Genomic DNA, 138,879 nt, shown 5'->3' with positions numbered 1-138,879 from the left:
TTTGAAAATGAAAGTTTGGAGTCACCGCCATAGTTTATTTTGAAAAATTACGAAAAAACCATAAAATAAAGACATCGTCTACGAAACAAAAAATTATGGATTCGGGAGTCGGTTACGCATAGGAAAGGTATTAGCACCCTACAACGTCTGTCCTAAGACAATACCTTTAATCAAATGTGCAAAGTTGATGTGGTTTTCAAAATGATTATTTTAGGATTGACCTTTTTCATGTGAGAAATCAAGGGTACGTAGTTCTTTAAAAAATATGTTTGGAAAAATCAAGGGTTCCGAGAGAGGGACAACGACAGTGAAGAGGACTCGAGAGAGGGACAACGACAGTGAAGAGGACTCGAGAGAGGGACAGCGAGAGCGAAGAGGGCTCGAGAGAGGGACAGCAAGAGCGAAGAGGACTCGAGAGAGGGACAAGGAGAGCGAAGAGGGCTCGAGAGAGAGATGTGAAATCGTGAGGGTTCGAGAGAGATCAAATAGGGTTCGAGGGAGAGATCAAATAATGTTCAAGGGAGAGAGAAAAGCTCGAGGGTTTTGAGAAGAATAAACTTCGAGGTTCCCTTCAGGTTCATTCTAATCCGAACCTACTTCATTTTTTTTAAGTAAATTATTTTCCCAATCAGTATGTAACATTGGTGGCTAACACGTCAATATAGTTACGTACGGATAATTAATTATATACGGATTCCATCCTTAGATAACTTTCCCGCCACCACGCGCTAAAATTACATACGATTTTTATATAAAATTTGTCGTATGTAAAAATCCGTATATAATATTTGTATATAATTTTTTTTTCAAAATTCGTATGTATTATCCGTATGTAATATGTATATTATATACATTAACTCTATAAATGAATTAAATAAATTTACTTAAAAAAAATCTTTTCAGGAATAGGCTACGATTTTCTCACAAACATATCTTCTGGCATATCTCTTCTCAAAACAACTTATAATGATGAAGATCTGCGACAATACTCGGTGTCCAATTGGTTTCTTAGAGACGAACAACGTCTCCAAATGATCATATATGCGAGAAAGTTGCAAGGAAAATCTTCTTTTACAAATGGATAATTGTATTTATTTGTAATTTGCACTTCTATTTAGAAATTATTGGTGGATGGTTTTACTGTTAATTTACTTTTCAATGTTCTCATTGAAAATATTCTTTGAAATTATTCTACTTATTCATTATTGATGTAAATCTTTTATATTCATAAAAAATATTTAAATGAAAATTCATAACTTTCCAATGCAATCTAAAATAAAGAAATAGATAACATTAAATTATTGTAATATATCAAATTTAAGCTAATAGGACTTTGTAGGCATGTCAGCATGTGTTTTTTAATAAAAAAAATAAGGTTTCTTACAATTTTCAATTCAACTATGTTGTATTTCATTAATATTTTAAGTCTATGCATGGTATTTGCAAGTTTATAAACAGTTATCTCGTAAATTTGTTATGTTTGATTTAAATTAAATTAATTTTTGGTATTTGTTATGAGTACCAAGTATACATTAAATTTAGAAATATTTCAAATTTCAAATTATTAACTTAAATAGAGTAATTGATTATTTATATGCAAAATTAAATATGTTAAATAATTCAAATTTTAATCTAAAATTTACGAAATAAAAATATTTAATTTTAAATATCTAATAGAGCTTTAAAAAGAGAAAGAACAAAGACTTAGGGTAGAGATGGAGAGACAATATAATAAACACTTAGAAAGATAAAAAGGTGAGAAAGAAAAGATAGCATTAAAATTTATGAGCTATTTGTATTTTTTTAAGTTTACAATATAAAGTAATAAAATTACTTTCATAATTTAAAATTTTAATTTCTTTGAAAAAAAATCTACTTAACCAATACTCTCATTATAAAGTATTTTAAGTTAAGAAAATTATTCTTTTAAAACTCATTATAAAAAAGAGTAAATAAGAATCAAAATTCATAATTATTTATACACTTAATTCAAAGTAAAAAATACATTTAATTACTGCTTAATTTTTATAATTATAATTATTCTCTTTTCATATTTCTGTATCAATTATCTTTTAAATTATAATATTGATACCAATAATCATTTTGAAATTTAAGAAACCATGGATAACATGGTTAAAAAATAACAATGGTTACTATTTGAACCAATCAATATGCTTCTTTTTATATCAATTTAATACAAAGATCTTGTGGATAGAATTAAAATAATATATATATATGGAGGAGAAATTAAGTGAAATAAAATATAATAAAAAAAGTTAATAGAAAAGATTAATGTTGAAAATAAGTGAAAGAAATAATATTAAAAGTTGGTGGAGAAAGTAGGTGAAATAAAATATAGTAAATAGTAAAAGTTAATGTAAAAAATAAGTTAAAGAAATAATGTAAAAAGTTGGTGGAGAAAATAGGTGAAATAAAATATAGGAAATAGTAAAAATTAATATGAAAAATAAATGAATGAAATAATATAAAAAATGGGTGGAAAAAGTAAGTGAAATAAAATATAGTAAACAGTAAAAGTTAATGTGAAAAATAAATGAAAGAAATAATATAAAAGGTGGGAGGAGAAATGAGATGAAATAAAATATAATGAAAAAAAGTAAGTGGAAAAATTAGAAAAGTTAGGAGAAAAGAATAAAAATAAAAATAAAAAGTAAATACATGAAAAATGTAATAGTAAATGAAAAATATAGGTGACGTGGATGGTGATGTGGAGAGTGAATGTGATAAGAAAAAATAGTGGTGAGGAAGTAAAAAAGTATGAGATTATTTTGAACCATTGGGCTAAGGGTTAAAAATTTAATTTGGGGGTGCACACAGTAAAACAAATAATATTTTTATTTTTTTGTTTTTTTTTATTTATTTTTGTGATAAATTTTATTTATTCGGACAAAATTGGGTGTTAACAACTAACATGTTTGTGTTTGGGTTACGCTGAATGTGATATTTTCTTTTATAGAGAGGTAAGGGATAAATAAAAATTAATTAATTGTGGTGTTACAAAGAAATTGTTAATTAATTTGTCACTGTAGGATTTGGTGTTAGAAAGGATAAATAAAAATTAATTAATTTTTATTTAAAATTTAACATCGTTAATTGATTTGAATTAGTTATCTAAAATTTGCAATATTTAATTTTTGCTCTTTTTTATAATTTTTTTGTTATTTTTATTTGTTTCTTATGTATGTGTTTTTTTATTTGAAATTTTATGTTAAATTTTTTGAAACTTTTATGTTATATTTATTTGATATTTTTTAATTTTGTAATTCTTTTGATTTGTTTTTAAGTTTTGTTTTGTTTTATTTGAATTTTTTGTTTTTTTTTATTTTGATTTGTTATTTAAAAACAAAAAACAATATAATAAAAATAACCTCTTTTAGAGCATATTCCACTCACCTTTATATTATCACCATAACTTGTCTTATAGTTTTGGCCTAAGTTAATTAAATGGTTAAATATGTTTTTAGTCCCTAAACTATCAAGCGAATTTGTTTTTAGTCCCTCTTTCAAACTAATCTACATTTTGGCCTTCTCCTTAAGGAAACCATAATTTTTCTTCCTGTAAAACTAACGGCGTTAAAAAAGCGTTGACCTGGCTGACGGTGTGGAGTGCCACATCATTTTTTTTCTGACATCAATCCTCCCAGATTTCCTCATATGCTTCTGTATAACAACCACGTCATACGATCATCGCACAAATATGATTTTCCAGCACATACATAAACAAGTAAGGGTTAGCTATCATGCAACATGCTATTAAAAATGATGCATGATACTACTATTACATATAACTCATATTCATGTAATATGCACACGATTATACTAGACTCTTATTATCCAGATAGCACATTGATGGAAGTCACGGGTGATTGTGCACTTGTGGTGACCTTCACTCCCCATACAAAAATCATGGCCAAATACACTCCACCTTGTCATCACAAGGTTAGTTCATTAACACCTATGTCCAAAATCGGCATATAGACTAGGACCTCCTGCCCCTCTCACCATATAATTCATCCTTCTCTAATTGAGATTGGAGAGTTATTAAAGTATTAGGATGACCTTCCCAACGCGACCCTCAACATCAACGGTTACACTAATAAAATGTCACTATAGAGTCTCTCCACGAGACTCATCACATGTTCATATTCATATCCAACATAATGAATTCATCCCATATTTTATATCAATTGAGTATAATTTAACAGTATATAATTTGTTCAATAGGATTTAAGTTAAAAACTTGTCGAGTAGACTTCCAAGAAAGATAGGTGCGTCACAATGGACAAAGTAAGTACCAAGTTTTTCCTTAGCCAAATTGTTCCTCAACTAGTTTTTAACAAATTTCTTATTCACAGATTCAAAATAACAACATAGTTTTATATTAACAGTACTAACACATAAATTCAAGCCTGAACAGTTGAATAACTAATACATAGACATACACAATAATTTAAGACATGAATAGTCATAAAATAATATTAAATTATTAACATAAAAGCCTAGAAAGAAAGGTTAGCTCCCTTACATCTTTTCCAGAATCATCCTCTAAATTCTTACTTCAAATTCTTCCTAAATTTTATTTCTCACTACATTTCTCTACTTCTTCTGGGTGCAATTCAGCCTCCCCTGCTTGTTATTTATAGGCCAAAATTTTGACACTAAGTTTTTTTTACTATTCATTTTTTTAATATTATTTTATTAAAAATATTATTTTAATCCAAAACTTATCTGATCGTTGTATGCACCACTGTGGATGGCTTATCTCTTTGTCACTATTCACTTTTTTTTACTATTCATTTTTTTTATTATTATTTTTTATTTTATATTTTAAAAACTTCTAAAATTGGTTCTCAAAATTTTGAACCCTTAATTCTCTATCATAATTTTTTTTAAGTTTTCTTACAATAATTTTCTTATTAATTATATTTTCTATCCATAAGAAAATTATTACTACCAATATTAATATTAATAAAAATTACTATTATGTATTATTGTAGATATTTTTCATGGGTCTTACACAATGTCATTTCATACAATTTCTAGTTTATTCCATTTCTAAGCGCCTTCAAACACAAAAGTCCAACCATGTAATTAATTGTAAATTTATCTTTCTTTTAAATTTATCTTTCTTGCACATGCTTGTAAATGGATGTGAGTCTAAACGAGTTGTTAATCACACAATTCTGTAGTATTACGAGTTTCGGAAAAACGAGGAAAAACGATAACTGATCTTATCATGGTTTATTACTTGAAACGATTCGGTATGCTTGCCAAACCAATCAACAAACACGTAACAAAAAAAATTGTTTTAAATGGACCTTCCATCTTATACCCAAACAAAAATTAATATTTATAAACTTTGAAACATTTTATATTTTAATTTTTGTTGCATGTAGCATTATTTATTTCATGACGTAGGTCATGGAGAAGATGACACTTACCTTACTACACTTAAAAAAATTATATCATAATTTTCCATTAATTTTTAACTTAGTAAGGAGTAATTTTCATTAAAAAATGTATAAATTTAAAAAATAATAAAAGTATTTCAATTTAAATTAATGAAATTGTAAAAATATAAATATAATAATTAAAATATTTATAAATATAATATTTTTTTTATCAATAACTACTAAAAAATTAAAAACTTATAAAAATATCTTCTATAAAGAATACTATTTAACTATAACATTTCTTTAATAATCGTGTATTTATATTAAAAATAAAATTTAAAATTATAAAAATATGAAACTGAATATTGACTTATAGTATTTTTATTATAAATTTTATTTGTACATTAATATTATATAAACATTTTTTACTTTAATAATCGTATTTACTTTAATATCATAAATTATTCTTACATGTCATTAAAAAACTTAATTACAGTTCCCAAAATGTTTTGAAAATATAATATCTTACTTATGGTTAAAATTATATGAAAACACAATTAAAAAAAACAAATATATATAATTTGTGATTTTATATTTTTAAGTAACACACATAATTACAAAAAACAGATGTTAAGAAATGATATAAATCCCAAAAAAACACATGCAGAAATTAACAAAATATATTGCTTAGTTACTCTGAAATACTAAACCATTTCTCCTGCCAAAAACATTATAACAAACAACATATTGTTCTATATAATAAGGATAAAATTTTATAAAGATCAAGACATTCATATTCGGCTAAACCATCTTGATCATATTACAAGTAAGATATAAAGTTATTCATCTAAGTTAATAGGATAATGATTCAACGTCCTCTAGCAACATAAGCAACCAAAGCAGCAGCAAAAATTGTAGTTGCAGAAGATAACACAGTCCATATGTTCTTACTTTTGTGAGCATCCACCACAGACTTGTTCAATGAAACCACCTTCTGCTTCATTTCATCCAGCATCTCCTCTTTGCTTTCAAATGCCTTCTTTATTTTTTCCACTTCTTCAACAGCTATTTCTTCCATTTCTTCAACATTCTTACCATTTCGGATCACCTCCTCTTCAATATCCTTCTGTTGAGACACAAGTGTAGCCGTATGCTGCAACAGTGCAAGGGCTTTGTTCCAATTTTTGCACCAAACATCAATCTTAGCGCTCACATCCTCAACTTCCTTTCTTGCCTCCAAAAGCTTACTCTGCAATGCCTCATTTTCCTTTCTCAAAACACTCACATTGCCCTCCAGCTTCTTTTCATTCTCACCCAGCTTATCTCTATCACTTCTCATTTGTCCCATATCAGCATCTCTCTTCACAACCGTTTCCTGCAATTTTGCAGTTAGCAGCTCTAATTTCTCCATTTTCTTCTTTTCCTCCTCAAACTCTTTCTTCATCTTTTCCTTCTCAACTTCCACCTCTTTCACAGCACTTCTATAAGTGTCAACTTCTGAAAGCAACTGCAAGTTTTCCTTTTCAAACTTCATGTAAGACTCTTCCAATTCTTTGATTTTGACTCTCAAACCAACAATTTCACTTTCTAGATTAACCTTCACCTCCTCTATTTCACCTTTGACTCTAAGAGCTTCATCAACCTCATGCTGCTTATCACCCAAATCCTTCATAGCCACATTCAAACTCTTACGAACACCAACATTCTCCTCCGTCAACGTCTCAACAACCTTTTCTATCTTCTTCTTCTCCTCGATCAAGGAACTGATCTCCCTCGTCATCTCCTCCACCCTCTGCGTCGCAAGACCAAGTTTCTCGTCCGCACTGTCAAGCCTGACACGCATGGACTCCTCTTGCATCTTCAAAGACTCGTTGACTCGTGTCAACTCCTCTTCAAGATTACCTATTTTCTGCTTCTGACTTTTGCTTAGCTTCACAAACTCATCCTTCCCTCTTCTCAACCCTTCAATCTCTTCCTTCAACGTTTCAACAGCCTCAAACGATTCTCGAGAGCTCTTCAGGGCCGAATCTCGCTCCATTTTCAACTCCGAGACGTCTCTCTGTTTCTGCAACAACATATTTTCACCTTCCAACCTAAGCTTCTCCGCTTCTTCTCGAAGCTTCCCCTCCCTCTTTACACTCTCCTCAAACAGCTTCGTCTCGTTCTGGAACCGCACAGCGAGGCTTTCCCGTTCACGATGGAGACGTTCAACCTCGCGATTCTTCTCTCCAAGGAGTGTGCCAAATAAGAGATTCATCTCCTTGACGTGGCTGTCCACGACAACCGAAGTGACTACCTTCTCTAAGTCGAAGGCAGCGACTATGTCGTTGTTGGAGATGGCGGAGCAGTGTAGCTCCGACTGGAGGGAGTCAATCTGTTGGCGGCGCTCAGCGGTCTCCTTAAGAAGTTTGGCATTGAGGTTTCTGAGGCTCTGAATCTGTTGAAGATAGGAATCATCGGTCAGGGTAGCCATTGATATGGTTTGTGTTTCGTTTTGGGAGTGCTTGGGTTCTTGAGAATTGGCTGAATGAGACATTTTCTTTTTGGCCATACTGAGAGGTTGAAGAAAAGGGGTTATCTAGGGTTTTGTCTCGTTATCTTGTTACGGCAGAGGATGTGGTGTTAGGAAGGATATATATAGTGTGGTTTGAAACAATACCACAGAATGGGATGTAGAGGGATAGGTCTCTGTTTGTCTGTTCGCTTTTCGAATTCAAATTTTGGGCCCCCAATCATCTCTTCATTTTTCAGACTCCAAACGCTTCTATCCCTTCGCTCCCCACGCTTTTCTTTTCACAAAAAGTTCAATTTATTACAAAAATAATAACTAATTTCTTTATATGTATATATTTGTTATGGTGTATAAATAAATATTGTAATGTAAAAAATCTAAGTACACTATTTTATTAAACTGCAGTTGAAAAGAAATATTATTATTTTTTAAATACATGTCATTGAGAAGCAAACCTACTCCGTATTAATTAGCAACTAATCAATTGATTTGACAATTGTGATAATCATAATACGTCCAATATCAAAGTTTTGGGATTTGGAAAGGACTTGAGTGATGAATAAACACAGAAGTTAGAGATCGTAAACATTGATCGATTATTAATATTAGGATAAATTTGAACTCTGAAAACCATTATATTATTAGATAAAAAATTTATTGTATTCATTGAATTTATATTAAAGGTCTTTAAATATCATATAGAAAGGTCTTGATTGAGTCATGCTATATTTTAGAAATAAATATTACTCTTTCCATTTTTTAATGAATAAACATGATTAGCTTTAACACAATATTTATAATACTTGTAGTTTATCATTTTTATTTTTATATATATTACGATGTATGTAAAGTTATTAAAAGTAAATATATAAATAATAAAAGAGTAATTGATAGTATCTTAAACTTTAAAAATCACAGTTAAATATAAATGAAAAATTTCAAAAGTTTAACGTTTAATAAATAAATAGAACGATATATAAGATTTTAAAATATATTTAAAATCTCACTTATTGCAATAAATGTTTTTTAATAATCAAACTTGTTCGTATTGAGCTGGTCAATAGAAGAGTCTATGAGTCTCCAACTATCACCTTTAACAAATCCTATTTCTCCTCCAACTTCTGAGTTATATATCTAAACTAATTTAGAATTTGGTTTATCATAATCTGAATTTTAAACAATAGACACATGTTTTTGCGCATACTTAAAATAATAAGAAATAAGAATAAAAATAGTTGAGGTATAATAAGAAATGTTGGAAAATTCCTGACTAATACCAACGTAAGCACGTGGATTCGTATTTTCAAGACACTTTCACCGTGTTTATCTATTGAATTATTGTTATTATAAAAATCTTAATGTGATAAATAAAATAATTATTTTTCTTACAACGAAAAATTTGACATGAACTAGAAAATACTATAATTATTTGTTTCTAATAAAATTGTAACATCCTAAATTTCTCTTTTCTTTTTCTTCTCTTAACAAATATCTTCTCTTTTTTTAAGGTCTTTTATATCTAGTTTATTTTAAATCATACTTGATTGTAGGTTGGCGGTTTAAGGATCAATTTTAATTAATTAGATTTTTAAATAGATTAAGTTCCTATTTACTTAGAGATTATTTGTTATTTATTTATTTTATAATTTTGTCATTAATTTTGGTGAAGAGTTGAAAAAAATATCTTAACTTGTTTAAACTCATACTTAAATTTAATTGTTTTTATATTTTGCTTTAGGTTTTTAGATTTTGAGTAAGTATGTGTTTGAATTAGGACTTTCTTTACAATAAAAAATATAAATAAGGAAACTATTTATGTTTTTAATAGATGTTAAGATAGATGATATTGATGTGAATGTAACTTGGTGACAAAGTTTTGGTTTCTATACTAGGATGATGTTTTGTTTAAATTGATTGTTTTTTAATTTTGGGTTAATAAATACTTATTTTAGAATATTTTGAATTGAATATTCATGTTGATAAGTTTATTTGGCGAACTGTTATTTTTTAGTTGTTAAATTGCATTAATTTAAGGGTATTGTGAACTAAAAATATAATAATGGGTAATGTTTAATTGAAATGAGTAAAGGATATTGTTTGAGTAAATTTTGAATCGTTGATATTTTGAATTGTTTGAAATTATATTTGGTAAAGTGGATTTGAATAAACATTTGAATTTTTTTTTTGTTGGTACAAGAGTTTAGTTTTCTTATATTTTCACTCAAATAAAAATAGAATAGAACATAAATCCAAAAACCTTACTGTTAGCTTATTTTTACTGAGCGATAATAGAGTTTAAAATCAATCTTATTTTAAATTCAATTTTTGCTTTAGTGAAAAAATCATCATTTAAATAAGTTTATTTTTGTTTGTTTAAGTTAATCATGTTGTATGGAATTGATTATTGAGAATGACGAAACTTCTATGAATTTGAAGTTAGATAGTTGAAATGATATACGAATTGTTTATTGATTTATGTATTAAGCATTGAGAATTATATCAATTTGTAGTTACATAAATCTCTTCTTACTTCTAATGATCCAGTTATACAAGATAAAATATTAAGTAATGACAAAATAAAGTGTGATATTGATTATAATAAATTTACCATAATTGATTATTCTTGAATTTACTTGTAAATTAAGTTTTGAATTAGATTATATGTTAATATGTAAATACTTAATCTTTCAAGATGTGTCATATGATATTTATATTGTTAAATACCCTTGATAAATAGATAATGTATAACCTATATTATTGGTTTAAGATTTTATTTGAATGAGATTGAATTGTTTTTATTTGTTAATTAAATGTCTCTTTTTATATATAATTTCTTATGATAAAAAAATTGTTTTAATAACTTATCCTCATATATATATATATATATATATATATATATATATATATATTTATTGTGACTTGCAATGATTTTATTATATACACTTGAAAATAAATATTTTATTTGAACTTATTTCTTGTAAATATTTTAATTTATGTATATTTCTTTCAGCTTTATAGGATGTATTTTTAAATATTATATATTTTATACAGGTCCTCTACCAAATCATTTTACATGCTTTGTTACATTTTACGAAGTTGTGACTAAAATAGTTGTGTAATTTACTATTTTACTATTTCTATCCGATGAAACACAATAAGAAAAACACAAGTATACGTATAAATTACTTAAGATTATAATACATGTTAAGAATATAACTGATAAAAAAGTAATTAATTGATATTAAACTTGGCATAGGTAAGTAGAAATCCAAGAAGACTAAAAATAAAAAATATGAAGAAACTAAGAAATTACAACTGAAATTTCCATTAACGCTCTGTTCGCATGAAGAATTACCCTGTTCAAAAGAAATACGAGCGTTGATTAAAATGTGTTCGTTTGAATAAATTTGCGAAGAATAATTTAAATGGATTTGCGAGATATGTTATATTTTTATCACCCGCGATGTTGTTCGAATTTGAGAGGATTTTGTTTAAAAAGTCAACTTTACCCTCGAGTTATTCTAAAATACCACAATGAAAAACATGCATGCAGTTATTCGATTATATGTAAACCGTATTCGGTTACGGTTACACTCACATATATAAAAAAACTTGTATTCGATTCCCAATTTATGTATTCAGTTCCCCTGTATTCGCTGACTTCTTCGTTGATCTAAAACAACATAGCCAACAAATAAAACAAAGCACAAACAACACGTTCCGAAACCAGAAACAGATAATCAAACATAAAAGCAATCACATTTAGCACGTGCAATTCGGAGGCTCCAAAAGCAGAGTCACATTTCCAACGTCACATAAAAACCTCAAAAAAAGACGAGGGAAGATTCGTAATCCACGATATTGAAAAAACAAAAAAAGAGGAAGAAGGAAAGCGAGTGGGATATTGAAGAATTGGTACCTTTTCCAGCTCGTCTTGGATCTCTTGCAACTTCTCAATTCGAAAGGACAAGTTCTCTGTCGATTTCGTCGAGGTTCTCCCCCTACTCGGGTCTTGTCAGCCACCATCTTTCTTCCTTATTTTGTTCTGGACGGCCCCTGAGGGTTCTTGCGTAGTTGGTTTGTAAAACCCTAGCACGGTTTAGGTAGAGCACCATTTTGTACATTTTTAAAATTAATTTTAATAATTAATGTTAATTTTTTACTTTTTATAAACATTCTTTCAATTAAATATAACTAGGGACATTTTGGTAATCTTTAATTTCCTACCATTTAAACAAATTTTTTAAATTTGTCACATCAATCAAATCCTACACTAATTCTTACAAACTTTACTTCCAAATCTACTCTCAATTACCTTCAAATTCACTCAAACAAACAACAAAAAATTTACCCTCAAATCTCTTCAAATCCATTCAATCACTCTCCCCCAAATCATCTCTCACAAATCCTCCCATGTGAACAAGGCCTAAAAGAGATGCTAATGTAATACCAGGAAGTGTTTATGAATAGATTTTGTTAAAATTATTAATAGTGTTGTAAAAGTGGATTAGAACCCGCGGGTCAATTCGGCTTATCACGGGTTCAGACCAAGTTGGATTTGAAAAAAATGAAATTTTTTATATGGGACAAGTTTCAATCTGGTTTACTTAGAACTCAGGTTCATCCGGAGTGAACCCGTGGTGAGTCAAGTTATCCATGTTGACTCACCAACCCACCTAGTTTAATTTAATTATTTATTATTTTGTGTTTGAATATTATTAGTTAACATATGTATTATATTGTAAATGAAAATAAAGAAATAGATGTTTCAAGAGAGTAAAATATTATAAATTTATCCATTCAAGACTCTAATCTTATAAATCAATAAGTGACACAAAAATTATCAATATTATAAACTTATTTATTCGTTTTTGGGTTTGCTTTTAGATTACGTTTGAGTTGTATGTGAATTTTTTTTATTTTAAATTGTTATTTTAGAGTGAAATTATTTAAATTTGAATTACAAAAAGAAATGTAATTTTTTTTATTTAAAAAAACTTGTAATTAGGTAAGTCCAACACGTTTAACACGCCAACCCATGGTAGGTCGAGTCAGATTCAAATTTTTTCGACTTATTAATAAATAAGTTGAATTAAATTGACTCACTAAATGACCAACCGTGGTGAGTCGAATTGAATTAGACCGAATGACCCGTTTTATTGTGAATAAAATAAATTAAGTCAGATTGAATTTGTATTATTTTTTAATAACACGAGTTAATATAATTAACAATTTAGTGTAAATAAATCAATACTCATAAATAAAAATGATTTTACGATTTATTTATAATTGCATTATGATAAAAATTTTTAACTATCATATTATGGACTCTCCTTATTGTTTTAGATACATGCATACACATACCTTATCGAAGAGATGTAATATGAAGAAAAGTAAAACATAGATAAAATTATTGATTAGTGAACTTAAACTTAATTTAACCTTACCAAATCAATTTGTAAAGTTAAATTTGGACCTACTTATCCATCTTAAATTTATCTATTTTAAATTGACCTATATCAATGTAGAATTTCTAATAATAACTCCAAACAGAAACAACCCAGCTGGAAACTAATAGTCAAAATAACTTTGCAAGTAGATAAGACCAAAACTTGTCATACCAACGTTTTGGATCTTTCCCATAACACCATTTTAATCTTTATAGATTCCTTATCAGAAGAACACTACCAACTTCTAAACTACTATTATTTTCTTAAACTACAAAATTGAACTTGATGATATGCTGTGAAAATCTGACTATATACATGGAATAGTTTCATATCGTTTAGATAAGTGTGTGGTATAAAAAATGTTTGATATTTATTAATAAAGATGGTCTTCGGTGACTGAGGAGAAAAAAAAAATGGCGAGCTACTCTGTCATGAGTGATTATTACAGCTATCTTGGCTTGGTTTTGGATCTTGTCTGCAAATGACGTGCTGACCAGGAGACATCTCACGTATCTGAAACAAGTTGACCTTCTAAAATACACCAATGCATTCAATGTACCTCATTTCAGACCAAACAACATTGAATAATCCTAACTACAAATTTTCCTCACAACACATCAACACCAACCACCACCTTCCATTCCTTCTAAACAACAAATTCTTACATACTCCGATAATGGAAAACACTGCAAAACTATTCCAACTGTCAGTATCATTCTATTTAAAATATTCTCAATTCATTCTGATTGTTACTCTCAATTTACTCTAGGATTTCTCAGTTCATTGCTGACAAATTTGTGACTGTCGAAAAACATGCTTGCTATATATCGAATTCTAAAAGCAGGTGCATGGCCAGTGCTAGTGGAACGTAAATGAATGTAGTTTTGCAATCTGTGTTTGAGGGATTCACATTATGAGAACTCGTTTGCCCCTGCATTAGGATGTGCATATTATAGATGACATTTCGTTGGCAAAAATTTTGGACTAAATATAGGTCAACTCTTGCTCAAATGATAAATTTCAAGACCATGATCCACTTGACAAAATCATACACAAAGTGAAAAATACAACATAGAAGTGGGTCTGTTTGGTTTGCAGATTAGACATGGTTGTTCTGAGTGTTATTTCCAAATTCTAGTTGCAGCAAACCATTCTGCTTCGTGTCACACTACCCACAAACCTATCCACCAGCAGCCAAAATCTGTTGCTCCATCTACAATCACACAAGTCAAAAGATAAAAACTAAAAATTTTAAGGCTTCTCAGGATTTTATAGAAAGCACCATATGCCCTTACCCTGAGGAGAGTTTCAAGCTTGTTTTTCACCAAGGAGTACTCATGTGTCACTTGTTGCAAGTTTTTAAGACACCTGAACACCAAGATTTTATTTCATATTAACATATGAAGATTTTAACACACACCATATTAGTGAAGTGTGTTTTGATATGGAAACCTTACCCTTCAACATTTTGCTCCTCGCAAGAGTTTCGGAAGGAAATGCAGACTCTGTGAACTCTCTGTGCTCCAATGCTACATTTCCAATAACTTGATCAAATTTAAGATACTTGTATAAACACCAAATAGTGAGGTAAGACAAATGGACGTGTATTGGCAAAAACAAAGATGAGGGTCATGCCACTATGCTACATGTTACTGGCAAAAACAAAACAACTGAACTGAGACTAAAAATGTTGTATTTCTAGTGACAGAAGGTGGATACAACTTCCACCGACTTAAGAAAACAAAGACAACATTACCAACATGGTTTGTTTTGAGGAAAATTCTACCTGGAGCTGCTACCCTTCAACTGATGAACATGAGCATCCAACTTTTTAAAATCAATGCTAGGTTGGCCTCTGTTAGAGCCAAATGAATCAACATTATTCAAGAGTAGAGACAGGAAAGAGGTTCCCAAAGAGACATGATTCCTTGGTCTAAAGATGTATAATAAAACAGGATATTGCAGTGCCCTTACAGTGTTTTCGAGAGCTCGTTAAGAAGCCTCTCGGCGTCTTCAAAAAAGAGAGTGACCACTTCAACCACAAAATCTGGGTTACTTTCATCTTGAAGTTGCTGAAGCTGGTTAAATTGTTCATCTAAAAAACCCTTTTTGAAGAAAACAAAGACACCCCGGAGATAACAAAGTAAACCAGAAATCAGATAAACCAGTAAACATAACTCGTGAACCTTTCTTTTAAAGCATATACTGAGTTACCTCATGAAATAGAGAAGCAGTGTAATCAACGAGGTTCTTCTGCAGCTGAACTAGACCGTCCATTGTTAGTCTCAAGCTCTAACCACTCACTCAATATTTTAGCTACTCATTTCTTCTGCTGCCTAGTTTATATATAGTGTGGTTTTTATTTTATACATGAGATGAGACAACTATCATGTGTGTTTTATATAATAATAATAATATGCATATATTTATAATGTGGTAACAGTTTTCAAAGGCAGTCACTTATAGTATTCCTGTTCATTGCTTCCCCATGAACCTATCATTTATGGCCACCTTCACCCATAATAGTTTAAATTAAAAAGGATCAATAGATCTAATCTAAAACTTACGCCACGTACCATCCATGTTTCTTTCTTTTTTCATTCGGTAATTATTGCCCCCTCTTTTTATTTCTTAGCAGATTGGTAGACGTTACCTCCATCTTTATCTCTTCTTGATGCATTATTATTATTATTTTCTCAAAAGCAAGCTTATCATTTTGAATTCCACCCCTTAACCCGAGGTGCTGACTTTGCTTATATTGGGATGATGCCAATTTTTTCTTTTCAAAGTCAAGACACCAACTTTCTTCTCACTTCACACTTACCTGTAAATTCTTGCTAAACTAAGCTTAAATTGGCAGTTTTTGAACTGCAAAAGCAATAAAACGAACCTAACCTAACCTAACTTCCGGATCATTATATACCCAAAGAGGTATCATTTAATAAACTACTAAAAACGAACCAAACACAACCCATAAGTTTTATTCTGTGTTCGGTATATCATAAAAAGCAAAAGTAGTATGATATATACATATATACAAACCATAACGTATTACTGCTTTTATTCACTAGAAGGATAATATATATACCCGAAAGAACAGCATTTTTAACTCTATTCGGCTGACATAGCAGTAAAGTTGTTGTAAATATATGATCAAGTTTAAAAGGGTAATTCTTTGATATAGTTTTTCGAAGAAATTGCTTGTTCTATAGTTGTTACACGTTTTAAATTCTTAAAAAGTCAAAGAAAGAATCGAATGAAGAATATGGGTGAAGTAAGGGGCAACAATATTCTATTTTTCTTTGCAACACAAGCTTGCTGTCATGAAGAGAAGGGAAGAGAAAGTTTGTAGAGGGCATTTAGAGATATTTTTAATGAACTTTGTCTTTTCCAAGGTGTTGTAGGTAACATATAATAAAAAAATGAACTTATGTGTCAGTTTAAGATTAATCTGGTTGTGGCTATTTCACATATCTTATGTTGTTATCTTCACAGTTCCAATCTATCGCTATCTCTTCCAAGACTGTGAAGCATGGTAATAAGTGTGTGTAATCGCATAGAATAGAGACTCATTATTATCACATATCAAAAGTTGCTGCTGCTGCTGCTCTCGTATTTGTTGTACTTTCTCTTGTTGTCGATGTTTCATTGGTGATGCTTCTCATGAACAACCGCTATTAATTATTTCCAAAAGCGACAATTTACCATAGAATATGGCATCTCTGCCCCACACTTTAGATTTTTCTCTCTGATTATGAAGTAGCAAGTTTAGTTTTTTAGTCATGACAGCTGTACAATTACAGTTTTTTAATTTTTCTTATTACAAAAGACGCAAATTTTATCTTATAAGATGATATCATGAGGTTGAATTAAAGTGTACTTCTTTACTGAGGATTAGAACTATTGTTAGAGTATTTATTGTTTATTAAGCATGTTATTTCATTTATTAATCTTTAATCTTATATATAAGATGTATAAATTTCAGTGTGAAAAATGTGTTTTGAAAGTCTCTTAACTATAAAATGTATAAATTTCAGTGTGAAGAATGTGTCTTGAAAGTCTCTTAAATTTCAGTTTGAAGAATGTGTTTTAGAAGTTTTTTAATTAAATATAAGGTCAATTTAGAAAAATAAATATAAATCTTATCCTAGAAATTAAATTTAAAGTGATGATATTAGTTTATGGAAGAGGTTTAAAAGTTGAATAGATTTTATTGAAAGAGATGAAGATCTGATGAATTCGAGTTAAATAGTTTCGATAAAAGATATCTATTTTGACATGGATTGTTTTGTTGGGGAAAAATCATGGATATGACTCAAAGACGTGGAGATTTGATCTCCAATTATGGTACATGACAGTGCGAAAATTTTATAGCAAAAAATATTCATGTAATATATAATAGACAATAATATGCTTAATGTATTTTGTTGGAAAAGTTAATTTATTATAACTATGAATAGTTTCACATGGTAACAATTTACCATCACAAAATATTATATGTATACATATTTCTTACTTCATGTATTTGACACGACACTCCAAAATTAATTATATTTTTAAAAATACTTTTGTTACAAAATAATTTAGATAATAGATATAATGATTAATTATTTTTAGAAAAAAAATTCCAACATGTAATTACATATGTTATGAGTCATTTATTCATGTACCTGATAAATTTATAAATAGCATATCATACTCACTTTTTATCATTCTCTATATTATCGTATATAGTTCTTTATAATTTTTACTGAATTGAGTGTAAGAAAAATTTTCTATAAATTGAAAAATCATCTATAAATGAATATTCTTTGATGTCTCTTGCGAACTTAGCATTTCTTCATTGATATACATGGATCACCTAAAAAAGTACTCCATTAATTTTTGTAAGAATTTGATTTTGTATAAGAGATAAGTTTAGATAGAAGAGTAAATATAGAGTTCATTTGGTACATAATTATTGTTTGTAAAAAGATGAGAAAAGTAAACCAGCAGTCACCTTTTTCTATTTTTGGTGTAAAGAGTATACCAATAGAGATACCTAAACTAATAACATACAAACATTAGTTTATGATATGTTTGGCCCAGGAAAAAAAATGGAAGATCAAATAAAGCAAAAAAGTTAGGCCAGTCTCATCAATATTTTCTCACACTTTTCCTTTTACTTTTTAGCAAGTGAATATATTTTTATTCATGAAGATGAGAAATAGTTGAATGTGAAATGATTTTGGCATGGTTATAATGACAGGCAGGAGAGAAGAGGCACACCTTTTTCCTGCGAAAAATAAAAAATAAGAAAACATCAAATAAATGTATTTTTATTCTAAACGGAAAAAGGTGTCGGCGAGTGGTGGATAGAAAATCACCAACTATAGACTGTTTCCATAATACATTATCGGAATTATTCTCACTTTCACTTTATACATCACATTCCATTCTTTAATTAATTGTTTCTCATGCTGTTTTTATTTTATTTTAATCCAAATTCTCGAATTACTTAGTTATCAAAACAAATAGTCGACTTTGATATCACAAATTATCTTTTATTGTCTCACGAAAATTTTGATATACATAAGGAATTAAAGTAACTTTTAACTAAAAATCTCATACACTGAATTTTTAAGTATTTTTTATAATGTATTTAACTTTGTTATTTTTATTTAATGTAAAACTTAGATTCATGTCTATATTGTTTTGAATAATTTTCGTCTCTAATTTCTTATGTTTGCTTTTAGTTTTATCAGTTATATTTAGTTATATTAAAAAATAAAGTTTATGTTGAAAATGTTAGGTTTTATAGAAAAGGAAGTTCACTGAAGAGATATATAACACCAATAAGACATAAGTCTAATCACATAAGAAATTAACATAACTATCAACCTAAAACCTTAAGGCAATGTGTTAATAAGTATTCACTTTTCACTTCTATCTAATGTAAGACTTAGATTCACACTTGAATTCCTAACCATATCCCTTTCAAGGGTGAGTCCCTTTCACAATATTGGTACACTTCTCCTCCAATGGAAGCATTTTCAATCACAAGTACCATTTTGTACCACCATCTTAACCTAGAACCATTGTGAGAAAAACTTCTGATAAAGAGATCATATTGTACTCGTTTGAGTCGATCACCAAGACGAATCTGACTTTAATATCACTTGTGAGTTTATCAAGAGAGGTAGTTCACCGAGAAAACATAACACCAATAAGATCTAAGCCTAACTATATAAGGGATTGATACCACTTTCAACAAAAAAACTTAAGACAATGGATTAATGAGTCTTTACTTTCTCATTTTTATTCAATATAGAACTTAGACTCACATTAATTCCTTATAGAAAGATTATGTTAAATACCTAGTTAACTTTACCACTTAAGTCTATGACAAGTAAAATGTTCATTTCAATAATTTATTGTTTTCAAAATATTTATTTTAGTAATATTTACTTAGAGAGTGTTTATCGAACATTATACATTTCTTTCCACTTTAACTTGTTATTTTATAAGAGGCTGACAAATTTCAATTCTTCTTCTTTAAACAATATTGAGATATTGTTGTATTTTCTAAATGGAAATTATCCATTTAGAAAATTTTCACCCATATGCATATCAATTTAGTTTTTGTTCACAAATTGACTTCATACATCTGAATTCTAGTCTTAGCTTAAGTATAGAAGATTTACGAACTTTGTTAGAATTTATATTCATGCATCAACCCACTTTTTTTTAATATTGTTGGAAGTGTTTTGTGGACTAAAACTAAATTAATTTAAAATATATATGTAAATAAAATTTTTATTATATAAATAATTTTTATAAAATTGAGTTAGATTTAAGATTTACTTGTTAATAAATACCATCTATAATAGTGATATTCAGTAGAGGTAGCACAGAAATGTATGGAGTGGGGAGTGTGTAGTGAGTGGAAGCACAGAAAGGTTGATTACAGAGATGAGCAGGAAGTGGGGGGACACAAAGCAGCATCTGCAGGTTGTAGCTTAGCTTAGGCTGCTGATTTTATCTTCCACAATCAAATAGTCGATCGTGGGTTTGGTGTCATATCAGAAACTGTGTATATGGTACTGAATAATTGGAGCTACAAAACTGAGATGTGAAGGGACCACCCTCTCTGTCTCTGAGCTTTTCGTATCCAATATTATTTCCTACATTTCATGCACTTAATGCACCTTTCCTTCCCATCACTGCAACCCCCATAGAGTACAAACATGTAGGAATTTTAGGTATCCAAAGCCACCCATTCATTAAACAAAATGCTCATAAAGTAAAGTGACCAAGTTCAGAAATTCTAAATGCATTTTAAGTTCTTTAAGTAATGGAAGCTATTACTCGTACGGTTGGATTATCAAGGACGAGGTTAACCGGAGCACCACTCTTTACCTAATTATATAAGAGATTGACACCACTCTTTATCCAAAAATCTATAACATCATGAGTTAATGAATCTTTAATTTTTATATAATGTTTTACTTTCTCATTTTTATCCAACGTGTAATTTAAACTCACACTTGGATTCTCTGTTTTTACCTTTTAACTAAGTTTTGGTTCTGAAGCAGACAGGAGATGTTTTGGTAATTTGTTGAACACTGTCTCTGACAAACCATTTGATGCAGAAATATGTGTGGCTGGGATGCTTGATTCTTCACTTCTTCGGTCCCTCAAAGGCTTATCCATTCATATTCATACCAACACCTCACACGTTCCTACACCTATTAGCCGTGCTTTGCATCAAGTTGCTACCCAAATTATAATGGTGTTTTGAAAAGATGAAAATCAGTAGCAAACAAAGAATAGTTACATTTTTTTAGTAATTTCACCAAGACAGAAATGTATTATTGAACAGTATTTTCATAGAAAATGTTATGGTTCTAGAGTGAGTATTCGGAGAAAAAATGTTGTGGTTTTTAAAAGAAAGATATATGGTAGGTGGTTGTTATTGATGGGTTCCACGTTCATACGAGATTAACTTTTAGTTTTTACGTCACTTACGGGTCCAAAAAAATTTATATAGAACACTGATAAAATTTGAGTCCAACTTTGGTTAACATCATTTTTAACTAAGACAATAAATTTATGTGTTTTATTTTTATATGGTGTTCAACATTATCATTTTTATACCAGGTGAGATTTAAAATCATTTCAATTCTCAAGTTATTAATAATTTTCTTTTATTTTTTGAAAATATAATTGGAGGGTTTTATTACCGTTTAAGGGTTCTTATTGTTGGATAAACTTAAATGTAGTTTAGTTGCATATAATGTTTTGTTATAACTAGTTGAAAGATTGCAAAAGTTAGGAGTGATTCTTAGTATTAATTAAGTCTAGTAATAGAGGTTATTAATTATGTTTTGGTAGTAGACGAGTTGGTAGTAGTTATGTAACTTGTGTTTAATGCATGTGGTTGAAAGGCCAAGACAAATGGTCTGTGAATAATAGTTCATATACTATTTAAATTATTTCACAAGTCATAATATCAGAGTATATTTATTTAGAAAAACTTGTTGTGAAGAAATTGGTATTAGAACTTAAGAGCCTTAGTGTTTGAATGCTTAAGAAAAAGCCAGAGAGTTAAAGAATAATTGAGAGCTAGAAAGTTTGAAGTGAGATGGTCAACCTTGGAAATAGTATGTTCATGTTAAGTCAACAACTAACCGATCAAAGTGTGAGGACCTAGCCAAGTGTATTTTATGAGTGATAGTGTTTTAAAATATCGAGAATCTATTATTTTAATGATAAAATGCTTTTATATACATAAAAATCTCATAAAAGAGTCACATTACTTAAAAACATTTTATCTCTGTATAAACTATTCTCTAAGTGTTATCTCCATTCTTTCTAATAAGTTTTCTCACAATTTGTTCATACTTTTGAAGATCATAAACCGTAAGATTTCTCCTTGCTACGAGCTTGTCAAGATCAATTGATCAATTTCTTCTTTGGGGTAAGTTAGTTTTCAATCCCTTTCTCCTCGTCTTCTATGTTTCTTGTGGTTGCATGCGGGGTTTTTTGCTTACATGTTTCCTTATGTTGTGTTTCTTGAATCTCTACTGATCAATGTCTTTATTGGCATAGTCGAATGATTTTTGAGTTTGTGTTTAGGTGTAGAAAGGGGTACCTTGCAAGTTGGAAGATGTTTGACTTTGTGAGTTTTTGAGCAAATTTATCAAGATAAGGAAAACTAGTCTTTAATTCTTTTGGAATATTCTTGCTAAATTGATGAATACATGTTGGTGATTGATTTCATATTGGAAATGAACTTTATTGTTTTGATGAATTGGATTCGTGATGAGCATGATTGATTTGACTTGTATAGTTTGAATGTTCGATTCATGATTTTTTTTCTTATTTGTGCTTGGGTTTGTATAACTAAGAGAACTTAGAATCTAAGCTATTGAGCAAATTGGTACGAGTTTTCATGTTTAAAATTGTTTTGAATCAATGCACTAAGAAAATAATATCATTAGGTGCTACATATTGTATTGTTGACTGCCACTTTTTTGTTAATGTTTTGCCGCTGAGTATTGGGTGCCATCTTTGCACTACAGGTATGGGACAATTTAGTTCCAAGACATTGAACGCCAGAATGTGTCACTAAACACAACGTTTTGTGAGAAGAATGATGTTAAGCGCGACTTTTTAAGAAAGGTTTGACTTTAAGTTCCATCTTTGAGTGTTAGTTTGTATATTGGATCTGTTTTCTTCTTCGATTGTTTGAGATAGATTTAAAATAAACTTTTATGATTATTATGGTGTTTGATTAAACTGATAATATGGTTGTGAATATGTATTATGATGGTGTTGAAAAACTTTTAAGGAGAAATTCTTTGTGGTGATTAACATATGAGATGCCAATAAGAAAGCATCATGAACTCTAATAACTATTTACACTTAAATAAAATAAAATTAGTTATGTGGTGAGAGTCGTAGGAGGTCCTACATACTAGACCATTTGGTCATAGCATGAAGGAGACTAACCTTGTGAGTAATAGGATGATAACTCATTTGTTTGACTTTGCAGAACATAAATACTACTACAAGTGCATGCTTATACTGAATCTCAATGTCAAAGACATGTATTTGGATAGCTGAGTGTAGTGTCAATTGTTTGTACTTTATACATGATTAGTTTATAATTAATATAATTTAAGATAATACTTTTTCACACTAACTTACCTTGTTATTCTTTTGTGTTTATTTCTTTTGCAATAAAAAATGTGAGGAGATGAGAAATTAGGTGATAATATTCTTCTAGTAGAAGACGAAGATGTTGTTGAATAGTTTTATAGTTTACCAATAAATTATTTTAAATCCGAATTCTGTCTTTTTAAAAATAAAAAATAAATTCATGTGATCCATAATTAATTTGTATATATTTTATTATTATAGTTATTATTTTAAATGAGTATATTAATATTGCATACATATTTCTAATTATCTATTTTGGTTTATTAATTTTATAACATTTTATTTAAAAAATTTATATTATTAAATGAGATGGTACATAAATAACTAAGAACAAGTGTGAGATTGTTTCCCCTTTTAGAAAATCTGTTCAAGATAAGATAATAAGTTAAAAATACCAAACTTTCAAGACTTGAAAATCTCATAAATTTTAATTATCATTAACTTCGAAGCTTGTAAAAGACATAAGAAATGACCATTTATTTATAGGCGAAAAATTGTTGAATAAATATTAAAATAAAGTAAAAAAAAAAGACATATACTTTCTCTTTACGTAAGATAAGGATGAAGGATATTCCAATTTTCTTCTTAACGAGGTGATTAGGTTGGAAAACTTAAATAACCACTTAGTCATGTAATGTATCTTACTCTTTTCATATTTCAATTTATGTCATCTTTTGTTGTTTTTACATTATTTGTAATAAGTGTACGAAATATTTAAATGTTATATGAAGATTAAGATAATACTAAAAAATAACTAATTTATATGAATTAAAATAGACAAAAATTAAGATTAATGACATTTTCTATAATAAATAAAATTGCAACGCATTTACTAAATTTTACAACATTTATCTCGTATTTCAGTGCATTTAAGAATCATTTTGGGCTATAATCACTTTCTGGTTAAGAAATAACAGGATAGAAATGGGACTAATATACTAGTCATATGTCTGCTCTTTATTAAAAAGAGAAGAATATAACAGTATGTGGCGTTATGCTGGAGTGATACTTTTCAAGATCAAGAAACTATTTTGCAATGGACAAATGAATCTCTTGAATTAAGCAAAGACTGTGACGAAAAATATAAATACCCAGCATAAACGAAACACAAGAGAGCAGGGTAAAACAATCAAACTATCTGCTCTCCCCCTCTCTTTGGCCTGTTCGCTTTGCCTCCAAAGCAATGAACTATGAAGAAAAAAATATAATACACGCACAGAACCCACCCAGAACCCACACAAATAATTTGTAGTTCTGAATTTCAATTACATCATTTACATGAAATTAGAAGGTGAGAAGAATCATTGGACTGGGAAGGAATATTGAAAGGGAAAAACAACAAATTCCTTGAATCAATGGTCAGTAGCATTTAGGTTGTTGCAAGGAAATCACCTGCATTTGTCAATTAATTTCTCCTTTACAGGACCAATTTACAGCAGTTCAGAGGGAGGCAAGCATAAAATTAGTAATCGTCAACCTGCAACACAAACATTTTGTAGTTTTAAGAAAAATAAAAACCAAACCAACAAGATGACTAAAGCATTCTCAATATCTAGTTTTCTTTTTATACACATCTTTTAAGTGCCACAAAAACTACGTGCACAAACTGAGCAGCTATCGATAAGCTGAATATCATTGAAATCAAAATTAGCCTGCTTCAGATTCATACCTTCTTCAGAGAAGTCAAATACATCACCAAGCATGTCATCATTATCACCATCTTCATCAGATTTTTCCCTGCCACAGGGACTGCTACAATCCACTTCTGTTATGACTTCTGTTGATTCATGACAATCAACTGATGCTTTACAATAACCTTCTTGAAAAAATTGATCAAAGTCTGGTGAGTCACGTATTGACTCCTCACAAATAACATTCATATTCAATTCACAGCCACTAGAACTTGAATTGAAACTGTCATTGGCTTTATCATGATTTGATGATTTAACCTTTGCAGTTATAGCATTGTCAAAACTTGAGGCACCTGTTGAAACATAACTTGCGTCAACAGTTTAGACTTTTGTGGCTTAAAAGAGGTGATGCCAACTCAGCCACCTCTCTGTTCTTGAAATTAATCTTACTATTAGACAAGTTATTTGAAGAAAAAAATCTTGACAAGTCAGACAACTATATAGTTCACTAAAAAATATAACAGAAGATTTCACGTTGTAATGCTTCTCTTACCAACAAACGTCTTGACAGCTTGACCAGGTACCGTCAATTTTGAATTGAAAATTGCAGCTTCTTCTGACAACTTCTCCTCAGTTCCATGGGAATCAGACGAAGAGCTAGAGCACCGTCCCATAATAATACCTCTGGCAAAAATTGTGGATTTAGTTAGCATATGCATGGACGGTTGCACAGATGTTTGCAAATTTCAGACAAAAGTAAAATAAAGATGAAGAAACACTCTAAAATTAAATCCAAACAAATGACAAATAAAACAGTATTCCCCAAAATATCACTATAAAAACATTCATATATAAACTATTTAAAAACAAAAGGAAAATGAGTAGGAAAATTAACATAAATAGCAGCATGTCACAAATATGAGATTTCAAACTCCCATGACTTTAAAACATCTCCACATAGAACTTTAAAATAAAAATAAGCATAGTGATAGGTACCCATTAGGTTTATTAGTTGGTTAAATAAATAAGGTATGCGGCCAGAAAATAAGAGGGGAGGGAAGAGAGATCATCCTGTCATTTGTAAGAGCGTCAGGAGATGCAGACCACGGAGGTTCTGTAAGTCAGACAGTTTTCTTTATGTAATTCTGATTACGTTCTATCAAATAGTACGCGATCTCCGATCTTTGACTTTTGTGGGAATTGTTCATGAAAATGATGTCAATATTTGATGGGAGGGAAGCTTATTGGTGGTGGTACTGAAACTAAATCTATAGCTTAGAACCATTGGAGTAAGTGAGGAGAAGATATTGTGGCATGCTGCATTTGCATTGAAAGGATAAGCTGTACAATGGCTGTGTTTTTCAACCAAGAAAATAATCAAGAACAACAAAAGAAGAAGAACTGAAGAAAGAAAAAGAGGCGGGGATGAAGGGGAACACACTACCACAGCAAAACCGCATCAGTCATCGTAAAGAGTAAGTTACGCACGCTGATCAACGAACTCACTGCAAGAACCGCTGCAGATTTTTATTAGAGGTAGATGAACCTTTGAATTGCGAGTACAAAAAGAGTGGCATATGAAACAAGGGTGGAAGGTCCAGATTGGAATTACAGAATCTGGGTCAATCTTTTGACTTATGAGCCAGGTCCAAAACACTAAAAAAAGGGTTGGTTTTAAAGAAAAGTGTTGCATTTGACTCTTCGAAGTCAATAATATATTTGACTTCAATAATATATTTGAGAGCTTTTGAAAAAGTAAATTTGAGAAATATATAATTATGAAAAAATATTGGTTGGATTAATTTGTATCCATCAATTATTGATGAGGATTCATTGGATTTTGAAATAAAAAAAATTGATGAATCTGATCCAGTCCATTTTTTATATTTTTTAATGGATGGATTTACTTGTGGATGGATAATGGAGAAATGAATTATTTCCTCACCCCTAGCAATGATAGATACCCAGTAGCCAGTTAGCTTAGTTGGTTAAATAAATAACGCATGTTGCCTATAAATAAGAGGGCAATGGGTGAAGTAGATCCTAAAAGTTCTGAAAGTAAGACAGTTTTATTGTTTAATTCTGATTCAGTATCTATCACAAAGCTATAGCGACAAAGAAGGAAAATTAAAACAAAAACTCAGCAAGAAACTGCAAGCATGAAGGAAATGCATAGCAGCAGAGAACAAAGCCAGGCGCTAATTGTAACTTACAATTTAATCTTTGACAACTCAGGAGACTCAAATATATTCATTAGTGCAGAAAATCTGAGAGCCTGATTTAAATTGAATGCATCTAGAATGGAAATTTTCTGAGTGGTAAATCTCCGTAAGACATAGTACCGAGTGGACCAACTACAATACGGCAGATAAGTAATTTTACCTGTCACCCCAAGTAGACTGAATTCTGTGGAAATGATCGAAGATGGGCAACAGATCTTTCTGTTTTATTTCAATCTCATTAGCTTGAATATTCTCTATTTCAATTTCCCCCCTAGTACTAAGCTCATACAAATCTGGCACTCCAGCTTTCAAAGGACTCATCACAAAGAGAGAGACCTAAAAAATTGAGCAAGAAATAGTTTATATGAAAGAAAAAATAATGTTGTGTTCAGCACAGAAATCAAATGATTACCTCGGACTCCTGCCAAATTGGTATCCGCCCCGAGCTTACATGTACCTCTGCGTTTGAGAAATGACATTGATTATTAAGTTTTATAGAATTATTGCTCCCGATTCTATTAACTTCATAATCTGAATTATCCAAAATCATTTCTTCAGCTTCCAGTCCACCAACAGTATTCCCCAATACACACACCTCTTTTTCTGGCCAATCATATCTCCTACAGACATCCCACCACTGAACAGGTTCAACCTTCACACGCAAATCTTCTTCTTGTATCTGTGCTAATGGAACTAGGGCTGTTCTTGAAGTAGTTTCACTTGACTCTGACACCAATGGTGGTAGTAGTTTATATTGAATTAAATGACCAGAAGGGGTATAAACTAATAAGTGCTCCATAGCCTGAATTTTTGAGTATGCATTCTGTGAAACATGAGGAATGGAACTGTGAAAGACAGCAGAAACAGCACCAGATGGAATTGGAACTTTCCCTGCTGCAGAAGATGCCGCACTACTAACTGTATTGAGCCATCCGGCATTACTATTCTTTATTCTGCTAACCACCGAAAGAACAACAGGAGGTGGGGGTGTCAGGCTCAATTGCTGCTGATTTACTGTGAAATGTGGAGTGAACCACCATGGTAGAGGAAAAACTGGCAAAAGAGCAGGCCCATCTGTGTCTTGATCGTGCATCTTAAGAACTGTCTCACCACCAAAAGGAGCAAGAACAAAAATATGACAAGTTCCCTTGGAGGAAATGATGGCCACCCAGTGACTGTTATGGCTAAAGCAAATATCTTGTATTACCTGTATAATTTGCACAACTAAGTAAAGCCCTTCTCAAGCAAATAAACATAAGGATTTAATTTTGATATTCTGCTATTTACACTCTCATCCAAACATATAATGCCAAATTAGTGAAGAATTTTGTACCTAAAAAATGTAACTCTTTCAATAATGTGTCAACACATCATTAGAAGATAGTATAAAAAGCTTTATACTAACAGTTTATCAAATTTGGGCTCTAAACACAAAAGGCATTAAAGAAACAGTGAGAATATAAGCATACAGCAGATGTCATGCCACGGTGGAGCTTGTAAAGGTGCACATGTGAATAGCTCCAATCACTGCTTTGAGAACCTGATCCACTTTTTGAGCAGGATGGCATAATTCGAAATATATTAATGTTGTTGCCATGAATTGAGGCTGTAACCAAAAGTGTCCCACTTGGGTCAAAACATAATGCAGATATTGGACTAGTATGAGCCCTAAATTGTGCCACAATAGCTCTAGAAACAAAATCCTTGACAACAACCTGCAATGGATGAGAAATACTAGTCAACAAGTATATAGAATGGTTACTTTCCTGTTTCAACTGACATAAAACAATGATTAAAAGAAGGGCGAGGAATGAGAAAAGACTACGGCAAAATACTCAGGGCTATTAACTACCTTATAAAATTCTTCTTCTATGGCTAAGCTGAACCAATAGATGATCTCATGCAAATTGTAATACAGATGCCAATATTACTTTAAGAAAGAAAATATCTAGTCAGGGTCCAGAACATTGCAAAATAAAATCATACTATAACGTGTTAAGTTGTCAGAAAATAGATTACTCACCATCCCAGCTGTATCTGTTTCTGTAGAATTTGATGCAAATCGACTAACTTTCCAACTTGAGCTTGATGATACAGGAGAGCTAGATCCATCAGGTATTAGATCTTGATAATATTTAGACAATGTTTTGTATCCCATATCACTAAGATTGATCAGCCCTGCTGCCAAATGCTTGCTAGATTCCATGGCATATCGAGCTACGAGGTTTCCACTGCTGGGTGATGTAGATGGGCTGCCAGCAGGAGGAGTAAGACTCTGAGGACTCAGGCGACCAGTATTTGACAACAATGGGCTGTTTGAGGCATAAGCTAACCACCGGGGACCTACAGCCATAGGACCGTAGCCAACATTAACCCCAATCATTCCTTGTCCTCCCAACTGAGGTACGGGGTAAGTGAGAACACTGAATTTATTCTCAAGTGTAAGAGCGTCAAAACAATATATCTGCGAGCAACGTATAAATGAAGGAAACAAATTAGGCAGATTTTACCTATGGCAATAGCAAACTAGGTTGCTGTATTACGATGAAATTATAAATAGTATACATAATTGATCCATTAGGTGACAGGATAATCTATAATTAACCTGCAAAGTTACATTATGTTCAAGGAAATTGATAAGACCTGCCCATAATCTACCAAAACAATAATATACTAAACTTCCTCAACAAAGTAACATGTATTTTTTCAGAACTAACAATGAAAGTGCTACAAACAAATTGAAAGTACTTAGTCAAAAACCATACTTGTGTAGCTAGACCAACCGCCACCATTCGAGGACTGCACCTAACCATGTATACAGTTGAACGAAATCTCAGAGCGTGAACGTAGGTATGGGACCTTAATGAGTAAAACCGAACTGCTGTAGCTGAGCTAACAATATTTTCCGCTTGAGCTTCATTATGGCCATCTCTTACATTTAGCATTTTACCGGGGATCTTTGATTTATCACATGCAACAACCAACAGTAAAGGGTGGGATGCTCCAAATCCTTCACAACCTTCTGATTTTGCAGGGACAGGCTGCATCTGTAAAAAGGAAACTGGATCATCACGTCTAGACACAAGTTCCCTGACACTAGAGGCATCTTCCACGTCAAGAACTTGAAAGCCATTGGAATAACCAAGTAAGAGGACATGCTTGAAAGAAGACGGACTTAGTTCTAGCCTGTCAAAGCAAGCCCAAAGCACCTGTTCCACAAATAAAGAGGTAAATATTTCTGATTCCATCCATAAGTAAAAAGTTTACAGCCGGAGAGCAATTGCGAAGTTTGCCACATGGCAGTGTTGATCAAACTATAATTCCATTACTACAATTGGGATCCGTAAATTACTCGATAGTGCCAGAACACAGTGAATGCTTCTAATAACTAGCACATACATAATTCCTATTCTATATCCCAGTTTAACCCTATCCGCAATTACAAGGCCCGTTAGAAGTTGTTTAACCACTCCATTACCATCGAACAAACCAGTCTCAGATTAATCATGTTCAGCAATCATGAAAAAAAAAACATCTCTTCAATTTTTTTGGAGTTAAAGAAATCGCTATTGTTAATCAGAATATTCAATGCCTCTTCGTACAAAAACAAAGGACAAAAAGAAAAGAAAACTATTGGAAATGGAATTGCATAGAAATAGCCATGTGGGTTACGCTCTTAGCTTCATTCAATAATCCAGAATAAATGTAACACCAATGTTATAGACAAAACACATGAAATAGCAATAAACAGTTCATTCCTGAGATTGGAGACAGTGTCTCAACCAAAAAAGAGCATCTCTATAAAGACAACCCAGCATAGGCAAGTTTTTGCCGCACTAAATTTTCCTCAATGAACAAAGTTCAAAACGCAAGCATGTTTGACTTGTCAGTTTTCAACAGCATTCACAAATCGCAATTTCAGAAGGCAACGCCAACTGACAAGTTTCGAAGAGTAGCACTCACGCAAAAATGCTACCTGGTCTCTGCGGTCGTGTCCTTCCCCGGATAAGGAGGCAGCGACGGAGGCACCGGCGGAACGTACGCCGGAGGACGCCGTCTTAATGCAAGACGATATGAACTTGAAGGAAGAAGGAACGAATCCATTGCTGCTCTTGCTTCCACCGTTGTCCTTGGTCTGATTCTTCATAATAAGGAGATAAACTGTTTTCTACGGGCCACCGGTGAGTCACCGGGAATTCCGTCGACGAGAGTCGCGGAACGCAGGCGATCGAATATAGCATAAATTGAGAGGCGTCGGGATTCGCCGTGCGCGGCGGCGGAGAACTCCGGCGATACGTGTTAGTTGGTGGTTGAGGAAATTTGACCTTAACGAAGACGGTTCCTCTTCTCTCTCTCCGTATCTCTCTCTCTCTCCCGTTTCGAGTTTAGACTCAGCGCTACTCCGCTTCTGCTTGGTGCTAATCTCAACTCTTATTTCACTATTGCCACTTCGCTCCCACGACATTTTCCAAAATCCCCGTTACGTCCCTTTCTTATGCTTTCAAACTTCAACTTCGCTCCAAATTACCATCCACCCCTGCGTCTCTTCTTTTCTCCTTTTTTTTTCAACTCATAATAACAGTTATAAAATATTATTTATTATTAATTATATTTATTTATTTATATTTACATTTATTTTGCCGAGGCAAACGAAGGGGTTTGGTTGGTGGATGGGAAGGACGGTTTGGTTGGTAATTGAATGCTTGGAAGCAAATTATTGGTGGATGAGTGTGAGGGGCAAATTGGACATTACCTTGCTGAACTCGTGTGTTTCGTGCGTGTAGTATTTTGATAGTATAAGATTGGGGGCGTTATCGAGTTACGAGCAAGTTTAGGGGACAATTCCAATACGCAAGTATTTAGGGGTGCCTTGAGGAATTAAAATAGAATTATATAATATTCTTATGAAAAGAAAATTTCTAACAACAAATTATATTTTTTTGTCATATTGATTATATTGTATCACATGTTTTTCTCTTAGTAGTTTTTTTTTTGTGTAATTTTTATAAATTGATGAAGAAGTATAATTTGTCGTAAAAAATAGAGTCCACACGGCATGTTGATTACCAAAGGGACAAGGCGTGGGAATATCTTAAACTAGATGCGAACCTAATTAAAATAAATTTTATTTCCCTTCCAACATCAACTTGTTTACCAAGAAAGTGACAATAATAATTGAGTCGTAATTATAGGTAGAGTTAGAGTGGATGTAAATCCACCTCGGGAATTTTTATTTATTTTTAACCAGTTTTATTTAGGGTTATGTGTATATTTGGAAATAGGGGTACCCAGATAAATATATGAACAGTTCAACTTTTACACGAGTATAAATTTAAATGTTAACATTTATCATATAAAGATAGACAAATAAATATAACAATTTATATTAGATCTTGTATTAAAATATATACATGATATCTCTTAGATAAAAACTCAATCATTTTAATGAGAATAAATTACTTGAACAATAATATATTAAAATTAGTCAGTTTTTTTTCATTATTCATCATTTGAATAATTTTTTTGTTTAAGTAAGAAATATAAATATTAACATCTCATAACCAGGGCGGATCTTCTTAAAGGCTATATATGATACAATGATTCTAAAAATTTTGTATATGTATGGTGAGGGCTTATGAAAATTAAATTAGATAATTATTTTATTTTTTTATCAAATATGTTATTTATGTTAATAAATAATAAAACATACAATTAAGTATAATAAAAATAAAAAATTCATTAAGATATTTTCTTACTTTTTTTCTCTATTTTTTCTTGATTTATTTATTTCTTTTCTTCATCTTTCACTCTTTCACATTTCTTTTTCCGAAAGAAATATTAAAAACATATTTATTATTTTTATTTTCATTTATAAAATGTTGTGTTTCATTTAGAAGAAAACAAAATTGTCCCTTAATATTAAAATTTTGATTTCTTAAATTTTTACTCATAAGTATACAAGTATTTTGTATAGTAAATTTTTTTAATATATAGAAAAAAAATTATTATATATTGTTTTTATAATTCTATTTTAATTATGACTAGATTATTAAATATTTTATTAATAATTGAATCTCTTAATATTCAAATATATTATGATAGTTTATTTTTTAGTTTTAAACTTTTTCCATGAGAGTTAAATTAAAGAATAAATTCATCCTTTAAAAGTAAAAAGGAAGCGAACATAAAAATAATATATTTAAATTTTTTGAAACATGATGTTATTGATTAATTAGGTTTAATCATTCCAGGTTTCCATTTTTCTGTTAATGTTAGAAGTTGCGTACCAGTTTCTTTCATTTCTATTGTTTCAATTTGATCATTATTTTCTAAAAATTAAAACAATCACATGACACATTCTTTTATCAGTTTCTTTAATTTCTATTGTTTCAATTGGATTATTATTTTCTAAAAATTAAAATAATCACATGACACATTCTTTAATAATGTAGTAGGTATTAGTGATAAGGGTCTGATTATTTTAATTTTTCAAAATTAGAAACTCAATTAAGATAAAATAATAATTAAGAGTCTGATATGCGATCTAAAAAAACGAGAAATTATGAAATGATTAAACTTATCTAAACTGTTCTTAAATACTCTCAAACTTTATGAATGAACTAAAATTACTCATTTTGAACTTCCTAAAATAGAATTTTAATAAATATTTAATTGAAAAGTTACAAATTTATTAAAGGCTCAAACCATAATTAAGCCTTTTAATTATATATTTATATTTAATAAATATCTTTTTAATATATACTTTAATATAATTAATACGTGATTATTAATATTAAAACAAAAACAAATTTTAATTTCAATTTAAATTCTAAAATTATATTTAATCATTTTCATGTTACCTTAACACGGGATTCATTTCCATGACGATGACACTAAAGAAGTTTACCTCGAGAATTTTATACATCTATGTAGTCCTAAAAACTAACAATGTCTTTAGTTCTCAAGACCCAATGCAATCTCTTGATGCCGCTTGAGATCTCTTAGAAATTTTGTTGAGTTGTATTCTTGCACATCTAAGAGCTCTTCTGAGTAAGTTCTTTCCAAAAGTCTCCTTCCACTTGCTCGTTTAGATTTCATAACATGTTGTTCCCCTCTTAGTAGCGCCACAATCTGCATATCCATAAAAAACTATGATCAATCTTTGTATTTTCTTCTCTTTTTTCTTTTCTTTTCACCATCTCCTTGTTCCTTTCTTAATTTTCACACTTGCCTGCCTCATTCTGGGGCGTAAGATAGGACTCTGTTCAATACACAGCGATGCAGTTACAATTACACAACCCAACTTCCCTTTATCATAATCATCACCAAGTGAAGGATCAACAAGGTCCTTTGTATGATTGTCACAAAGCAAAGGTTTTGCCTATATCACAACAAAAGATAAAACGTTAAGGTCTGCATGCATGCATGTGCAGCTATACAATAGATAATATAAGTTAAATTAAGTTTTAAGTAAATAATTTAATATATGTGTATTTTCAATTGATTTCTTATTAACTTTTTTTCTATTGGATATTGACAATATATTTTACAATTCAGTCTTATTATTTAATTATTTTTTTTATTGAATGACGTGACTTTGTCTTGTCCATTATCTTACTTTTTTGGAAATATGAAGTGTTGTGATTAATATAAAACAATATTATAATTATAAAATAATAAATAATTTTTTTAATTTAATATTTTATATTAATTATAAGATTTTAAATTTTTTAATATTTTAAAATAAGAATGTAAAATAATGGAGGCAAGAAAATAATCATGTCATCCCAGTCACAAGAAATTAAATAATATATAGATGCTTAAATGAAAAATATAATTTTTTTATATATTCAATAAGTAAAATTTTTAGTAAAGATTTAATTAAAGATACACATTGACAATTTGAAGCTTAATTCAGTCTATAATATATCGCTTTTATGAAAATGATTTACCCATAATACAATATTTTGCTGCAAATCATTCAGCGCTGGGCGCCCGGATATGATCTCCAAAAGCAGGACCCCAAATGAATAAACATCAGTTTTTTCATCTACTATTCCGTGCATGAAATATTCAGGAGCAAAATAACTGTCAAGTGATTCATCAGGGAAACTTATTAAATCATCATGAGAACCTAAACTCTGATAACTTTTTTTCACTGCTTCTTTTCATTTTCTCTTTCATTTTTCATAAAACTAAAAACTAGTAAGACAACACATTTTGCTTTCAGCATTTTACAAAGCTTTAAAAACATGTTGCACAAAATCTTGAATTGAAAAATGGGAATGCCAGACTTAAAAGAATACCATCAGTAACTTTTTTTTATTTACATACCCAAATGTGCCTTCAAATTTTGATACATTATAGTGAGTCCACTGTTCAGGTAACCACTTTGCAAGCCCAAAATCACATATCTAGAAAACAATTAAATTATCAAGGAAGTGATATATAAAAAACAACCAGGAATATATACAACCTTAAAACACTCTTTGATCAAGTTTAATAGTATAACATAAAATGTAACAAGTCATGAAAGGTAACATTTAACAATTAACACAGAACATGACATGAAAACTGTTAAAATATTATCTTTTGGCAAAATTTGAAAGAGAAAAAGATAATAAGGATAATTAGAAAACAACTTCTTGCTGCTTAATTAGTGATAATACAAGGAGACATTTTCACGAGCAATAGAATATAAACTCAGTTTTTTTTATGAGAGGATGCAAATTTGCCTCTTATATTACTAAAATAAGCCGATTTTTAAAAAAAATGAAAATAGATAAATTATGTAATTCGCACACCATTTCATATAAAAATAGACAAATTTTAAAAATATTATCAAATTGTGTATTCTCTAGACGACTTCAATTTTAGTATACTTAAAAAGTTGAAGTCGTATACTCTTTAAACGACTTAAACACGTTTTAATCGATTATGAAAATTGATAATCGATTACGTAAAATTAGAGTAACGTGGGTGGGATATACAACTTAAAAATTGAAGTCATGTATAAGAGTAGACAATTTGGACTTTTTCAAATATAACAGACTTAAAATCATCTAAAAGATGCACACTTTCTTCGTATAAGTCAAATGGAAATTGTGCAATTTATCTATTTTCATAAATTTTAAAACTGTGTACTTTCGTAATATATGAGACAAAAGACAAAAGCCATAAATTTAACTTTGCCTATACATACATTGGAAAACAACATAAGATGATTATAACAGCAAAACTTAATATAAAATTGATAAAACTAATATAAGTTGATTATAACAGCAAAACGTAAGATAAAATTGATAAAACTAATGACTAAGCTAACACTCCTACACAGACGACAAGTTTAAACCAAGTTTAGTGAAAACCTGTGGCTCAAAATTATCCGTGACTAGAATATTCTCTGCCTTAATATCTCTGTGAATGATTCGTCTGTGACAACACTCATGCAGATAGAGGAGACCATCAGCTATTCCCAGAGCAATTTTATACCTTTTACTCCAATCTAGTTTGTTTTTATCTGAACCTGGAATACATAATGACAAAATAAACATGAAATACGTAGTAACAACTTTCAGGTACGAGGATACTAGAATCAAAATAGGTACAAACCATGAAGAAGAGATCCTAAACTTCCTAGTGTAGATAGTTCAAAGACAAGATGCATTTCTCTTTCTACACAACATCCAACCAGCTTGGCAGTATTAGGATGGTCAACGTGAGCAATTACGCCTAACTCAGATAGAAAGCCCGCAGTTTTTTCTTCTGTGGTTCCTTTATTCAATTTCTTCACAGCTACTAATTGTCCATCTTCGAGACACCCCTTGTAAACTTCAGCAAAACCACCTCTTCCGATTATATTTTCTACATGTAAAAGAGCAAATATATAAGAGTGAAAAATGAGTATCAGAATCAAATTTTGACCTAATTAGGGTGAGGTTTCATTTCATACCACTGTCAAAATTGTTGGTCGCTTTTCTGAGGTCAGAAAGGCTAAAAGTGACCCAAGAAGAGTTGAAGTTACATAGCTTGCTAAGAGCGTGATTTTCTCTAGTACTTCTGCTTTTCCATTTTGGTATCTTTGGAACACTAATATTGGAGAGGGTCCCTAGCCGTTTAAAAGATTTTTTCTTGAAAAGTTTGAAAAAATTGGTCCAGTTAGAGTGTGCCCTTGTGCTTGAACAACTTTTTTCTGGTTTAGTAAATATTCGAGAATCAAAGTCTTTCATGTATACTTCTAAGACTCCTCTTGGTGATGCCCCATTCTCTTTCTCTTTCTCCAATTCTAAATGCCTCAAATCTGGGAACATAAAAATGGAAATCATGAACAAAAAACAAAAGAAGCCTTGAGTCTTCTCAATTGAGATGAAAGGTTAGGATTTGAAAAGAACCATGAGCAGAAGATGAGCAAGACAAATCTTTTTTTTCAGGTTTAAGATTTAAAGCATCCCAAAGTGAAACCTTTTTCGATTTAGTCGCATTTTCCTGGTCCCTGTAATTGCATGTCCCATTATATCTCATAACAGAAAGTTATAAACAAAAAATGGATATTGATTTTGCATGATCTTAGGGCAACATTTACGCGGAAGAAGAGACATGGATACCATAAACACTTTTCTAGCGCTTGCTTGGCCATGAAAGAGAAGAAAAGACAAAAGAGAACGATGCAACTTGATGGTTGGGAAACTGAGAGGCCCTTGTTGAATAATTAAACGTGTTTTATTTCTTTGTATGTTAGAATGTGCAGTGATGGAGATGGATGAAATCCATAATGGAAATCAGAAAAAGGATTAATTAGGTTAGATTGTGTTACATTAGACATTGATGAGATGAAAGCATGTTGTGTTGTGGCGATATGTGCTCTCAACCAATGACAAACGAGAACATTACAGACAGGGAAAGCCAAGTGAACGACTTACGAGGAACGAAGGTTTGGAGTAGAACCCACCATTAGTTTTATTAGGGTTACTTTTTTCGATTTTATATCTACTTAATCCTAAAAATATAATTAATCAAGTGTGTTATTAGTGAATTTAGATTTAAAAATAGAGGATGTGCACTGCCTCTTTCCTCAATAATAATAATAATCAGTTAATTATACTATATCTTTTGGTTACACTTAAATTATTATCTCAAACATATGAGATTTACATTTTATTTTTATTATTGTTAAAGATCCTATTTGGTGTCAAAATATGTATATATACTTATTCAGTTTTATACCTTAATTAGTATGTAAACATATGTATCAAAATTATATTTAATGTTCTATTTGAAAATTAATTTTCCCAATTCCCTTAAAGAGATCCTCTTTAATATCATGCTTGTTTATTTACTTTAGACACTAGTGACACTAAAAATAGTTCAAATATATTCAAATAAATAATTTGACAACCTTGGTCAATAATAAAATAAATCACACAAAACATAACATTTATCACACTAAATAGTATTACATACTATTTTTTACGTGTTCATGCTTTAACGAAGTCATTAGTCATGAAAAATAAAGTGAGGATGAGAATGTAGTTTGAATATGTGGAAGAAAACTAGCAATGTGCCACTGTGGGAGTGATCATAGGCCTATCTGAGTGGGACTCGGCACAATTTGCTAATTGTTAACTTTGTTCTTTCACTACAACTCGTGTTTTATATTGATATATAACCATCTTTTATCATTTCTTCTTATTTTTTTTCTTTCCATTTTCTTCACCTCATTGTTACCAAAACCATCTATCTTTGGAGGGTGAGAATATTCATTCTCACCTTCCAATCTTGCTAACATTTTTGTTCTTTAAGATTTACAATCATAAAGCACAATATAACAAAACACATAGGTACATATCTTTGTACAAATAATTTTTATATATATCCTTGGATATACACACAATGATGTCTTTCCTTTTGTATGTTCCTATTCTTCTTTCAGTTTCTTTTTCTTTCCTTTTGCATGTGTTTAAGAAATACATTCACCTTCTATCATTATGTCTTGCTGCCATCTTTAACACTATTTTGTATGCTTTGCATTATTCTTTATTGTCAAAACATATTGGACTAATAAAGGATATTGATAAAGATATTGAAAGTTTGATACCTTGTACAAAAGATAGTGATTTTCAAAGCATCGATATTAATGATGAAATTGATGATGATGAAAAAATTACTAAAGATGAAGATGAAGATTACTCTTGGAACAGGACAAAGTTGGAGGAGGATAGAGGAAACTTCCCTCCACCAATTTCATCGCTAAATGAGCTTGGACAACCTAGTTTCATTTTTGTACCAATAAGAAAAAATGGAAGGATGCAACTTAATAAAATAAGAATAAGAAGGCCGGAAATTCTCCATGCTACACGAGAAGATGGACGATTGAGGTTATTTCTCATTCCAGATCATAATGTAGAAGAAGATATAGAAGAAAAAAAGAAAGAGGAAGAGGAGGAGAAGGAGAAACAAGAACTAGTTGATGATGATGATGATGTAAACGAAAAAGAAAAAGAACAATTTATAGTAGAATCAATAAAGGGATATGAAGAGGATAAGGAAGAGGTTCAAGAGATATGCAGCTACGACCATAAGAATATTTGTGTTGAAGGATTGAAACTTCCCAGTGATAGTTTTATGAAATATTATGAAGTTCTTAATCATATTGTTCATCATCATAAGGCTCTTGGGAGGTATTACCATTTACCTATGTATGGACTTTCTACTGCATGAAATTAGTTGAAGACTCTAAATAGATTCATGTTAGGCATCATTGCCATTATATGAAGTTAAGTTTTGGAGGCTCACACATGGTATCTATACTTTTGTTTTATTGTATAGTTGTGATTGTATATTTTACTTATGTTTATACTTACTAAATTTCTCATTACAAAACATCCATGATCGATGTTATACTGAAAATGTATATGAACATAGTGAAATTATTTTCTTATTGGAGAAAAACAGTGTTTTGTGGTATATAAGTGTTATATATAAGAGTCTCTCAGTGATTTTAAAAGAGAGATCCACCAGGAAAATTTGAAAAATTACATGATAATGTTGTAGTTTCTATTCATACACTCCCGTAAAATCTAGAATTTTGTTTAGAAAAAACAACAACAAAAATTATGGAGCTGGTAGTCCTTCGTCCCTATTCTAAAAGTTCAAATAATAAGAAATTGAAAAAAGAAAAATATATGTCGAAGGATGCCTCTACTGCTAAATTTAGCTATTGGTATATTTTTTTTTTAACTTTTAATATTAAAGACATTTTTTTTTTATTTTCACTTTACAAATTAGAAACATATAAATAATTTCTTATTTGTTAATGTACATTTTGTTTGGAGGTGGTTATTTTAGTAACGATAATATTATTATTAATGGAAGACAATGAGAGATTTTAGTAACGATAAATAATTTCTTATTTCTTCTTATATAATTTTTCTTTCCTTTAAGTATAACTTTAATTTTTGTAGTAATTACTCTTTAAATAACTTCGTCTTTATCCATATGATCATCAGATTCTAAATTCAAGATTTGTGTTTTTCTTACATAATATTTTTGTTTATGTTTGTGGGTAAGGAGATGTTAGGAGATTTTAATTTGATATAGTTGATGGCTTGATTTTGAAAAATAAAAAATGTAATGATATTTTCTATTCTTCTCTTTACATACCGATTTTAAACTTATAATAACTTTATTTTAAAAGTAAAATTACACAAAATTTAATATTTAAAAATATATTATATAGTTTCTCACGTAAGCTATGATATGCGTGAAAAAGAAAAAGAAAAAGAAAAAGAAAATAATTAATTTTTTAAAGACATGATTTAAAAAAAAAAATTAAACTTCTAAGCTATGAAATGAGTAATAGAGTCAAAACAGATAAAGTTGAGTCAAACTTTATATTAAGTTTGAGTATCCTTTATTAAAAAAAAATTCTGATTCAAATTTATTTATTTGTTATAAATATTTTTAATGGTGTGATTTAAAAATATTCAGAAGTCTATTTCATTATAAAATCTTTAAAAGACTAGTAAACTTATTATATGGAATACGTTACTTATTTAAAAAATCTATTTTGTAGCTAGGTTATTTAAACGATGTTGAATTTATTTTTCAATGATTCTATAAGGTTGACTATTTATGTAATGCATATTAATTAATAAAATTAAATAAACGAATTTAGTGTATTATGAATAATTTAATACAATATTCCTAAAAAATATTATTTACATTTACATAGACTGATATGTTAGGATGAAAGTACTTTTTAGTATAAAGATTTAACATTCTTAACTAAATAAAACTTTATTAAAACTTAAGTTTAATCAAATTTATAAAAAAGTGTGTATGATTCGAACTTGATGTAAGCGATCATGGGATAATCCAACTTATTTTCTATCTTTAGTGATAACTCTTCTTGATAAATGTTATATTTAAGCTTAAAATATATTGTTTTAAAAATTTTAATATATATAAAGCAATCTTTTTCTTTTTTTAATCATTACAATTATTTTCAAACAAACACTTTATACAAATAAAAATATAAATAGACTCATACTTGTGAATATTCTTCGAACTTATTTTTATTTTGATAGAAAATCTCTCCACTAAAGTAAGGTTACAAGTGTACATACAAATTTTTTCATTGGATATATAGATCAGGATGTAAAATATATATTTGTTCCGTCTCATCTCAGTCTTTATTCTCGTTATTGTTTAAATTTCTATAATAATCATAATTTAATAAATAACCTAAAAGAGTTAGTATTCAACTTTGTAACCCTTATTTTTTTTTCCTTACACACATTTTTTTTCTTCTCTTTTAATTGTTTTTTATTTGATCTATCATCTTCATGATTTTTTTTCTTTTAACACAATTTTGATTATACATTTCTCTCTATGTAGTTATCTTCAACGTATTATTAATTTCAGTTAATTAATTAAATAGTTTTTAAGGTCTCACATTTAATTGTTTCTATACTCGTTTATAGTGATTTACTTGCCACTTGCTCTTTCGTTATATATCATTGTTTTTATTCGAACAGTCTATGATAATGTCAACGAAAGAGTACGACCTTTTCTAAATTTAAATTCTTAAGAAGTACATAAAAACTAAAACAGAAGATGCTAGAATCTAGTAAATTGATAAGTCAAGTGAAGAGTCGTCACAAAATACAAAGATGTTAATTTTTTATAAGAATCAGAATTCTAATTCAATAACCAAAACAATTCTCTCTCAAATAATAATGCAAACGTATATAATATGACTCAAAAATGTTTACATAAATCTTTAGTACATCTATATATAGAGACATAAGTTTAAGAAAACCTAGAAATCCTAAAAGAAAGTTCAAAGATATCGGGTTCAAAAATAACTTGAAAATTTAGAAACAAAAACAAATTGTTTACAATTAAGAGAAAATTACAAATATTTTTAACAGTGTAAACTATTGTATAATTATGCTCAAGCTATGATTTTCATGTTCCTTGACCTTGTCATATGTCTTTTGAATTGCAATAGGTCTTCCTCAAGTTCTTTTTCTATAGATCAAAGGATAGTCCTTTATTAGTTTGTTCTCCAACTGATTGAGTTTACCTACTAAAAATACTCTGATACTTAAAGTTAGTTCAGGTTCGATCAATTAAGCAATAAATGATGTAATAAATGTATGGTAAAAAGTTTCAATAATCATATTTTTTATTTATATTTATAATTTTCTCCTTGGACTTGAATATGGTTGACCTAATAACAATCCAATTTCATTAAATCTGATTAGTAACCTATTTATATTAGCTAGATAATTAGTTGATTTCGATCGTAATCATCTATCTCCTTCAAACTTGGACGATCAATAAAGAAATTTGGTTACTATGTACCTTCTAATGACATATATAGTACAATACTCATTTTTAATATTTTTATTTATTGTTTATTTTTTCTACATGAGAATGTTTCACTTTCAATTTTAATTATTCAATTTTGTAAACACTCTTTATTTACTAGGTAATAAGAAAGAATTTATCTTCTTTATTCTCTTATATCCTGAATTTTTATTTCGAACTTTTTGTTTTACTCATATAACTTTTTATTATTTTTTAATGGTTCAACTAGATCGATAATTTATTTGGAATGTTTTGTTTTTCTATCTCCGAATTATTTTTCTATTTTATCAGACATTTAATTATATATATTTTCTCTTCATCCAATGGTGTACAGATTTGATATTTTTACTTCGTTTTAATATTTTTATTTGTTATTTCTTTTATCGTGTAGAATATTGTTTTAATAATTTTTTATATTTTAAAATTTATTCTCATAAATTTATATCACTGTAATTACATAAATTAATGTAATAATTTAATGTCATGTCTAAATTTGAATTATTATTAGGTTAATGTTTTTTCTAAGCTTTATTAATGTATAAAAAATATTTCTTTATAATCTAGAGAAGAAAAATCTGAATAAATGGTATAAATATAAAAGCATATTAAGTCTAAAATTTATATAAAAGACAAATTCATTTTTATTAGAATACTAGAATAATAAAAGAAAGCGTTAAATATATTTTTAATTTCTAAATTGAAATATAAAATTAAAATTCAAACGTATCTTGGATTTTAATACATTTTTGTCTCAACTTTTAAAAGACAAATAAATATAATTTTTTTATCTCTGCGTTATTTCTTCATATGTTAAATGTGTTTTTAGATGAGATTTTAGTTATTTGCATCATTTAAAAAGAATTCTAGCTTAGCAGTTTAAAACACATTTAATAAAAAAAAATTAATGTTATTAAATTTAAAAAAATTAAAGAGTAAAATATATTAAAATTTGAAAGAAAAAAACAAATTCAAATTCGACACTTAAATTCAAAAATAAAAAGATACTTAACCCAAAAAAAATAATTATTCGTTGGCTTAAAAGTTGTGTAATGTACTAAAACTATTTTTTTTATTACACAATAGAGAAAATACACAGTTGTGTTTTTGTGTTTATATTTTTCTATCTAAAAAAGTAAAATTTTAGAAGTAAAATATAATTATTTCATATGAAAGAAATAAGGAATTGTATTTGATGAATTATCCAAATAGGTTTTATTAGAAAGATGGTATTACTATATATAATTAAATAATAAACTTATCTATTTTATACAAAATAAAATCATTTAATAAAAAGTATAAAAGAATATTCTGACATAAATAACAATGTTATCAATAATACTTGTAATTTTTGTCGTAACAAAGAAAAGTTTTCTGAACTAAAAATGTTTGTAGTTGTTTATACTTTTTAAAATTATATCATTTTTATAAAATTAGGTAAACACCGTGTCCGCTGATACAGTGGGGTTGAAGTTTGAAAAGAGTACAACATTCAAAATAAGAAAAGAAAAGTAATTAAAATTTTCAACAAAAAGCTACCAAAATTTATAGATGGGTGAGAAGTAGGTGTACACGCTTACGCCATACAGCTGCAGGGCTTGACCAGAGGAACTCTCCTAAAATCAAATTAATTTAATTATTATTAATATAAAATAAAGTCATTTTTACTGTGAAAACGGTTTTCTATTCATAATAAATATGTTGACATAGAGTTGTATATATATAAAAGCAATTAAATTCTGATATTTACAAAACTAGTAACAGTATTTGATTTTCAAAATCCGTTGCAGAAAGAAAGGGCGTGTCTGTTCAAATTCTGAAGTAGTTAGAACATTGTAAATTTGAAATTGAGGGAGAAAAGAAAAATATGAAGGGAGTGCTGCCGAAGAGAATAATTCTGATGAGGCATGGGGAGTCGCAGGGGAACCGAGACATGGCGGCGTACACCACAACTCCCGACCACAGCATTCATTTAACCGCGCAGGGTGTCGCACAGGCGCGTCAAGCTGGCGTCCGCCTCCGCCGAGTGATTGGCGGGGACGGCTGCTCATCGGACTGGCGAGTGCAGTTCTACGTGTCGCCGTACGCTCGCACGCGATCGACGCTGCGCGAGGTAGGTCGGTGTTTCTCGAAGAAGAGGATAATTGGCGTGAGGGAAGAGTCGCGGATTCGGGAGCAGGACTTCGGGAACTTTCAGGAGGAAGAGAGGATGAAGGTGATAAAAGAAGCCCGCGAACGGTTCGGGAGGTTCTTCTATCGCTTCCCCGAGGGAGAGTCCGCCGCCGACGTTTTCGATCGCGTTTCAAGTAACCTAACTCTCTCTTCTTTACCATTGGTCTACAAAACGAACTTCTCATTATCCTTCATTTTTTTATTTAATTTATCGATAAATACTTTAGCAGTTGAAATTATCACGATTTGAACGAACTTTCACAGAACTAATAATTCATAAGAGAAGAACGATAATTAGACTCGTTTTTCTTAGTTTTAATAATTTTCAATCCATGAAGACGCGTTTTAAAAAATGCTTCTCTGACATATTTAACTAAAAAAAGAGAGACTAATCTATGTTAAAAATCTTAGTGAAAACTTTTGCTGAGATCTTCTGTTCTAAAATCTATATTTTCTTTATCCACCTTTGAAAGAAAGATCTTGCTTAAAAGATGCAGACTTAATTTAAGTATGATGAAATGAAACTAATACATGTCCTTCCAACATAAAGGTTTTCTAAAGATCATTCATTAATTACTATTATAAGCAGTAATACCAATAATAATTTTTCTTGATATCAAACTTTAACATGAGTAATGTTTTTTCTCTATGAATTTGGAGAATGAAAGGGAATCAAATCGGTTCTCAAGCACAAATGTTACCAGCTAGTTTGATTATTATATTGAGGTATCAAACGGTTATGGAATAAAGTGAAATGGGTATAGGAGACGGAAAGGATTAGATAACAGAATAAATTTATATCTTTGCATATTTGAAAATGATAAATATATTTTTAATAGTTGAAATTTAAAGTAAAATTGGAATTCCTCTTTTTGAAACTTTTGATATATATTGTTCCAAACTTTAATAATAGACTACTATAATAATTTTAATACAAAAAAAAATTAAAAATTTAAATTGATTAAAAAAACTATATTTAGTTATGATTTAAATTTAAAGACAGCATAAAATATACCAATGTTTCATATAAAAAAGAATTTCAATTTTATATTAAATGTTCATTTACTAAAAATATATTTAATTTTATTTTAATTTGACAAATGTGACCAATAATATTTTAAAATTTTAGCATATTTTATGACGTAAGATGTTGAAATTAAACAAAATTTTAAAAATAAGCTTCTGTTTTTTTTTTTTTTCATTTAAACTTATTTGCCCATATCATTATTGAGGTTTAACGCTTTTCCATATTTTAATTTCTGAGTGTCAGCTTAACAAATTATATTACTATTTTTTTTTTTAAATTAAGTATATTTTACTTCTTTTTGTCTGAGTTTTGTCGGTCATTATGACATTAACATTTATCAGACTTAAACTAAGAAGTCAAATGTGTTTAATTTTAAAATATTAGTGATAAAATTTATTGAATTGAAACTTGTATGAAAAAATTTTGAATGGTAAAATGTGCAATTAGAGTCAAACTAAAACAAATTTCGTATTAAAATTTTTGTTGTCTAGTGTGAACTATTAGATAGTTCATGATTGTGTCAAGTAATCACTATGTTAAATATTTGTCAAAGTTTTTAGGAAAGTAATTTTTTCTTTAATATTAAAACATAATGGTAAAACGTGTCTGGATAACATTATTCCGTCTTGATTGGTTTACAGGTTTCTTTGAATCTCTGTGGAGGGACATAGACATGAACAGGCTTCGTCACGATCCTTCCAATGATTTGAATTTCGTAATTGTTTCTCACGGGCTGACATCGCGTATTTTCCTTATGAAGTGGTTCAAGTGGACGGTTGAGCAGTTTGAGGTCCTAAACAATTTTGGGAACTGCGAGTTCCGTGTTATGGAGCTAGGAAGTGGTGGTGAATACAGCTTAGCTGTTCATCATACAGAAGAAGAAATGCTGGAATGGGGACTCTCTCCTGAGATGATAGCTGACCAAAAATGGCGTGCCACGGCGTGCAGGGGTGACTGGAATGATCAGTGTCCCTGGTACCTTGGGGAGTTTTTTGATCATCTTACAGACTCTGATGATGATGATGCTCCTGTGGAAAATGAAGGTGATCCTAATTCTTTAAGTGTATGTACATAGTGTGCTTCCCATATTGGTTTATAGATTGATTTGTTTTAAAGTACATGAGAAGGGGTTCAATAGGATGGAAGGAAACTAGGAAAGTGATAGTTTACTCATAGGTAGTCTTTTGATTGTAGGTCGACTACGCAACTTTATTCTGTTTGTAGGGCTTTGTATAATTGTATTAAAGCTTCTTTTACTTCTTGTCACGATGGCAAAGCCTGCGTTATCATTGTTTACAAAATATTGCAATGTTTTAATCTGAGTTCAGTATGGTTTCTATGATGGATATGATGAATCTCGGCACGATCATTTTGTTCAGTATGGTTTATTAAATTTCTCTGATTCATTTTCAAATGCGGTCTAGTATAGAACAAACAGATATTGCACAGGACAAAGTTGGAGTATTTGCAAATATTATTGGTATCACAGTCTAGTGAGAAACTCAAATGAGAGGACATGTGCATTTAATAAGATGAATAGTTGATTTCTTTCGCATTTAAGAAGCAGAAGAGGACTTAGAAATATTAATGTAAAGAATAAAAGAGAGCAAATCGTAGAATCATTATGGCGACCCATGGCATTCACACGGGCTTGTGTAAACTCTAAACCACTAACATATTACACTCTGAAACGTGAAATTAAGAAAAGGAATATGACTTGTCAGTGAGATCAGAAGCCACTTTCAGAATAGGTCGCGGAGGAGGCATTGGTTCTTCTTCCTCATCCCGAGAACCTATTTTTTGGAAGGACTTACTCCAGATCCTCTTAAACTTCTTAGGTGGCGGAATCTCTTCCACGTTCTCATTTATGCTTACGGTTTTCCTTATAGATCGCGTTGCTGCTAAAGTTGGCGCTGGCGTTGGCGTTGGCGATGTTAATACCTCATTTTTTCCTTCCATCTTATTATCATCGTTCATGCATGAGTTATTCTTCTCTTCAGCTAGCTGTACATGAGAAGAAATAGAGTCACCTGCAAGACCTTTAGTTGGTGGAAGCTTCTTGCCGTCATTAACTTCGCTTGGTGTCTCTGACTGAACCTCGTCTTTAGAGTCAGAACCTCTTAGCGCAGTCGAGCTTGAACTGTCATGTCTAGAACGCCCTAAAGTCACCTTCTTTGACGCTTGCGAAGTCAGAGCTTTTTTTAGGAAATGGTAGAGCCTGCAACAAATAGGTTGAAAATGGACTTCTCTTTGGTCCATCTGCTAAAACTTACCCAGAGAAAAAAAAAGTGATATGAAAAGGGTGGAAGAAGAGATTGATTAAACCCACCGTCAACTAACAATATAAAAGTTTATACCAGGAAGTAGATATTGAAATATTTTGAAGATATTCTTTGCTTTTCTTAGAAAGTTGCCATTGAATCTGAAAGTAGAAAGCAAGAACATAGGAAGGCATTGCTTGAGACTGCATCTCCCCTGCTCTGATTATGTTTACTGCGATACGACCAAAATTAATTATTAATTGTTATGCTTTAGTTACTCTTTCCAAATTATTAGCAGGGTTGTCGAATTAATACGGAGTTGACAATGTATTTGTCGTGATGAAATCTACAGGGTTGGAGAATAGAATCTCTTTTGCCCATTCTTCCACGTTTACTATTTCATTAATGTTTTACGTTGGCAGATTCCATTCCCACAAGGAAAGAAACTGATAAGGAGACACGAAGAAATAAAACATTTCCAAATGAATTTCATTCGAATAACAAAATTTGCACAGGTTTACACCTATACTTTTATATTCAGAGGACAAGGCTCCAGAGACAAACAAATATAAGAATTCAGCTCAACAGTTACAAGATGCAACACGGGAACAGCTAACTATCATAAATATTAGTCTTTTTATTCAACTAGATAAGTATGATGCTTTTGGTGTTATCCGTCCACATAGACGCCACCTTGCGCCAGGGTGAAACATGGACTTCTCAAATACCCATATATCACGGACAAGAACCTGGTAAATATAGGAGCAAACTTGAGTGACCAATTGATTTTGGAAGTCAAAAGGATACGAAGTTCCCTTCACTAAAACAGTTTGTCATTTCCTAGAAAAAGAATGAGTTTGGAGATGGTTTCTCATTTACTATAAAAATACATGCTTAATTGTCCCGTAGACAAACTTCTAAAGAACATAAAATTTGAAATACAAAAAACTGTTTTTAAAAACAATAATTAGCAAGCATCATTATTACCTCCTTGCTTTTATCTCCGGCTACCACAGATCCTTTCGAGTCAAATGCTTCAAATTTCTGCAATTAATATAACATTTATTTAATGTTGAGTGGTTTAAATTCCTATTACTCATGGTATAAGTTTTCAGGGATTGGACCAATTTTAATGTAAAGCATACCTGTTTAGCCAAAATCTCGAGAGTAAGCTGAATAAATGTTTTATCTAGGTCTTTCCGATCAACTCCAATCTGTAATTGAAAAGAAAGTCATCAATAAAAGAAATCATTATATTGAAAACCAAAATACTGAATTGAAAATATGTGCACTCGTGTGAGAGAGAGAGTGACAATACAATTCAGCATCACATATAATCTGCACTTCAGCATAAAGCTAGTAGATCAAAAGGACGTGCTTGGTTGACTAGCACTTCAGAATATTTCAATTATATACAATTAAAATTTTGTTGAACTATTTCATCCCAGAATTTATAAAGCGCAAACTACTTTAAAAACTTCAAAATTAAGTTTTTTGTTCATCATGATGCCTACAAAAGATATAACTAGTAACTCCAGGGAGATCTCCAGAGAAACTATACAAAGATACCAAGAAACAAACTGATTAACTTCAAATTTTTCAGTAGTAAAATGGTCAGAACATCTCTAGCAATGCATCCTACCAAAGCTAATCATAGTTATACTATTACTTGATCCAATGGGACCAGATTTTGATAAGTGATGCTTCAGTGTTAGCAAGTTCACGCCTCAGCTCTTTGATGTGATCTAATGCCAGTAAAGGCAGATGTTCTTTCTATTGTTTCATATTTGTGCTATATTTTTAGTTCCCCTGCCACATCATGACCAAAACTTAAATACAGTACAGAAGAATACTAACCAGACGTGCCCGCAAAGTTCGAATCATAACAACAGGCTCAACCATTTCCCAATATACCTTGCTCCATGCAGATTCTCTTTGTTTAATTTCATTCTTAAGTGCCTTGGACAAGAAAATGAACACAAGATCTCAAAAATTAAATTATATTCCCTTTAGAAATTATTAATGAAAATAATACACAGAATTGCATTATAGGTCATATTCACTAATAAAATCACATAAAAGAACTGAAGCATACAGAAAACATCTTCTCAGTAACTGATTTCCGTAAAGATCTTCTGTCACCATTGGCTATTAGAGTGTTTATCTGAAAAAAAAATGTATATATATATATATATATATAAAATATCAGCATTGGGGCTAACAAGATATCCCTACTGAAATCATAGAGGAAAAGAAAGTCAATACAACAACGTATACTACAACCAATAGAAAGAAACTACCAAGAAATAAGGATTACAAATTGTCCTAGCTGGTTAAAATTCAAAACATGAACAAAGACCAGACAAAGTGTCTTCTGTACTTAATTTCTTCAAGGCATTTGTTTAAATTGTTTCTCCTGAACACTATCTGAATTGGCTGTATCACTCCAAAATGGTCTCCCTTCAAATCTTTCCAATAATACACTCTCCTAATATATTAAATTATAACTACCATGCACCAACATTCTATAACAGAAAGTGCGTGCTTCCAATTTTGGCATTCACAAGGAGTGGCAATTCCACAAAATAAGAGTGATTTTGTTTCTTAAGACAGGGCATCAAATGCCATTAGGTATCTGCTTTACCCACACAATCTGTTCAATTAAATAAGGATTTGAAATCATCATAAGTAACTCAACAACTAGCAGAGATTTCAAATTTAAAAAAGACTGCATGTTCAGAGCAGCATATTCATCATTCATAATTTTGAACAATTTAAACACTTGTATCAAATTAAATTAATTAACAATTGATCCCTCTAGTTTTCAACAAATTGATGTAATATCATCTGACAATCTTGAAGATTTGGAACTGATCGACATCATCTCTGTGGCAGTAGAGAATCCAGAGATAGTGCAACACCAGCAAACATGAGCCCCGTAAGAAAAGATATGGGAATACAAGTCAGTTTTACAAATGTGGCACAGTGGCACTATCTTTTCTGACAATAGAAACAATGAAACAACAGGAGGACTGAATTTTTTTATTTGTTTCAATTAGAAATTTCAAACATATGAATGATATTGTTAAAGTTGAAACTAGTGGGACCAAAAGTGTAATTAATAAGACATTTTTTCCATTTCTTAATTTCTTTTAGTTTTAGTTCTACAGTAGTGCTGCCTGAACTAACAGGTAATTGGTAAAAGATCTTATCAAATGGTAGAATCAGTAGCAAGAAAGAAAAACACATTATTTGATTTACTTAGCAGACATCACCACCTAAAGGAGAAAGACTTTGCGGGTTAGTTGTTGTTTGATCTTGTCACGATGAATTAGAAAAAAAAAACTTAGTAAAGGCAACAGAGCATACCTCCTTGTACATATTGACAGCCTCTTTGTAGAACTGTTTTTTTGAATATCCCTTTTTTCTTAACTTAGCAATAGCATAGGCACTTTTGAGCTGCAACAGAGTAAAACACAAAGCTTGATTAAGGTTATTGATAGGCTCCATTAAAATAAAAGGGTCCAGGGTCAATATTTTCAGATTGATTTTAATTTTCTTTTTCTTTTCCACTCTGTTATAAAAGAGAATATTTAGAAGAAAAAGGGAAGAATGTACTCAAAAAGGAAAATAATTCCTCCCGACAGCAACAATCTGCTGCGATTCTCCAAGAATGGGTGTAAAGAAAAGAGAGAAGAATGGATCAAAATAAAAGGATCCAAGGACAAAACTTTCAGAGTGATTTTCATTTTCATTTTCTTTTCCAATCTATTATAAAAGAGAATATTTAGGAGAAAAGGAGAAGAATGAAGTCAAAGAGAGGAAAATAATCTCCCCTTCAAAGAAAGCAACAATCTTCTGTGATTATCCAAGACTGGGTGTAAAGAAAAGAGAATGGAAAGAACAATTTGGATGAATGATTACATTAATATAGTTTGGTCCTATTCTCGAAATTTGGGGAAATAATGCAAAACAAAATTAAAATAATTTATATGCATAATCACCTCAAGAATTATGTCAACTTTTGTTCTTCTCCAACCACTTATAGTGAACCATCTGATGATACAGAGAAATTATACATAAGATCATGATAAATCATTATCATAGTTTATAAGGAAATGTAATGCTTATACACGGAAGGCATATCAAAATGGTAAAGAAAATAACTAGAAAAAGGCATAAAGAATTCTAAATGTTAAAATAAAAACATAAATAGCAATGCAAATTTCAAATTTATATACACACACCCACATACACAACACTAGAGTCTGTTTGTGACGACAAGCCATGTATAAACCATAGAGATTTAAAACCACTGAGATCTAACCTCTTCCAAAATGGGATTTTTTCACGAGGTTCATAAGGTTCATAGATAAATCCAGGACTTGATAGGGATATTTGTTGACCCTGCATCAATGATATGATAGCAAAGCATCAAAATAATTACCAGATCAGTAAATTAATGCCTTGTTTGACATATGTTTCTGTTTTTAATTTTTAAAACAGTATGAAATTTAAGATAAGATAACATTTTGAAAACAGAATGAATGAAAAATTTGTCTGGCAGGACAACTTCTAAAGTTTTGAAAATTGGCGAGGTTTGAGCTCCATCAATATGAATGGTTTACTTTTCATTCATATGCAAATGATACCATTGTATTTTGTTAGTTAGAAAACTGGCATTAGTGAATGTACATATTTACAGTTATGCCATCATGATTTTATGGAAACTGGTCTGGAAATCTTTTAGCTGTTTCTATATTTTAGTATTCAAAATTGATCTTGTAGGATAGTTTTAAAACTCAAAAACAGAAATCAAACAATCTCTAAATGATCACTATGAAAGTCTAGAAAATAGAATATTAGAAGTGATAGAATGTTTTAAATAATGACACTCGCTTATTTTATTATAAAATTTCAAAAGTATGAATAGAATTCCAATTAAAGAGTTTCATTATATAGAAACATACCATCTTTCTAAAACTTGTTCTCTTAGAGATCGTTACCTTCTGACTAAATCTACTCATCCATTGTTTATCTATTTGAAGATCAGGAAACGCCTAAGTGATCATTGAGGTGAGATCTTCTAATCTATCCAATCAGGTCTTGTAAAAGAGTAACTTAGCTTCTGCTCTTTTCTCTCTAGTTTCACGTTTTCCAATGCATGTGATGTTGGCTATATCGCATGTGTTGTTTGAGTCTTCCATTAGTTTCTCTATTTATCAGTGGTTTTAACGGTATACCCTGATCATGATTCGGTGTTTTGTAGGAGAAGATAGAGTCATTTGAGCTTCTAACAAGTAAGGAAAGTTAAATACCTTGTTTCTAAAGTTTTAGTAACTTGATAATATGATTTGGTATGTAGGAATTGTATGGAACCATTGTTGAAATCTGTTTTGAGTTCTATGATAGTGTATTGTGTGACATGTTGAATTGATAGTTTGGTATGGTGAATTCTTGTTATAGATAGCTTGCTGATTGTTACTGGTTTTTGATGAGCTGAGAATAATACAATTTCTGTTTTTGATTGGTCATTTTGCTGCTGAACTTTGGTTTAGTAATAGGTTAAGTGCTGGTTGGAAATTTGTTAGGGTATAAGGTGGGAGGTAATGAGAAGGAGAAGAAAGGTAGGAGGGAAGTGAGGCCGAACGGTATTGACCGTAAAGGCCGAACGGTGGAAGACATGGAGAGGTTATGTAAGGACTTGGATTTGAGTCAGCAAAAAGGGGATGACAAGTGGCAAAGGATGAGAGGTTGAGTACTTTAAAATAAAATTACATTAGTTTGGAAACAGTGGGTTTTAACTCATTCCTCTTGTCTGAGAAACCATTCCCCTTCCAGCAAGCTCTCTCCTCCTCCTACATCTTCTCCCTTTCCATCCTTCACACTGAACCATTAAAATCTTGATTAGGTGCTGCCCCAACGATCACAAAGTAGCGGGTGTTGCTCTTAGTCGGTCAATTTTCCCAAATCTGAACCGGTAAGAAAACCCCCTTTCTCATGTGCCCTAGGGTTGTAAGCATGTGATTGAACTTGGTGCATGCAACCCATTTCGTTTTCTTCCATAATCTAGCTTCTATTTGGTGCTAAGATTCGTTTTCTATCATCAATTGATGATTTATAGGTGATTCTAACCTTTTGAAAGTGCAAGCAAGTGGTCTAGGGTTTCTACTTGAGCTTGGTTGTCTACACTAGAGGTAAGGGGAGCTAGTTCTCTTTTTGATTTTACTGTATGACGTGATTACATAATGATTTTCAAATTGGTATGTTGTTGGAAGCATAATTTTGAATTTTGCTAACTTGAAATGCATGTATGAAAGTGTGAGTGCTACGTGAATGTGGTGATTGATGGATGTGAACTGTTTGGGATGATTTTGAGTGATGAATTATGTATGTTGGAACTGTTTTGGTGTGTAAAATTTGTTATGGTGTTGATAGGAAGGAAAATCAAGTGTCTTAGGGTCACTTTTTGGTCATTTTAGAGGAAGTGAGGTAGGGATTTTGAGTAAATGAAGGCTGCAGTGTTCCTGGACTGTTTGGGCAGCCTAGACAAGTCCATTGTGACTTGTTAGAAGCATAACAGTAGTTGAAAACAGGTTCCAAGTAGTGGAATCGAATTTGGGTCCCTAAGTTGTTGAAATTAGTGTTTTGGATGCTGAAAGTGAACTTTAATCACTTAAAAATGGTGGTAGAAATGTTTAGAATCATTTGGATAAGTTTAATTAAGTCTAAAACGAGAATTAAGAGTCTAAGAAGTTGGGAAAAGTGGTTAGAAATGGTTAAGGGAGGTTCTGTTACCATTCTGCAGAGTTCTGAGAATTCTGCAGAATTAAATTCTGCAGAACGCGCAAACTGAGCGTTCGTCCATGGCGGAGCTGAACGCTCGGCCATGCATGTGCTGAGTGACGTTCGGTCAAATGTTGGTTGGATGAACGTTCGGTCTTAGGAGATGATAGTAATAGCGTTCGTCCATGGGAATGTGTTAGTGATTAGCGTTCGTCCTTGTCTGGGGACGTTCGGTCAAAGGTTGGAGTGATTAGCGTTCGTCCTTGTCTGGGGACGTTCGGTCAAAGGTTGGTGTGATTAGCGTTCGTCCTTGTCTGGGGACGTTCGGTCAAAGGTTGGTGTGATTAGCGTTCGTCCTTGTCTGGGGACGTTCGGTCAAATGTTGGGGGATTAGCGTTCGTCCTTGAGCCGGTGTTAGTAATCAGTTAGCGTTCGGTCATGATGAGGCTTGATATTGAAGCAGTTCGTCCAAGCGGTTAGGACGTTCGTCCAAACAGGGTCCGTCCAAGGACTTTTGGGCGCTCGTCCAAGTAGTTCGTCCAATGGTGTTAGGACGTTCGTCCAAACAGTGTCCGCCCAAGGGCTTTTGGACGCTCGTCCAAACAGTGTTCGTCCAGTGATATTTTCTTTTGTGCTTTCTCTCATTCCAGTAAGCTTTGTTAATTAAATATTTCGGTTACAATTTATGAATGCATCTTCATGTGATCCAGATTGGTTGAAAGTGTATGATTATAAGTGGTTTATGATGTACATTGTTGATTCAAAAGGAATATTATGAGATTTAAAATGGTCGGATTAAATCGGAAATTTAGATCTCTCGGTGAGATCAGTTAGTGTATTGAATGAATGTAAGAGGCTTCCATATGGGGGGTTATCCCTAACACTCCAACGGTCTTTCATTCTCACTTAGAGAGGATCGACGCGTGTGGTGGGAGTAGTGGGAGGTCCTAGGGTAGACGCTATCACTGGAGGTCTATTCCGCGGTAACGGATTAGCCTTGTGTATGGTCGGGTGGAACCCCTCGGCAATGGCTTTGCAAAGCAGTAGAGGCCATCACAAGTGCACAACCCGCCCCAGCTCTACATACATTCTATGTCCGGACGTGTCTAGAGTCTTAACATGATAGGATACTTGTCTTGATGAGTGTTATTAAATAAATGCTTATGTTTATGATGACTTATGTGTATGGATATTCTGGTAAATGCTAGATTGGTTGAAAATGAATTGTATGATTGTTTGAGATCTAGCTCACCCTTGCATTTGTGTGTGTTGCATGTGTTTGATTTCCCTCTTGCGATGATCATCCAATCCTTTGGATGTGAGCAGTAGGTGATGATGTACCCTTGGAGCAAGCGTTGGAGAATGAGGAAGACCCAGCTCCTAGTGCTTAGGATTTCTTCTAGCTATGATGTTCAATAGCTTTTTATTTTGAAAAACTTCTAGCCTTCATTTTAGCATGATCTGTATTTTGGAGAATTATGAGCTTGTACTTATATTTTAAAGTTTTCCAGTCAGACTTGGATAACTGTACTCCTAATTCCATCTATTGCGTACTCCTAACTGTTTCTATTATTATAATTGATGCATTCTACGTATATACTTTGTTATATATTTTGGGATGTCACATTTATGGTATCAGAGCCTAGCCTCTCCCAGTACGGTGTGGTTCGAGGACGAACCATTCGGAAGTTGGTGGGCATGTGACACCCGGGCACTGACGAGGGCGGGGAGTGACGCCGGTGCAGGGAGCATGGTGCAGGGGGCACAGACAATGAGCGGCTCCTGGCAAGGCTTCCGGTGGAAGGGGTACATGAATGAATCGAACATACACCGGAATGAGAGGGATCTGGAGACTGTGTAGGTATGGGACTATACGGTTGAAGGATAGCTTAAAGGAATTGATTTGACTACTCATATCACCAAAATGCATTTACTTTTCGGTAGCCTGACTCATAAGAACTCCATGGTTAAGCGTGCTTAGCCTGGAGTAATTCTGGGATGGGTGACCTTCTGGGAAGTTTTCCCAGAAAGTGTGCGAGTGAGGACAAAGCACACTGGAAAGCCTAGTGGTGGTCTGTGGGGGCAGTCAACGGTCCCTGTGAGTTGCCGGGACGTTACAGATGGTATCAGAGCAGTTTTTATCCTTAAAGAACCTGTAGGGTGTGTGCATCCTTTGTTTGTGCTTATGTGCCTTAATTGTACGGAAGCATTCTAAATTCTTGAGTAAGACTAATTGTTTTACTCTCTGCTCTTAAACAGAATATGGCACCTAGGCTTCCTCCTCCTCCCCCACAGGCCGATCCGTCTGACTCTAATCAGATGCTGAATGAGGTGCTGCAAGCATTACAGCAACAGAATGCTAATTTGGTGCAACAGAATACCATTGCACTACAAAACCTGGAAGCTGCTAGGATGTCGGCTGAGAATGCTAGAGTGGCATCTGAGAACACTCAAAGACAGCTCATTGAAGTGTTGACTAGCGGCAGGGCCACTCCAGGTGCTTCTTCCTCTGCTACTCCTGCCCAGGAGTGGAGTCTGGAGAGTTTTCTCCAACATCATCCAGCCCGATTCACTGGGAAATGTAGCCCTGATGAAGCAGACCATTGGTTTAGGGACATGGAGAGAATCTATGAGGCTAAGGGGTGTCCTGATGAGAGGAAGCTGGCCTACACTCAATATCTGTTGACCGGGGAAGCTGGCCACTGGTGGAGCAGTACACGGTTGATCTTGGAGGGAGCTAGAACCCCTGTCACATGGGACTTATTTAAGAGGAAGTTCTATAGGGAATACTTCCCTGACACTCTTAGATATGCTAAGGAAGTGGAGTTTTTGGAGCTAGTGCAGGGGAATATGTCGGTATCTGAGTATACTGACCGCTTCAAACATCTTCGTAGATTTAACACCATGACAGTGGATGAAGAGTGGCAATGCCGCAAGTTTGAAAACGGGTTGCGTGGCGACATCAAGCTCTTGGTGAGAGGTCATCGTCTGAGGGAGTTTCCAGCTCTTGTGGAGATGGCTAGGGATATGGAGAAGACAAAGAAAGAAGCTGAGGGATACTCGAGCCGTCAGGCCCAGCCCCTGAGGGTTGGGGGACCAGCCATGTCTAGAGGCGGGTCCAGTTCCAGGAAGACACCATACTCCAGATCTTCTTCTTCTCGTAGTTCTGGAGGATCTTCTCAGCCTTCCGTTCAGCCGAGCCAGTCCTCATCTCAGAGTGGCGTGAGATGCTATGGATGTGGCGGTTCGCACTACTTGTCTTCATGTCCCCAGAGGACTAATTTTCGGAGGTGCAACCGATGCCACAAGGAGGGCCACTATGAGCGTGATTGCCCTATGGGAAGGAGAGCTACTTCCCAGCCACAGCATGCAGGGAGATCTCAGCACAGAGGTGGCATCAGACCTCAGGCCACTGGACGTGTTTATGCACTGACAGGGACAGAAGCAGCTAGCTCAGGTGATTTGATTTTCGGTACATGTGTATTGGGTGGTAGATCTTGCATGGTGTTGTTTGACTCTGGAGCGACACACTCATTTGTGTCTGAGACTTGTGCTAGAGAGTTGGGGTTACCAGTGAGAGAGCTACAGTATGACTTGACTGTATCTACTCCTACTTCTGGGATAGTGAAGACATCTACAGTTTGTGTTAGATGTTCAGTAGTGGTTGAGGGGCGTCAGTACAAGGTAAACTTGATATGTTTGCCTTTGCAGGGTTTGGATGTCATCCTAGGGATGGATTGGCTGTCTGTCAATCGTATTCTCATTGATTGTGGAGAGAAGAAGCTAGTATTTCCCAATGAGGAGGATTACACACCTCTGACTCTTGGTGTGTTGAGGCAAGACCTAATAGAAGGTGCATGTTGTTTCCTGATACTATCACACATGGAAGTAAAGCAAGGAGATGCTGACGTAGACCTCTCGGTAGTCAGTGAATTTCTTGATGTGTTTCCTGAGGAGATTCCTGGCTTACCTCCTCCAAGAGAGGTAGAGTTTTCTATAGACCTTGTATCTGGAGCAGGGCCTATCTCTATAGCCCCATATCGCATGGCGCCAGCCGAATTGGCCGAATTGAAAAAGCAGATTGAAGAGTTGTTGGAGAAACAGTTCATCCGGCCTAGTGTTTCTCCTTGGGGTGCGCCGGTATTACTGGTAAAGAAGAAGGATGGCAGTTCGAGATTGTGTGTGGATTACAGGCAACTTAACAAATTAACCATCAAGAATAAGTACCCTTTGCCTAGAATTGATGATCTGATGGACCAGCTACATGGGGCAGTTGTGTTTTCCAAGATTGATCTACGGTCCGGCTATCACCAAATATTAGTTAAGGCTGATGATGTTCAGAAGACAGCCTTTAGATCCAGATATGGCCATTACGAGTATGTGGTCATGCCCTTTGGTGTGACTAATGCCCCTGCCATATTCATGGATTACATGAATAGGATTTTTCGACCTTTCCTAGATAAATTCGTTGTCGTCTTCATAGATGACATTCTAATATATTCTAAGAGTGAAGAAGAACACGCCGATCATCTTAGAACAGTGCTGAGGATATTGAGAGAAAGAAAGTTGTATGCCAAGCTCTCAAAATGTGAGTTCTGGATGAGAGAAGTGCAGTTCCTTGGTCATATTATATCAGCTGATGGGATTTCTGTAGATCCGGCCAAGGTTCAAGCCGTGTTGCAATGGGAAAGACCAAAGTCAGTCACTGAGGTCAGAAGCTTTGTTGGGTTAGCAGGCTACTACCGTCGCTTCATTGAAGATTTCTCTAAGATTGTAGCCCCTTTGACACAGCTAACTAGGAAAGACACTCCATTTGCATGGACAGACCGTTGTGAGGCTAGCTTTCAGGAGTTGAAGCAGAGATTGACTAGCGCTCCAGTATTGGCCATTCCTGACACAGGTAAACCTTTTGAGGTTTTCTGTGATGCTTCCTATCAGGGATTAGGATGTGTCTTGATGCAAGAAAGAAGAGTTGTTGCATATGCCTCAAGACAACTAAAGATTCATGAGAGAAACTACCCTACACATGACCTGGAATTAGCTGCAGTGGTGTTTGCTCTCAAGATATGGAGACATTATTTGTATGGAGCTCAATTTCAGGTGTTCAGTGATCACAAGAGCCTGAAGTATCTCTTTGATCAGAAGGAGCTTAATATGAGACAGAGAAGGTGGATGGAATTCTTGAAGGATTACGATTTTGACCTTCTTTATCATCCCGGGAAGGCAAATGTAGTTGCTGATGCCTTAAGCAGAAAGTCAGTACATGTTTCTGCATTGATGGTTAAAGAGTTGGAGCTAGTTGAGAGCTTCAGTGATTTAAAGCTGGATGTAGAATTTGAACCTGATGGCATTAGATGTTGCAAATTGGTTATATCAAGTAGTATCTTTGAAAGAATTAAGGAGGGACAACTAGTAGACCCCGAGCTTCAGAAGTCAAGGGCTTTAATTGGTAAAGAACAAGGAAAAGATTTTAACACTGGGACAGACGGTCTTCTACGATTCAGAGGAAGAACATGTATACCAAATGATGGAGAGCTGAAAAGAGTGATTTTAGAAGAAGGACATCGCAGTCGTTTTAGCATGCATCCCGGCATGACTAAAATGTACCAGGACCTCAAGGAGTCATTTTGGTGGTCAGGAATGAAAAGTGATATAGCTAAATTTGTTTCCTCTTGCCTTACCTGTCAGAAGGCTAAGATAGAACACCAGAGGCCAGGTGGTATGTTACAACAACCTGAGGTTCCTGAGTGGAAATGGGACAGCATTGCCATGGATTTCGTAACCCATTTGCCACACACTGTCAGAAAGCATGATGCCATCTGGGTAATAGTTGATAGATTGACCAAGAGTGCCCACTTCTTAGCAATTAATTTGAAGATGTCTATGCAGAAGTTAGCTCAGTTGTACATCAAGGAAATAGTTAGATTGCATGGTGTGCCTTCCAGCATCATATCGGACAGAGACCCCCGCTTCACTTCGCGTTTCTGGCAGACTTTACAGAATGAGATGGGCAGTAAACTCCAGATGAGTTCTGCTTACCATCCTCAGACTGATGGTCAGTCAGAACGGACTATACAGTCATTGGAGGATTTGCTTAGGACGTGTGTACTTGATCATCTGGGAGTCTGGGATGAAGTGCTACCATTGGTGGAGTTCACATATAATAACAGCTTTCAAACCAGTATTGGAATGGCACCGTTCGAAGCTCTGTATGGGAGGCGCTGCAGGACACCTTTATGCTGGTTCCAGGATGGGGAGTTTGTGTTGGCTGGGCCAGAAATAGTGCAACAAACGACTGAGAAAGTGAGAGTAATTCAAGAGAGAATGAGAGCCTCACAGAGTAGGCAGAAATCATATGCTGACAGGAGACGCAGGCCTTTGGAGTTCGAGGCCGATGACCATGTGTTTATTCGTGTGACACCTACTACTGGAGTAGGGAGGGCTATCCGTGCTAAGAAGCTTTCTCCCAGATACCTTGGGCCATATCAGATTACTAGACGCATCGGACCAGTCGCATATGAGATAGCTATGCCGCCCCAGCTAGCTAATCTCCATCCAGTCTTTCATGTTTCTCAGCTTCGGAAGTATGTCCCCGACCCTTCTCATGTGTTGGAAGCTGACACTGTACGAGTCAAGGAAGATCTCTCTATAGAGATGCAACCGGTCAAAGTAGATGAGAGGCTATCCAAACGACCAGATGGGAAAGCTACCAGACTGATCAAAGTCATTTGGGACAGTAGAACCGGCGATTCTACCTGGGAGAAAGAGGAAGAGATGAAGAAGTCATATCCTCACTTGTTTTCTGGTAAGTCCTAATTTTCGAGGACGAAAATTCTTGTTGTTGGGGAGAATGTAAGGACTTGGATTTGAGTCAGCAAAAAGGGGATGACAAGTGGCAAAGGATGAGAGGTTGAGTACTTTAAAATAAAATTACATTAGTTTGGAAACAGTGGGTTTTAACTCATTCCTCTTGTCTGAGAAACCATTCCCCTTCCAGCAAGCTCTCTCCTCCTCCTACATCTTCTCCCTTTCCATCCTTCACACTGAACCATTAAAATCTTGATTAGGTGCTGCCCCAACGATCACAAAGTAGCGGGTGTTGCTCTTAGTCGGTCAATTTTCCCAAATCTGAACCGGTAAGAAAACCCCCTTTCTCATGTGCCCTAGGGTTGTAAGCATGTGATTGAACTTGGTGCATGCAACCCATTTCGTTTTCTTCCATAATCTAGCTTCTATTTGGTGCTAAGATTCGTTTTCTATCATCAATTGATGATTTATAGGTGATTCTAACCTTTTGAAAGTGCAAGCAAGTGGTCTAGGGTTTCTACTTGAGCTTGGTTGTCTACACTAGAGGTAAGGGGAGCTAGTTCTCTTTTTGATTTTACTGTATGACGTGATTACATAATGATTTTCAAATTGGTATGTTGTTGGAAGCATAATTTTGAATTTTGCTAACTTGAAATGCATGTATGAAAGTGTGAGTGCTACGTGAATGTGGTGATTGATGGATGTGAACTGTTTGGGATGATTTTGAGTGATGAATTATGTATGTTGGAACTGTTTTGGTGTGTAAAATTTGTTATGGTGTTGATAGGAAGGAAAATCAAGTGTCTTAGGGTCACTTTTTGGTCATTTTAGAGGAAGTGAGGTAGGGATTTTGAGTAAATGAAGGCTGCAGTGTTCCTGGACTGTTTGGGCAGCCTAGACAAGTCCATTGTGACTTGTTAGAAGCATAACAGTAGTTGAAAACAGGTTCCAAGTAGTGGAATCGAATTTGGGTCCCTAAGTTGTTGAAATTAGTGTTTTGGATGCTGAAAGTGAACTTTAATCACTTAAAAATGGTGGTAGAAATGTTTAGAATCATTTGGATAAGTTTAATTAAGTCTAAAACGAGAATTAAGAGTCTAAGAAGTTGGGAAAAGTGGTTAGAAATGGTTAAGGGAGGTTCTGTTACCATTCTGCAGAGTTCTGAGAATTCTGCAGAATTAAATTCTGCAGAACGCGCAAACTGAGCGTTCGTCCATGGCGGAGCTGAACGCTCGGCCATGCATGTGCTGAGTGACGTTCGGTCAAATGTTGGTTGGATGAACGTTCGGTCTTAGGAGATGATAGTAATAGCGTTCGTCCATGGGAATGTGTTAGTGATTAGCGTTCGTCCTTGTCTGGGGACGTTCGGTCAAAGGTTGGAGTGATTAGCGTTCGTCCTTGTCTGGGGACGTTCGGTCAAAGGTTGGTGTGATTAGCGTTCGTCCTTGTCTGGGGACGTTCGGTCAAAGGTTGGTGTGATTAGCGTTCGTCCTTGTCTGGGGACGTTCGGTCAAATGTTGGGGGATTAGCGTTCGTCCTTGAGCCGGTGTTAGTAATCAGTTAGCGTTCGGTCATGATGAGGCTTGATATTGAAGCAGTTCGTCCAAGCGGTTAGGACGTTCGTCCAAACAGGGTCCGTCCAAGGACTTTTGGGCGCTCGTCCAAGTAGTTCGTCCAATGGTGTTAGGACGTTCGTCCAAACAGTGTCCGCCCAAGGGCTTTTGGACGCTCGTCCAAACAGTGTTCGTCCAGTGATATTTTCTTTTGTGCTTTCTCTCATTCCAGTAAGCTTTGTTAATTAAATATTTCGGTTACAATTTATGAATGCATCTTCATGTGATCCAGATTGGTTGAAAGTGTATGATTATAAGTGGTTTATGATGTACATTGTTGATTCAAAAGGAATATTATGAGATTTAAAATGGTCGGATTAAATCGGAAATTTAGATCTCTCGGTGAGATCAGTTAGTGTATTGAATGAATGTAAGAGGCTTCCATATGGGGGGTTATCCCTAACACTCCAACGGTCTTTCATTCTCACTTAGAGAGGATCGACGCGTGTGGTGGGAGTAGTGGGAGGTCCTAGGGTAGACGCTATCACTGGAGGTCTATTCCGCGGTAACGGATTAGCCTTGTGTATGGTCGGGTGGAACCCCTCGGCAATGGCTTTGCAAAGCAGTAGAGGCCATCACAAGTGCACAACCCGCCCCAGCTCTACATACATTCTATGTCCGGACGTGTCTAGAGTCTTAACATGATAGGATACTTGTCTTGATGAGTGTTATTAAATAAATGCTTATGTTTATGATGACTTATGTGTATGGATATTCTGGTAAATGCTAGATTGGTTGAAAATGAATTGTATGATTGTTTGAGATCTAGCTCACCCTTGCATTTGTGTGTGTTGCATGTGTTTGATTTCCCTCTTGCGATGATCATCCAATCCTTTGGATGTGAGCAGTAGGTGATGATGTACCCTTGGAGCAAGCGTTGGAGAATGAGGAAGACCCAGCTCCTAGTGCTTAGGATTTCTTCTAGCTATGATGTTCAATAGCTTTTTATTTTGAAAAACTTCTAGCCTTCATTTTAGCATGATCTGTATTTTGGAGAATTATGAGCTTGTACTTATATTTTAAAGTTTTCCAGTCAGACTTGGATAACTGTACTCCTAATTCCATCTATTGCGTACTCCTAACTGTTTCTATTATTATAATTGATGCATTCTACGTATATACTTTGTTATATATTTTGGGATGTCACAGGTTAGGCCGAACGGTGGAAGGCATGGAGAGGTTAGGTCGGACGGTGGACAACGGGGTGTGACCAGGCCGAACGGTGGGAAGCAGAGAGAATATTCAGTATAAGTTAATTAGAGTAAATAAATATAGTATAAGTTAATTATAGTAAATAAATATATATTCAGGGAAATATTCAATATAAGATATTTATAATTAAGGATATATGCTAGGATAATATACGGAGAGATATTTATATTAAATATAGGGATATTTATATAATATTTAATATAAATATCCCTATATTTAATATAAATATCTCTCCGTATATTATCCTAGCATATATCCTTAATTATAAATATCTTATATTGAATATTTTCCTAAATATATATTTATTTACTCTAATTAACTTATACTATATTTATTTACTCTAATTAACTTATACTAAATATTCTCTCTGCTCATATACTTTCCAACCCTTATTATTACCCCTACCTTAGATCGTAACATTAATGTTAGGGTATAAGGTGGGAGGTAATGAGAAGGAGAAGAAAGGTAGGAGGGAAGTGAGGCCAAACGGTATTGACCGTAAAGGCCGAACGGTGGAAGACATGGAGAGGTTAGGCCGAATGGTGGAAGGCATGGAGAGGTTAGGTCGGACGGTGGACAACGGGGCGTGACCAGGCCAAACGGTGGGAAGCAGAGAGAATATTCAGTATAAGTTAATTAAAGTAAATAAATATAGTATAAGTTAATTATAGTAAATAAATATATATTCAGGGAAATATTCAATATAAGATATTTATAATTAAGGATATATGCTAGGATAATATACGGAGAGATATTTATATTAAATATACGGATATTTATATTAAATATTAAATATAAGGATATTTATATTAAATGTATATATATTCTAGAGAAATATTTAATAAGAGATGGGCGGGAAATAATTAATATAAATAAAGTTTGAGTCTAGGGTTAAAGACATGCTTTTGATTATTGAGTTTTGTGACAGACATTATTGTCTTGTGAGGGAGGTTATGCTTTCAAAGTAATTGAAGGAGGTTATGCTCCCAATTATTGTTTACCCTTGTTTATTCATATATTACCATCAATAAAAGAGATTCATTCATCCAATATCATTTGTTTATTGTTCTGTTACGTGTGAGAGAGTGTGAAAGGTTGTATTTGGCTAGTTTACGTACTCAGGTACGTAACAAAATTGGTCTAGAATTGGCGGTTTGACAGGTGAAATTCTTTGAGAATCGTTTATTAAATGAGCTTGATGTTAGAAGCCCGAGTTTGTGCCATTAGAACTTGGTTAGCTTTGCTTATTGCTGGAAATTGGTCATTTGGTATGTTGTTTGGGTTTTTGGTTGTTACTGGTTTGATCTGATGGACTGAATTGTTGACCAATAGAGCAAATTGGTATTCAATATGATGTTTAAACATGTTTTCAAATCAATCACAATGTTAAGAATACCAATTAGGTCATTGGGATAGGTCTTGAGTGCAATCAGATCAAGAATCAAAGTTTATGGCTTCTAGTGTGATGCTGAGTGGCCCCATGTGGCGCTAAGCTCTGCAAAGTCAGAGAGTCTCTAAGCTCCAGGGTGCTGAGCGTTGCGAAGTCAGAGGGCTCGTGTGTTATATGCCACTGAGCGGTGCTTTTGGACGTTGAGCGCCACTTCATCCTTGCAAGTCTAGACTCTTTTTCTCCTTACGCAAGGCAAGAGGTTGGCTCGCTGGGCACCAATTCTGGACGTTGGGCACTCCCTGTTTCATGTCTTTTTATGTTTTCTGTGTTTTTCTTATTCTTGTTTGGTTTGAACTGGTTTATATAGATTCAATGTCTACTTGTGTGGAATTATGGATGTTTTGTGGTTTGAGTTGAAAATAAGACTGATTTATTATTCTCAATCATAAAAAATACCCTCTATTTGTAATAATTTAATTATCCTAAAAAGGAAAATAAGGAAACTAGGAAAATAAAATAAAAGATTATATATTTATTTCCTCTAATTAGGAAGATTCTAAAGATATTATTTCAAATTACAACACTCCCCCTCAAGCTGGATTATACAAGATTGTATGAACCAAGCTTGGAATAGTCAAACTCAATTGTAGAGAACGTCAATAAACCAAATTGGACAGCAATGAACAAAAGTGAACTAGCACAATGAAACTTGAACTTGGACAGCAATGGACGAGGCAAACTAGCACCATACTGCAGGGACTGGATTGCCATCAATAGTGGCGAACAACAACAAAACTTCAAGAACATGATTTCCATGAGTAACATATGGGAGACCTTCAAAGGCTAACAACCACAAACCTGTAGGGACTTAACTAGCCTGAACAACAATGAACCTTTAGGGACTTAATTGCCCTAACAACAACGAACCTTTAGGGACTTAACTGCCCCAACAACAACAAACCTTCAAGAACTTCACTGTCCTAACCTTTAGGGACTTAACTGCCCTAACAACAACGAACCTTTAGGGACTTAACTACCTAACAACAACGAACCTTCAAGGACTTCACTGTCCTAACCTTTAGGGACTTAACTGCCTTAACAACAACAAACCTGCAGGAACTGAACTGCCCTGCAGCGGCTAACAGCAAAAAACCTATAGGGACTTAACCACCCTACAACGGCTGAAACTTTTCTTCCCCTCACGACTAAACGTCATATGCACGTCAATGACAGAACGTGAAGGTGGAAGAACTAGTGAGAACCGATCCGTACTTGGGGACAAATCTGAAACCCCTAACATCTAACGAGTCAAATCAGCGGGCGGTCTCATAGAACAACTCTCAGTGAGCTGTTACAACAAGGCATTGACGGTGCAAAGATCCTTTCACATGGCAGAAAGCAAAACACTTAGAACTTATTATGGCATCAAAAAACCAATGAAGTGAGGCAACGGCGTCCAAAGAGTCTGAGGTATAATGAGATCCCCCAACCTTAAACACGTCAACCCGGCAAGAAAGTGAATTAAGTGGTGTAGACAGGAAATGGCCAGGTTTGTTTTCCTGTGATAGGAAAACACTTGCAAGAGAGAATCACGGAACTGTAACCAGATGGTGGAGACACATCAGTGGCTCACAAGTTGAATCAACGGAGCAACAAGGAAAGGAAGAGCGATCGCTTGGTCCCAAGAAGGAGCGTACATGGATTCCAACTCCTCCAAGTTGGATTGGAGGTGGAACACCCGAAGATCAAAAGACTGGTCAAGGGTTGCAGAGAGATTGACAGTAGCTCGCAAAGCGACGCCACTCCCGTCTGTGGTGGTAGTGACTGACTGTAGCGGCGATTGACTGCGCCGACGCCGACTGTGGCATTAGCGGCATCAAAGTAGCGGAGAAGACAACAAAGGGTAGGATGAAAGACCAAACCAAAACGCAAAAACGAGAGGAGGTCCAGCGGTGCGGAAGTGTGCTTCGAGAAGACGAAGATGTTGTGAAGACAATGAAGATGGCAGCCATGGCTGCTATGGAGGGTCAGAACATAGAGATGGAGGTTCGGCGACACGACCGGTAGCGGCGCGTTGCGATTCCGACACCGAGAAGGCGGCGCATGACAAACACGCACCCGAGACCAGCTGTAGAAAGGCGACGCGTGGAGGCGTGTTGAGCGAAGTCTAGTCCTGACTCCGGCGGGGTTGGCCGTGGCTCAAGGAGGCGGTCCAGATCCGCTGGTCATCGGATGAAAGTGCGACGGTGGCCGACGGCAGACGGTGGTCGACGGCAGAGAGCAGCGGTGCACGGCAGAGAAATCCGATCGTTGGTCGATGAGACCAGGAAATCAACATCGCCAGAGAAGGAGGACCGGTACTACACGATGAGGGGATCGGCTGAGGAGAGCGGAAAAATCGCCAGCGACGGTAACAACGGCGAGGAACGGGCCCTAGTGTGGCCGAAGCTTTACATCACTCTTTCAAGCAAGGAGAAAGAGGAAGATTTTCTGGCCATGAAGGGGTGTAAGCTTCCTTAGCGACCCAAAAAGAGAGCAAAACTCATCCAAAGAAGCTTACTTTTGGTGAGCCCTGGCGCGTGGTTGACTGATATGTGCCAAGAGAGATATGAAGTCAGGGAGAAGAAAAGAAACAAGAACTCTGTATTTGCTAATACTGGAAAAAAGACCAGAATTCTAAGGCAGAACTTGATTAGGGCAATTGGAGCCCATTAAAAACACATGTTAAAGAAGAGACTTTTAGGGGGCCGCCGGCAAACAGCAAAGACAGCGGAAGCGGATCAGACAAGCTCTGATACCAAGTTGAAAATAAGACTCATTTATTATTCTCAATCATAAAAAAACATTCTGATACCCTCTATTTGTAATAATTTAATTCTCCTAAAAAGGAAAATAAGGAAAATAAAATAAAACAAAAGATTATATATTTATTTCCTGTAATTAGGAAGATTCTAAAAATATTATTTCAAATTACAACAGTTTGTAAACATGGTTATATGTATGGTTAAAGAATGTTGTGAAAGGAATTCCAAGGGGGAAGTTCTTGTGGTTGTTTCAAGTAGTGTATGTATCAATGTAAAGATTCTGTATTGGGGGTTATCCTAGCATTCCAATAACCATCCAATCTCAAGTAGAGAAGGGTGGGTTATGTCGTGAGGAGTAACAAGAGGTCCTAGTCTATGGCTTGATTCTTTTTCCATAATTGGTTGATGGATTAACCTTGTGTGGTAGCTTGGGTGGACAAACTGTTTCACCACTACAAGTGCAAAACTCACCAAAGTTCGACATCAGTAAATTTATCTAGATAGTCAACTCTAGAATGTAAGCTGATATGCTTAGGATTGTTTTATTTATCTGTGTTGATGTGTTTGGGATGTATGTTTCAGTTATATGTATGCTCTTTGGTAAATTAGCTTACCCTTCTTTTTGTGTCTGTTGGTTTGTTTCTTTTCTCTTTTGCAATAATCATCTAAATGGCGTGACTAGAGAAGGATGATTTTGTTGAGCAGGAGCTGGAGGGTGATGGTACAAATGTATAGACAGTAAGAGTAGTTTATGTGTACAGTTAATATTTTGTAAAACTCTAGTTAAACCTTAAGTTTTTGTATAGAAACTCTTAGTGTTAAAATGTCAGTTGTATATAAAGTTTGTTATTATGGTTATGAGTGGATAACTATAATGATATGTTATAGGTTTTCTACTAAGTTAACTGTTCTTGCTTATTAAATATGTGAGACTTCCATAGTAGTGTTAAAACTATTAAAAATGGGATGTTACAATCACATACAACTATTATAGATCAAATCCATTTGCACTATCCTTTTAAGTTGTACATAAATGCACAAATTCAAATAAGAGGGTAGCCTGAAATCCATCTAGCCATCAACTCTCTAGCTAGCTATTTTAGAGAACAAGACCCAAATGAGGCACATGCACTTACATCTAGCATATCCAGGTTTTAAAATGGAGGCTTCTCGGGTGGTCTGTTAATTGAAATGCTAATACGCTTTGAATCTTATGAAAATACTCTAAATTTATAAATAATCAAAATCTTTTAATGACTTAGCTTAACTGTAGCCATAAACTATATGTCTTAGTTTCCCCACACCATGTCATTGAAGTGTAGAAAAAACTTGTTTGAAGAATCCATTTACCTCAATTGGTATTTTTTTTTTCATTGAAAGGAAACAGGATAACTAATCCAGTTATTGAATTTCAATATTCAAATAAATGGATATATAATCCAGCATACAAGAAGTGCATAAATGAGAGAGGGATAGCAATCCTTAAAATCAACAGTTCCATAACTAAAGACTGAAGCCCAAAAGATATAGAAAACATTCATACAAAAAAGAACAACCCATAAATTTTATCTTTTGAATATCTTGGATAAAACACGTGTAGCATATACTATGTACCATGAAGAATAGCAGAAAACACTTGAGCGTCATAAAACAAAGAAAAGAAACGTAAGAGAGATACCACTTGCCGCGCTTGTGCTGGGGCTTTGGCCTGAGTAGTTATCATCCTCTTATCGTTCATGAAAATGGACAACTCAGTCGCCTAAGAGAAACATAAAAATGACAAAAAGCTTCAATCCCAAAAATCACGGTCCTAATAGATTAAAATGTTCAAAACTATTTACCATTGAAGATCGCAGTGTCAAAGATTTTACACCAGTAAAGGGAAAGCCATCTTGGCCCTTTAATAAATGAGGATAGAAGCTCCTGAAATTACCCTCAGAACCTGATCAGGCAAAAACTAACTTGAATGTAAACAAGTAGATGTTAAAGGCCAGTTCCTAATCGTTCACATACATCTCTCTTATAAAATCCCTTTCGCATAGAAATGAAGCAACAAAACAAATTTAAAGTAGATTACCGTTTGATATAGCAGAGGAATAAGTCTTGCAGCTAACGAGTCTGAAAATTTAAACACACCAAATTGATAGTAAGGAAATGCAAATTGCGCCATGACTTTCATTTCAAGGTCAGAACAACCATTTGGGTTGATAAAGAAAATGCATTTTCTCAGATCCCGATGAAAGCAGTATTTTTACTCACAGATACGACGAAGATTCTCCAATTTGAGATGAACGATAAAGTGTGCGAACTAAATGTAAGCGTTTGAACGGCGTCGTCATCTTCAACATGGACTCAGAAACATTAATGTTACAATTACACCTTTGATAACAGATGAACGGAGGATGCAAGATTCACCCCCACACAGGTCTCTGGTTTTTCAAGGGTTTAAGCCTTCTTTCATTAGAAAAGGTAGGAGCTTAGAATTTAAGGAATTTCTTTTTTCACCCCATAAGTTGCTTCTGCACCCTGTAAGATTTAAAACTGTGTAGTTGTTTTAGTTTTAATTATTTTTTTTACTTTTGATTTTCAACAATCTTACATTTTTCTAGTTTTGAGTTTTTTTATTATTGTGTAATATGAAAAAAAAGAGTTATTACTCTGGAATTGTAAAATTCAAATTTGAATTGTGTAATGTTATTAATTAAAACATAAATTTGAGTAATGTTATTAATTAAAATATAAAATTGACTTCCATATTACTGTTTGAAACACAATTTTGTAAGGCTGTCTCACCTTACACTTCCAATAATTTCATATTATATCTCCAGTTTTAAAAAATAATTTTAGAAATTATATTTTTCTTTAACGAATTTTAAATTTCGATGAAACTTTGAAAATTTTTTTGTCAGATTTCAAAATTTAATAAAAAAAAATCATTTATTAAATTTCAAAATTTGATGAAATAAAAACAATGAAAGGTAGAGTATTTTGAATTGTAAAAGATAGTTTTAGAATTTTAGAAAAATTTGGAAGTGCAAGATGAAATGATTGGAACTGTAGGATGAAACAATCATTTTGTAATCTAACTTGCACAATTTGAAAGTCAAATGTGTAAGAGAATTCTATTCTTACTAAGACGAGCTTCAAAGAAAAAAAAAATATATATATGGTATTTTCATAAGTGTAGAGAGAAGTGGGAGGTGTAGAAGGAAAGTATTGGGTGTAAATAGAAAAAGTGTATAATTTACTTAGAAGAGTATTTGACTGGAAAGCATATTTTTCCTACACCCCATGATTACTACCTCCACCCCATACCAGCAACCAAATCTGCAACTGCTTCAAACTACACCTTCGTTTTCAATTGTCATCGTACTCTTCGATAGGTGAAAGAAAAAGAGAAATTTGTTCTAGAAAATATTATATATGTTGTGGAAAATATGTTCCAAAAGTCTTAATTCCAGAAATGTTGAAACATAAGAACGCATCTCATATGTTCATATGTTTCAAAAGTTTGATCTGGAAAGTTTATTTTGGAAAACTCATTTTGAAAAGCTTGTTTTCGTAGGAAAAAGGTGTTTTAAAAATCCTATTCTGAAAATCTTGTTTAAAATTTTTTACAATGCTTGTTTGGGAAGATTTTTGCAACCAGTAATCTAAAAGTCACCTTTAGAAGAATAAAATAGACACTATATTTTTACTTTATTTTGTTGACAAGAAAAATTAATCTAACTTAAACTAAAACAATTTTTAATCATGTGTTCGAATTAATTTCAACTTTTTATTTTTTTACAACATATCACTGTATAATTGAAAAAAGAAACACTATATATTTTACCAAATATTAATAAATCATATTAAGACTTTTAGGTTTTCAAAAGTTGGAGTTTGATTTTGCTGGTCATTATCCCAATGATGCCAATTAAGAAACATTAAATACATTATCATGTTAAACACTTTTAGTCACTACTAAAAAAGTGGGTCAAGTGACTTCTATATGTTCAGTACTATTAATTTCTTGAATTCTTAAATAGAGCATTTTGAATAACATTTTTAGAAGAAAATAATTTTTGTTATCATCCAAAATTGTGCACTTGAAAGCTTTAACACAACATTACAAATATATCTTTAAGCCACGTGAGAACTCTAAGCAAATTATTTATTGTCTGCTGTTAGGTAAAGCTAATTTGTGTCCTCTAACATTGGCACAAAAACAATACATATTGGTTTCTTTTCAAAAGAATCTAATAACAAGATCAAGAATCCTGTTTCTGCTACAGATTTGGCACATTATTGCTCACGGGCAGCCCAAACAAATAATAATAAAAGGATGAATCTGTTCACTGCATGTAACGCATACCGAGAACATGTGGGATTTGTTAAAGCTAATGCATCTGTCTTTTCACTCTCGTTGGATTGCATGGAAACAGTTGTCATTGATATGTGTAAAGGTTCACGGGAAGCATTCTAATACAAGATAAACCATCTCTTTAACTTATGGAACAGTCTTTGAATAATGCAATAAGTCTGGTTTTGTTGAAAAGCATAGAGTCTAGCTATAGTTGGTATTCTGTTTGTGTTATTGGTATTTGGCAGGAATAAAATGAGAGTTGCCATGGATTCTAAGAATGTTGTTGCTTTTCAAGTTGTTACATTTTGCTTGTGTTTGGCTGCTGCAAATTCGATTGATTTCAGTTACCCTGCAGTTTTCAACTTTGGTGATTCAAACTCAGACACAGGTGAACTTGCTGCAGCTATGGGATTTTTAGTTTCCCCGCCTAATGGACAGAAGTACTTCAAAACCCCATCTGGGAGGTTCTGTGATGGACGTCTCATTGTGGACTTTCTGAGTAAGTTTCTAATCTTTCATGAAATTGTCACACTCGTACTCTTACTAGTATGAAATAGGCAAATAACAACGACATCTTAGGTTGGTTACATTCTAAAAGTCTCTTACCAATGAAAGTATCTTAGGTGTATATAATTTTATGTGCATCTTTTATTTTTATTAAAGTGGGATTTTGTTTGTATCGGAACACGTTTAATGAATTTGGATTTTCTGCTGGATTTTTCTGTGTTATTTTGGTGTGTTGCCTTTAAAATACGCTGATGGATACTGATTATGATGGTTTAAGAGATATTAAAAAGAAATTTAATATATCAACATCAGTTTGGTACCAAAAATCCATAGAGAATCTGGACTGCCATCATCTAATGTTACAAATGTGAGGTAACTAAGCATATGAAACTCTAAGGCTTGACTATCATCCATGCAATTGTGAACATATAGCCAAGTGAGCAGCACCAAATGTATCATTTGCATTGACATGATAGTTCCATGTGTTGCTGTTGGTTGTGCATTGCAGTGGATGCGATGAAATTGCCATTCTTGAATGCCTACATGGATTCTGTGGGGTTGCCAAATTTTCAGCGAGGATGCAACTTTGCAGCAGCAGGTTCAACCATCCTTCCAGCCAATGCAGCATCCATCAGCCCGTTCAGCTTTGGGGTTCAGGTATACCAGTTTCTGAGATTCAGAGCTCTGTCTCTTCAATTGCTTCAAGGTATTTGATAAAATAACGAACTATGTTCTTACTACTTTGTTTTCAAAATCTAGCTTGCTGTTTATCCGTTCGTTTGAAGGAAAGTGATCTCAATAATGTTTCAGGAAAAAAATTTGATCAGTATGTCCCTGCTGTAGACTCCTTTGAGAAGGGGTTATACATGTTTGACATAGGCCAGAACGATCTTGCTGGTGCGTTTTATTCAAAAACATTGGACCAAATACTCTCCTCAATTCAAGCAATTTTATTAGAATTTGAAAGTGGAATAAAGGTTGATAGCATAATATTATTTTCTCCTAAAAGTTTCATTTTATTACTTCCATAAAAATAGTTATACCGAACTTAACAATCTCTCTGTGATGTGTGAGCTAGAAACTTTATGATAGCGGGGCAAGGAATTTCTGGATACATAACACGGGTCCACTTGGATGCTTGCCTCAGGTTGTTGCCAAATTTGGCACTAATCCATCAACGCTTGATGAACTAGGATGTGTTAGTTCACCCAACCAAGCTGCCAAAGCCTTTAATATACAGCTTCAAGCCTTTTGCAGTAAATTGAAAGGACAGTATCCAGATGCAAATGTAACACATGTTGATATCTTTACCATAAAATCAAACCTCATTGCAAACTATTCTAAATATGGTGAGTGTAATTTCAGAAATTTATATGTTGCTTCATCTCAGTTCCAATTACTATTGATTTCACCATTTTTTGGGGTAATGATCATTTATTCCCAGTACTTATAGATATTATTTTGAATGCAACTGAGCGACTAACATGAATTTTGATTCTTTGTTGAGTTTTTTGTGTCGTCCCTCTACCGAGTCTTCAAAATACACCGACGAACACTGAGTTTGATATTTTAAAATATATTAAAACTTTCTTTTAGTATACCAATATCAAGATATTTTGAAGGTTCAGAGGAGAAACAATACAAAAAACCCAGAATCTAAACTCGACTAACACTTACACTGCATGACACTTGATGGGAATCCACTGCATCACAATTCTGATTGCAGCAAAAATACCCCAGTTATCTATTACATTCAAAATCGTTACAATTCTAGAATTGTGTCTAAGTATGATGAATATAGGGATCAAGATAGGCCAATATGGCATTATTTCTTTTCTAACACGAGTACTTTTCGGTCAAACACTACTAAATTTCTGTGAATATATGTTTGCAGGGTTTAAACAATCCATTATGGCATGCTGTGGATATGGAGGTCCACCATTCAACTTTGACAGCAGAGTTTCTTGTGGACTAACAAAGATCTTGAATGGGACTGAAATAACAGCAAAAGGTTGCAACGACAGCAGTGTGTACGTAAGCTGGGACGGAACTCACTACACTGAGGCAGCAAATCAACATGTGGCATCACAAATTCTCACTGGAAACTACTCCACTCTTTTTTAGGGAGGCTAAATGCCTTCCTTCTCTAGCTCAAGTTCTAAACCCTCATCTGTTTATTGTTTTAACAATTTCATTCTTATGGTACTGTTGTAGTGAAACGAACAACTATATGATTCAGGATGAAATAATCAAATAAAATGACTTTAAGAACTGGAACTCCTTCTACCCGACTTTAAGAACCCAACTGGATAATAACATAGTCAAATGCATATACTTTGGAATTGAATTTACAAGAAAAAACTTTCATCTTATTCTTCAGCCTTCCCACACTCAATTGTAAGATGAGCATGGCTACAACTGCATATTATGCATCTGAATATAAAGAGTAAGAATTTGAAAGACAGATCTACTTACATTATTTTATTTTTTGGATACATAAGCATAATATTGTGCCATTGGAACAACGAATGCAATGACCAACAAACCTCCAACAACCAGAGTGAATTGTCCACGCTTTTCTTCTGTCTCTTCCTTGGTCTTGAAGTTAGACTCACGTTTGTTGTCTTTAAATGAAGGCCCACCAGGATCTGGAAGGCCATCAATGGCAGCAACTAGACGTTTAGCTGTGCTATAAATAGCTTCATTGTACTTCTCATCCGTAGCCAAAACTGCATACATAAACCACACATAGCTAGTTTTGTACCCCTCCAGAAAATCACAATGATTGTTGTAGTTCATTAACCACTGTAAATGGTTAAACATATCTTTAGTCTTATACATGTCATGACTTCTCAATATCGTCCCTAGAAAAAAAGTAATTAAATTGGTCTTTAACATGTAAACATAACCGATATGGTTCATGCCACTGCTAACCCCTTACACATTATTAATTTGTGTGTCCTTTATACACGTGATCTATTCTTAATTTGGTTGCCATACACGTAACATGTAAGAAGCTCACAGTAAAAGGCAATGGAAAAGAACAGAGTAATAGTGAAGTATCTCTGTATTGTATTTTGGATATAGTAGTATATGGTTTTCTTACATTAGGGAGTGAAGGCAAGCACAAATGTCAGTGAAGCAGAATACAGAGAAAGAGAAGATTAGAAATTTCCTCCAAGGGCCAGAGAAAATAGATTCTCAAAATATTCTCCTCTTTCTTCCCTTCTCTCTAATCCTTATATAGTGACTTCATTCACTAGATGAATTCCTTCAACGTTTGACTGACCCTCCTCTGACGCTCACTTTTTTCTGTTAGTCTTGTTGTGTATTCTGCACAACGATTTTCCCAAGTTCCTTACTAATCCATTCATCATTTCCATGTGACTCCTTATCCTCAAGGTTGAAGTTAGGATAATCTATGCTAACAACAGTGGTGTCTTCCCAAGTATCCTGATTTGCATCCAAACAATCTGATGATAATATGTTGATCACCTCTTATAATAGTTCGAGAATCAAGAATTTTACTTGTTTGAACCATAGGACCGAACTCATTGGTGAGTAAAGGAAGTGACAGATATGACTTTTGATGATCATCTTTGCATCTTTTCAGTAAGGTCTGATGGAAGACTAGATGAATTTTTGCTGAAGCAGGCAAGAGTAACTCATATGCTACTATACCAATTTTCTGGATTATGGGAAAATGACCAAAATATCTGAGTCCTAGTTTCAACCAAAACTAATCACCTTCCTCAAAATACAATGGAATACACTTTTTATCAACAAAATTTCTTCATTTGATGTTGAGCCTTGAGCAAATGAAACTTTAGAAGGCTAAATCTCATTGTTGCAACAACTCTTGTAGGGAGGGTGGATTATTGTGGTTCAATTGGTTCTAGGTAATGGCTGGGGGATCTCTGCTACAAACAACTCAAAAAGGTAGTCATGCCATTGCTATATTGGAAGGAACTACTTTACCAAAATTCTGCGCAAGGATGTAGCTTACTCCATTCCCTTGGATTATTCACTATGAAGCATCTCAGGTACATCTCTAGACACCTATTGAGGCCTCTAATTGTCCATCACTTCGAGAGTGAAATGTTGGGCCCATGGCAAGGGTAGTGCTACTCAGTCAAAAGTTGCTAGTGAAGACTCAGTCACAATCGGATGATATTGATTTTCAGAGGCAATGCAATTTCACAATGTGTTTCATGAATACTTTAGTAACTTGATCGCTAGTTTAATTGGTTGAGTTTGTGAAAATGAGCATATTTAGACAGTTGGTCTATAACTACCAAAATAACTGCAACGCCACTAGAGGGAGATAAACCAACAACAACATCCATGGCTAAGTCTTCCTAAATTTGGGCAGGAATGGGAAGATGTTGCAATAGACCAGTAGGTAGCACGTTATTCTTTTTAGCTTGTTGGCATAGGAGACATTGCTGCACGTGGTCATTAATGTCCCAGTATATGCCTTAAAAAAATTGGACCACAATTCTAGCCACAGTGTGCAATTCCGGCATGTCCTCCAATGGGAGAGATGTGAAATTCTTGGAGAACTTGTTGCATCAAGGTATTGAAAAATCTGGAACTACTAGAACTTGCGCCATTGTGATGGCAAATGGCCTCCTTTAATTGCTAAAACGTTGTTGTACCCTGAGAGTTCCACCAAAAACATCCTTTTTTAGCAAATTAGTGAGAGGTGTAGCTATGGATACACAACTTGTAATAAATCTCCAATAGTATCCAGTTAAGCCCAAAACACTCCGTAGTTTCTTTGATGTAGATGGAATCTTCCAGTTCAACACTGCTTGCACTTTGGACTGATCCGTTACCATTCCACTTCCCAAAACTGCTTGACCAAGACAGTCTACTTCAACTAATCCAAATTGAAATTACAAGTGTGAATTTGTCATTACAGGTATAACAACCCTTTGTCCTTCCTCAACTGCATTTCGGATGGTGACATTTTTGACATTGTTAGGCATCTAAGAGTTGAGTGAATGTTTTTTAGTTTAGGGTAGGTAAAAGGGGAGGGCGGTTGTTTGTTTTATGGTTAGTGTTTAGGTTTCAGGTATAAGTGGAATGGCAATATGGTTTCTGTTAGCCTTGCTTTCCTTACCCTCTGTCACTTGTATTCCGCATAATTGTTTTCCCAGGTTCCTTTCTATCCAATTCATCATTTCCATGTGATTCCTTGTACAGTGACTTTTCTAACCTCGTAACACATTTTTAATCACATATACGAGACCAAATTAAGAATGCGTTATATCAAATTAAGAATGCGCTATATCAAATTAAGAACGTGTTATGTTTACAAGAACCAAACTAAGTGCTTAAAGGGATCAAATTAAGAATTTTCGACACATGTAATAACAAAATTGTGTTTAAACTTATTAGTGTTAATTTCATATACTGGATGATTTCTAATTGTTTGATACTATAAAAATCTTTGTGCATGACAATTAAATTCCAGTAAATAATTTTGCAAACTTGTAAATACCTGGAAGGTTCTCTGAGACAGTGGCATCAAGGATGTTTTCTCCCACAGCTTGGACAAAAGCTGGACCACCAGTGACTGCTCCTTCTTTCTGACTGGTGATAAGAACCACAATACCCTTGTTGTTGCCTTCTTCTACAGAGGGATACCAACGCTCAAGGACTTGATCAGCATACTCAAATGCATCAGCTTTGCTCTGCAATTAGCCACATTCATACAATAAAAACATTTCATTTAGCATTTTGTTTCATGCTCCGTTCAGTTGCATGGCAGAGAACATAAACAAAGTTGCACAACAAACCAAATGCTTCTTCACAGAGCATCATGCGGAAATATGAAAGACAGTTTAATTATTTAATCACATAATTGTGTAACTAACCGTGAGTTTTCTAACAGTGATAAAATTGATGTGGAAGTTCTTCCTTGACTCCAAATCAGACAACAACCGCTTCAAATCAGACCTGGTCACCCTACTAAGAACTCCTGCATCATCAACCACATAAGATTCTTGGGGTGGACCCTCGTTAAGCACATCAAACTCAGATGCCAGAGCATTGTCACTGAACAAAACTGGGCTAAAGTTGAGGGCCAAGGAGATAGCCAAAGCTGCTAAGCCCTGTTGAGCATGAGACAACCAGGTTGTGCATGAAGGTTTAGGAGATGAAGTTTGGTTCTTTCTGAGACTGGAAACAATGGGTTTGGAGCAAAAGAGAGAATTTGACTTGGGTTGGGGAGAGGGAGCCAAGAGGATTCTTGAGGGTGAAGGTTTGATGTTGAGGAGTGGAGAGAGAGAGTGAGGAGGAAAAATGGCTCCCATGATGAGGATCAGCAAGGATTCAATTGCAGAAGGCTCCTTCTCTTCCACATCATTCCTTGTCCTCTGATTTGGTTCAGATTTCGGGTGGTCTCGATTGGTCGGCAGTGTTTGAAAGTGGATAACGTCTATTAGCCATGTGGATCTTTTGGTCCACAGAACTAAAAGTGTTCATTTTTTCCAAAGCGAACCTGCATTTCTAAATAACTAAATAAGCCTATTTCAATTTTTTATATATTATTTTCCTTGATTCATAAATAATGTTTACTACACTAAATAAATTAACGTGGTTATGCTCTGATTAACTAGCTATTTTTATTTCTGAACTTTTAGCATTTCTTACCTATAATGTCTTCTTGAAACAGTGTTTAAGCTTAAACCGTAATTTTTGTCTGATCATAATTGTTCCTCTGTGAGGATAATGTTCTAAAAAAGAAGCTACATATTACAATGAATCATGTGCCCCTGAATTGGGTAAACTTCAAAATCAATTTATTTTGGCTGAAACTAATGATACCTCTGTCTCCATGAACTTTCTTTCATGGCCGTTCTTTTATCCAATCTCTGCATCACCAACAACACCAAACCCTTCTTCTCTTTCACCTCAAAACCCATAATTTGTGAGGCCAAGAATTTCACCTCCAAACGGAACCTTATCCTTCAAACTTCTCTGGTCAGCATTGGCATTGGCCTAACTCCTCGAGTCTCACTTGCGCAATCGTCACCTCAAACGTTGCCGTCGAAATCGCTTCTTTCTGGCATTGAAAACACGTCATCTTGGTTTCAGTTCTACGGTGATGGGTTTTCCATTCGAGTCCCGCCAGAGTTTAAGGATATCATGGAACCAGAGGTGCACTTTTAACTACTTTTCTCTCTCAATTTTAATTACAATCACTGAATTTATTTCCTTGTTTAACTTAGTACATTGTAATATAGAAATCTACAATTGAAAGATGAGTGTGAAATGTGTAAATAGAAACTTGAAGGTGTCTACAGCTTTTAGTAATGAGGGGTTTGCTCAACTAAGCTGAATCCAGTTTTCAGTTAGTTGGAGTTTGATGTAATAGTTAGTTAAGTCATTTTTATGGTTGAATTAGTTAGTCTTATTAGTTGAATTGAAATTGTACAACTATATATAGCTTATTGATCTGCGTAATGCACCACACAGTAATATTAATTTTGAGAACTTGCATTTTAGCAACAATTTCATTGAAGGTTTTGAAACTTTGTGAAACTTAGTTGAGTGAGATAATATTCCATTTACTTGTAGGATTTCAATGCTGGTGGGTCTCTTTATGGGGACAAGGCAAAAGCAAAAACATTTTCAGCACGGTTTGCATCATCCGATGGGTAATTTTATATTGAATTCCCAGCAATTCCACATTTTCTTGCAATGCACTTGCGTATTTTTAGAATGAACAGGAGCATGTTCTCTGCGATTGTAACAGATCTGAGATTCTAAGTGTTGTCACTCGTCCAACCAATCAACTTAAAATCACCTTCTTGCAGGTAATCATGCTGTCAATGACATTTATTATACACATGTACTTTTCTCCCCCAAATTATATCAGTAGGGCATAAAATTCACCATGGATGAGTAATTAGTAAAAGATAAGCGAGCCATTTGCTATTTGTACATCAGAAACCCTTGTCTAAGTCAACGTGATGAGTCTGCTCCGGCTTGGCCTTTAGATTCTGTATTGGTTTGGTTCCTTTCTAGTTCAATGTTGAGTTAGCATTGAGCTCTTTCTTATTTGAAATTTTTCCTTTTTATGAGCTTGCACTAGAGCTTGGAAATTTTTGCTACTCATGATAATTTCATAAAGGATGGAGAAACTGGTTTAGTCCATATAATTCATAATCATTTTACTTCGTCATGATTTCACTATCAGAACATATGAATAAGTCACTGTAACTGAAATTATATCTAGTCCTGTTTGCTATTCTTTATGAGAACCCCTCAAGGAATTTACGTATTCTTCTCTGATTAGAGCAGGCTCAGAATTTATCTGATTTAGGGTCCCTGAAGGAAGCAGCAAAAATATTTGTTCCAGGTACAACTTGTTTAAATGCCTTCATGTTTCTGTAGGTTCAGAAAGAAGTTAATTTTATCAAATTTTTTTTTTCGTTGATTGTTATATCCAACATTTAGTTTTTCAAATTATACGACATGCTTCGTTGCTCTTTCCGGTTACTTATAGTTCTTGGTATTAGTATTTCATTCTTCCCATGATGTGCATGCAGGAGGGTCCAAACTTTACTCTGCAAGATCAATAAAAATAAAGGAAGATGAGGGTTTTACGTAAGTTCATTTTCAACTGACTGAAACTATATGGACCAAAACTTTTCTCCTTTTCAGGACAACATACAAAAATAGTCATTTTCTTTATATTTCTTTCTAAATAAAAAACAGAGTTTGTCTTAAGAACAGAATGGCTAAAAGTAAATAGCATTCATATCCTTTCCCCCAATATTTGATTGAATACTCAAAATGCTAATGTAGAAAATTCTGGGTGTGAATTAATTTTTTAAACATTGCTATTTCATTTGGAACTAAGAATGGAAAAAAGAGTCAAGGCTAGCTTGACAACTCGGTGGACTAGGTTGTAAAGTTCAATTCATTTTCAATTGATAGGTCAGCTCGGCTTGGTCTAGCCCATTTTTGGCATGCCAATATCGGATCAGTTGGCCCTTTTTACCACCCTATATGGAACTAACCTTATTAATGTGTCTCTATAATATTTAGTCTTTGTATTGCATCAAATTCCAATACATTATTGGCTTTTACAATTCCAGGACTTACTATTTCTATGAATTTGGTAAAGATGACCAGCACGTAGCTATGATGACTGGTGTCAGCAATGGAAAGGTTTGTTGCTTCATCCATTTACTGATATAATTAGCCTAGTGGCGGAAGCAAGAAAGACCCTGGACCAGGGGGATAGTTTTCTTAATAAAGAATAATTATTAATATCATGAAATATACTAATGTGCATATGTTTATATCAATATATTAGTATGTTTATCACTTGACAGTAAGATCAATAAGAAATTTAAAAAGTGTAAAAAATAAATATATTTAATTATAAATTTAGAACATTAAGAGGACGAAACTGTCCACCCTCAATTCGGTGTAGGTTCGCCTCTCTCCACATCCCAGTATACTGATAAGCAATGGTAGGAATAAATCACTGCCAATTGGTCATCAACTTCTGCTAGTTAAGCCAATACCAGTAGAGGAAATTCTCCTTTTTTTTTTCTGTGGTGATACACATCAATCACTTTATATTTCGCCAACATAAATTACAGAAAAGTAAGATACCTGGCCCTTATTATATTCTGTAGGCTTTTATTGCTGGAGCAACTGCACCACAGTCGAAGTGGGACAGCGATGGTGTAAAGCTTCGTTCTGCTGCAATATCATTAAAAATTTTGTAGCCATGTACTGATTTTTTTTAGCTGGGTATGTCACTCATAATTTCAACACTTAAGTGGTATGGTTTTTAATATTTTAATCTAGTGTAACATTATATGCTATTTTAAGTCACAACTGGTGATGTAGGCCATTCATTTGATAAATGTCTAATCATTCTATTCTATGGGTTCAATGACTTGTCAAACAAATCTTTCTAGCTTCTATTCCATAATAATGTTTTTCTTTTTTATCTCTTTCTGATTTGAAGCAGTTCTCTGTTTGTCGTCTGCATGACTGCATAAACCTTAACATCTTGAGCGCTTTCAGCTGCCCGTCAAAGCTGAAAAGATGTTAATCATTGGACATTAAATTAACATTCTTTTTTAATGTTTTAAAGCAATTGCTTGTACTGATTACTGAAATTTTTATCTAATATGATGGGAAAGATCCATCATTCTAGTTACTGAGGTTTGGAATAGATGAATTGGAATTGGGTTGGTGTTACAAGGAGAACCAGGGACAAAATCCAAAATGTGAAAGGTTGTATTATTGTTCCTTAAAATGATTGAAAGTAACTTGGATTCAATAATGACGTCTGAAAGTATGATTGGAAGGTACAGGAAAAGGGATAAACTTCTGAGACAGACGATTTTATTCCATTTAGCATGATACCAAGATTTAGAAAGCACAAATGCAACTCGAGACAACTATGATGCAGACAAGTACTGAATGATACACAACTACCTAAATTGTATATTTGGATAGTATGCATAAGATCATTCGTTCTAATCTCAAGGTGATCATTATAAAAGAAATAAAATATTATAAGATGCATAGTAGCACTGAGGGCAATTATTTTAGATTTTGGATTGATTTAAACAAAAAATATTGATTTGTGTTTGGGCATGATATCTTTACCAGCAAATTTCATTTCACTCGAATGACTTTTTTTTTTCTGTAAGAAAAATGTCTAAAATAGCGTGTTTGAGAACCAAACTTCCTTTCGAGGTGTTAAAAAACATAATTTGAGTCCTAGAGGTTCAATGAATTCTATCCAAAATCAATCACAGGACTCATTGTGCAGATGAAAAAAGGTTATCAAAATTGCTTTTATTGGTTCTCTTCTGATAATGGACTCAAAAGAACAATCTGCACGGAATACATGCTAACTTATGACCTCCATTTTGCCTCACATGGCATAATTAGGGAAAAGGACTAGCTTACCAAATAATGTGTGATACTATAAACTTGAAATGCTAAAAGGAAATGCAAACAGCAAGTCAGTCTAGTGCCTGAATGTTAGGTTTCTTTCAATGTACAGAAATAATTAAAAAAAGAGAAAATTAGACTTGCAGTTTGTTGTCACTTCTCAGCGTTATCTAATATGTGCTACCCTCCACGTTGTGACAAAACTCTCAAACTAGTTTGATATTTATCGGTGTATAGAACCAAACCACGCGGACCAAATTTATATATAACTCACCTCAGTAATCATCACCACTGTCAGAAAAGACAACAAACTTATTAAGTACTTAACCTGAATGCTCGCAATGGCTTTGTTACTGCCACCGCTTCTTCTTTCAACTTCCTATCTCAGCACAAGCACCATTGTGGCTCTCTGTGTATTCTTCACCCTCCTAGGCACTTGTGTCATCATTGGCCATCTTCTGGAAGAGAATCGGTGGGCTAATGAATCCATCATTGCCCTCCTTCTGGTATACAACACTACAACTCAACTCATTCTTCTACTCTCCACGTACGTACATGTAATATTGTGCTTCTAGAGTTTCTATATTAATATACTATATGGTACATTTTGCTTGGCTTGCTTAAAAAACTTGCAGGGGTTGTGTGCTGGGACGGTGGTGTTGTTCGTGACTAACTTTAAAAGTGCCAAGATTTTAATATTCAGTGAAGACTTGTTCTTTCTCTACTTGCTTCCCCCTATCATTTTCAATGCCGGGTAAGTATGCTTAAAAGTTATTGTGATGATTGATTCTAAAATCATGATCGTCTTATAACAAGCACAGGAGATTTTCTACTGGATTGTCTACTTAGACGATTTAGTAATAGTGTTATGACGGAATGGTGGTGTAGTAGTCTTTAAGCGCATCTATGAACATGAGAGTGTTTGGTAATTGGATGCGTCTGAAGAACACTAGAGGATCTTATACGTGCGTATGATAGACATGTCTAGTAGCCTTCTAGCTAGATCCTCTACTCTTTTTTATATGATGATATAATGCGTTCAGCATCTCAACCATTGTAAAAATCTTCAGTTACACTCAAAATCTATATATAGATGTTTACCACTCTACGAATAAGGTTCTAATCTCAAAATGTGTTGGATCTAATGTTTCTGTCATCTCTTTTTCTTCTTGTTTTCTTTTTGTTGTTGTTAAACCAACAATTGTCACTTTTCTCTATCTATCTACTATTTCCATATCAGTTATTTTACTCATTACTTATTCGATTTTTTGTATCATTTCAAATGGCATGTTAGTTTCCAAGTCAAGAAGAAACAGTTCTTCAAGAATTTCACCATTATACTGCTCTTTGGAGTCATTGGAACAGTTATTTCGTTCTGTCTTATATCTGTCGGTAAGATCTCCTTTATCTGGTAACCATTCAGTTTCAAATCGTTTAATTTCAGACGCACTTAGCCTCCTTATGTTGAATACCAATGAAAAACAGTTGCATTGCTTTCATTGTCAATTACACAATCTATGTGAAAAGAACATATTAAAGACTCTATAATTTCTTCTGCAACTTCTCTAGGTGCCCTTATGCTCATTCAATGGATTGGAATATCTAACCTTGGCATAAAAGATTACCTAGGTGAGAAATAGTTTTTGGTTTAGAACAATCTCACTCACTATCCCTTAATCTAATCAGCACTCGTCCTTCTATTCTGATGACTGTTCGTGTGCCGTGCATATGAAGCCATCGGTGCCATACTGTCAGCAACGGACTCAGTTTGTACATTGCAGGTACACTCTAACATTGGTGGAGATACAATCTATATAAAAGAAAATAGTTTATTCTGTAGAAGGTTTTTACTGCTATTTAATCACAAGTAAACATTAAATTTAGCGTCTTTCACTATAACTACATTAGAAATCATACATACCCTGGTTTTTCATTCGAAATTAAAATCTTCATATATCATCATTTAAATGCCTTCCTTTTTCCATTCTTGTGTTGAAGGTTCTCAATCAAGATGAAACACCCTTGCTTTACAGCATTGTATTTGGGGAGGGAGTAGTAAATGATGCCACGTCTATTGTGCTTTTCAATTCGGTCCAATCCCTTGACTTCAGCAGCTCCAATTCTATGACAGCCTTGAAATTGTTGGGGACCTTCCTTTACCTCTTCTGCACTAGTACTGCCCTTGGCATAGCAGTAAGTTTAACTTTAAAAGACTCTTTAGAGCAGACTTTCCGGGAGGCAAAATTATGCCATAGTGAGAAATTCTGTATGTTAATATAAGGCAGCATATTAGTGCTTCCTATAGTTATATTTTCTCTTTCTGTAATCACCTCTCTCATTATCTGTATTAACAATAAACAGTCTGAAGAAATATTTTCTCCATGAAAGCATTACATGGACTTGATTCAACTACCCCATTTGTGAGCAAACAAAATTAGATATACAATTACTTAGGTGAACTGTTTTTCAAACAAAATTGAAGTTTCACCTCAGTAATACATAGTTATTCTGATAGGAGAGTAACACCAACAATACTTAAAAAAAATGGCATTCAACTTTCGTGCAATTTTAAATTACTAATTGTTGAGAGTGTTGAAGCAATTTATTCTGACTTGCTGTAGATGATGACTTTTTCAGGTTGGCCTTTTAAGTGCTTATATTTTGAAAAAACTCTACCTGGGAAGGTGTGGTTTCCTTCCCTCTAGTTTACTAATCTTTCAAATAGCTTCCTTTGGCTTAAAAGTTTGTAATTTACAATTAGAACCCAATTACAAACTTTTAGAATAACCCAATTACTAAAGTTTTGAATTATGTTAATCTGTTTTAAAACTTAATGAAACTATAGAATGGTATAATAGATTAACAAATATAACTTGTACTATGTTTGACCGATGGCTTTGTGCAATCTGTCTTATATAGTGCCTTTCATTTGCAGGCATTCTACTGATCGTGAACTTGCACTTATGATGTTGTTGGCATATTTATCATATATGATCGCTGAGGTACAAAACCACCATCTACAAAATACATATTTTGTTTTGTTTACTTTCACTTCAATCTTTAGGTTAAAATATATCCTCAATTCTTATATATGGTACTTACTTTAATTTGATCCGTGCATAATAAAATTAAATCCATGTGCCCAAAAGTTATGAAAAAGATTATAACAAAAAAAGATCAAACATTTATACATACTGAGTAATTTGAAAACTTTTGCATCAATATTGAATTGAAAATGAGGGCCATACCAAAAGTATATGCAGTTTTCATCAAATCCTCGTTAATTTGGTACCACTTACCAGCGATAAATACAGTATCAAGAACAATATGTGTTATTCAAATACTTAACATAGTTTTTCCAAGTTCCAACCGGGCAATATTCCTTAGGAAAGTGGCTGAAGAAAATGACATTATGAACAATTACTATCAACAGAGGTTTTTTGTACATGAGTGTTACAAATTTTCTGCAGAATGGAAAAAAATATTCATTAGTAGTGTATCATAAATGCAGTTATTTCACTTTAGAAATTCAAGATGTATATGTACATATGTGTGTGGCTTCTGCAGCTTTTGAGCCTCAGTGGGATATTGACTATTTTCTTCTGTGGCATTGTTATGTCACACTACACTTGGCACAATGTTACATTAAGCTCAAGGACAACAACCAAGTAAGGACATGATCTCTTAACTCTTTTTAAAAGGAAAAGATTAATAATCATTAATGTTCGTCAACCCTGAGAAATGCAATGACAATCACGTAGTTATGAGATTTATGAAAACCATATCATTCTACTGAAATATTATTTTTCTCCTCTCTTCCTTGAGTGTTATTGAGGTATCTAAACTCTGTTTTGATGCTTCTTTTTCAAACAAAGATGACCATGGAAGCAGGCAAAATAAATAAATTTTAACTAAACAAGTGAAACAATTTAGAATCCTAATTTGAAAAATACTTTCACTATTTCAGGCACGCCTTTGCAACCCTCTCATTCATTGCAGAAACTTTTATATTTATATGTGTTGGCATGGATGCTCTAGACATTGACAAATGGAAAAGCAGTAAAGGCAGGTAACCAGAAAATTCTCCATGTTGCACTTTAGCCAGGATCTTCAGCACCACTGATGCAACCATATATTTTCATCAAGGAAAACATAAATTCTACTTTAATCATTGTCATTTTCTTAATACATTACCATGTTGTTGGAGCAGTGCAGGAATTTCAGTTGCTGTGAGTTCTACTTTGTTTGCATTAGTGTTGATTGGAAGAGCAGCTTTTGTGTTCCCTATTGCATACATTAAAAATCGTATCAATACAAGAGAGAATACCAGAATTGAATTTCGTTCACAGGTGATAATTGTGGACTTATAATTCGACAACATTGACTTTTCAGTTGACCAAACTGAATTTTTGCTAAACTATTCAAAATGCCAGTTTATCATATGGTGGGCTGGCCTGATGAGAGGTGCAGTGACTATTGCCCTATCTTATAACCAGGCAAGTGCATGATATAAGGTTTTGTGTTTATATGTTAGTCAATGCAAATTTTGGTTTCAGTCTTTCATTATTTTAGTTTTAATTCTCATAAGTTTTAAAAATAGTTTTTATAATAACATGCTGTACATCTAGACATGGCTGATGCTATTTCAAAGTAGTAACTTTCATATCTAGTTGCAGTTATGTTATTGCTAAATAATTATGCAGATCATTTCAAAAGAAAATAATATTTGCAATGATCAAAATTAAAAAAAAAAAAGTTTGACTAAATCCAGGAGACTAAATCATCCGTGATGCTTTGAAATGTAGTTTGCAGAAGCCAAGAGTACATCATCAACTCAAGACTCTGCCTTAATGATCACTTCTTCTATAATTGTGGTCTTGTTCAGCACTGTGGTGGGTTTCATATAGATATAAACAGTCTTAATTTAATATCACTCAATTACTTTATTGTGAATTTTATTACTCATTTTTTAGTGTATTTTACTATCGTAATTTGCAGTCTTTATACATTTTTCTGATCAGTTGAATATATAAGTACTGGTTGAGGCCCCCAGAAAAAGGTTCAAAATGACTTTGTTTTGATACAGTTTTTATTAAACAACATTATTTTGTTTCTAACTTTTGCAAAATGACATTATTTACTTGTTATAATTTTTTTTAGGAACACGCCAACCAGTTATTACACATTTAATATATGATAAACAATTATAGAATATAATGCTGATGATAAAATTCAGGAAATGATTACAATTGTGTAGTAAAATATACAAATATGTCAGATAAATAATATTACATGCATCAAGATCAAATAAAGTACTAATGTGGTTGCTCACTGCAAACAAACAAAAATTGTAAACAGGTATTTGGCTCCATTACTAAGCCACTGATAGAGGCTGTGCAACCAAGGCATCCAAAACCAACCAGTTTTGATTCCACTGATAACGTAGAAGATTTGAGATTCCTATTGCTTGAAAACAATGGTCCCATTAACCAAAGCAACAATATGCAAATTCAAAGGCAAAGTAGGATAAGGATGCTAATAAGCCATCCAAGCAAAACTGTTCACTACTTTTGGAGGAAATTCGATGACAAGTTTATGAGACCTGTGTTTGGTGGAAGGGGTTTTGTGCCTTTTGTTCCTGGCGAAGCAGCAGAGATTTTTTGAAACACAAACAATTTAGCTGCTTCTCTTCACTTTTTTCCTTCAATAACGTGGTGCACAACCGAACCTTGTATGCACTGTATGTTTGATACATCTTCTCTCTAAATTGCCGTCTGATCTCAGGGTGATCACGAGATGTATCATATATATTATCATGTAAGATTTTTGTTGTGATGATTTTTTGAAAAAAAAAAGTAATAAAGTTTTCAAAGAAGTTTGAATAAAGTTTGAATATAAAATTTTATGTAAACATCTAAGTCCTTCCTCGCTCCATTATGTTGGATGGATGATCCTTTTGCTCAATGATTTCTTGAATTGCGTTAAGCGACTTCCTGTTACTAATATTTTTTATGTATGTAGTGATTATGATATGATTATATAACACCAACTGCACAAGATTGTATTTAATTAGCTTTATACTGTTAAACTTTGAAATGTTCCAAGCGTGAATAAAGTTAGTTTCTTTGTCTTTAATCCTTTGAATATGTTCACATGGATATGAACAGATTGACAAGGGACATTGACAGGCGTCGACATCAGTCGCTACTTTTTTAAATATGAACTACGGAACCCCTCAAATAAAGAATCAACGGAAATAAACTGAAAGGATGATATTAAACAAGTTTTAGCTCAGCATTCATGTTTGAACCTTAAAAATGTCTTGAAGAAGGATTTATTTTCACCCATTTCAGTATACATTTTAGTATATAATAAGTTAACTTCTTTTATTGGAACCAAGTTTAAGAGATGGGGGCGGAGGAATATGTTCTCACGAGGTTCCCCACCATGGCTAATGATGTTGTTACACCTGAAAAGTAAAAGTTACAAGATTCATCTACTGTAGAGAGCCCCTCTTACATAATGCTTGTAAACCGATTTACCAGTATTGAGCGTTGGCCAATGTCTAATGTTCTCAGTCTCAGTAATTTATTCTTTTCTAGCATGCTGTTTCTGAGGTAGGGCTCTCCAGCCAATATCCCGACGGTAGAAGCCTCCAGGCCAATTAACATTCTCAACAGCTCGATAAGCTCGATCACATGCCTCTTCAAGATCATTACCCTTGGCAGTGACCCCAAGAACACGTCCCCCAGTTGCAATAAACCTTCCTTCAGAGTCAAATGCAGTTCCTGCATGAAATATCTTGATACCTGGAGCAACAGCCTCAGCTTCTTCAAGGTTTTCAATCACTGTTCCCTTCTGGTATGATCCAGGATATCCGTTACTTGCCATTACCACAACCATGGCAGACCCAGGAGACCACTTCAGTGATACCCCATTCAACTCTCCTCTGCATGCTGCGAGCAGAACTTGTACCAAATCAGACTCCAACCGTACCATTAAGACCTGTTCAAAATTTCAGAAGGAAAAATTATGCACACTATCCGTTAGCATAGCTTCCATGTTATTAACATATAACAGTGCAAATGTGATTATATGTTGTTAACATAGGTTGTACACTTTGTATTGTGAAAATAAACTGATGATTGTGCGTGTGGGCATGTGCTTGCGTTAAATAAGATCTATGATATCAATGAACTAGAAAGATGACTAAAAAAGCTTTGAAAGGGTAGGCCACCAAATTGCCAATTTGCAATTTGTAAGCAAATATAATGACCTCCCAAAACTCGGACAATCATAGAAAGATATTTAGACATCACAATCCCTTGACACATTTTTCAAACTAAAATTTCGATAAAAGGATTATAAAGAAAAAATGCAAGTCATATATCTAACCATGACATGAGCTCAATTCCTCAAGCATTAATTTTCAGTAATGTCTTCTGATTTCAAGACTATTGTATTTCAAGGTATAACTACTTACATCAGAAAGTAAATTCATTCTAGTAAGCATCTTATACTTAACTGACCTGGCACTCTGGATCACCAAATCGCACATTATACTCAATTAACTTAGGCATGCCAGACTTCTTCTCAATCATAAGCCCAGCATACAAAACCCCAACAAACTTGGAACCTTCAGCCGACATTCCTTTTACTGTTGGGATGATAATAGAATCCATTACAATAGATTGAAGTTCCTTGGTTAATATAGGAGCTGGGGAATATGCACCCATACCACCAGTATTTGGCCCTGTGTCACCATCACCAACTCGCTTATGATCCTGAGCAGATTCTAGTGGAATTGCATTTTCTCCATCAACCAATGCAAAAAAAGATGCTTCCTCTCCTTCTAGAAATTCTTCAACAATGACACGACAACCTGCAGAACCAAAATCACCCTGCACCAGCATTGAATCAACAGCTTTATATGCCTCTTCCAATGTCATGGCAACAGTAACTCCTTTTCCAGCAGCCAGTCCATCTGCTTTTATAACAATTGGGGCTCCTTGTTCTTGAATATATTGCTTTGCAGCAGATGGATCGGTAAATGTTTTATACTGCACTAGTAAACCCCAATTAATAAAAACTAACAAAAAATTCTTCAGAGTGAAATTGACATAAATAGGGTCAATGGAAAATGGAGGCACGCACATGATGACTTCACTAATATCATAAAAATGACTTCTTAATATATTCTGACTTGATTAATAGAACAATTAAGAGCCAAATGGGCAACATTCATATTTAATATCAAGGAAACCCTGACAGGTTATCAAAAATTCATATCCAGAAACCAACACGATATAGTTTTGACTAATCTGCTTACTAATTATAATTAGTATGTTACAGAATATACGAAGAAGCTCCTAATAAGATACAATACACGGAAGCATGCACAAATATCATTCCAGCAAAACTAGGAATAATTATTTATCTGGTTGATGAGATTCAAAATAAGAGAGATGACCTTGGCTGTTGGAATATCGTACTTGTCACACAAATTCTTCATGAAATTCTTAGAACCTTCCAAAGCAGCAGCCTCAGCAGATGGACCAAAAGTTGGGATTCCCGCTTTAACTAACTTATTCGTAAGACCTGCAACAAGTGGAGCCTCAGGTCCCACAACAACAAGTCCCACTCCCCTTTTCTGGCAAAATGAGATCACTGATGCTCCATCAGAAATATCAAGGTCTGAGATGCAAGTAGCATTTCCTGAGCTAGCAATCCCAGCATTGCCTGGGGCACAAAGTACTGTATCACAGGATGGTGATCGTTGCAAGGCATAGCAAAGTGCGTGTTCACGTCCTCCTCCACCAATAACCAGAACAGTCACTCTTTCTTTGAAGGAGGCACAAGGAAATTTGAAAGTAAGCAGAAAAATATCAGTAAATATAATAAAGTGAATAAAGACTGATATATAAGACACTGAATCTTCTTGACTCTGAAACTTTAACAGAAACAAAAGATTAAATCAGTTGCAATTGTCAAGAAACTATAAGCCACATGCATGCGGTTGTACACATTATATTATGTTCACAGCATTAATATCATTGGAAATCCCCATCATGTCAAAAAGTGAAAAACAAAAGTCACAATGGAAAATTATCCCTCATTGACCTGTTCAATAAAGACATTAGTTCCTATTGTCAGGCAGCAGTTTACCAATTACCGGAAACCTTTATTACATTAATATACCAAGTGTTTACACCTCACTGGAGAAAACAATTGTGAATTCAAGACTTTAAATGTGGTAAACGTATGCTAGAATAACCTATACTTGGATGTTAATGAGAATTTCAATCGGTATTAACCAAGAAAGGGCCAACCTCGACAACTTTGAAATTTACTTCATAATACAGAGTCTCTTCGATGATTTTCAGAACCATAGAGAAAACTACAGGTTACGTTAATGTGACCATTGAACGATGACGGTATTAGGGAAGGACAAAGTCCCTAAAAACCATAATGAAAATATATAATATCGCAATACAAAGACAGGAATGTGTAGATAGAATAACGGCAGTGCTTACGAGAATTGTTCTCTGTGTCAATGCCAACTGAAGGCGATGGTTGGGAATTCTGAGCAGCACATTTGAAAACACTATGGAATGAGCGTGAGGGTGCATGCTGGACAAAACTACGATTAGTGGGGCTCAAATCCAAGGTCTCGAAAAAGAGAGAAGAAAACTTGTGGAAAGTTGTGTGGTGTCTGAAACCAAGTGACTTAGAAACTGCATTCTTATTGCATCCATGAAGATTCAAAGAAAATGCAACATTGAAGGTGGCGCAAGACATTCTACTCCCTGTTACAAAATTATCCAGCTTTAGTGAAAACGGTATAAAAGTGTAATCTTTCCAAGAAACGGCAAAAAGAAAGAGGAAAGAAAATATATATATTTAAAACTTAAAAAGCAGTCCCTTAAACTGAAATAAAACCCATTGAGTTAATTTATCAAACAGGTTGCGTACTTGGAGAATAAAGACGAAGTGTTGGCAAAGCCAGAGGGAACAATAAAGGAAAAAGTGGATTGATGCACCGAAAATGGTTTTAAAGGTACATATGCAGTGGCACAACCCAAGGTTAGAGATTACCGATATTGAACTTGATAGTTAGAAAGTAATGAAATGAATTTTACCTAGGAATCACGATCCTCCTCTCACACACAACCAACCTTGTTCCAATGTTTCTCCGACAAAAACTATGAGCGCCGTCTTGTGTTTTTTCCCCCTTACCCCTTCAAAAAAATTACTGGTAGTATTATTAAATGTAAAAAATGATAAAGGTTCTATCACCACCTATTGAATAAATTCAAACACTTTCTCTCTCTTTCTCTCAGTAGAATTTAATATAAAACTCAAGAGTATGATATATATACATAGGAAAATCTTATTTTAACAATTTTTTTATAACTTTTCTTACAACTACCAATAGCTCATTATTAGTCAATTTTAAATATTCAAACTAATAAAATAGTAATATATATTTTATTGTTAAAAAAAGTGGTTAAAAATAATTGTTAAGATATCATATATATATATATATATATATATATATATATATATATATATATATATATATATATATATATATGTATATATATATATATTATGTATATATATATATATATATATACTGCAAACCAATTAGAAATTTTAAAAGTATTCAAACCAAATATAAAATTAAAAACTAATGTGCTCGCCAGTTACATTTAATATGTCTGTATTTAATTTGTGCTAAAAATTAATGTCTAAGTTCAACAATTTTCAAGCATGATTAATTCAATTTTCTAAAATTAGGCTAAAATCAATAACTTGCATGACCTTCTTCTTTTTTTCTTAAATGCTTACATCGTTCTTATGTTAAGAGATGAATTTTTGTTTAGTACTCAGTTTTAAAAATGATTTTATTTTATCTCAAAGTAGTATAAATTGTATCAATTAGATTCTTTCCGTTAAATTGACATAAACGGAGTTAACTCCCAGCTGGCGAATCCACATTTTTTCATTTCTCTTTTCTGCATTTCCTATCATGTCCCAGCCTTTTCTGTTCTTCTTCCTCACTTTTCCTGCTCTTCTGCTCCTCTGACATGCAATGAAACTAACTACCTAAATTAATGCTAAGGAAGAATGCACGTTCATGACTCATGAATGTTTTGCATTTGCCAGTTGCAATTGTCACCGATTCTCCAAATTCAATTTTTTTTTCTCTTCCATTTCAGAATCGCACAACACAGAGAGCTAGCTCTCTAAACGCGTCGAGGCAATTTCGTTTCCCAGTTTCAAGGATTTGCGGGCCAAGAAGACTTCATCATCCTAATTCAATTAAATGTCATTTTCTAAAGAACAAGAACCCATGTTGTTGTTTTTGCTGCTCCTTTTGTTTTGATCGTCTGAAATGCAACCTCTGAGAAACTGTTTCCAGTTATAATCTCATTGGTCTCATTGGCATTCCCACCTTTTGTTTGAGCTTGAAGCTTCTCTCTCTGATCTGCTTTGTCTCCATCACTTCCCTCACTCTTTTTTCTACTTCCTCTGCACTCACAAACCCATCTCCTACCCTCTGATTCACGCCAACAGCCACCTTCATCTCTCCCACCATCACCTCCCTGTTCACGTGTTGCTCTGCGTACAGTGGCCATGCAACCATCGGCACCCCGCCACCACCCCTTCCAACACCGAGTTCCACCCGTAGTGACTCACAAACCCCCCATCGATTCACGACTCAGCACCTCCACTTGCAGTGCCCAGGCCTTGACCACCATGCCTCGATCCTTGGTATTCTCAAGGAACCCATATGGCTACACTAAAGCCAAGTCGAATTGATCCCCTGGCTTTGCTGCTTCCTGATCCATTACCATCATCCTCTGCTTCCGAAACGCAGATACACCACGCTTCTGCTCGGTTGGTCCTCCAGCCATCGCAGACATTCCTCGCAGCCATCTAACAGGGGTTCCGGCATGTTCACCGCCTTCAGAGGCACATTGCCCAGCACGCGCAGTTCCACCCCGACCATATCCTTAAACGACTCGCTCCTCTCTTCGTGGTGTTTCGGAAAGTACGAGAAGAGCGCGAGAACGACGAACCAGAAGTGAAGAAGTAGTAGACTGGGATTCCCATGGAAGAAGCTGATTCCATAGCGGAAGTACAGAAGAGGTCGATAAAGAAGGCTTTGACGGCGGAGGTTTGGGATATTTGGGAAAGGGAGGTGGCCACGCTGGAAGCATTTGCTTTGATGAAGCCGAAGGCTCTGGCAGCGAGGCTTATGGAGGTTGAGGCGGAGAGTGGGATGTGGGGTAGGCGGAGGAAGGAGATGGAGGGATGGGCGGTAGTGATACGGCGAATATAGGCTTCGATGGTGGGGTGGTCGAGGAGGCCCGTGGGGAGGATGATGGTGTTGTTCAAACGATGAGTTTGGATGAGCTTGGGGTGGCCTATGCCTGGTGCTGGACACATTACAATTGTGTCCTTTTCCACCTACCCTTTCTCCGTCGCCACCTCCGCCAGATCAATCTTCTCCCCCGCCAATCTTACGCTCCTCCATCACCGCCACCTCCATTCACTGCCACCTCCATCACCTCAATCTAAGCGAGAGAACAACCCTCTCTTGGAAAATCTAACATGAGAGGAACAGGTACACTAAAGCATATATTTTCTGCAATCATCTTCGTTGTTATTGGTTTGCAATTTTGGAGCACAGGAGTAGAAGAAAATACTTCAAAATATTAATTGCATGTCAGAGGAGCATAAGAGAAGAAGAGCAGGAAAAGTGAGGAAGAAGAACAGAAAAAACTGAAACATTGCAGGAAATGCAGAAGAGAGAGACGAAAAAGTGCAGGGAGTTAACTCTGTTTATGTCAATTTAACGGAAGGGATCTAATTGATACAATTTATACTACTTTGAAATAAAATAGAAGCATTTTTAAAATCGGGTACTAAACCGAAATTCACCTCTTAACATGAGGACGAAGTAAGCATTTAAACCTTTTTTTTCCGGTTAAACCTAATTTGAGACATGGTTAATCTGACATGAAAGACCAGAACTTATCGAAGTGAATAGTAATGAGAGGTCAACGATCTTCGTTATTTATGAAATCATTTTTCTTATCATATGTTGTTAATGAAAGTAACAAAAGTAAGTAGTTTTTTTATATTAACAATAATATTATTTTTATATTAATNTGTATATGCAGAGTAATTTGTTAGGACGATAAGTTTTCTTATTCTTTTTCTTATAAGTATACAAATATTATTTTTCATTTCTGAATTTTATCTTTATTTTATCCTTCATATGACTTATTCCACTCTCTATAACCCTTTGCTCTTTCTAAGATCATACTAGACTTATAATTTCTTTTTTTCTACAATTTCATATTCTCTTTATAACCTGTTTTACTTTTTTTATTTAAGATATTTTCATATTATTCACAATAAAACTTCTTTCTATAATTTCATAATCTCTTTGGCTCATTTTGTTAATTTATTTAAGTTATTTTCATAACATTCATATTAAAATTATGTCACAAGTATATAGTATAATATAATATTAAATTAAACATAAAATATCATGTTCAAGTAATGATATACTTTAAATTATAAAATTTATTTTGAAGTTATAATTTATTTTATTTTCAAGTTATAATTTCTTCTATCGCATTATTTTTTTGGTCACCATTTAATTAAAAACTTTTAAAATATTTTAGATCAGTGTGTCCGCGATATAAAAAAATATTTCATAAGATTAATAAAAGTTTATATTTTCAAACTGAAAACAATTTTCGAATCATATTATTTTAGTTTATTATATTTATAGTAGTTCTATAATGAACTTCTACTCAATCTATATTGAGGGTCACTTCGAAAAAAAAAATGGATAAATCCAAATTGTAAGTTGATTCGGTCAGCATCATGAACAAAATTCTTAAAATACTACCACAAAAAAAAATATTTTGACAGATAATGAAGACAATTTTTATGTATTAAAAATGTTAAATACCATCATTATCATGTGAAGAATTAATGTAATTCATTTTAAATGTAGTTTATTTATTTTTTAAATAAACTCGTAATAGGTATCATTATGAATTTTAATGTCCAGGTTACGTAAATTTTAAAGTACATTAATAATTTATCAACACATAAAAATTTATTAAAATAAACTAAAATAATACAAAATATTAGTTCACATCAAATCCTATAATAAAAATTACATTTTATAAAACATTAAAAACTATATTTATTATAAAAAATATAAATAAATACGTAAAACATTAAATTAATATATTGTTTTTTTTAATTAAAGCTAAATTAGTTAATCTATTAACGCAATAATTTTTCTTATGAAAAACATGAAATTTTTTTAATTGTATATGTTTAAAAATATGCAAACATTAATGTTATTTCTCTCTAATAAATTAGCTTATCCAAAAAGTTAAGATAGATCAAAGAAAAATCACACTCCAACCAAATTTCTAAAAGTCCTTCCTTCAAACATGTTTTAAAGCATAAATGACCCACATAAACTCTTAATAAATTGAAGCTTCCATTCTTGAGAAAGTTGAAAAACTACACACATATTTACTTTAACTTTCTTTAAAAATATTAGCACATAAAGTTAAACCATGAAAACTTCTACTTACACTATCAATATTCACCTTGAACCAATTAACATATATAATTTGTCATATTACGTCCATAAATGAAATGACCTTACTCTCCCTAATTTGATTATTAAAAAATTTAAGCATAAAAAATAAGAGACAATATTTCTCGTATGTTGATTAGATTTATTTCCTATTATACACACTAATTCCTTAATCTGAAAAATATCATAAGAAAAAATAATTGAATTTTGAAATTTATTATGATTTATCGTCTTTAAAATCATTTAGATAATTATAGTAATCACTTTAAACAACTTACTACAAGAAAACTTCATAAAACTTGATTGAATCATTCTCACAATAGTATAATAATAAAACAATGAAGAAACAAATAAGAGAAAATTCAAAATTATTTCCACAACAACGAAAAAATACATACATATAAAACCAATCATTTTCTTTGCCTTCAAATCAATAGGTAAACAACCATAAAATAACTTTCAAAAAACTAAAGTTTTAGACAATGATAATTCATTTAACCAAATCAAATTTTCCATAATTTTTGTTTACAACTTTTTAAGAAAACACAATCTTATCGTCCAAAATTTAATTAATCTTACTTTGTCAAAATAAAAAATTATATAACCAATTTAAATATACAAAAATCATAACACTAATAACCATTTCAAAAATTAATAAAATAGAATGTCTAAAAAGTGTTTTCAATAAAATAATATACACATCTTAATATCGCGTCAAATTGACGATAATTTAAATAATATATATTATCCAAACAGAAAATAAATGACACACAAAACAAAATATTTTAAATAAACTTTCGACAATATACCCAAAAGTGACATTTTTCACTTGTTTAAATGAATGTGATTCTCATTCCATTATTACTTTAAGATACGAATCCTGCCTTTTTATTTTATTTATGAAAAATCTGAAAGTACCATTTTTTCCTGTATGAAAATGCCTTGGAGCGCTGGTCCACAGTTCCGCATGGAGAGAAGTTTATGGAATTAAAAGAGAGAAAAAAGTAAAAAAATATGTTGATGTGTTAATTTGGAAAAGGAAAAGGTATGCAGGTAAGTGGAAGATAAATCATAAAGTGATCATAAAGTGGTGTTACTAATGTCAAATCTTTTTTTTTCTCTCTATCCACATAATTTTTTAATTCTAATTTTGATATTTAAATTTTTAGTTAAAAAAGAAAGAAGATAGATGTTACTGTATCAATTCAACAAAGCGAAATTTGGATGTTCATGGCCACAAAGGACACCAAAACCATTCTATAATAATAAACTAATAGATTTGAATTACATAATATAATAAACCAAAGCATAGAAGGGATAGCTTTTCTGGAAGTTCCAACAGGACTATATGAACCTTGACAACGGCACCACTTAAGCACCGTCCCAGACGTTGATTGACAAAGAATAAAGGAAACGAAAACGTGCGTTCCATTCCATGCATCACCATTCTTTCAATTGTGTATTATTGAATCTATTTTCGTGGAATAGAGCCATGCTAGAGGACCAGACAAACTAGCTTAGCTCAAGGAATGGACAACAATGTTTACTAACCAGTCAACCAAGCCGATAATTCTATGAAGAAATTTGAATTGTTAGCACAGCAAAATTATTATTATATCATTTAAATAATTTTTATTTTTATTTTCACACGTTAAAGAAAATAAGAGTTTTAATTTTTTAAGATTAAGGAAAAAAAGATGTCAGTATGAGCCGGTGCGCCGAGCCACGAGATAAATAAAAAGCAGCTCCGTGTCGGTAAAAGGTCACTACCATCAACGTCTTCATAGAAGTCACATTCTCTTGGGACGCTACGTGCTCCTTACTGGAAAATAGGCATAATTAATTTTTAAAAATAAAAATAATTTATATTTATAATATCTCAACAAAATGCCCTTTTGTTCTCCACTTCCCCACCCCACCCAACTCCACCTTTTCTTTCTCTCTTCTCTTCTGCAACTTAACAATAGATGCATTAATCGCTCTATCTGTCTACTCTGCTCTCCGTTTAGAAGAAGATCACGATTCACACGCTTATCCCCATTCAATGCATCCACTTCTGTTACCTCAACACAACCTTGCATGAAACAAAAAGAAAAAGAGAAATTCCCACTACCATATTCGGCTAATTCCGTTTTAACACATCTTTTGCCTCTCTCTTTTCCCATTGTTTATACGCTGCCTTTTCTTCCGGTTTCCCAGTTTTGAAAAGCGACATACACTTGTTCTCGCTGAATTTTTTGACTTCGTGTTTGTGCCCTGACCACAGTTTAATGTTTTTTCCGTTTTCCGTAACGAGTTCAGTTGAGTTGACTCGTTGATCTGCCACGACTTGACTCGTTCCCCTCTTTTTCACTGTCTTCTGTGTCGAATCGAACGGTTTAACTGAAACGCTGTCGTTCTAGGTGTCGATCTCGACTTCGGTTACCCCCTCGGGGACAATCATGAGTAAAGCTTCGATTCTCGAAATCGAACCCAAGGAACTCAAATTTATATGTGAGTGCATTTTCATATTCCTCTATTAGTTTTCGTGGCCATGCATGCTGAAGCTGTTGAATCCATTATTACTTGTGTAGTTGAATTGAAGAAGCAAAGTTCTTGCTCGGTTCGGTTAACTAACAACACCTTTGACTATGTGGCGTTCAAGGTCTGAACACCTTTCTTGTGTTTGTTGCTTGGGGCTAGGCTCAGGGCTGGGCGGGGAGATTGATCATTTTGGTATTATTGATGTTCGCAGGTCAAAACGACGTCGCCTAAGAAATATTCGGTGCGTCCAAATGTTGGAGTGCTCGTGCCGAAAGCCACTTCTGAATTCATCGGTATAGCTTCGTCATATGTGTGTTTTTGTTTGGTATTTTTCCCTTTTGAGATACTTGACTTGTCATTATATACATTTGTTAATCTCTATCGAGAATAAGTTTAGTCATTGTGGTGGATTATTTTGGGATGGAGGCCTAATTGCCTGAATTTGGCACGACATAGTTTTCTTTGACTACTTATGTCGCTTTTCAATTTTAAATTGCTGTAATTGCAACCGACAGTTTTTTAGTGAAATTTGTTTATCCAAAAGAATACAAGTTTTCCCAAAACAACAGCTGAAGATGAATCCTCAAATATGGAAATTAATTTTAGCATCGTAGTTTCTGTCCTTTTCTCCCTCCCAAATTCAATTTTTATTCCTTGCATTTGTCATCAAACAGTTACAATGCAAGCCCAAAGGGAAGTACCTGAAGATATGGTGTGCAAGGACAAGTTCTTAATCCAGAGCACAGTGGTTCCTGCCGAAACAACCAGTGACGAAGTTACGTCTAGCCTGGTATAGATATTTAATAGTTTGTGGTTTGGTACTATGGTAGATTTTTTATTGATTTCTATATTTTGACTTATTGTTTGGTAATGGCAGTTTATTAAAGATGGAAGTAAGTATATAGAAGAGAATAAGCTGAAGGTGACCCTGATCAGCCCACCCAATTCACCTGATCTCTCTCCTATTAATGGTGACTTCAAGAATGGTCTTGATCATGGAAAAGTTCAGATATATAGTAAAGATGAAACCCAATCGCCAGAGCCTAAGGTCAGAATAAACTTCACCAATACTCGGCCAAATTGTTGTCTTTTCTCTATTTCGTTTTCGAGATACTTGAAATCCCTAAGACAAGATAATTGGATTTCTTAGCTACATATTTTAAGGGTTTTGTTGGTTTTTATCTATGGATTGTTATTTTCATAATTTAAAAGGTGCTTTTTTAGAGTTGCAAATTTTTATGTTTTGTTGAGTCACTTTGGAAGCATTCATTAAGCGTGTTATAAAATTTCTTATTTTCTGGGAGCTGTTATCTCTGCTGTTTTTGATAGTCTTTGCATGTAAGGATGATCAATTTTAAGATTTTAATTCATAAGTGTTGTGCAAATCATTCAAATGTTTTGTCCTGCTCATTGTGTATGTCAGGTTCTCAAAAATCCAGACAGGGTTCATGAGGTATTAAAGCTAGAAGAGGATATGGATTTGAGGGCAGATTATTATGTGGGGTTGGACACTATGAAGGACGTAGAGGAGCCAAATGAAGAAGCACAGTTAAAAGTGTCTAAAGATAAGGAGTCGAACATGGTAAAGGATGAAGATGAACTGAAGCCACAAAAAAAGTTAGGGGTAGAAGTGTCAAAAGATACGGATTTGACCAAAGTAAAGAATGCAGAGGAACTGAAACCATATAAATCAACACAGTTGAAAGTGTCTAATGTTATGGATTTTAACAAAGCAAGCAATGCAGAGGAGCTGAAACCTGAGAAAGCAACAGAGTTGAAAGTGTCTAAAGTTCGGGATTTGAACAAAGTAAAGAATGCAGAGGAGTTTAAACCAGAGAATGCAGCTGGGTTGAAAGTGTCAGAAGTTCAGAATTTAGACCCAGAAAATTCTGTAAAGGAACTGAATCCAGAAACAGAGTTAAAAATGTCAAAAGATGTGGAGTTCAAAACAAAAAAGAATATTGAGGAACTGAAGCCAGAAATCGTTGAAGAGTTAAAAATGTCAAAAGATATGGAGTTGAAAGCATTAAAAAATGTTGAGGAACTGAAGCTAGAAAAAGAAGCTGAGTTAAGAGTTTCAAACAGTATAGAGGAGGTCAAATTATTGAAAGCTATTGAAGAGATGAAGTTAAAGCTTGATGGACTTGAGTCAAAACTAAATGAGGTTTGGCATGTCACCATTCTTTATTGTTGAATATTTTTATCTGCTTGCGTATTTGACATGCTTCCTAGTAACTTGCAAATTGAAGCAAATTTGGTTTATAAATTTTCTATGATTAGATCAGGAGTTTGATTATTTTTATCCCCTCTCATGGAACATTTTGGGCTAGTTTTCGTTCGAGAGGTTTGAAAAATGAAGTATTCTTTAGATCCTTTTCAGTATACTGAAATATTTATTAGCATACTTGTTTTAAATTATATGGCTTCAAAGGTTTTTGTGGGATTGCATGCTTGATTGTTATTTACATTACTTTTTCCCTTCCTTTCATTTGAGATCCACTACATTGTGTTTAACAAAATATAAGTTGGAATTAGAAAAACCAAAGGATGCAGCCAGGCTGCTCTTTTAACGTCTTTTTTAATATACAAGGGTGCAATTTGTGTCATGATTAGGGGTCACAAAATGGTATAACTGTATTAGCAGACTTTTTACATTCTTTCTAGGCTTGATTAGTTTGACAATTTTATATACTTGATTTTATGAAAATGTCTTTTTTTTTTTGTTGCAAATAGCAATGGATCCTATGGGTTTCGTCATTAAAACGAGGCGGAAGTAATAGTGGGTCTTTAGAGGATATTGTTTCTTATTGCTTGTTTCTTATTTACTCTGCAGTCTGGAGTAACAATATCAAAGTTAACAGAGGAGAGGAGGCTCAGCAATCATGAGACAAAAATCTTGCAGGAAAAACTAGTAAGCCCGGGAGTCATTACTGTGTAGTTTTATTAGTAGTATTTATTGTGACCTTTATTAATTGGTTCTTGCCGTAATACCTGAGATGAATATAAGTCGTCTGCCATTCTGGAGTTTGAATTACTGTCAACACACCAATGCTGCTTTGTCTTGAGAAAGTAATAATGAGTATTATATATTAGATATCTGTTGCTTTAGGATTATTCGCCGTGTAGGGCATAAACTTTTGCAATTTTATTCCGTTTCTTCTTTTAGGGTCAGTAGATTTCATTTCTTAATGGTGGTTTTATTCTTTTTGTAGGCAGATCTTATTAATAAAGGTCCAAGAAAAGTTCAAGTCGGATTCCCACTTTTATATGTCTGTATGGTGGCGCTTATCTGTGTCTTCTTGGGATACCGTTTGCACTCGTAATACCGTCTGCAGGAAGCTACTAACATTTTGAATTTCCCTGAATTTTTTAATAGCAGAAGTTTAGGCATAAATCCACCTTATAAATGTAATAGTGGGGGGATCTGTATACTTGACTGTCAGTGATATTCGATCTGATCTCTGTAGTCTTTAGTCTATAATCATGAACGTCTCCCCATTTGTATATGCAAAGCTACCCAGTTGTACAAGTATAAATAATTAGATATGGCTGTCTGGTAGATAATCACTTATATGGATAGTATAAAACCGAGTGTTGTTTACGCTCCTTTGGATTTTCATCTCTTTCTACGTTGATCTATGTTTCTCGGCGGCTGAGGCAATTGGCCTTAGTGAATACCAGCCGTGATAGAACATCCAGTTTATAATCTTATTTAAAGTGGAATACTTTTAGTCCAAACAATATTGTTTATCCTCCCAATATCATGATGGAGTTCGTGGAACTGAAATCTCTTAAGTCATACTTATTTAAACCTTCGAATAACTAGAAGAAAATAAAAAGGTTATAATCCCAATTATGCACCTTCATTTTACCGTAAGTAAATCGGATTGTCTACGGCCAGCGCAGACATTTTGGTTATTTTTCTGAAATAACCGTAATTTTGTGAAGAAACAAACAATTGCTTTATGTCAATTTTTCCATGATTTTACAGTGAAAGCAGATTCTTACTGCCCATCAAAACACATTAGGTTTAAGTGATTTTCCCCCGTTTCGCTTTCATTCTTCATTCCTGCAATGAATTACGCAGTACGAGCATATGGTTTTATGTTTAACACGCCATACATTATTTATTTTTAGTGTTTTGACATACACTGCTTTAACTGCAAGCGTAATGAAATAAAGAAAGGAAAAAGTAGTACTTAATTTGAATAGCAATTTTCCCTATGCATGCCATGTTAAACACTCATCCTCTATAAATTCTTCGCCTGAAGGAAGGAATAGTAGAAAGACTAAACGTGGAACATTTGTCATTTTCCTAAATAAGCACGTTTTCTTTCTTTCTTTTCCTCTGCAGCACAGCACACTCGTTTAACCTCACTTCCTCGCCAAATGACTATCAGCAGCAGGAACAGCGCCCCGGTAATGATTTTCGTTTGTTTTCTTTCTTTAAACAAAAATGAAGCAGTGTTAGACGAAACTGCTCTGTACACATTATCTGAAAGAAAATGAAATCAGTTTTTTTATGAAGGTACTTGGAATAAGATTTATCCTTTATCTTAAAATTTGAAGATTGTATATATGCTTATCATTATCTGTTGAAGATGTATCTCATTGAATATAAAATAATAACACGGTGGCCAAATCCAGTTCCAGTGCGAGGCAGGAATTCGAAATGAAGGCAGGAGAAACTCAACACTGATTTGTGGATCAACGACGGCAGAGACGGTGGAGGAAATGGTGTTTGAGATGGTGAAGGCAAAAGAATTGGGTGCTGACTTAGTAGAGGCTCGGTTGGATTTATTGAAGGACTTCCACCTTACTCAACATCTTCCGTTTCTAATAAAAAACCGTCCTTTGCCCATTTTAATCAGCTATAGGTTTATATGAATAAATATGCGCAGCATTTTCATTTCGTTAGGTTTCAATTCTGAGTTGTAACTCATGCATGGTTTCGTTTCAGACCAATATGGGAAGGAGGAAAGTACGAGGGCGATGAAACCAAGCGACAAGAAGCTCTACGTCTAGCCATTGATTTGGAGTGTGAGTTTGTTGAAGTTGAGTTAAAGGTAATTTAATTAGTTGCTATAGTCTTTACCTACGCTGCGAAACATAATAAATTCAACGGTACAGTGAAAAATGTGCTGCTGTTACGGATACTACCTAAAATCAATTGTTCATTTAAGTTTCATTTATTTTACATCAGACAATATTTTTTTTATAAGTTATTATATCATAGATACGCATTTCATTATTAAATATTAAGTACTGCTGATAACATAATTTGAAGGAATTACATTTCTCTCTTTCTTGGTAAATATCACAGCAGATTCTTGGACCTTCAAATTTGTCAAGTACATCATAGGTGCATGCAAGTAACTCTAATATTGTTTTCATGTATGTAATTTCTTTTTTAATAATAAAAATGCACTACATATATGTATATATAAAGAATTACACTATTGCTACCAACCAATTAGAATAATCCTAAGCGTAACTTAAAATATTTATTACAAAGATTTACAATTTCATCACATGTAATAATCTATAATTGACAAGCTTTGTTTGCATTAAAGTAAGTTCAAAGGAACGTTGCATCAAACTACCGCTCATGGATTGGATAATTCAATTCAATGTAAAGCTAAATAATTGGATCGAAATTAAATTTAAATTTATATTTTACTTTAAAATTAGCTTGGGTTTTTATATATTTAAATTTAAATAATTACATTAGATTTTAAAATCAAACTCATATTTTTAAAAAGAAAATATTTTGATATTTGTAAATTGATTTGATACCAATTTTTATTTCAAAATCAATTAAGTTCAAAAAAATGAAAATTGTTATATATATCTTCTAAATTTAATTTTAGAATAAAATTTTGTTGAAATCATTCGTATCTCATAAAATCTATAGTTAATTAATAATTTATAGAAACGAATTAATTTGTTCATAGTTAATATAGAGTCAGGTATATAATGTTTAATGTGTCATTAAATTTAAGTACACATCACCTACTAATGAGATTAAATGATGTAGAGTTTCTAATAAGATCGAATGTAGAGTTTAGTGGTAAAACCTGAGCAAGACATGAATTAAATCTTTTAAAAATCTAATTCAAATATATTTTAATAAAGATAATTGAATTGAAAAAAAAAATCTAAATAATCGGAGTATATTTTAAATCCAAAGTAATGTGTGTTTGTCTATTGAAGGTGGCCCATGAGTTTTACAATGGCATTGGATGGAAGAAGGCAGAGAGTGTGAAGATGGTTGTGTCTTCACACAACTTGAAAAATACTCCGTCTGTGGAGGAAATCGGTAACCTTGCTGCTACAATTCAAGCTTCAGGGGCAGATATAGTGAAGATTACTACAACTGCCTTAGACATCACAGATTCTGCACGTCTTCTCCAAGTCCTACTACACTCTCAAGTAACTTCTCTTCTATATTCATTTATGTTTATCGTAAATTAAATGTTAATTGCTGCACTTAGATAAAAACATTAATTACTGAAAAGTGATTTTATCCTTTCTTTATAGTACAGATATGGTTTCAAAACTTCAGGTGGAATGTAAATCACGTGCTGAGTTTGATTAATTGAATAACTGCAGGTTCCAATGATAGGAATTGCAGTTGGTGAGAAGGGGATTTTGTCAAGGGTACTCTGCGCAAAATTTGGAGCATTTCTCACGTTTGGTTCAATTGAGGATGGTGCTGTATCAGCTCCTGGGCAACCAACTATCGAAGACTTGTTGGATTTGTACAATTTTAGACACATTGGGGTTGACACTAAAGTACACGGTGTTATAGGAAATCCTATCAGTCATAGCAAAAGTCCTCATCTTTATAATGCAGCTTTCAAGTCTATGGGATTTGATGGAGTTTACTTGCCTTTCTTGGTCGATAATGTCTCAGATTTTCTCAGCACTTACTCATCTCTTGATTTTGTTGGATACAGGTATGATGGTATCCTACAAGATTCTTCTAATTAACACATGGTTGAATAAAGCCATTCCCGTTTTTCTATACTTTCCCTTGGTGTTATTCACCTGTAACTTTATTCTTAATATACTTTAGAACATAAGTAAATGATCTATATAAAGCTTATTTAATAGAGTCCTGGTCACAAAAATTTAGCAAGATCATGTAATGATTACGTCAAAATTATGGTTTCAATCTCACGATTGCTAGTTCTTTAACGAAAACAGTTACACGATTCCTCACAAGGTGGATGGACTTAGATGTTGTGATGAAGTCGATCCTATTGCTAAGGTATTTACTATTTGACCTTAAGAAACCTCTGTCCATTTTTTCTATCATTTGAACTTAATTTACCATCCTATTCAAATCATTTTATCAGGCAATAGGAGCTATTAGCTGCATGATTAGGAGGCCGAGTAATGGAAAACTGATAGGTTATAATATGGATTATCTTGGGGCCATTGCAGCTATTGAGGAACGACTACAGGGTTTATACATAAGTTTCTGTATTTTGTTTGCAGATATTGAGGAAGGACTATGCAGGGTTTTGTTTTACTTATAGGCTTTTTGTTACAATTGTTTGCAGATTCAAACGGACGATCCATGTCTGGTTCACCTTTATATGGTAAACTGTTTGTGGTCATAGGAGCTGGTGGGGCAGGAAAGGCACTAGCTTTCGGTGGAAAACAAAAGGGTGCAAGAATAGTTGTTGCTAATCGTACATATTGTGAGAAAGTGTTGTTGGCTTAGTTTAATAATTCATTCATTGTCATGAATGAAGATGAGGAGCATAATCTGTTTATTTTGTTTGTTATCAGCCAAAGCCCAAGAACTAGCCAACAGAGTGGGAGGAAAGGCTATTACTTTATCTGAATTAGAGAACTTCCACCCAGAACAAGGCATGATTCTCGCAAATGCTACTTCTGTTGGAATGGAACCATATATTCACGAGTCACTCGTACCAAAGGTTTGCTGTTAGTGTTGCATATTCTGATATTACCAGAAGAAGTTACTCTAAAATGTAACACTAACGATAGTTTCTGAGAAGTTGGTTCTAAAAGGATCTATAATTTTAAATTATAAACGTCATGCAACATATGTTGTTTCAATGTTTTAACAGGAAGCCTTGAAACACTATTCCTTGGTATTTGATGCCATTTATACACCAAAATTGACAAGACTCCTTCGAGAAGCACGAGAAGTTGGTGCTGCCATCGTCTATGGTACAGAAATGTTCATCAATCAAGCATTCGTGCAGTTTGAAAGGTTCACAAGGTTGCCAGGTTAGACAAGAACGAAAGAATAGCACAGTAATAACAAATAATTCGCTTTTATCAAATTTCTTACATGAATTCGCTCTATCCGTTACAGCTCCAAAGCAACTCATGAGGGATGTTCTGGCAAGAAATACCTGAGAATAAGATATATCAAGATAAGGTATATGGAAAGGACTTGTGATCTGTTTTTAACCTTCACTCCCTCAAATGCATTAATTTAGATTCTTTTATGAGTATTAGTGCATTTAAAGTATTGTCTCTTTTAGATATTGTAACTTTTTCATGATTTTGTCTTTTAAGAATGTATCAAATAAAGGTGATGATATATTTCAATTGCCTCACTTCTCCATTTCACCAATTACGAGATAAGGAATTGAGAATTTGTGTTTGGAATTTCGTTGTTTTTCTCATAAATAATAGCAATGTTTTAGCTTTAAATTTATTAGGATAATATCATCCATAGAGTTAAGATATTGTCTATATAGAAACGGGAATCTCTATTATAATTTTGTCAAGAAACGTGAAAGAGAGATAGTCTATTTAAATTTCTCTTAACTATAATTTTTAAATGGATGAAAGATTATTGGACATATCGAAATATATTATATATAATGTAAATAATAAAAAAACACTAATCCATTATTATTTTTTTCTAATCTTGAATATAATTGTCATATTTTAAAATTTGTAACTTTATATGAAATGGGTTTGTAACCATAGCTAATCTCTACTCATTTTTTTAAGTTAACTATAATTTCATCATTCCTATCAACTTATCATTATAAAAGATGTAGAAGATATAATTATCCATTAATGCTATAACTGTACTTTAAGATAAAATTACCCATCAATATTTGGTATCAATTTCACGAATGTAAATAGCATCTTATTTAAAACATAATTTTTATGTTTTGTTTCCTTCTCTTTATTACACTTTTTATACTTTATGTAACTCACTTTTATTTATAAAGGTAACTAATTGTGGATCTTTTCTTTTATAAAAATGTTTATATATCAATTTTTATTGGTGGTAAGACAGAGAAGTGAAATAGGTACTGTTAAACTAACTACAATTATATCACTTTCTTATTATTTACGAAAAAATAATAATATTTTGGCAGTTTGACATGCAACTGCCCAGAAATAAAATTTCTGCCCAAAATTCTAGGTTAGAACCGCGATTATATTTAAATATTTTTCCTAGTTTTGCATTTTGCATGATGGACATAATAACATCAATGCAGAAATTGAACTTCATGATCACATGGTTGCAAATAATACATGTTTTTTAAAAGAAGAAAAAACGAGGACGACTTAAATTTACAGTATAATTACGAGGACTTCAAAAGGTCTTTAATTGAAAAATGAAAATTATAGTATTGCATAATGTCAAGAAAACCTAAATGGGAAGTTACAAGGTAGGCTTGAAAGTAGGGATGACAAATGGTGAGGTCAGACATAAATAATGTTTATCCAAAATTTAATCTGTAAATGAAAATTTAATCTGTAACTTAGCTTGTTATTTGCACGGATACTTATTTTAAAAAAATTCAAGTATATTTTAAAACTCAAATATATCTACTAATATTAAAAATATATATTTTATACATTTTTAAAATAAAATTAAAAAAATATATAAAATATGTTTTCTAAAAACGCAGACCACTTAAAATTGATAGTATAATTACGAAGACTTCAAAAGGTCTTTAATTAAAGCATTACTCTTCTCATTTTCCCTCTCAGTTTTGATTTCCACTCCCGCCAGAAAGTGCCCTCTCCTTTAGAGTGCCATCTCCTTTATATGTTTTCTTGATTAGCTAGGTTTCACATTTTCTTTTTCCTTCAACATCTCAACGCCACTGAGGCCATCTCTGTTTTTTCTTATTCTTTACAGATTCAACAAAGTCCAGAACGAAGCCTTGTTTTCTTCCGTATGTGAAAATCAGTCCCTCGCTTCTCAATTTTGATCCATATTTAGGATTCCAAACCAGGTACCATTTTTATTTGACCCTTATCTGCCCTGTTTTCTGCTTAACAATAGACGTATTTCGTACATGATTCACACATTTACCATGTTTAGTTTAAGCACTGCATGAATTTTCGGTTGATAGGTTTAATTTTGTCGTGTTAGGGTTGTTTGTGTCAAGCAGGTGAAAATCACGGTGCTTCTCGTGGACTGTGAATAGGTCAAATTGCACAAATTTTACTTTCTAGGTTTTACAGTGAGGTTAACAGAAATTTGGGCGTTTGGATTTTGATTTGAATTCTGTCATGGAGTGCAACAAGGATGAGGCTTTGAGGGCCAGAAAAATTGCTGAAGCTAGAATGCAAAGTGGTGAATTTCAAGAGGCTCTCAAGTTTGCTACCAAGGCCAAAAACCTTTATCCGGATGTGGGAAACATCAGCCATGTTCTTACGATTTGTGAGGTTCATAATGCTGCACAGAGAAAACTCTCTCCCTCTGAAATGGATTGGTATGCGATTCTTCAGATTGAAAGACTGGCGGATGAAACAGCCATAAAGAAACAGTACAAGAGGCTTGCACTCCTACTTCATCCTGATAAAAATAAGTTTGGTGGTGCAGAAACTGCTTTCAAATTGGTTGGGCAAGCCAATGGGGTTTTGAGTGACCAAGCAAAACGTTCTTTGTATGACAAGCAGTTTGCTGTCTCTGTGAAAAGCCGACCTGTGCCGAAATCCGCGGATTCCAAGAAGAAAGCTGACCAGAATACATTCTGGACATGTTGCCAACATTGTAAAACTAACTACCAGTTGTTCATGCCGTTTGTGAATTCAACCATAAGCTGCAAACAGTGTTTGAAGTTCTTTAAAGCTTGTGCTATTCCTTTGGTAAATATCCAGAAGAAGTCTCCAATGCATGGTCCCCGAAAACCAGCCTCTGAAAGTACCGGTGGAAAAACCCCTGGTGGAGGAGAACATGCTAGTGCGTTTGTAAGGCCAAATCCTATGTCTATGAAAAAATGTTCTTCTGGCGTTGGTGGTCCTCCATGCACAGGCGCGGAATCACAAACTTCTAAAAATGTTGGAAGTAAAAGAGTTAGGCAGTCAGCACCAGACTCAGGAAAAAGTTTCAAAGCTGGTAATATTTATGAGATGAAAGATGCTTATGTTCGAGAAAACGATATTGATCCTTCAGGACTTGATGCAGGGAGATCTTGTAGACAAAAGCAACATGTTTGATGCGTGGAAACTTCTGAAAGTGACGATTTTGAGGTCCCTTCCAAGGGTAAAAGCTTTTTATAAGCATCTACAGTTTTATTGTAGTGAATTTGATGCATCATGTTGGTATGACAATGCACTGACCAAGGAAAATAATTTGAGCATGCTTGTATGTACTGTCAAACTTCTCAAATTGCTACTTAAAAGTGCTATGATAACTTAAATTGAAATATATTTGAGAACTACTTAAAAGCGTCTAAAAGCGCCATGTAAGTATCCAAGAACTACTTCAAAAATGTTTAACCATAACACATAAGCTCAAATAAATAATCTAAGAACTATTTTAAAAAGTATTTAATCATAACACATGAGTTCACATAGAAACACATCCAAAGACTACTTGGTTCACCTACTTTCAAACTTTCAAGGTTTATGTAATACCCTCTAATATATGATGAAACATCTCCAACATATTATCTTCAATATATTATGAGATATTATGAAATATCTCTAAGATGTTTAAAGAATAAATTATTATTATATTCTATTATATCTCCAAGATATTTACAAGTAATATTTTATGATATAATAATTAATCATCTAATATCTTTAATTTATAAATAATATTTTGATATAATAATTGATTATCTTTATAAAGATCTAAAGAAATAAAGTTTCTTTAGTATATCTATATCTCTTTATAAATGGGATTAAGAAACTTATACATATAGCATTCTATCATACACCCAACATTAACACTCAATATCTCTCATTCACTGTTTTACACTATACATAAATCTTTTAAACTCTTAATGACTCCAATTTCAAAAAATCTTTTGCAAATGAAGGTCACTTTAATTTTTCATGGAATTTCGAAACTTTCACATCAAAAGAAGTATTATATCTCAAGTCACAAAAATTTGTTTAATATATCTACATTTCTTTATCCATGGGATTAAGAAGCCTATAAATATAATACACCACCGTAGGGAGTGCTTACTCAATTCTCACACTCAATATCTCTCATTTACTATTTTATACTTTATACAAATCATTTAAACTCTTAATGATTATGTCTTTTGCAATTGAATCTAATTTTGAGTTTTCTTATAAATACAAAGCTCTCTTATCAAGAAACAACAACTCAACTCTTAAAATCCTAGTAATCCATCTCAATGACATTCACCAAATTCAATAAGAACAAATTTTAAAATAGACATGTAATAGTGCTTGGTTATAGTCTAGAATTTTGAAAAAAATATAACACAATACAACTAAAATAAATATTTATTTTTCTAATATACTGTGTATATCTCGAATTAATTACTCATTTATCAAATTCATTTAGCGAAATCACACAAGTTCACACTAATTAAAAGTATTAGTTAATTTGAAAAATATATTTATAAAATAAATAAATGTACTACATTTTTAAATTATCTTCAATCACTTTTATGAGAAATTATATTTGAGTTTAGACAAAAATATTTTTGAAAAAATATCATTAGATAGAGTTTTGAAAGTTGAAATTTGCTTATATTTACATTTTAGTTCATTGACATTTTTTCTATATTTGAGTTAAAGGAAATATCAGTGAAGGATTTTCTTTAAGAATAAAAAATTAAAGCAATAGTTGTATAATATAACTATTAATTTATTTTTTAAATATTGCCATTATTATTATATTTTTAATTTTTTTAATTAAATGAACTGATGCTCTCAGTTCTCAATAAAAGCTTCTTTTCTTATATCTAAATTAATTAATCTTTTTTTGATAAAAATAATTTCTCTCTCTCTATATGTATTGTTTTAGTGATGTTAATTATAATAACACTACAATTTTATTTAAATTTAAATGTAAACTTAACTAATTTACAAATATTATTAAGAACAGTACTTTCAATCATATTGATTGAGACGATGTTCATATTTAAACATAATGGTATATAGTTTTAAAGAAAAACTAATAGGGTTCAATTAATTACATTAAAGTACATACATAATAGAATAAAGCTAGTAAAATAGATTAGGGTAAAAAGTAACTAATGTTATTAACTGCCATATTCTATATTCTGTATTCTACAGAAAAATCTTATCTTTTCTTAAAATGAAAAACAAAAAAGAAAAAGAAAGTAAAGAAAAAGTATTTGTTTATTTTAAAAAAACATTGCATAAAGTCAAAATAAAATTTATAATCTCAAAAATAATAAATAATTTAAGTATTCGTACGAAATTATTCTTATATTTATTGTGAAAATAATAATTGATGTAATCATGAATAAACACACGAAAATCCCATGTTCCCTCCCACTCATTTAGCATTTTTGTCTTTCCCTCCTTTGCCTTTTAAATTTTTTTTATTTGGAGCTTGGCTCCCGCTTTCAGGCGCTCTCAGGCTTTCTTTGTTATAATGTCTCTCTCTCTCTGCTTTCTCAGTGCTTCTCCTCATTCGAGTGGGACCTCTTCATTTTAGGGTTTTGGTTTCTCTCCCAACCAATAACTTCCACAATCAAGTTTTGTTATGTTCAGTGTTTCTTCGCATTTGATTCGTGTTTCTTTACTGTTCTAAAAAACCAGGTTGGTACCTTTTGTCTTAACTTTTAATTGTCGAATGCCTAATTTAAATGCTTTGTGAGCACGTGCGTTGATTCGTGCACGTACTATGTTTTGCTTAAGCACTGAATAAGATCCTGTTAGGTTTTATTTCATCGCGTTAGGTTTATTTTGTGTATCATGTGAGAATATTGTGCTACTTGTGTATTGGGAATAGGTATAATTACAGAAATTGCCCTTTCTACAATTTAAAGCGAGGTTTAGAGAAATAAGGGTGGTTGGATTTTGATTTGAATTCCTCCATGGAGTGCAACAAAGATGAGGCTGTGAGGACTAGGAAAATGGCCGAAGCTAGAATGCAAAGTGGTGATTTTGTGGATGCACTCAGATTGGCTACCAAGGCTAAAAAGCTGTATGCTGATGTTGAAAACATTACTCAGATTCTTACCATCTGTGAGGTTCACAATGCTGCCAATAAAAAGGTCTCTGCCACTGACATGGACTGGTATGCGATACTTCAGATCGAAAGATTTGCTGATGAAGCAATCATAAAGAAACAGTACAGGAGGCTCGCACTGCTACTTCATCCTGACAAGAACAAGTACGCTGGTGCAGAAGCTGCTTTCAAGTTGATTGGGCAAGCCAATGGGGTCTTGAGTGACCAAGAAAAACGTTCTTTGTATGACAGCCGGCTCGGAATCTCTGTAAGAGGTGCTGCGAAGAAATCCACTGCAAAACGTGGTGTAGAAAAATGTCAGAGAAGTTCTGAATCACAACGTAGTTCACATGAGAATGTGTTCACTGCAAAGCGTGATGAGCATGCAACAAATTATCAGAAGAATTCTTACCCTAACTCCGCTGATTCCAACAACCAAGCTGGGCCGACATTCTGGACAACTTGCCCACATTGTAGTGTTAAGTTCGAGTACTCCATACGATATGTGAATGTGAACTTATTGTGTATGCAGTGCATGAAATCATTTAAAGCTCAAGTTTTTAATTTTGGTGCTCCACCGCCACAGCCAAAGTTTACTTCAGTAAATATCCAGAAAGAGGCTCCAATTCCTGGTCCCCCAAAACCAGATTCAGAAAGCACTGTTCAGAAACCCCTTGTTAGAGAACGTACTGCCAGGTTTGTGCGGTCAGATACTACATCTATGAAAAAATGTGCTGCTGGAGTTGGTGCTCATTGTGAAAAGAGTAAAGATGGCTCTGTTCCTGCATCCAAAGTCATGGAGCCACAATGCTCTAAAAATGTTGGAAGTAAGAGAGTAAGACAGTCAGCACCAGATGCAGGAAAAAGCTTCAAAGATAGAAACAGTGGTGAGATGAGAGATGCTAATGTTCAAGAAAATGATCTTGATCATTCAAGAGCTGGTGCAAGGAGATCTTCAAGGAAAAAACAGCGTGTTTCATATACCGAAACCTCTGAAGATGAAGATCTTGAATTTCCTTCCAAATCGCCACGACAAAATGAACCGCCTAAAACCGATGACGTTGAGAATAAGACTGTTCCGGCAACAAATGGAGCGTCCAACAGCAACAATCCAGCTACTTCAACTGCTGGTGTGGCTGATCAGAACACGGAGAATGTATCCGAGTCAAAAGAGCATAACTGCCCTTCACCGGATTCAAATATTCCTTCTAGTCCAAACATCCTTTCTTGTTTTGACGCAGAATTCAATGATTTCGAAATGGACAAGGAGGCGGATCGCTTTGGTGTTAATCAAATATGGGCAGCGTATGATAGCGGTGATGCGATGCCAAGATTTTATGCTATAGTCAAGAAAGTGCTTTCCCCTTTCATGTTGAAGATTACTTGGTTGGAGGCTGATCCAGATGACGATGAAGAGCTTGATTGGCAGGATGCAGATTTGCCTATTGCCTGCGGTAAGTTCAGACTTGGTAGTTCTCAGAAAACTACAGATCGTACTATGTTCTCTCATCAGGTGCGGTGTGTAAAAGAAACTGGCAGAGGTTCTTATATGGTATATCCCCGTAAAGGAGAAACATGGGCAATTTTCAGAGATTGGGATATCAACTGGAGTTCTGATCCAAATAAACATTTAGCGTATGACTATGACTATGTGGAGATCTTATCAGACTTTTCTGAAAACGTGGTCATCGCTGTTGCCTATCTGGGCAAAGTGAAAGGATTTGTTAGCCTCTTTCAGCAAACTTCAGAGAATGGAGCGGTCAATTTTTATGTCCGGCCTCATGAGCTTTATAGGTTCTCGCATCAAATTCCTTCTTATAAGATGTCTGGTAATGAGAGGGAGGGTGTTCCAAGAGGATCTTTTGAATTTGATCCTGCTGCCTTGCCTTCTAATCTCTTTGAAGTTGGTGATTCGGGTAATTTGAAGATGAATAGCTGAAACAACAGAGTAGAGGCTGATGAAAGTAATTTTGCTTGAACTGGTTCCCTTATCCTTGTACGTTCGTCAAGGGGACAATAGAAGGACGGTTAATAGTCAAGAAGCGTAAAATGGTACCTGCTCCATGCTAGGCTAACGAGGGGAGTGAAGTGTCATGAAGAAATTGAAGACAGATGATTTCTTCGTTTTGTATTTTGATTTAACCCATAAATGATTTTCCCTCTGTAGCTTTTTGTTAGTCCGTCCTTTCTGATTTTTCCATGGCATGGCAGTTTCTTGATTTGCCTTGTTAGCATGGGTGACCACCTAGGATCCACTTTCATGTTTGTCTATCTTTGGAATCAAATCAACTTTTAGATATATTATTTGATGGTGGTTCTTATAATTATAACCCATTCTCAATCCAAGCTAAAATATTCATGTTTGCAGCCCAAATGTCCTTGTTTCCAGTCTTTAAAAAATAATTTTAAACATTTTATTGAATAGATTAGATACCTAAAGTAATAAATCATCAGTTCACTTCAGTTCACAATTTACTGAAATTGAGACGTATGTTATGCAAATTCTGTTTGAATAAAACTGAAAGATATAATAATTCATACTCAGTGGGCATACAAAAAAAAACTTAATCTAGGAGTTGATTGAAAAAAAAGTGGAAGAAAGGCTCTAATTTAAATTTGAATAATTTAGTTTGGAGACCGAACTAATATTACACTTAATGCATCTAATGTAGTTCGATCTATGTAGTTAACTAGTTGCGCACATATCATATATTTGTTTAATCTGATCATTGGTGATTTTGGTTCCTTTAATTTTAATTGTTCTGATTAAATTTTAATAATTTTCAGACTAATGAAATTCAATTCAAATATTAATATTGTCTAGCTTTTAACATTTGAGCGTGAATTAGATTGACAGGACAATGAATTCAAATAACATGCCATTTCACGACATGAATTGTCACGTTATAGAGGCTAGTAACATTGAAGATCTCATTGTTATTAGATTTTTCCTTTTTGACAATATCATTCTTATTAGCTAACTATATCCATAAGTAGAAAAAAAAAGTACTAATGGTGAAGTCAAATTTATAGTTTTAACGAATCGTAATGTGGTGTGATGAAACGACATTACAATACTAAAAGTATAACTATAAAGTATTTAACCAAATTTCATTAATTAAAAAACTACAGAAACTAAATTTAAGAAATGCAGATTTTAATGACTAAAATTACAGTTTTTTCCATCTGAAATAATGAAAAAAAGTACAATTAAGTCTTTATCTCATGTATTCTAGAATAATTGTATCAAAGACAGTATTTGAACTAAGACAATCTTTTATTCGATTGTTTCTTAATAAAAGAAAAGACATTTAAATTTTCATAAATCCCATTAATAAAAATTGAAAAACATTTATTCTTGTATTATAAGTTAGAACACAGAAATTAAAAAAATAAATAAAGCTTAGTCTCTCGACTGTATTAGTTAGGTTTTCTAATATTTTCTTAATAAATTTCAATGTGTATTTTCCACATTATTTATGTGGATAATTTTTTCCTCGATCATTTCAGATTATCTCCTTTCTATTTGTTATTATTATTTTTTTTATCTCCAACCCTAAATTTAATTATATTACCTTTTCTAAATTATCTTCATTTCAAATTATTCATTAAACATAAATATGATTTAAAGAATCAAAGATACCTTCTAGAACTTTTTCTACTATCTTAAGAAGGCATTAGATAGATGTAAATAGTTTAATATTTTGAAAATAATAAAAACAACCAATAATTCTTATATTTAAACTGTATTCCGCAATTATATTTTAATTAAAATGTAGTTTGAAATAATATATGTTTTATTCTTAAATATAGTTTGAAATAACACAGCCAATAAACCTTAAAATATTTATATTTGTAAACATTCTTTATCTGAATATTTAGAAGGTAGTGATAATTGATTATAAAATCAAACAATGGTTAGTTCAAGTAGATATATCTTTTAAATATATTTTTTCCTTTACAAGACGAATTATAGTAATTCCAATAATTTGAAATAATATATTTTGATTTTTCAATATTTTAGATCGATATTTAAAATAGAAATGTGTTCAACAATATAAATAACTTAAACATTGCTTGAAATGTCATTTAATACATCATAATTGAATTAAGAAAACTATATTTATACCAGATTATATCCACATTTGAGAAAATTTCAATTTTGCATCCAAATTTAAAATGAAAAAAAAAACACTATAACAATTCTATGTTATCATTGCAAATATATGAAATTATTAGACTTAAACGTGATTGTGACTACATCACATAAAAATAATATCATTAAATCTTCATTTAAATTTATCTTATGAAAGAATATGTATATAAACAGTACAAAATATTATGTAAATAATTTATAAAATTATAATCATGATTGTATCATAAGAACACGGAATACACGATTGAAGAGCGCACTACCCTTCAAGACAAAATTGAGGAGTTAATCTGAACACGTCACCTTAAGAAGTATATTAAAACCAAACGGGAGGAGAGGAGCCCGCCTTGTAAGCGAAATTTCGAGAGATGTTCTCGTCATACTTCAACAGGAGAAGAAGTAAATACCGCCCACTTCAAGGTCACATTAACACAGTATGAGATAGTGCCTTCTCTAGGTACCTTTCTAGTAGGACCAATTTGATACAAAACCAGGACTTCTGGACATCATTCAAACTTTCACAAAATATCATAGCTTAGACATTTGATCTTAACCTCGTACTCGAAACACTTTCCAACAACTTCTTCTATTATCTTAAAAAATGTAAATAGTCTAATATTTTTAAAATAATAAAAGCAACCAACCATTATTATATTTAATAAAACATAATAATTATATTTTAACAACATAATAAGAAATAGTACATTTTTTATCTCTAAATATAGTTTGAAATAAAACGATAAATAAATAAGTCTTAAAATGTTTATATTCGTAAACATATTTTATTTAAAGTACTGAAAAGGTAATGATCATTGAATACAATATCAAAGGATGTGATTCAAGTATAGGTAAATTTTTAAAGATATTGTAAATGTATTTTTTCCTTGACAAATAAGACGAACCATGGTAATTCAAAAATGTTTATATCCTCTTCTATCGCTATCTCTTGATTTTGTTCTGTACATGTCTCTATCTCTATCTCTTTTCCTGTTCCTATCTCGATTCCTATCCTTATCCTTACATGTCTCGCCAATGACCTCACTTCTACAGTCAGACTTGGACTTCAGTACGTGTTCCTCTTTTGTCATGTCTTTCGATTCATCATCAGACATTCTAGAATCTTTGCAGACTGGTATATATTGTGTCTTTGGAAGGCTATAAAGATGAGCCAAAACCCTGCAGACTTCATCAATCTCAGATTTCTCCCCGTCAAATGCTTTCCACCATGGCGGGTTCTCAGGAAGGGGTACATGGAACCTACGAGCAGCAGCATATACAACTCCACAAGCCACCACCTCACTCTTAAATCGAACACACAATGTAGTTCTCAAACTGCATGAAAAAAGTGTCAACGAAGCACACAAACGCACTAGCAGAAAAATAAAACTAATATCTGCAATTATGTACCTATCATTAGCCAGATTCCAAGCTTCTTGCCTCAATTCTGGAGGTGTTTCAAGGATAGCAAGGTAGGTTGGTATAAATTTATGAGGAGGTTCAACGTGACAAATGAATCCCGTTTCTTTCAAAATATGTCTTTCTGTTACCCTCAATTCCATTTTTAAATCAACATATTTCTGTTCATCAAGAAAACCGAAAACATTCAAAATATGAAATAATTAGAATTGTTGAAATGAATAAGGGTGTCGTGAAATAAGTGTGTTTTTGAAGTTCAAATGACATCAAATTATCACAAAAAAAATGGAATTCCAATAGTAGTTATGTGTATTATATGCTAAGAAAAGTAAAAATTAGAAGCTTCTGACCTTGGAACACAAGTATAAATGCTCCATGGGAAAGTTCTCCTTCCTGCACTCCATCCTGTGAAAAACAATAATTACTTGTCTGGCTTTTCTAGGATTTTCCTCTAGTTTTGAAGCCAACCATACACAGCTTGCAGCAACTTTCTGCAAAGAGACGCTATGAGCGTAATAATTCACAAAATATGAAAGAAGACAAAGAAGATAATATATGACAAGATGATAATGACCTTGACATCGAACCGTGCAAACGACTTCTTGCAATAGAAACGATGAAATAGAATCTGCCCAGTAGCCATGACTGCTTGTGGCCTGTCTAAGAATTAAGGTAACAATTTGGAACAAGCATTGATGCAAAATGAAAATGAACACAATCAAAAGGATACAATCTAAGCAAAATGCCACTCTCTTGGACAAGATCACAGCCATAGATTCTAAGGGTGGTCTCCGTGGCTTCATCTATGCCATCTTTTCTAGAAGGTGAGTTTGCTAGCTGCTCGTCCGTGACATAGAAGGTGTCGATTGCTGTGTATATCATCCCTCTTTCTTTATCCTGAGATAAGAACAGGAACAGTTTTGTGCATGAAATTTTAAAACTCTGCCAAAACTTTAGAGTGAATCAAGAAGATAAGAAGATAGGAGCATTACACTATTAAATTCTTCTATTATAGGTGGTTGGAAAAGAAATTCATAAATTTGTTGTTTTTGTGACGAGTTAAAATCTATGATCAAGACACTAAACCGTTCCAACAATGTAATTATCCGTATAAGAATCATCAAAATTAAAATTAATGAAAAGATTAGTTCAGGGTAAATTAATTAAAAACTTTCTATTAAAAAACATTTCAAAATATAGTATAGTTTAAAGATAACTAAATTTTCTTTAGATCTAATAAACTTATCATTTTTGAAACTTATATTATATCTAAAAATTATTATATAATAAACATTTCATTCCTAATATGTGTATTTGATTCAAAATATTAAAAAGAAATGCATTTGTTCTTACTGAATTTGAGCTTGTAGTATCCAAGTAGGGTATGAGACTCTTCCGGTGGAGCTTTTGCCCAGTAAAGAGAAAAAATGTATGATATGAGAATAATATTGAATGAGAATTGAATAAGAATTCTATTGTACGTGAGAATTTAGTGTTTATTCTATGATATAGATACTCTATTTATAAACTTCTTATGTCATACTTAAATATAATCAAATATTATATTTATAAAAATATTATATAATTAATTATTATATTATATATATTATATGTATTAAATAATCAATAATAATATCATAATATCACAAAAATATATTAGAATATAGAATAATATATTAATTATAAATATTTTGGATATATTTTATAATATCTTAAATATTTATTATTTTTAAAACTTTAAATAAAATAGTAGACATATTATGAATATAAAAATTTAATTTTATTTCAATAAAAATAATTAAAAATAATAATTTATATAAATAACCATAGTTTCCTTCTGTAAATTGTTAATGATACACTGTCAAAAGATCGTTTATTAGAAAACAGTTCAAAATGTAGTATAATGTAAAAATTAACTAGTTTTTTTAGAACTAAACTTATCCTTATCTCAACTTATATAAAAAAATTATCAACATTTTATCAAGTATGAGATTTTCATGGAATGAGCTTTTGTCTTTTTTGTGAAAGCTTTGAGTTTTTGAGAAAAACAAATATATAATATATAAGAGTATTATTAAATATGAATATTATAAGAATTCTAGGTGAGAATGTGTTTATCTTTATAGGAAGATATTACATTTATATTTTATTTATAAATGAACACATAGAGGTTAGAAGATAATAAAATATAATATTTTAAAGATATTATATAATATTACTATATCATAATATTTTATATTTAGATAATTAATTATTATATTATAATATGTTACATTTAGATATTATATCATAATATCTTATATTTATTAGATAATCTATTATTATATCAAAATATATTTCAACTATAATAAAATTTATTAATAATTATTATATCATAAGATATTAATTATACATATTTTGAAAAAATTTCATAATATCTTAAAAATATATACAGTATTAATTTTAATTATTAAAATTATAAATTATGTTAGGAAGATGAATTGAGTTTGATGAATGTATTTAAATTTCTAATTTCGCAATAATTTATGAGTGAGATTGTTTATAGTATAGAGTGCATATGAAAGGATGAAGTACTAAAAGGCATTAATTTAATTAAAAATGATTACTGGAGTGGGAGAAATCAAAAGCAAGAAAGAATTGATTGTTTTAACTAATCCTATTGTGATTCCATGAAATAACTATAAAGTATTTAACCGAATTACATTAATTAAAAAACTACAGAAACTAAATTTAAGCAATGCAGATTTGAATGATCAAAGTATTAAGTCTTTATCTCATGTATTCTATAATAATGGTATCAAAGACACTATTATGACCTAAGACAATTTTTTATTCAGATGTTTATTAATAAAAGAAAAGACATTTAAATTTTCACAAACACCATTAATCAAAATTGAAAACTATTTATTCTTATATTATAAACTATTAGACAGAAATTTAAAAAATAAAATAAAACTTAGTCTCTCGATTATATTAGTTAGGTTTTATAATATTTTCTTATTAAATTTTAATGCGTATTTTACACACTATTTATGTTGATAATTTTTCTCGCAATCATTTCAAATTATATTTCTTTCTATTTCTTATTATTTTTTATCTCCAACCCTAAATTAAATTATATTAACTCTTCTAAAATTTTCAAGAAGTGGAAAATATGTATATAACAATTTAAGTTATTCATTAGACATAAATAATAATTTAAAGAATAAAAAATATTAAAGACAAAGATCGCTTAAATGCTATGTGTTAAGACAAGATTGTCTAAACGTTACGGGTTAAGTAGGATCGTTTAAACAAACATAGTTTTAAAGTTTAACAAAGTGTCTAAACAAAATAGTGTCTAATAACGTGAATCATCTAGGATATTAAATGTGAGCACTAAACATTTTATTTAAAATGTCTTAAAAGTTATAAGTTACTCAAACATACAACATCTAAACAATAATACATGTACAATGTCTACGACTAAGATCGCTTAATTCTTCGTTAAATGTTTGATATTGAATAAATATTGTGATACTATGCATATAAAGCTATGTTATATTCAATACTCTGATATATCCATATGATTTAATGCTATGTAAAGAAAGCTAGATAACTAGCCCTCCTCTCTGATATACATGAAAATTCTTTCAGAAAAAGATAGCTAAATGACTAGCATGATAGAATTGAATGAACTTATATATACTCTGAACAACTCTATAACGTCTAGCAATATATTTGATACCAATTTTGTGTTAGCATAAATATTTGTTAAACATAAAAAACGGAAAGATTGTTAAGACAAAGATCGTCTAAAAGCTACATATTAAGACCAGATTGTCTAAACGCTACAAGTTAAGATAGAATCGTCTAAGCAAACCTAATATTGAAGTTTAACATAGCGTCTAATAATGTGAATCGTTTAGGATATTAAATGCAATCGCTAAATGTTATATTTAAAATATCTTAAACGTTATAAGTTACTCAAACAGATAACGCTTAAACGATAATACACATATAATTCCTAAATGATTAGGATTGTCTAACACTTTATTACATGTATGTTGTAGTATTCTTTTGTAGGTTTGTTGTGCTCTCTTTTTCTGTGCAGATCATATCAGTACACTTTATTCAAAATCCTGCATCAAAATCAGAAGAACGTTTAGAGAATGAAGATATTCAAGGAATGTTTTCTTCATTCTTTCTACATGTCTCTTCCATTCATAGCACAATTACCTTTACAAGAAGCAACATAGCTTTTGATCTAGTACAAAAGGCTACATCTCTACGTAAAGTCAAAAGCTCTAAGTAACATATTTTTCAAAGAAGCCTATATAAGGAGGATTGTATGAAGAGAAGAAATCAAGAACTAAAAATCAAGAATTATTTGTGCATACTCTCATGCTACTATTATCTCTAAAGCTTACATCATTTAATATTTTTTGTTTGAAAAAGAAAAAGTTCTTTACAAGTTTTCATAATTTCTTTGTATTGAATTTAAATCCTCTATATGAGAATTACATATTTTATTCTTGTAATCCGTAAAACATTGTTGTTTTCTTTCAAAAGTGAAATAAAATACTTGTAAGTTTAACTGAGTGGAGTTAAACAGTCTAGTCGATTAGATTAGTTCATACCAAGAATGGATGTTCATCCTAACTAGTTGGATTGGTTGTATACTAAGAATGGTTAAACTCGTTGTAATTCTTTTTGATTAGTGAAACCTCTTAAGAGTGTTTAAAGAAAATCTTAGTTTAAAACAAACAAATATAAGAATAAGTGTCTTATTGCTTTAATTTTTTAAATGTTTTCTATAAAAGCAATTTTAAATACATATGTATTTAATAACTATTGCAAATAGTCTAATATCATATTAAACATGATTTTGAAAAAAGATTTAAAATTTTATTCAAGTCTCTCCTACAATTTTTTCTATTTACATTAAATAGATGTAAATAGTCTAAGATTTTGAAAATAATAAAAGCAACGAACAATTATTACATTTAATAAGACATAAAAGTTATAAATAAACCATATTCCGTAATGACATTTTAATTAAAATGTAGTTTAAAATAATATTTTTTATTCCAAAATATAATTTGAAGTAAGATATAGTTTGAAATAAGATAGCAATCATTAATTATAGAATAAAATTACATGCTTAAGTAGGTAACTTTTCAAAGATATTTTAAATACATTTTCCCTGGAGTAAGACTAACTATAGTAATCCCAATCTGAAATGTAACTTGAAATAATATATTTTGGTTTTCAAACTTTAAATATAATAATACATTTAGTTAAAAAATGTGTTAAATAATTCAAAATGGTATTTCAACATAAATGTATTTGAAAAAAATTCAATTTTACGTCCAAATTTAAAAGAAAAAAGTGTATTCATTGCAAATATATAAAATTATCTTATTTGAAACCTCAATTAGACTTAAATGTGACTGTGACTACATCACATAAAAATAACATCATTAACTCTTCCTTTAATACAATTTATTTAAATTTATCTTATGAAAGAATATTTATATAAATAGTATAAAAATATTACGTAAATAACTTATAAAATTATAACCATTTATCTATTAATTTTAACTTATACCAATATATTCAGAACCACTTAAAGAATACATTCAGCTTATACAAATGATTTAACACTGTTGGACTAAAATCAATTATACATAAGTGTTTATACACGTACAAATGACTACAAATATTTAGACATAATGTTAATGTTTACGTAAATACATAGTATTGACAGAAAATGAGTCCCAAAATGTTTATATCCTCCCTGTACTTAAAAAACAGTAATCACTGGTTATAAGATGAAAGGACGTTATCCAAGCACGTACATCTTCGAAGATGTTCTAAATAATGTCAAGGTAGGTCGATCTTTCCCTTAACAAGTAAGAAAAATAATGTCAATGATGTCGATGTCGATCTTTCTCCCTTAACGAGTAAGAAGAACCATGGTAATCCCGATCTGTAAAATTGAAATATGTTCAGAAGATTCAAGGCTAAAGGAAGACCAATGCAAAACACCATCAGTACAGAATTATACCGTGTGATGAATGGCGTTTTGACTTCTCTGAATGTCCTGCATCCAATACAAAAATAAAATATTTAACAGAAGACAAAAGAAAAAACAAAAACACTAATACAAGAAATCTATAAAGAAACCTGAGTCCTTTGCTCTCTCCCTAGAACGGTGACCCTCTCGTTCTCGTTCTTTGTCCGAATCCCTTCCTCGATCCCTATCTCTGGATTTTGTTCTGTCCCTGTCCCTATCACGGTCCCTATCCCTGTCCCTATCTCGGTCCCTATCCCTGTCCCTGCGTGTCTCACCAATGACCTCAGTTTTACGGTCAGACTTGGACTTCAGCATGTGTTCCTCTTTTGCCTCTCCGTCCGTAGACATGCCTTTCGATTCATCATCAGACCTTTTAGAATCTTTCAGTTTATCAATGGCTACCTTAACCATAGCATCCTTGCCACCAATGGATTCAATGTTAGCTTCTCCTTGAGGACCCTTTGGCATGGAGGTGTCAGTATCAGCTGGTGGACTATGTTGTAGAACATCCTACAAATTGTCAGTGATATAAAATATGTTATTGCCACAACGCTAGAAAAGATTGTCAATAATGCAGGTTTGGAAATTTGTCTCAACAGGCAAGAGATGCTGATATAATGATATGGCAAGTTACAGAGTAAATGAGGATGAAGAGGGTATCACCTTTGGTGTTGATTGGGACTTTGATTCCACTGATTTGTTGGAGAATGTAAAGTCCCCGTCTTTGCAGACTGGTATATATTGTGCCTTTGGAAGGCTATAAAGATGAGCCAGAACCCTACAGACTTCATCAATCCCAGATTTCTCCCCATCAAATGCCTTCCACCATGGTGGGTTCTCAGGGAGGGGTACATGGAACCTACGAGCAGCAGCATATACAACTCCACAAGCCACCACCTCACTCTTAAATCGAACACACAATGTAGTTCTCAAACTGCATGAAAAAAGTGTCAACGAAGCAGAAAACACGAGACAGCAAACATAATGTTCGAGGAAAAGATTGCAAATAAAAGTCATCATCAAAAATAGTAGTGAAATGCAGTGAGGCAAGTGAGTATTAAAGAAACATTTTACTCCACTACAAATTATGCTTGGATTTTGGATCGAATGTTTACATGATAAGTTCCAACAGCCTAAATGGGTTTCATAGTTAAACAAGTATGAAAAATATTTATACCGAATTAGTGCCACACCTTAGGCATTCCTCTGTCTAGACTTTCTTAAAACATATGCTCATTTTTATAACCCACTACTATTTTAACTATACCCAGACACAATTAAATCCTTTAAACAGCACAAGTACAATCACCTTACTAAAAAGGTCCAAACTGGAATCACAGCAAAAAACTGTAGAAACAGACTTCCCAGCGTTGAACAGAACAAAAAATACAGTCTAATTCAGGAATCATGTGGAAGGGAATAAATGACGGTAAATGTATGGACAAGCACAGAAACGCACAAGCAGAAAAATAAAAATAATATCTGCAATTATGTACCTATCATTAGCCAGATTCCAAGCTTCTTGCCTCAATTCTGGAGGTGTTTCAAGGGTAGCAAGATAATTTGATATAAACTTGTGAGGATGTTCAACATGACAGATGAACCCCATCTCTTTCAAAATATGTCTTTCTGTTCTGCTCAGTTCCATTTTCAAATCAACATATTTCTGTTCATGAAGAAAGAAAACAGAAAACATTCAAAATATGAAATAACTAGAATTGTTGAAATGAATTTCATAGAATGTGTTTGGATCCTCGGGAAATAAGTGTTTTTGATGCTCAAATCACATCAAATTATCACTAAAAAATGGAATTATACTTTTATGCAAGTTCGAGCTTTGAGGATTGGAACAAATATTACGTCTGTGTATTATATAGACTAAGAAAAGTGAACATTAAAAGCTTCTGACCTTAGAATACAAGTCTAAATGCTCCATGGGAAAGTTCTCCCTCCTGCACTCCATTCTGTGAAAAACAATAATTACTTGTCTGGCTTTTCTAGGATTTTCCTCCAGTTTTGAAGCCAACCATACACAGCTTGCAGCAACTTTCTGCAAAGAAACACTATGAGCATAATAATTCACAAAGTACAGAGAAAAGACAAGAAAGATAATATATCACGAGATAATAATGACCTTGACATTGAACCGTGCAAACGACTTCTTGCAATAGAAACGATGAAATAGAACCTGCCCAGTAGCCATGACTGCTTGTGGCCTTTCTAAGAATTAAGGTAACAATTTGGAACAAGAATGGAAGCAAAATGAAAATGAACACAATCAAAAGGATACAATCTGAGCAAAATGCCACTTTCTTGGACAAGATCACAGCCATAGATTCTAAGGGTTGTCTCGGTGGCTTCATCTATGCCATCTTTTCTAGAAGGTGAATTTGCTAACTGCTCGTCCGTGAGGTAGAACGTGTCAATGGCTGTGTATATCATTCCTCTTTCCTTATCCTGAGATAAGAACGTGATCAGTTTGGGATCAGTTTTGTTCATAAAATTTCAAAACTCTGCTGCCAAAACTTTAAATGAATCAAGAAGCTAACAAGAGGAGCATTACCCTATTACAGTGATGGTTTTTAAATTAGACTAGTCATTACATCATGGTCAATCAGTGATAGAACGAGTATTTAATTTTAGAGAAGTAACATGCAACAATGAGAAGATTATGAACACTCATAAAAACATGTCAATAACTAACACACAGCATAATATTATGGCATAAAAAGTATATTCTAACTAACCTAAAAAAAATATTATTTTGACTGTGTAGGGATTATAGTTTTTGTTTAGATGAAAGACAAGGGTTTATAAGTGAGAAAAGTGGGAAAGAAAAACCTAAAACTAAAATCTTTGAATATATATAAGGGTTTATTGGCAGCCATTTCTCAAGTAATAGAGTTAAGAAAGAAAAAGAAAAGCAAAAATAAATATCCATTTTTTCTCTGGAAGGGCATCCATATGCCGAACCCTCAACACATCGTTGCAGGCAAATCAGATGTAAATATTCTAATAAATGAATAAGAATATGATAAAAAAAAACGATTTTTTTAATGGGTTAGAGAAGAAACCACCATAACACATAATTTCAAATGAATAATGGTTAATTGCAAATTCACACAGCACATGGTTCGAATAGGAAAGTTTCAAGGGAAGGACATCATGATTATTTTGATCCTATGCAGAGTAGATATATTATTTACACAATACTACTCCGTCATACCCCGAAACCCCACCCAATCATCCAAATTGAGTATGCTAGGTTAGCATTACTCACAAACAAAAAGGGGAAAAAGATGAACAAGAAGAAAATTTAGGTGGATTTTAACAGGTTTTATGAAAGAATGCGAAATGAAAGTAGAAGTAAATACCTCAGCATTCAAACAACAATAACAGAACACGCAGTACAGAAAACAGCGGCAAACCCAAACACAGCACACCAAAGGGAACGAGGATCCGTAGTCGAACAAAGGAGATTCACGAAAACGAAACGATTTCTGATTTTATGCTGTTTTATAAGAGGCCCAATCTTTATTTTCTGGGCAAGCCCAAACTTTTTTTTTGGTCTATTTTAGTGTGTCTTATTAAGTCGACTTCTAATTGTCAATTTTATATTTATTTCTATATAATAATATAAAACAACAATTAATATTATTTAAAAAAGAGTAAAAAATAATATAATTTATAATTTAATTTAAATAATATAATAATAATTTAAAATAAATAGATTTCGAACTAAATTTAAAAGTCAAAGATGATAATCTGTCATAATAGCAAAATTATATTAATTCAACTAACTTCTTAATATATCTGCATTTTTTAGGTTTGATTATTATATGTTTGAATATTTAATATTTTTAAAATTTTAAACAAAAAATAAAGTAGACTTACTATGAATATGATTTTTTTAATTTTATTTCAATAAAAATAATAAATCATATAAATAAACATTGATTTTCTTCTAAAGTAGTTAAAACCAAAACAAAGAAAGATAAAAAATTTATCCACGAACACTAAAGAATTGTTTTTGTGACGAGTTAAAACCTATGATCAAAAACTATCCATCCAACTATATAGTTATCGGTTTATAACACAAGGGAATGGGTAAAGGTTGATAAATCAATGAAAATTTAGTATAAATTTTTTCAAATAGATGTTTCTTATCTCATATTTGAAAATAGTCAAATATTATATCATAAAAATATTATATAATTAATTATTGTTTCATAATATATTACATATATCTAAATATCAATTATAATACCATAATATCTTCTTAAAAATAATGTAATAGAATATGAGAATAAGATATTAATTATAAATATCTTGGATATATTTTATAATATCTTGAATATTTATTATTTTTAAAATTTTAAATAAAATAATAGATTTACTATGAATATGAAATTTTAATTTTATTTAAATAAAAATAGTTATAAATAATAATAAAATATATAAATAAACGTATGTTTCTTTCTATTACAGAGATAAATTAAAATATATGATCAGATTAACTAAAAACGTTATGTTGAAAAACAGTTTAAATATAATGTAAAAAAAATAACTAACTTTTTTTCTGCTAAACTCATCATTATCGAAACTTATATCGAAAAGATATTATATTATAAACATTTTATCGCTACAATGTGTATTTGATTTAGATATTTTAATTTTTTTTTTCTTACAGGATTTAGACAATAATTTTGGGAGTAAAGTTGGGATTAAAGTATGAGACTTTCAAAAAATGAGTTTTTTTTCAGAGAAGGTTTCGAGTTCCGAAAGACAACAAATATATAATTATTCTTATATTAAAAACACATTAAATTTATAGTTGAATAAGATTATTCAAGTATTACGAAACAATCAAACATACACTTGTTTACGTCACATCTATATATTATACTAAATCTATATATTATACTAAATTTATATATTATACTAAATTTCAGTAGTTTATATGTTAGTTATTATGTATTCTTTTATTATAATTTATGTTATATAAATATTATTTTAATAGGGATATAAACTCATAAATCATATTGATTTTATAAATATAATAGTAATGTTTTCACATTATTTTATAATAGTTTTTAATTCTTTTATTAATTTAAGCATAAAAAAGTTTTTGTATGTGGTTATTTTCCTCTCACCAACAAGAAGGTCCTCTCCAAACAAAAGCAGTTATCAAAGCATCCTTAGGATCTTATCACATGTCTATAGAGTCCACATTAAATATCCAGATAAGATAATCGACATGTGAGGTCTAGGTAAAACTTTATCCTGACTTCACATTTTTCACTATCATCATCTTGTGTAAAGATAATCTATGATTACTGATAATTACTCGTATTAGTATGAGCATTTATGATCTTAGTTTTGAAATACTTTGAAGAAAGCGTTATTTTGATACTCATGTTTAATATTTTATTATGATATAATATTATATTGAATATTTGTACTTTAAGTTCAAAGAGAGCTCAATTCTACTTTAAGCTTAGAAAGAGCACCCGAGGTCATACTAATTTAAACTTAGAAAGAGTTCGACCCCAAAGCCATATTATTTTAAGCTTAAAGAGAGCTTGACCTCTAGGCCATATTATTTTAAGTTCAAATAGAACTCCATATTTAAGCTCAAAGAGAACTCGACCCCGAGACCATATTATTTTAAGCTTAGAGAGAGCTCGAACTCGGGGCCATACTACTTTAAACTTAGAGAGAGCTCAACCCCGATGACATACTACTTTAAGCTTAGAGAGAGCTCGACCATGAGGTCAAAATTACTTTGGATAGAGTTCGACCACGAGGCCATAATTATCTTTAGGCTCGGATAAAGCTCGACCACGAGACCAAAATTAATTTAAAGCTTAGATAAGAGCTCCAAGGCCAAAATTACTTTGAAGCCTAGATAAAAGCTCAGCCACAAGGCCAAAATTACCTAAAATCCCAAAAAGAGCTTGGCTCCGAGGCAATATTATATATTAGAACTTGGTTCCGAGGTCAATTCACTTGTAAAGCACGACCAAATGCCCTAATTATCTCATGAACTTGACCTCGAGGCCAATCCACCTGCAAAACATGACTGAATGACTTAACTATGAACTCGATCAAATGGCCTACCCATTTGCAAGTCATACAACTCGACCTAAACAAAACTCTTGAGACTAGGGGGACGTATGTTCCTACCTAGCCCAAAAGACTTATTAAGTGCATGACCCAATAAGCTCATTTAAAGTTGTTCGTTATGAAACAACCCAAACCTATATCTATCTACGTCATATTTTCACATTATAATCAAATCTCAGTAGATTGGCATGTTAGTTATTATTTACTCTTATGTTATTATTTATTATACTTTATTATTCTCCCAAGTAAGTCTATTCTAATAAGGACATAAACCCACAATCCATGCTAATCCTATAAATATATCAATAAACTCAAGGGATAATCACTTCAACTCAATACTTGATAATCACTCTCATATATATCTTAACTCTTTTAATGACTTCAGTATAAAAGAATCTTTAGAGGTAAATCTTCCCTTTTGATCAATGAGGAGATTCTCTCCAAATAAAAGAGCAATCAAAATATCGTTAGAATCTTATCACTTGTCCACAATATCTACACTCAATATCCAAAATAAGATAAAGTAAGATTAATAATATATAAGAGTAATATTAAATATAAGTTGTATAAATATTTATATGTTTTATAAATTATATATGAGAATATATATATATATATATATATATATAATTTTATAATAATTTATGAATAAAGATGATAAAAATATATGTTTATAAACATATTGAATGTACGTATCATACGAGTATTTATTATTAACAAAAAGTTAAAATAATTATTTGGTGAACTTATAAATTTTAAAATACTCAATAAATATTTTTAGATGATTATTCGAAAAGTAATAAAATAATAAATAAATTTTCTTATTGTTAGTTGAATAGTAAATAAATACTATAAATGTGGGATCCAATTAAACATGTTATCATCCTGAAGATTAAACACATTTAGTGATAAATTATGAGTTGATGAAGGAGGAATGGACTAATGAATGATATGTCATTTTCCTTTGAACCTGGCCTTGACCTGGTCATAGCATAAGTTAAGTTAGCTAATGCGTCATTTTCTGAACTAGGATTTGACCTGGTCATTACCCAAGTGTGTGAGTGTTATGTACTAAAAGGGATTAATTTAATTAAAAATGATCAGTGGAGTGGGAGAAACGAAAAGGAAGAAGAAGGAGAAGAAGAAGAAAAAAGTGAATTATTAGTGTGGGTGGAATCTTGATCAGTGGTAGACAGTAGAGTGCAGCATTTAGTAGTTGACACTTGACAGAATTATTATGATGCCAAAATTGTGGAAGTGGAATTCCGAACGCAAACAAACGGGGATGTCTGTCTTCAAGTGCCACGTCACGTTCCAGGAACTGATTCACCCTCTTTTTTGTCTCTCCCCTTCTTTCCATTTTTATCACACATTTCAATTTCACGACCCAAAACAAAAACCAGTAATTGGAGAAAGCGATTCGCCACTGGGCCCCACCCAATAGTTCTATTTGGGCCTTTCCTTCCTCCCATTGGCCCTTCCCTCCCTGTATCCCTGTGCCACTTTAGCATTTTCTACAGTGCGCACCGTTTCTTATCCTTCACCATCCTATTCCTCTTTCTCTGCCACTCACCAACTTAACTCTCTCAACTCATCACCCTGCAATCCCCACACTCATCATAAATTAACCAACAAACAACCCTTTTTCCTCGATCTCACATAACACGATTCCCCTGCTTTATGGATTTCCCTCCTCCACGCCTTTTCTGATTCTCAACTCACCTACTGCCTCGCCGATCTGTAATCGGAATACAGGATCGCTTCAATGGCTGGGACTAACGAACTCAACCCCAACGATTCTAAGGTACGCCCCTTCTCTCTCTTATCTTTTCGATTCCATATTTTTCTCATACAATTTCCAGTTCTTCAACCGTACCGTGTTTCCTGATGCCAATCTTTCTTCTTTCGCTTCTGATTTTTTCTCTTTCTTTTTTTCTTTTGTTCTGTTTTTCTTTTTCTTTCTGCTGTATGCTGTCGTTTTTATTTCTATCTTCTTTTAGCTGTATAGCTTTATTCAAATAATAATCACTCTCGTATCGGTGATTCTTCCTCATCGTTTTGGGTTTTTAGTTTGGACATGTTTTCGTTTCGTGGAAGAGTAGGTCGTGGTTTGTTCTGTTTGTGAAATAATTTCCGGTTTTGGTTGGATCAGTTCCTTGTTCCACCTAACGCGGTTTCACTGTTTAGGGTTTGTCATTCAATGTGCTGATTTGGGAAGTTGGATTCATCGGTTTTCCCAAAATTATGGGGTTTATTGGATTTATTCTCCGTTTCTAATTATCCTCGGTTTAAATTATTTTCTTCTTCCTATTATTATTATTATCCTTTTCTTTTATTTTTTTAAAATGAAAATAAAATTGGTGTAGATGGTGGTTTCGCTGAATATGTGGGTTCTGATCTCAAATTTCAAGTTGGCATACAATCTTCTTTGTCGTCCGGATGGCACTTTCAACCGGGACTTGGCAGAGTTCCTTGATCGGAAAGTTCCAGCAAATGCGAACCTCGTGGATGGAGTGTTCTCTTTTGATGTCATTGTTGACCGTGAAACCAATCTCCTTACGCGAATCTATCGTCCTGCTGAGGGAGAGGAGCGTCCAGTGAGCATTCTTGAGCTTGAGAAACCTGTGAGCTCTGAGGTTGTTCCTGTCATCATATTCTTCCACGGTGGAAGTTTTGCTCATTCTTCGGCCAATAGTGCCATATATGATACGCTATGTCGTCGCCTGGTTGGTATCTGTAAGGCCGTTGTGGTGTCTGTGAACTATAGGCGTGCACCTGAGAATAGGTATCCCTGTGCTTACGATGATGGGTGGACAGCTCTTAAGTGGGTTAGCTCTAGATCTTGGCTTCAGAGTCGGAAAGATAAGAAAGTTCATATCTACATGGCTGGGGATAGCTCGGGTGGGAACATTGTGCACCATGTTGCTCTCAAAGCTGTGGAGTCCGGAATTGAAGTGTTTGGGAATGTTCTGCTCAACCCATTGTTTGGTGGGCAGGAAAGATCCGAGTCGGAGAAGCGTTTAGATGGGAGATATTTTGTAAGAGTGAAGGATCGAGACTGGTATTGGAGGGCTTTTCTTCCTGAAGGGGAAGATAGAGACCATCCTGCATGTAACCCGTTTGGGCCAAAGGGGCAAAGCCTCGAAGGGACTGTCTTTCCCAAGAGCCTTGTAGTGGTTGCTGGTTTAGACCTTGTTCAGGACTGGCAACTGGGTTATGCCAAAGGGCTTGAGAAGGCTGGCCAGGAAGTGAAATTGCTATTCCTGGAGCAAGCAACCATTGGGTTTTACTTGCTGCCAAATAATGAGCACTTCTCTTCTGTTATGGACGAGATAAAATATTTTGTCAGTCCTGACTGTTGATAGGCTTAACTTTTGCTATAATACACTAGTGGACGTTAGAAGATTGTGTAGAAAATAGGTATGCTACTAAACTTTCTTTTTTTTTACCTTTTGGGTCCTTTACTGTAGGACTTTGCTCCCGTGATTAGGTACTTGTATGCTACTAAATGTGTGGTGAGATGGGTGTAATCAGCATATAGCTGTGATGATTTTCCGAAGCACATAATCAGGAATTGGGTGCTGCGGATAGGTGAAAGGCTTTTAGGAGAAGGGGAGCTCTGGCCATGTTTATGGGAACCACTAAAGTTGTGATTACCCACTCTGACTTCCAGCCAAAAAGGAGAGGAAGGCGTGTTATTCTATTTCCGGGCGTGACCTTGATGCCAATCGGTGGGGCTTGTCGTTGTCTGGCAAGTGTTATATATAACTAATTTTGGAACTCGGATAGGAAAATATGAATGATATGTTGGTGCTGTTAGGTTATTTGCATCTATGCTATCTTCATATGAGTGTTTGTTTCAAGACTGTTCACTTTTTCTCTATATAGCTAATTTTACATTCCTGTGTCTTTGGGTTGTCCTTGTTTGACCATGGACACTCTTTGCAAATGTAAATGGATGTCTTTTCGACGCAATGTTAGGGCTTGTATTATGTTTGCTTCTGTATATATAGACATTTTTCAGTTTTTTTTTATGCATTATGTGTCAAAAATTCTGCTTCCATGTGCTTTTGTCTGTGAATTTTCCTTTATTAACCATCATAGACTAATGTCCGTCTCATGGTTTCTGTAACTAATTTTCCTTTGACCAGGCAGAATAAATGGTCTTGTAGCATGTTTGGCCGAGATTAATGTTGAAAATAATTATTGATTAAAGCTTTTTTAAATGAAATTATAGAATTATTTTTTAAAATAAACTGAATTTCCACTAGGAGTAATTTTGAAGTATTGATGGCAGAAGATATTATAATTGTCTCTTTTGGAAAGTTAAAGGCCCACAGAAACGTGTCACCACTCGAGTT

General features: G+C 32.9%; 20 protein-coding genes and 1 pseudogene across 24 annotated transcripts; 10 read left to right on the top strand and 11 right to left on the bottom strand.

The window, feature by feature from the left end:
* Positions 1–6,076: 6,076 nt before the first annotated feature.
* Positions 6,077–7,996, bottom strand: LOC148194550 (uncharacterized). The gene has a single exon (XM_088095829.1). The coding sequence runs from the start codon at positions 7,963–7,965 to the stop codon at positions 6,283–6,285; it is 1,683 nt and encodes a 560-aa protein (XP_087951955.1). The 5' UTR covers positions 7,966–7,996; the 3' UTR covers positions 6,077–6,282.
* A 6,371-nt stretch (positions 7,997–14,367) lies between these two features.
* On the bottom strand, positions 14,368–15,791 carry LOC124826934 (histidine-containing phosphotransfer protein 1-like). Its single transcript, XM_047299905.2, has 6 exons — positions 15,591–15,791; positions 15,351–15,481; positions 15,163–15,231; positions 14,834–14,905; positions 14,672–14,744; positions 14,368–14,589 (listed from the first exon to the last, which is right to left on the bottom strand). Exons 1-6 carry the CDS (start codon positions 15,651–15,653, stop codon positions 14,557–14,559), a joined length of 441 nt encoding a protein of 146 aa, XP_047155861.2. The 5' UTR covers positions 15,654–15,791; the 3' UTR covers positions 14,368–14,556.
* Positions 15,792–24,616: 8,825 nt separating this feature from the next.
* LOC148194549 (autophagy-related protein 18h-like) lies at positions 24,617–31,879 on the bottom strand. The gene is made up of 9 exons (XM_088096653.1): positions 31,409–31,879; positions 30,198–30,641; positions 29,456–29,896; positions 28,902–29,147; positions 27,845–28,639; positions 27,593–27,768; positions 25,764–25,894; positions 25,249–25,563; positions 24,617–25,056 (listed from the first exon to the last, which is right to left on the bottom strand). Exons 1-9 carry the CDS (start codon positions 31,577–31,579, stop codon positions 25,052–25,054), a joined length of 2,724 nt encoding a protein of 907 aa, XP_087952779.1. The 5' UTR covers positions 31,580–31,879; the 3' UTR covers positions 24,617–25,051.
* Positions 31,880–34,386: 2,507 nt separating this feature from the next.
* LOC124826964 (receptor-like cytosolic serine/threonine-protein kinase RBK2) lies at positions 34,387–37,953 on the bottom strand. Its single transcript, XM_047299938.2, has 8 exons — positions 37,824–37,953; positions 37,385–37,732; positions 37,045–37,296; positions 36,801–36,958; positions 35,767–35,846; positions 35,385–35,520; positions 34,664–34,813; positions 34,387–34,563 (listed from the first exon to the last, which is right to left on the bottom strand). Exons 1-8 carry the CDS (start codon positions 37,951–37,953, stop codon positions 34,387–34,389), a joined length of 1,431 nt encoding a protein of 476 aa, XP_047155894.1.
* A 1,050-nt stretch (positions 37,954–39,003) lies between these two features.
* Positions 39,004–40,291, top strand: LOC124826965 (uncharacterized). Its single transcript, XM_088096674.1, has one exon. It carries the CDS (start codon positions 39,322–39,324, stop codon positions 40,147–40,149), a length of 828 nt encoding a protein of 275 aa, XP_087952800.1. The 5' UTR covers positions 39,004–39,321; the 3' UTR covers positions 40,150–40,291.
* A 4,743-nt stretch (positions 40,292–45,034) lies between these two features.
* On the top strand, positions 45,035–47,847 carry LOC124826953 (phosphoglycerate mutase-like protein AT74). The gene is made up of 2 exons (XM_047299927.2): positions 45,035–45,608; positions 47,143–47,847. Exons 1-2 carry the CDS (start codon positions 45,170–45,172, stop codon positions 47,574–47,576), a joined length of 873 nt encoding a protein of 290 aa, XP_047155883.1. The 5' UTR covers positions 45,035–45,169; the 3' UTR covers positions 47,577–47,847.
* A 1,383-nt stretch (positions 47,848–49,230) lies between these two features.
* Positions 49,231–53,233, bottom strand: LOC124826955 (uncharacterized). Of its 2 annotated transcripts, XM_088096675.1 has the most exons (8): positions 53,090–53,231; positions 52,767–52,818; positions 52,132–52,221; positions 50,858–50,926; positions 50,620–50,721; positions 49,908–49,976; positions 49,750–49,806; positions 49,231–49,511 (listed from the first exon to the last, which is right to left on the bottom strand). In XM_088096675.1, exons 1-8 carry the CDS (start codon positions 53,173–53,175, stop codon positions 49,404–49,406), a joined length of 633 nt encoding a protein of 210 aa, XP_087952801.1. In that variant the 5' UTR covers positions 53,176–53,231; the 3' UTR covers positions 49,231–49,403. The 2 variants fall into 2 exon arrangements, with proteins under 2 accessions (XP_087952801.1, XP_087952802.1); XM_088096676.1 differs by lacking the exon at positions 50,858–50,926 and having other exon boundaries at positions 53,090–53,233.
* Positions 53,234–70,965: 17,732 nt separating this feature from the next.
* On the bottom strand, positions 70,966–71,850 carry LOC148194548 (uncharacterized). Its single transcript, XM_088096677.1, has 4 exons — positions 71,634–71,850; positions 71,452–71,492; positions 71,216–71,316; positions 70,966–71,133 (listed from the first exon to the last, which is right to left on the bottom strand). Exons 1-4 carry the CDS (start codon positions 71,720–71,722, stop codon positions 70,981–70,983), a joined length of 384 nt encoding a protein of 127 aa, XP_087952803.1. The 5' UTR covers positions 71,723–71,850; the 3' UTR covers positions 70,966–70,980.
* Positions 71,851–73,689: 1,839 nt separating this feature from the next.
* LOC124826956 (GDSL esterase/lipase At1g54790-like) lies at positions 73,690–76,689 on the top strand. 2 transcript variants are annotated; one of them, XM_088096928.1, is made up of 5 exons: positions 73,690–74,221; positions 74,738–74,935; positions 75,040–75,206; positions 75,377–75,578; positions 76,124–76,689. In XM_088096928.1, the coding sequence occupies exons 1-5, from the start codon at positions 73,975–73,977 to the stop codon at positions 76,351–76,353; spliced, it is 1,044 nt and encodes a 347-aa protein (XP_087953054.1). In that variant the 5' UTR covers positions 73,690–73,974; the 3' UTR covers positions 76,354–76,689. The 2 variants fall into 2 exon arrangements, with proteins under 2 accessions (XP_087953054.1, XP_047155885.2); XM_047299929.2 differs by having other exon boundaries at positions 73,710–74,221; positions 75,308–75,578.
* LOC124826958 (UPF0603 protein At1g54780, chloroplastic) lies at positions 76,536–80,648 on the bottom strand. Its single transcript, XM_047299930.2, has 3 exons — positions 80,112–80,648; positions 79,736–79,928; positions 76,536–76,958 (listed from the first exon to the last, which is right to left on the bottom strand). Exons 1-3 carry the CDS (start codon positions 80,547–80,549, stop codon positions 76,711–76,713), a joined length of 879 nt encoding a protein of 292 aa, XP_047155886.1. The 5' UTR covers positions 80,550–80,648; the 3' UTR covers positions 76,536–76,710.
* Positions 80,649–80,848: 200 nt separating this feature from the next.
* On the top strand, positions 80,849–84,154 carry LOC148194547 (uncharacterized). Of its 2 annotated transcripts, none has more exons than XM_088096929.1 (7): positions 80,849–81,396; positions 81,817–81,896; positions 81,995–82,055; positions 82,543–82,600; positions 82,791–82,848; positions 83,343–83,415; positions 83,684–83,885. In XM_088096929.1, exons 1-7 carry the CDS (start codon positions 81,088–81,090, stop codon positions 83,846–83,848), a joined length of 804 nt encoding a protein of 267 aa, XP_087953055.1. In that variant the 5' UTR covers positions 80,849–81,087; the 3' UTR covers positions 83,849–83,885. The 2 variants fall into 2 exon arrangements, with proteins under 2 accessions (XP_087953055.1, XP_087953056.1); XM_088096930.1 differs by lacking the exon at positions 83,684–83,885 and adding an exon at positions 83,892–84,154 and having other exon boundaries at positions 80,885–81,396.
* Positions 84,155–84,295: 141 nt separating this feature from the next.
* On the top strand, positions 84,296–91,173 carry LOC148194546 (sodium/hydrogen exchanger 1-like). Its single transcript, XM_088096927.1, has 14 exons — positions 84,296–85,676; positions 85,806–85,924; positions 86,465–86,562; positions 86,740–86,799; positions 86,905–86,951; positions 87,169–87,363; positions 87,808–87,854; positions 88,106–88,172; positions 88,738–88,838; positions 89,138–89,239; positions 89,381–89,519; positions 89,604–89,666; positions 89,976–90,062; positions 90,529–91,173. Exons 1-14 carry the CDS (start codon positions 85,503–85,505, stop codon positions 90,832–90,834), a joined length of 1,605 nt encoding a protein of 534 aa, XP_087953053.1. The 5' UTR covers positions 84,296–85,502; the 3' UTR covers positions 90,835–91,173.
* A 272-nt stretch (positions 91,174–91,445) lies between these two features.
* Positions 91,446–95,495, bottom strand: LOC124826961 (phosphoribosylamine--glycine ligase). Of its 2 annotated transcripts, none has more exons than XM_047299934.2 (5): positions 95,310–95,495; positions 94,704–94,976; positions 93,641–94,011; positions 92,700–93,230; positions 91,446–92,175 (listed from the first exon to the last, which is right to left on the bottom strand). In XM_047299934.2, exons 2-5 carry the CDS (start codon positions 94,966–94,968, stop codon positions 91,759–91,761), a joined length of 1,584 nt encoding a protein of 527 aa, XP_047155890.2. In that variant the 5' UTR covers positions 94,969–94,976; positions 95,310–95,495; the 3' UTR covers positions 91,446–91,758. The 2 variants fall into 2 exon arrangements, with proteins under 2 accessions (XP_047155890.2, XP_047155891.2); XM_047299935.2 differs by lacking the exon at positions 95,310–95,495 and adding an exon at positions 95,143–95,289.
* Positions 95,496–96,595: 1,100 nt separating this feature from the next.
* LOC124826969 (UDP-glycosyltransferase 88F5 pseudogene) lies at positions 96,596–97,700 on the bottom strand (annotated as a pseudogene).
* Positions 97,701–101,712: 4,012 nt separating this feature from the next.
* On the top strand, positions 101,713–105,950 carry LOC148194545 (uncharacterized). The gene is made up of 8 exons (XM_088096611.1): positions 101,713–102,307; positions 102,388–102,458; positions 102,549–102,630; positions 103,012–103,127; positions 103,215–103,385; positions 103,761–104,501; positions 105,171–105,248; positions 105,550–105,950. Exons 1-8 carry the CDS (start codon positions 102,256–102,258, stop codon positions 105,658–105,660), a joined length of 1,422 nt encoding a protein of 473 aa, XP_087952737.1. The 5' UTR covers positions 101,713–102,255; the 3' UTR covers positions 105,661–105,950.
* Positions 105,951–106,087: 137 nt separating this feature from the next.
* Positions 106,088–110,929, top strand: LOC124826945 (bifunctional 3-dehydroquinate dehydratase/shikimate dehydrogenase, chloroplastic-like). Its single transcript, XM_047299919.2, has 11 exons — positions 106,088–106,756; positions 106,985–107,214; positions 107,298–107,403; positions 108,551–108,769; positions 108,950–109,296; positions 109,547–109,610; positions 109,699–109,807; positions 109,906–110,046; positions 110,138–110,286; positions 110,440–110,602; positions 110,691–110,929. Exons 1-11 carry the CDS (start codon positions 106,727–106,729, stop codon positions 110,732–110,734), a joined length of 1,602 nt encoding a protein of 533 aa, XP_047155875.1. The 5' UTR covers positions 106,088–106,726; the 3' UTR covers positions 110,735–110,929.
* A 1,406-nt stretch (positions 110,930–112,335) lies between these two features.
* LOC124826963 (uncharacterized) lies at positions 112,336–114,008 on the top strand. Its single transcript, XM_047299937.2, has 2 exons — positions 112,336–112,587; positions 112,728–114,008. The coding sequence occupies exon 2, from the start codon at positions 112,868–112,870 to the stop codon at positions 113,795–113,797; it is 930 nt and encodes a 309-aa protein (XP_047155893.1). The 5' UTR covers positions 112,336–112,587; positions 112,728–112,867; the 3' UTR covers positions 113,798–114,008.
* Positions 114,009–116,170: 2,162 nt separating this feature from the next.
* LOC148194544 (uncharacterized) lies at positions 116,171–119,074 on the top strand. The gene is made up of 2 exons (XM_088096963.1): positions 116,171–116,353; positions 116,547–119,074. Exon 2 carries the CDS (start codon positions 116,632–116,634, stop codon positions 118,702–118,704), a length of 2,073 nt encoding a protein of 690 aa, XP_087953089.1. The 5' UTR covers positions 116,171–116,353; positions 116,547–116,631; the 3' UTR covers positions 118,705–119,074.
* Positions 119,075–121,829: 2,755 nt separating this feature from the next.
* On the bottom strand, positions 121,830–123,216 carry LOC148194543 (cyclin-L1-1-like). The gene is made up of 4 exons (XM_088096964.1): positions 123,065–123,216; positions 122,909–122,990; positions 122,685–122,825; positions 121,830–122,495 (listed from the first exon to the last, which is right to left on the bottom strand). Exons 1-4 carry the CDS (start codon positions 123,214–123,216, stop codon positions 121,830–121,832), a joined length of 1,041 nt encoding a protein of 346 aa, XP_087953090.1.
* Positions 123,217–127,960: 4,744 nt separating this feature from the next.
* LOC124826949 (cyclin-L1-1-like) lies at positions 127,961–131,898 on the bottom strand. Its single transcript, XM_047299922.2, has 9 exons — positions 131,767–131,898; positions 130,683–130,849; positions 130,527–130,608; positions 130,302–130,442; positions 129,889–130,058; positions 129,056–129,326; positions 128,503–128,902; positions 128,384–128,419; positions 127,961–128,305 (listed from the first exon to the last, which is right to left on the bottom strand). Exons 2-9 carry the CDS (start codon positions 130,832–130,834, stop codon positions 128,244–128,246), a joined length of 1,314 nt encoding a protein of 437 aa, XP_047155878.1. The 5' UTR covers positions 130,835–130,849; positions 131,767–131,898; the 3' UTR covers positions 127,961–128,243.
* A 4,099-nt stretch (positions 131,899–135,997) lies between these two features.
* LOC124826950 (gibberellin receptor GID1C) lies at positions 135,998–138,552 on the top strand. The gene is made up of 2 exons (XM_047299924.2): positions 135,998–136,322; positions 136,885–138,552. Exons 1-2 carry the CDS (start codon positions 136,284–136,286, stop codon positions 137,878–137,880), a joined length of 1,035 nt encoding a protein of 344 aa, XP_047155880.2. The 5' UTR covers positions 135,998–136,283; the 3' UTR covers positions 137,881–138,552.
* Positions 138,553–138,879: the final 327 nt, after the last annotated feature.

The sequence above is a fragment of the Vigna umbellata genome, chromosome 8 (assembly GCF_029865625.1).
Source record: "Vigna umbellata cultivar VRB3 chromosome 8, Vumbellata_1.0, whole genome shotgun sequence".
NCBI lineage: Eukaryota > Viridiplantae > Streptophyta > Magnoliopsida > Fabales > Fabaceae > Vigna > Vigna umbellata.
Note: the sequence above shows the minus strand (reverse complement) of the source record. Positions and strands in the feature narration are given on the sequence as shown.

What these genes read in the sequence shown, in the direction of transcription:
- LOC148194550 (XM_088095829.1), bottom strand. Translation starts at nt 7,965, where the DNA reads ATGGCCAAAAAGAAAATGTCTCATTCAGCCAATTCTCAAGAACCCAAG.
- LOC124826934 (XM_047299905.2), bottom strand. Translation starts at nt 15,653, where the DNA reads ATGGACGGTCTAGTTCAGCTGCAGAAGAACCTCGTTGATTACACTGCT. An exon ending in CTGCTTCTCTATTTCATGAG is followed by an intron (nt 15,482 to 15,590) that starts GTAACTCAGTAT and finishes TTCTTCAAAAAG; the next exon opens with GGTTTTTTAGATGAACAATT. An exon ending in TTGAAGGGTAGCAGCTCCAG is followed by an intron (nt 14,906 to 15,162) that starts GTAGAATTTTCC and finishes TTGGAAATGTAG; the next exon opens with CATTGGAGCACAGAGAGTTC.
- LOC148194549 (XM_088096653.1), bottom strand. Translation starts at nt 31,579, where the DNA reads ATGAAGAATCAGACCAAGGACAACGGTGGAAGCAAGAGCAGCAATGGA. An exon ending in GACACGACCGCAGAGACCAG is followed by an intron (nt 30,642 to 31,408) that starts GTAGCATTTTTG and finishes TTTGTGGAACAG; the next exon opens with GTGCTTTGGGCTTGCTTTGA. An exon ending in AAACAGATACAGCTGGGATG is followed by an intron (nt 29,148 to 29,455) that starts GTGAGTAATCTA and finishes CATCCATTGCAG; the next exon opens with GTTGTTGTCAAGGATTTTGT.
- LOC124826964 (XM_047299938.2), bottom strand. Translation starts at nt 37,953, where the DNA reads ATGAGATATAATGGGACATGCAATTACAGGGACCAGGAAAATGCGACT. An exon ending in TTGCTCATCTTCTGCTCATG is followed by an intron (nt 37,733 to 37,823) that starts GTTCTTTTCAAA and finishes TTATGTTCCCAG; the next exon opens with ATTTGAGGCATTTAGAATTG. An exon ending in GACCAACAATTTTGACAGTG is followed by an intron (nt 37,297 to 37,384) that starts GTATGAAATGAA and finishes TTTTACATGTAG; the next exon opens with AAAATATAATCGGAAGAGGT.
- LOC124826965 (XM_088096674.1), top strand. Translation starts at nt 39,322, where the DNA reads ATGATGTCTTTCCTTTTGTATGTTCCTATTCTTCTTTCAGTTTCTTTT.
- LOC124826953 (XM_047299927.2), top strand. Translation starts at nt 45,170, where the DNA reads ATGAAGGGAGTGCTGCCGAAGAGAATAATTCTGATGAGGCATGGGGAG. An exon ending in CGTTTTCGATCGCGTTTCAA is followed by an intron (nt 45,609 to 47,142) that starts GTAACCTAACTC and finishes ATTGGTTTACAG; the next exon opens with GTTTCTTTGAATCTCTGTGG.
- LOC124826955 (XM_088096675.1), bottom strand. Translation starts at nt 53,175, where the DNA reads ATGCAGGGTCAACAAATATCCCTATCAAGTCCTGGATTTATCTATGAA. An exon ending in AAGTTGACATAATTCTTGAG is followed by an intron (nt 52,222 to 52,766) that starts GTGATTATGCAT and finishes ACTCTGTTGCAG; the next exon opens with CTCAAAAGTGCCTATGCTAT. An exon ending in CCGGAGATAAAAGCAAGGAG is followed by an intron (nt 49,512 to 49,749) that starts GTAATAATGATG and finishes TATATTTACCAG; the next exon opens with GTTCTTGTCCGTGATATATG.
- LOC148194548 (XM_088096677.1), bottom strand. Translation starts at nt 71,722, where the DNA reads ATGTTGAAGATGACGACGCCGTTCAAACGCTTACATTTAGTTCGCACA. An exon ending in TTCCTCTGCTATATCAAACG is followed by an intron (nt 71,317 to 71,451) that starts GTAATCTACTTT and finishes TTGCCTGATCAG; the next exon opens with GTTCTGAGGGTAATTTCAGG. An exon ending in TGACACTGCGATCTTCAATG is followed by an intron (nt 71,134 to 71,215) that starts GTAAATAGTTTT and finishes TGTTTCTCTTAG; the next exon opens with GCGACTGAGTTGTCCATTTT.
- LOC124826956 (XM_047299929.2), top strand. Translation starts at nt 73,975, where the DNA reads ATGAGAGTTGCCATGGATTCTAAGAATGTTGTTGCTTTTCAAGTTGTT. An exon ending in TCTCATTGTGGACTTTCTGA is followed by an intron (nt 74,222 to 74,737) that starts GTAAGTTTCTAA and finishes TGTGCATTGCAG; the next exon opens with TGGATGCGATGAAATTGCCA. An exon ending in GTCTCTTCAATTGCTTCAAG is followed by an intron (nt 74,936 to 75,039) that starts GTATTTGATAAA and finishes ATAATGTTTCAG; the next exon opens with GAAAAAAATTTGATCAGTAT.
- LOC124826958 (XM_047299930.2), bottom strand. Translation starts at nt 80,549, where the DNA reads ATGGGAGCCATTTTTCCTCCTCACTCTCTCTCTCCACTCCTCAACATC. An exon ending in TCACTGTTAGAAAACTCACG is followed by an intron (nt 79,929 to 80,111) that starts GTTAGTTACACA and finishes GGCTAATTGCAG; the next exon opens with AGCAAAGCTGATGCATTTGA. An exon ending in TGTCTCAGAGAACCTTCCAG is followed by an intron (nt 76,959 to 79,735) that starts GTATTTACAAGT and finishes TTATGTATGCAG; the next exon opens with TTTTGGCTACGGATGAGAAG.
- LOC148194547 (XM_088096929.1), top strand. Translation starts at nt 81,088, where the DNA reads ATGGCCGTTCTTTTATCCAATCTCTGCATCACCAACAACACCAAACCC. An exon ending in AGGATATCATGGAACCAGAG is followed by an intron (nt 81,397 to 81,816) that starts GTGCACTTTTAA and finishes ATTTACTTGTAG; the next exon opens with GATTTCAATGCTGGTGGGTC. An exon ending in AGCAAAAATATTTGTTCCAG is followed by an intron (nt 82,601 to 82,790) that starts GTACAACTTGTT and finishes ATGTGCATGCAG; the next exon opens with GAGGGTCCAAACTTTACTCT.
- LOC148194546 (XM_088096927.1), top strand. Translation starts at nt 85,503, where the DNA reads ATGCTCGCAATGGCTTTGTTACTGCCACCGCTTCTTCTTTCAACTTCC. An exon ending in CCATCATTGCCCTCCTTCTG is followed by an intron (nt 85,677 to 85,805) that starts GTATACAACACT and finishes AAAAACTTGCAG; the next exon opens with GGGTTGTGTGCTGGGACGGT. An exon ending in ACTCAGTTTGTACATTGCAG is followed by an intron (nt 86,952 to 87,168) that starts GTACACTCTAAC and finishes CTTGTGTTGAAG; the next exon opens with GTTCTCAATCAAGATGAAAC.
- LOC124826961 (XM_047299934.2), bottom strand. Translation starts at nt 94,968, where the DNA reads ATGTCTTGCGCCACCTTCAATGTTGCATTTTCTTTGAATCTTCATGGA. An exon ending in TGACACAGAGAACAATTCTC is followed by an intron (nt 94,012 to 94,703) that starts GTAAGCACTGCC and finishes CCTCCTTCAAAG; the next exon opens with AAAGAGTGACTGTTCTGGTT. An exon ending in TTGGTGATCCAGAGTGCCAG is followed by an intron (nt 92,176 to 92,699) that starts GTCAGTTAAGTA and finishes AATTTTGAACAG; the next exon opens with GTCTTAATGGTACGGTTGGA.
- LOC148194545 (XM_088096611.1), top strand. Translation starts at nt 102,256, where the DNA reads ATGAGTAAAGCTTCGATTCTCGAAATCGAACCCAAGGAACTCAAATTT. An exon ending in AGCCACTTCTGAATTCATCG is followed by an intron (nt 102,631 to 103,011) that starts GTATAGCTTCGT and finishes GTCATCAAACAG; the next exon opens with TTACAATGCAAGCCCAAAGG. An exon ending in CCCAATCGCCAGAGCCTAAG is followed by an intron (nt 103,386 to 103,760) that starts GTCAGAATAAAC and finishes TGTGTATGTCAG; the next exon opens with GTTCTCAAAAATCCAGACAG.
- LOC124826945 (XM_047299919.2), top strand. Translation starts at nt 106,727, where the DNA reads ATGACTATCAGCAGCAGGAACAGCGCCCCG. An exon ending in AAGTCCTACTACACTCTCAA is followed by an intron (nt 108,770 to 108,949) that starts GTAACTTCTCTT and finishes GAATAACTGCAG; the next exon opens with GTTCCAATGATAGGAATTGC. An exon ending in TGTTGCTAATCGTACATATT is followed by an intron (nt 110,047 to 110,137) that starts GTGAGAAAGTGT and finishes GTTTGTTATCAG; the next exon opens with CCAAAGCCCAAGAACTAGCC.
- LOC124826963 (XM_047299937.2), top strand. Translation starts at nt 112,868, where the DNA reads ATGGAGTGCAACAAGGATGAGGCTTTGAGGGCCAGAAAAATTGCTGAA.
- LOC148194544 (XM_088096963.1), top strand. Translation starts at nt 116,632, where the DNA reads ATGGAGTGCAACAAAGATGAGGCTGTGAGGACTAGGAAAATGGCCGAA.
- LOC148194543 (XM_088096964.1), bottom strand. Translation starts at nt 123,216, where the DNA reads ATGATATACACAGCAATCGACACCTTCTATGTCACGGACGAGCAGCTA. An exon ending in AGTGGCATTTTGCTTAGATT is followed by an intron (nt 122,991 to 123,064) that starts GTATCCTTTTGA and finishes ATTCTTAGACAG; the next exon opens with GCCACAAGCAGTCATGGCTA. An exon ending in TTGCACGGTTCGATGTCAAG is followed by an intron (nt 122,826 to 122,908) that starts GTCATTATCATC and finishes GTCTCTTTGCAG; the next exon opens with AAAGTTGCTGCAAGCTGTGT.
- LOC124826949 (XM_047299922.2), bottom strand. Translation starts at nt 130,834, where the DNA reads ATGATATACACAGCCATTGACACGTTCTACCTCACGGACGAGCAGTTA. An exon ending in AGTGGCATTTTGCTCAGATT is followed by an intron (nt 130,609 to 130,682) that starts GTATCCTTTTGA and finishes ATTCTTAGAAAG; the next exon opens with GCCACAAGCAGTCATGGCTA. An exon ending in GGAGAGAGCAAAGGACTCAG is followed by an intron (nt 128,420 to 128,502) that starts GTTTCTTTATAG and finishes TATTGGATGCAG; the next exon opens with GACATTCAGAGAAGTCAAAA.
- LOC124826950 (XM_047299924.2), top strand. Translation starts at nt 136,284, where the DNA reads ATGGCTGGGACTAACGAACTCAACCCCAACGATTCTAAG. An exon ending in TCAACCCCAACGATTCTAAG is followed by an intron (nt 136,323 to 136,884) that starts GTACGCCCCTTC and finishes AAATTGGTGTAG; the next exon opens with ATGGTGGTTTCGCTGAATAT.